Source organism: Pleurodeles waltl, chromosome 8 (genome assembly GCF_031143425.1).
Source record: "Pleurodeles waltl isolate 20211129_DDA chromosome 8, aPleWal1.hap1.20221129, whole genome shotgun sequence".
NCBI classification, from domain to species: Eukaryota; Metazoa; Chordata; class Amphibia; order Caudata; family Salamandridae; genus Pleurodeles; species Pleurodeles waltl.
In genome coordinates this window covers 197,389,596-197,533,774 of record NC_090447.1, presented here as the reverse complement: position 1 = coordinate 197,533,774, position 144,179 = coordinate 197,389,596, and the positions used below count along the sequence as shown (strand labels likewise).

The 144,179-nt window shown below is 44.9% G+C and overlaps 1 protein-coding gene across 2 annotated transcripts; it reads right to left on the bottom strand.

Annotated features, from left to right (window-relative positions):
- Positions 1 to 43,549: 43,549 nt before the first annotated feature.
- Positions 43,550 to 113,879, bottom strand: CCT8 (chaperonin containing TCP1 subunit 8). Of its 2 annotated transcripts, XM_069204070.1 has the most exons (16): positions 113,721 to 113,879; positions 102,158 to 102,248; positions 99,116 to 99,195; positions 97,226 to 97,375; positions 95,986 to 96,166; positions 95,232 to 95,293; positions 91,764 to 91,901; positions 83,572 to 83,750; positions 82,324 to 82,390; positions 59,424 to 59,511; positions 58,703 to 58,818; positions 54,842 to 54,913; positions 52,003 to 52,167; positions 48,991 to 49,110; positions 44,077 to 44,214; positions 43,550 to 43,713 (listed from the first exon to the last, which is right to left on the bottom strand). In XM_069204070.1, the coding sequence occupies exons 1-15, from the start codon at positions 113,778 to 113,780 to the stop codon at positions 44,119 to 44,121; spliced, it is 1,665 nt and encodes a 554-aa protein (XP_069060171.1). In that variant the 5' UTR covers positions 113,781 to 113,879; the 3' UTR covers positions 43,550 to 43,713; positions 44,077 to 44,118. The 2 variants fall into 2 exon arrangements, with proteins under 2 accessions (XP_069060171.1, XP_069060172.1); XM_069204071.1 differs by lacking the exon at positions 44,077 to 44,214.
- Between the last annotated feature and the right edge of the window lie 30,300 nt (positions 113,880 to 144,179).

The window sequence follows — 144,179 nt, the reverse complement described above, 5'->3', positions numbered from 1 at the left end:
GGAACGCTGGGTGGAAGGAAATTTGTGGCTCCTCTTAGATTCCAGAACTTTCTGCCACAGAAATGTGAGGAACGTGTTTTTTTTAGCCAAATTTTGAGGTTTGCAAAGGATTCTGGGTAACAGAACCTGGTCCGAGCCCCACAAGTCACCCCATCTTGGATTCCCCTAGGTCTCTAGTTTTCAGAAATGCACAGGTTAGGTAGGTTTCCCTAGGTGCCGGCTGAGCTAGAGGCCAAAATCTACAGGTAGGCACTTCGCCAAAAACACCTCTGTTTTCTTTAAAAAAATTGGATGTGTCCACGTTGCACTTTGGGGCGTTTCTTGTCCCGGGCGCTAGGCCTACCCACACAAGTGAGGTATCATTTTTATCGGGAGACTTGGGGGAACGCTGGGTGGAAGGAAAGTTGTGGCTCCTCTCAGATTCCAGAACTTTCTGCCACAGAAATGTGAGGAACATGTGTTTTTTTAGCCAAATTTTGAGGTTTGCAAAGGATTCTGGGTAACAGAACCTGGTCCGAGCCCCACAAGTCACCCCATCTTGGATTCCCCTTGGTCTCTAGTTTCCAGAAATGCACAGGTTTGGTAGGTTTTTCTAGGTGCCGGCTGAGCTAGATGCCAAAATCTACAGGTAGGCACTTTGCAAAAATCACCTCTATTTTCTTTCAAAAAATTGGATGTGTCCACGTTGTGCTTTGGGGCGTTTCCTGTCGCGGGCGCTAGGCCTACCCACACAAGTGAGGTATCATTTTTATCGGGAGACTTGGGGGAACATAGATTAGGAAAACAAGTGTTATTGCCCGTTGTCTTTCTCTACATTTTTTCCTTCCAAATATAGGAGAGTGTGTAAAAAAGACATCTATTTGAGAAATGCCCTGTAATTCACATGCTAGTATGGTCACCCCGGAATTCAGAGATGTGCAAATAACCACTGCTCCTCAACACCTTATCTTGTGCCCTTTTTGGAAATACAAAGGTTTTCTTGATAGCAATTTTTTACTCTTTATATTTCAGCAAATGAATTGCTGTATACCCGGTATAGAATGAAAACGCACTGCAGGGTGCAGCTCATTTATTGGCTCTGGGTTCCTCGGGTTCTTGATGAACCTACAAGCCCTATATATCCCCGCAACCAGAGGAGTCCAGCAGACGTAACGGTACATTGCTTTCGATAATCTGACATTGCAGGGAAAGGTTACAGAGTAAAACGTAGAGAAAAAGTGATGTTTTTTTCACCTCAATTTCAATATTTTTCTTTTTCAGTTGTTATTTTCTGTAGGAAACCCTTGTAGGATCTACACAAATGACCCCTTGCTGAATTCAGAATTTTGTCTACTTTTCAGAAATGTTTAGGCTTCTGGGATCCAGCATTGGTTTCATGCCCATTTCTGTCACTGACTGGAAGGAGGCTGAAAGCACAAAAATTGCAAAAATGGGGTATGTCCCAGTAAAATGCCAAAATTGTGTTGAAAAATGGGGTTTTCTGATTCAAGTCTGCCTGTTCCTGAAAGCTGGGAAGTTGCTGAGTTTAGCACCGCAAACCCTTTGTTGATGCCATTTTCAGGGTAAAAACAACAAGCCTTCTTCTGCAGCCACTTTTTCCAATTTTTTTGAAAAAAATGAAATTTTCACTGTATTTTGTCTAATTTCTTGGCCTCCTTCAGGGGAACCCACAAAGTCTGGGTACCTCTAGAATCCCTAGGATGTTGGAAAAAAAGGACGCAAATTTGGCTTGGTTAGCTTATGTGGACAAAAAGTTATGAGGGCCTAAGCGCGAACTGCCCCAAATAGTCAAAAAAAGGCCTGGCACAGGAGGGGGAAAAGGCCTGGCAGCGAAGGGGTTAAGCAGTTTATGAAAGGACTCTTCTGCACTTTCCCTCCGGTGCGGCTACCTCCGCCAGAGTCGCACCTTAATATAGTCCTGTCTCAGCTCATGAACGCTCCTTTCGAACCCATTCACAGGGCGGAACTCAAGTACATCACATGGAAAGTGGCATCCCTGCTTGCTCTCACTTCTACCAGGAGAGTCAGTGATATACAGGCGTTCACTACTAAAGAACCTTTTTTGTTTTTTTCTGATGACTTTGTTATGCTCAGAACCAACCCCAGATACATTCCCAAGGTGCCATCTTCATTCCATCTCAATGAGCCCGTGATACTACGAACCTTTTTTCCAAACCCAACTACAATCACAGAAAAAACTCTACATTCTTTGGACATCAAACGATGCCTCAAATTTTATCTTCAAAGTACCAAACAAATCAGGAAATCAGATCAACTCTTGGTATCTTATTCTCTTGGACGACAGGGAGCAGGAGTCACCAAGGCCGCTATAGCCCGGTGGATTTCCTCAACAATCCAATTTTGTGACACCAAGGCAGGAAAACCGTTGACTAGGCGCCCGAGAGCCCACTCCATGAGAGCAGTCTCCACATTGGCTGCTTTGTTTCAGGGTATTGCCCTGGATAAGATATGTCAAGCTGCGAAAGGTGAGACCTTTCCTTGGTTATATAGAAATGGTTTGATATGCAAATAACCGTGATTTCCATCATATATACTTTGACATGCTTCTCTATAAGTATGTATTTAGTTATATATATATATATATATATATATATATATGAATATATATATATATGAATATATATGTTTATTTATAACACAAATGTTCAGTATATGTGTATATGTACTTAGAAGTATCTATATTTCTCTGAAGTTCATAATGCAAGATTTATGAGCTAACTATTTTATATTGGGTATAAAGGATTTTCATGCTCGCACCCTCCATCCACTGCGAGTATAATGTTTATCAACAGTACTGCTGACTATTCAGATTCAAGCATGTGAATTTATGAAAGATCCAATACTGGACAAGAAAACAAGTTACTTACCTGTAACTACAGTTATCCACTATTGGTATCTTTCATAAATTCACATGCCACCCACCCCTCCCCTTTGACGCTCGCATTTCCTCTCAGGTTATAATCATTCACTCTCATGCTGGAAAATCTGAGGGAAGGAGCTTCTCTGGAGAGTGTTCTAGAGGGTGCTGGTGCCTGGTTGGTCAGCAGGCAGGTTTGGGTCCTTTTCACAAAAGGACATGGATAGGCTATATGAGCGATTACTACTTCCATTATAGCCTATGGCAAAAAAAATATATTTGTTAATTATTGCTATTTTATGTACCGTGGGACTCCCACTTCGACGACTGGGATGATTCAAGCATGTGAATTTATGAAAGATACCAATACTGGATAACTGTAGTTACAGGTAAGTAACTTGTTTTCCTCTTGCCCGGGGTACATGGTCCTTTGTCAAAAGGCACAGCAGTCCAGGAAGGGGCATGCAAAAGGGGGTACCGCCATGCTTTTAAGTGATAAGTTCAAATGGGAGTTTAAAAATATTTCTGTCTCACAGAAATCATATCAGATAATTAGAGTTAATCCAAGAATGAAGGACTGTAGAAAAATGCCTGTGTTAGTAGTAAGTGCTTAGATTCTCCCTGATAAGGACCATGATACTGTCAACATCAGGACAGTGCACGCCCTACGGCCAACGTAATGCAATAAACCAACTCTTATGAAATGTAATAATTCATGCATCATGTGTTAATGCAGTATGTGAACCTTTTGTATTGCAGAGATTCATGTTGAAACATCATTAATGCTGTTTGCAATGTATTGCTCATTTTCAAGACTTTGCTGCAGTATTACAGGGCGTGGTTAGGGTGTGGTCCCTATTCTAAGCCTTTCTAGAATCCCTTCCTGCAGCCTGGCTGGGTGTGGCACGTGGGCGGGGCCTGGGTTTATTTAAGGGACCCAGCTCAGCTCCACGTGCTCACTTTTCAGAGGTCCAGGTGCAGAGCAGCAGCATTTTCCTGAGCTCCTGTTCGGAAGGCCTGTCTTCATTTCCTTGGTGATCTTCAAGCAGGGCGGTAAGGCGGAGGTCGGGTTAGGCCCCGACTCCATTTTCAGAAATACTCGATTTTTGGGCCTTTTGGTTACATCACGTGTGCGATGGTTTTCTTGCCATTTAACTCTTGCAGTTCGGATCGGCAATGTGCGCAATCGTATTTTGGCATGTAAACCTTGATGGTTGAATCGGCAACAGAGTGCTCGATTCATTCTTGGCATTTAACTCTTGCAGTTTGGTTTGGCAGTGTGCGCAATTGTATTTTGGCATTTAAACCTTGATGGTTGAATCGGCAACAGTGTGCACGATTCATTCTTGGCATTTAACTCTCACAGTTCGGATCGGCAGTGTGCGCAATCGTATCTTGGCATTTAATCCTTGATGGTTGAATCTGCAGCATTGTGCACGATTCATTCTCGGAATTTAACTTTCACAGTTCGGATCGGCAGTGTGTGCGATCGTATCCTGGCATTTAAACTTTGATGGTTGAATCGGCAGCAGTGTGTGCAATTCATTCTTGGCATTTAACGCTTGTAGTTCAGATTGGCAGTGCGTGCGATCATGTTTTGACATTTGAACTTTGATGATCGAATCGGCAGCAGTGTGCGAGATTTATTTTTGACCATTAAAACTTGCAACTAAGATCGGCAGAGTGCACGATCGTATTTTGATATTTAGATCCTGATGGTTAAATCAATGACTTAATGCGTGATTCATTCTTGGCATTTAACCCTTGTGTTTTAGATCGGTGGAAAGCGTGATCATTTCTAGACATTGAAATCTTGATACACAGTTTTGATATTTAAAGTGTATAATAATTCTTAAGCAATTGAATGTGGAAAAGCTAGACAAAGTATGTCCTTGCAGTGTCATTCATGAGCTTATCACAGTTTATTCCTAAAAAAACAATGTGTTCATTGATTACTGTTATAGTGTGTCTTTGCAGTATCATTCATGAGTCTAACACAGTTTATTCCTGAAAACTAATGTGTTCATTGATCACTGTTAATAACTTGAGGCAGTTCAAGGTTCAGAGCCTCAGATTGTATCCTAAAGAAACGCTCATATGAAAGCTTGCATAATCCTTATTTATTTTCCAGGTACTCAGAGTTAATAAGGTTATGATATTTGAAGGCTCTTGATCATTCATGTTATCAGTACATAGCTATCCTGAACAAAGCTTATGAAAGTCAATGTGTATAATCTGATTATTGTGTTCTTATCTTTTCCTTCCAACAGGTCTCCTTCCCCGCTGTTCCCATCCTAAAACCCCTTCCCCCACTTGGCCATTCTTTAACTCTGTGCTATAACGACTAGTAGAGTTTGGAGCTGCCACGAGGTGGACATATTGGGAACAGGCGCAAACCCTGATGATCCGGACTCCCTGACAGATACGACTCTACTGCATACGCTTAATTGTATTTCTTCTTTTTGTTTAAATTCTCATGAAAGTGTATATGAAGTATTGATATCGGGGGATTTAAATTGTAAAATCTTTAATCTGCCTCTTTCCATTTTCTGTGATATTGAGAGGGAATCTGTGCTCAACATTCCTCCTATTCTATTTCCCCCAAGAATTACGACAGATAAAAGGGGAATATTTTATTAAAAGGTCTGAGGGAATCTAGTTGCATAATTTTAAATGGTCAATTTCACTCAGACTCCCCAGCAGCCTTTTCCCATAAATCTTGTCTGAGTAGTTCCATCATTGACTATTTTTTGGCCTCCTACTCCCTAGCCCAATTAGCGGAGGATGTGACAATCATCGATACTCCGTTTAGTGACCATAAGATCTTGAGCCTTATGCTAAAACTCCAACCGTCCTCAATAGAGATATGGAATTTCAAGGGCCATGATATTAATTATAGTGGGAAAACAGGTAGAATCCACTGGTCTACTTTAAAAAATCTATTTGTGAAAGAAATGCTTGAAATGGGCATGAGAAAAATTGATGATTGGAATGAAGAGGCGCTAAACTGCTTTTCTGACTTCATGGAAAATATAATTGAGAGAGATCAGTTAAAACGTATTAAACCTCGACAAAATAAATTAAGCCTTTCTCTTCTTCTATTGAATAGGGAAATCAATAGATTTGTTAGGTGGCAGTATGGGTGGAAATCTGAGGAGAGGAGTAGAAGAATTTCCTTACTTAAGAGGAGAAGAGTGCGGATGAAGTTGGGAATAAGGAAGGAGGAGGCAGACCAGAGATGGATAGCATTGAGGGAAGCACCCATGGTTAAAAATACTCGTAAATTTTGGTCACTCAGTTCTGAAGGTTGTGGGTCATGTATATCTCCCTCAGCCCCTACGATAGCTGAGGTAGAATGGAGGGACTATATCCTCTCCCTGTATGCAGAAAATGGGGAAGTTGAATCAGGTGAATTGGACCTCAAGATTGGTAATTGGCTGGAGCCTGATGCTTTCGGTGCCCCTTCAGTTACTGAGATTGAGGGGTTCATAAGGTCAATGCGGGCCTCCGGAGCAATGGGCCCAGACGAGGTTCTAATGGCAGTAATTAAACAAGAGTCCTTGCTTTGGCCAAGGATTCTTAACCCAGTATTCTATTCCTGTTACTCAAAAGGCATAATTCCGGTGTCTTGGACTGGGAGTATCGTAGTTCCTTTATATAAAAAGGATGATAGATCCTCCCCCATAAATTACCAGCAAATAGCCCTTTTGGATGCTGTTGGTAAGATCTTCGCTAAAAGCATACTTGTGCATTTAACATCTTGGTTTGAAGAAAATTCAATCCTCCCGTTCGAACAGGCAGGTTTTTAGGAAGGACCATAATACTCTAGATAACATCCTATTAATGCAAACTATAAATGAAAAGTATGTTTTGGTTAGTGGTGGAGTGTTAAATGCCGCTTTCATAGACTTCTCAACAGCTTTTGACAGGGAGGACCGTAAGATTGTATGGAAGAAATTATCTCAATTGAGTGTTCCCCTAAATTTGTTACGCTTAGTTATAGCCCTGCACTCCTCTACATGGTGTAAAGTGCTATTAGGCGGAGAGTAGGGTTTGTCTGCAGAATTTGTTACAAAAAATGGTTTAAAACAGGGCTGCCTGTTTGCGCCCCTTCTTTTTTTCCTTATATATTCATGATCTGCCCTCCATATTAGGGAACACCCAAGGCTTTGTGCCAAAAATTGGAGGTGGTTTGAATCCTTGCCTCCTTTATGCTGATGACATAGAGGTGCTTGATCTTACCCCGAAAGGTCTAAATAGGCGTCTGACTGCCTTAAATTATTATTCTGAGCAGCATCACTTAAAAATTAATGCGTCAAAGTCTCAAGTGGTATGCTTCTTAGGGACTAAAGCCTGTAAAATGTAATTTTGTATGGTCTGTGGGACAGCAGAAGTTGGAGCGGGTGAAATCCTACTGTTTTTTGGGGAAAACCCTATCCTGTTCTCTTAGTGATCGAGACCATATAAGTAATAATGTCAGCAAGGCTCTGTCTCAGGCTCACGGTATATGGGCCTTTATAATGCTGTGGCCGGTGGCATTTTTCTCATCTATTATCTGTTTATCAAGCAAAAATCCTGCCTACCTTCCTGTATGCTATAGAAGAAATTGAAATTTAAAAATGGGAGTTTTTAAACAAGACAGAAGGACGGATCTTAAAAAGCTTGGACTCCTGTAATAATTCGGTATCCGCTGCAGCCTTAAGGCTTGAATTTGGCATTGAGTGTTTACACACAGGGCCTAGCTGAGGTAATTTGGAGGGCCTTCGGCTTAGCTCATAGTGCAGATTCTACCCTAAGACACCTAGCATAAAAAAATAAATATTTGGTACACTAAGAGAAAAATCTCTGTTTTTTTAGAAATTTCAACCTTGCTATGCAATTGCTTGAGCTAGATGTTGACCCGTTTTTATCTCAACACCCCTTGTCATTCAAAAAGAGCCTAAAAGTGGCTATAAGAGGTAAAAGTTTTTTATGGGATATGGAGTTTTGTCGCCAAAAGAGGAGGCTTTAGCCGTTAACTAATTTGTGAGTTTTAAATATCCTCAACCTTATTTATTTTGGAATTTACCACATGGAGTACAACGCTTTTTCATCCTGTTGAGATTTGATAGATTACCACTTAAAGATTTATCATCTAAGTGGGATGGATCCTCGAACATTTGCGATCTCTGCCTGATGGGGGTACAGATTTTTAAGCATGTGCTATTCGTTTGTCCCACCTTAGTTGAATTAAGGAAAAAATGTCTGAAACCGCTTTTGATGAATTTTAATATGTGCTCAGCTGGAGAGGTATTGACATTTTTGTCTAAACCTCCGAATGAAATATTCTGTTTTCGGATTTTTTTTAACTTTTTATGTCCTTTTTAGATTTTTATTGATTCTATTATCTTTTGGTGGACGTAACGGATGCTACATTTCTAATGCACTATTTTTCCTCACAGGCTGGGACGTGCTGTTCTGGCCCTTCCCAGAGGATATTGGTTTAGGATTAACGTACTATATTTTCTCTAGATTGGTATTGAATTGCTCTTTTGTATAACGTTGCTGGGTTTTAACACATCTTTTTTATATCATAACGTTTTACATTGGATTTTATATCTGCAATTGGTTAGAGGGGGTTGAGAACTAGTGATTCAACTGTAGTTTTCTCTGCGATTGTTGTTTCTCATATGTAAATATCGCACAGTATTCTAAGACAAAACTGATGGGTAGAGACCTGAATATATTGTATTTAAAGATAACCCTGTTTTATTTCTTATCGATTCAATGTATATTAAGTATTGTATTTAAAGATAGTCTGTTTACATGTGGACCTCTTTGGAGTCCCAAATCGTGAAATAAAATAAATAAATACTCTTTTGGTGGGTAATAATTTTTGAGGTTGAATCATAACAGATTTAGGGTCTGTGCTAGAAAGTTGGGTGACTTCTCTGGAGGGGGGTTCCTAATGTTGTGGACTTTAAATATTGGGGATGGACGTGTCTCAAGATACAGGACATACGTGTTTGCACTGTTGGGTCCTCCGTCTAGTAGCGCTTGATGGATATAATGTTGTTTTAGTGTGATGTAGGTATATTGTTTCTGTGGCGAAAAATAGTCACCTTTTGAGTATGTTTTTGTGGCAAAGATGAGAAATGGTGTGAGATTGTATAGTATAGGAATGTTAAGCTCTTTTTGTTGCACAGATGGGAGTAATGTCATTCTCTTGTGAGATATGCAATGTGTGTTGAGGCTGTGGATTAAATGTATTGGAAGAATCTCTTGCTTTGCTTGTGGAGGTGACCGGACAGAGCATTGTTGTTTATATGTGCGACAGTGATGGGAAGGAGCTACAATTGTAATAGGGTGACACTTACGTAACCATGAAAGTTGAGCCAGTGTACAAGTCCACCAACGTCGGTTCTTCCTAAAGTCATAAATTGTTGCAAATTTTAGGAGCATATTGATACTCTGCCTGCGCCGAATTTGCGTCAGAAATTTGACACTAATTTGGCGCAAACCCTACACCATATTTATACTTTGACACCCGATCCCGCGAATGCAAAAATTCCGCTGTGTGCGTCATTTTCTGGATGCGTAAAACTGCCTTGCGTTAATGACATGCAAGGTAGGCATTCCCATCCAAAAAATGACTTAAACACCCATGCGCCATATTTATCCTAACGCGCAAAAATCCTGCAGATCCAGGAGGCGGAGTCAGAAAATGACACACAGCCCGATTTGCGTCACAAAATAACGCTTGGGTCAGTGCAGGCGTTAAAATGGGCAAACACACCACTACTTAAGGAAAACACACAGAAGCAACATCAGAGCTCCAAAAGGAAGACATGGAGACATTCATCCAGCATGCACAAAGACGCAGAGCACAGGACCAACACCAGCAGCTTCCATCACACCAGCAGGGACCCCAAAGGCAACGCAGAAGGCAGGAGAGGATATTCTGGACCAGGACAACCCTCCTGGCACTCAGGCAACAAGACATCATCCAAAGGTACAGACTCAACTGGCAAGCCATTCAGCAGCTGCTGCGCCACATTGAGCTACAGTTGGCACCCAGCTTGCAGACACCCAACATCATTCCACCAGAGACCAAGCTGATAGCTGTCCTCCACATGTTGGCAAGTGGCTCGTTTCAAACCACTGGTGCCCTGGTTGCCGGGATCTCACAGTCCTCATTCTTTGCCTTCCTACCCAAGGTATTGGATGCCATCATCTTCCTCACACCCCGCCACATCAGCTTCCCCAACACACAGCAGAAGCAGCATGAGACCAAACAGGGCTTCTATCAAATCAACGGCTTCCCACACATGCTTGGTGCTATTGACTGCACACATGTACGGATTGTGGTGCCTGCTGCAACTGAACATCTATACCGCAACAGGAAGCGCACACACACTCCATCAATGTGCAGGCCATTGTCGATCACCAGGGTTTGATCACCAACATCATGGCAAAGTATCCTGGTAGTGTACATGATTCATTCATCTTCTGCCACTGCACCATCAATCAACACTTCCAGGATGGACGATATGGAAATGGCCTACCTGTTGATAAGTACAGAAACCCAGTTATATACACACAGCACAGCAACCCTGTAGGACATACAACACATACACCACTACATTGACACGTGGCCATGAAGACACTGAGGTTGTGACACTGCTAGTCATGTATGATATCCTCACCCAATGGGGAAAACACCTTGGGGCAAATGACAGATGCAAATAACAACAGATGCCACTCCTCAGACACAAGGGAACAACTTAAAACCACACAGTGACAATGACATGCCCTTAACTGCCAGTACAACTTGGAAGATGAATCTTACAATATCACAACAATAACACTCAATCACACACCCTTCCAAACAATATGTACCGAGTAAGGGGTATGCAGCGTGTTTCGCTGCAGCTATAACACCATGACACACATAGCATGATGATGATGACTCTAATGAATGGGACATGGAATCATTGAGGCTGTACCAACATCTCACATCACTCCTGGGCTGACATTGCCCACTACCAATAAGTAAGTGGACTGTGCTAAGAACACATATTGATGTGACAATATTGCAAAGTGCACATTCCTACACATACGATTTGAGACAATTACACATATACACAACAGATGTACTAGCATATGGACCTTCGGACAATTAGACCGTCAACCCCACAGCCAAGTTAGCCAGCTGAACTGGACCAGGTTCAGTAGTGTAGGTACACGTTGGAACATGAGTCAACTCGGTAAGGGCAGAGAACTTGCCACACATGGGATATTTGTGCATTGTCAATTGTCAACATGTCAGTGCTGCCAACTTATGGAGATGTGTTGTACATTGTCACCTAGCCAAATCAAAGGGCCTCACTGATGTTTAACTACTTCTATTGCATATGTTAAATTGGATGGGATGTCCAGGCCATATAGATGCAACCGTGTTACCACCACCGTGGAATTGATTCTGTGTATGGAAGTATCATGTCACCCCCAGTTAAGACACATGGACACCTCTTTCACATGACACAATGCATGGGAGTACACAATGTACTGCAAGTCTACAAACATACCGCTGACATCCGGTCAATCAGCCAAACACCAGTTCAGATAATGAAACATCCTAATGTTGATGGTACATCCTAGAAGCCTAGGATTCCACAAAATAACGCAAACACAGATGAGTCACAGACAACACAAGATAACAACTGCCATGCAAAGTGATAATCATGGTGCTACTCCATCAAACATTTTCACTCATTTTCTCTTTCAGCTGATCAGGGGTATGGGATCTAGCCATGGATCATGACCCCATTTGCAAACCCAAGCACTGCAGCAGAGCGTGCCTATAATGAGGCACATCGGAGGACACGCACCATAGTATAGAGGACCTTTGGCATCCTAAAGTCAAGATTCAGGTGCCTTAACATCACCGGTGGCAGCCTCCTATACGCACCTGAAATGGTCTGTAAGATCATTTTGACCTGTGCCATCCTGCACAACATTTGAGTAAGGAGGAACATTCCCCTCTATGAACCAGACCCTCAAATGCATGAAGAGGAAGATGTTGTCCATCAACATGAGGGGGACCATCCAAACACTGCAGCAGGATTTCGTCGGAGACAACACATTGTACAGAACTTCTTTTAACTCTACTCACATCACCACTTTCTTACCATATCTCATTAAACACCTATTCTAATCAACAAATCATGCTCTGGGTAATTATTTATGCATCACATAATCCCTAGGATTCATAATCAGAGTTTGGCCTCATGGAGCATTGCAGATATACAGATTAGGATACTGAAAAAGCCACATCACATTTGATGGGTATGAATGTACACCCAACTTCACACACAGTGTAAATTACATATTGTAGGAAGTTGGCTCTGTATGTGCTATTTCAAAGTAAGGAATAGCATGCACAGAGTCCAAGGGTTCCCCTTAGAGGTAAGATAGTGGCAAAAAGAGATAATACTAATGCTCTATTTTGTGGTAGAGTGGTCGAGCAGTAGGCTTATCCAAGGAGTAGTGTTAAGCATTTGTTGTACATACACATAGACAATAAATGAGGTACACACACTCAGAGACAAATCCAGCCAATAGGTTTTTGTATAGAAAAATATATTTTCTTAGTTTATTTTAAGAACCACAGGTTCAAATTCTACATGTAATATCTCATTCGAAAGGTATTGCAGGTAAGTACTTTAGGAACTTCAAATCATCAAAATTGCATGTATACTTTTCAAGTTATTCACAAATAGCTGTTTTAAAAGTGGACACAGTGCAATTTTCACAGTTCCTAGGGGAGGTAAGTATTTGTTAGGTTAACCAGGTAAGTAAGACACTTACAGGGCTTAGTTCTTGGTCCAAGGTAGCCCACCGTTGGGGGTTCAGAGCAACCCCAAAGTCCCCACACCAGCAGCTCAGGGCCGGTCAGGTGCAGAGTTCAAAGTGGTGCCCAAAACGCATAGGCTAGAATGGAGAGAAGGGGGTGCCCCGGTTCCGGTCTGCTTGCAGGTAAGTACCCGCGTCTTCGGAGGGCAGACCAGGGGGGTTTTGTAGGGCACCGGGGGGGGACACAAGCCCACACAGAAATTTCACCCTCAGCGGCGCGGGGGCGGCCGGGTGCAGTGTAGAAACAAGCGTCGGGTTCGCAATGTTAGTCTATGAGAGATCTCGGGATCTCTTCAGCGCTGTAGGCAGGCAAGGGGGGGATTCCTCGGGGAAACCTCCACTTGGGCAAGGGAGAGGGACTCCTGGGGGTCACTTCTCCAGTGAAAGTCCGGTCCTTCAGGTCCTGGGGGCTGCGGGTGCAGGGTCTCTCCCAGGCGTCGGGACTTTGGATTCAAAGAGTCGCGGTCAGGGGAAGCCTCGGGATTCCCTCTGCAGGCGGCGCTGTGGGGGCTCAGGGGGGACAGGTTTTGGTACTCACAGTATCAGAGTAGTCCTGGGGTCCCTCCTGAGGTGTTGGATCTCCACCAGCCGAGTCGGGGTCGCCGGGTGCAGTGTTGCAAGTCTCACGCTTCTTGCGGGGAGCTTGCAGGGTTCTTTAAAGCTGCTGGAAACAAAGTTGCAGCTTTTCTTGGAGCAGGTCCGCTGTCCTCGGGAGTTTCTTGTCTTTTCGAAGCAGGGGCAGTCCTCAGAGGATGTCGAGGTCGCTGGTCCCTTTGGAAGGCGTCGCTGGAGCAGGATCTTTGGAAGGCAGGAGACAGGCCGGTGAGTTTCTGGAGCCAAGGCAGTTGTCGTCTTCTGGTCTTCCGCTGCAGGGGTTTTTCAGCTAGGCAGTCCTTCTTCTTGTAGTTGCAGGAATCTAATTTTCTAGGGTTCAGGGTAGCCCTTAAATACTAAATTTAAGGGCGTGTTTAGGTCTGGGGGGTTAGTAGCCAATGGCTACTAGCCCTGAGGGTGGGTACACCCTCTTTGTGCCTCCTCCCAAGGGGAGGGGGTCACAATCCTAACCCTATTGGGGGAATCCTCCATCTGCAAGATGGAGGATTTCTAAAAGTTAGAGTCACTTCAGCTCAGGACACCTTAGGGGCTGTCCTGACTGGCCAGTGACTCCTCCTTGTTTTTCTCATTATCTTCTCCGGCCTTGCCGCCAAAAGTGGGGCCTGGCCGGAGGGGGCGGGCAACTCCACTAGCTGGAGTGTCCTGCTGGGTTGGCACAAAGGAGGTGAGCCTTTGAGGCTCACCGCCAGGTGTGACAATTCCTGCCTGGGGGAGGTGTTAGCATCTCCACCCAGTGCAGGCTTTGTTACTGGCCTCAGAGTGACAAAGGCACTCTCCCCATGGGGCCAGCAACATGTCTCGGTTTGTGGCAGGCTGCTAGAACCAGTCAGCCTACACAGATAGTTGGTTAAGTTTCAGGGGGCACCTCTAAGGTGCCCTCTGTGGTGTATTTTACAATAAAATGTACACTGGCATCAGTGTGCATTTATTGTGCTGAGAAGTTTGATACCAAACTTCCCAGTTTTCAGTGTAGCCATTATGGTGCTGTGGAGTTCGTGTTTGACAGACTCCCAGACCATATACTCTTATGGCTACCCTGCACTTACAATGTCTAAGGTTTTGTTTAGACACTGTAGGGGTACCATGCTCATGCATTGGTACCCTCACCTATGGTATAGTGCACCCTGCCTTAGGGCTGTAAGGCCTGCTAGAGGGGTGTCTTACCTATACTGCATAGGCAGTGAGAGGCTGGCATGGCACCCTGAGGGGAGTGCCATGTCGACTTACTCATTTTGTTCTCACTAGCACACACAGGCTTGTAAGCAGTGTGTCTGTGCTGAGTGAGGGGTCTCTAGGGTGGCATAAGACATGCTGCAGCCCTTAGAGACCTTCCTTGGCATCAGGGCCCTTGGTACTAGAAGTACCAGTTACAAGGGACTTATCTGGATGCCAGGGTGTGCCAATTGTGGATACAATGGTACGTTTTAGGTGAAGGAACACTGGTGCTGGGGCCTGGTTAGCAGGGTCCCAGCACTCTTCTCAGTCAAGTCAGCATCAGTATCAGGCAAAAAGTGGGGGGTAACTGCAACAGGGAGCCATTTCTTTACACATATATCCTGTCCATTTCACATTTGAAGGTCAGTATCAGAGGACCACAGCTATGGCACACGTACATGTTGTCAACATGGTTCATTGCAGCATATGGCACACAACTAAGCCACCATCATTCATAAGGTAATAAACTGCTTCATACATGAGGCAGTGTATGTGCTATTACGTTGGTAACAGGAATGTATGACCAGACCCTTGACAGCAGTAAGTGTGACATCAGCTATCTCTGCAAGGAGTATGTGTGACAAGAAGTCCATGTAAGCTGCAAATGGATAGCACGAGTGCCCCCGATATGACAAGCATTGCTGACAAGACATGTCCTGCGCAGCCCATCCCAGGTCGGAGTCCTGCCACTGCCATGTTTTCAGTCTCACCCCACCCTTCTCTAGGGGGCCCTGGAAATGGACTATTTGTACCCCGAAAATCCTTCATCTACACACACCCAGACTCACATTCTGACCCCAGTGTGCTTCCCTCTTTAGTATGGCATGCCATAGTCATAGTTCATCTGTCTGCATGGACTTCAGGTCAGATAAAGCACTGTGTGGTAGTCTGTAGGACCTGCAATCACCTGTCCATTGCTTCCCATGTGAAAGGTACTGTTGGCCCTTTGTACTTGATTCTCACCTACAGGACTTGTGAGAGACTGAAACTGCACACACCTGTGAGCACTTCCATGTCGACCAGCCATTTGAACCTGCCCTGCCCTTGCTGCTGCCTGGAACGGCTTTGAAGCTGCCATTATATGTATATCCTTGTTATGCATTGCCGTATAAATCACTTGTGTAACACAGGCTTTGGATGATTGTGTAACGTTGCAGCCCACGGGACAAATACAGTTTTCATTTTCCACAGTGTTGTTCTGGCTTTTCCCAGTCACAGTCTGCTCAGTGTGTATTTGCCTTGTTCATGTTAGTTCCTGGCAGAGCCTCCATCCTGTTAGCCTGATTGGTTCCTGCCTTTGTGTTACCATAAAGGTTCCCTTTGGCTACATTTGTCTCATAGTTGCTTTCCAGGCCCTCATTTTCCTCCAGGTGTATTGTGTCTGGTAGGTCTACGATGAATCCTCAAATAGATTGTATAGCGTAATCAGTTTACTGATCGTATCATGGTGTGGGACATGTCTTCAAATAGCCTAATCACTGCCCTATCCCTTGTCTGGGTTTCATGTATGCATAAGTGACAAACAGTGACAGTGTACCATGGCTGTATGCATGGATTGGGTATGGTGTCTCCAGAACAACAAACACAGTTTGCTAAGGTGCATGAAAAGACAAAACATTTTTGTGCCCTGATGGTCCACACACAGATTCACATTGGCCCCAACCTATTGATGGGCCTTGCGTGGTGAATAGCTGTGAGATTAATCAGCACAAAGGCACTGATGTTCCCGGTTGCAGTGGGAATTTTAAAGGCCACCCTGTGTACAAACGTTGTGATGAAAGCTGCTGGGTTAAAATAACTGATTCATTAACTTTGTGAGCATACCAAGGTTGCCCTGTTGTCAGTCTCATAAAACTTCTGCAGTGCCATAGCTGGACTATCCCCATGTGTGTGGTCAATTCCTCTTTGGCTTTCGTTCAATTCTGGTTTGAATGATACCCTGTTAATGCAGGAAATGGCTCCACAGATTCATGACTAGACCTGCACGTAACTGTGACAACATGGACCCCAATAATTACACAGGGTACACATGGCCACACACTTGAATTGGACACCTTTGAGCAACTAACCAATGGAAATATGTGAACACATGCTGCTTGGTCTGCTGGTCCTCCACTGCCACAAGAGAAACATAGGTCATTTATATGACTCAAACTGAGGAGTGACATTACGTTTTTGGATTGGTTTTGGGGCTCTGTGTCATAAACACCGTACCCACATAGCATTGTCAAATGCCTGACTCATGGGTAGTATACAAACAAGTGAACAGGAAGTGGTATCCAACATTCCAGTACATGTGATGGCTTACTCTTGTAACACTGCCATTATCACCCGTCTTCTATCTATCCTGTGCATATTTTGTCATGGGAGATGCTTTGGTCCCAAAATTCAGGGAAGTACACACAGCATTTGTTGCTACGTGTATGACAAACACATTTCCTGACTCATTGCCACACTGAATTGCATCTGATGGTTATCCACATTTACAACACATGCATACAAGCACATTTATGAAAACATGAAATAGCCAATTCACAGACATTGACACACAGGCAATGAGTTAATGTATTAAGGTGCGTAGCCTTGCTATCCTCCATTGAGGCACAACCTGCCCAAACTGGGTAATACCAATTTGTATTCCAAAAGTTGGGGTATCTATTGTGTCAGTGAAGAGTGCTAATCCGGTACAACAACTAGAGGATCATGGCCCGCAGTAGTGTGATCTGCTACATGTGCCCAAACACTGGAATGCACAATGTAGGTGCAAACAGCCTATCTCTGAATAGTTACAGCTGTCATGTACTATAAAAATGTGAGAAATGACCCAAACCCAGTAAAAGACATAATTTCTTACGCATACGTGTAAAAAAAGACACATATGCATCAAAATTTGCCGTATATGAGTAGAAAAATGACGCTCACAGCCATGAAACATCCATTGGCCCGAGCGGTAATTCCTACACTGTACCCTATGAAATTGGTTATCAATTTGGAACTATGGATGCGGGGTAATTTTTAAGCATGTGCGTAAAAAACAATTGACACACAGACTGTAAGCATCATAATATTTTGACGCATCATAATAAAGACGCACCACATTTGAGGCAGGAAGTGATGTAATAGGATATCCTGTTTACAGAATTGGTACAGTGGGTGTAATTTCACTTTGCAGTTTGTGATTTTTCTAGACTGTGTGGCTGTGATTACAGTTTTGTCTGTCCCAATTGTGATTTTGTCTCCTGTGTGCCATCCAATTTGTCATCTGTGTCATTTCTAACTGTCTCAGTTGTTCATTGTAAGTGTTTTTTGTCATTTTTGGCATCTAATTTTGTCTTTGTACTGTTGGGAGTCTGTTGTGGGTATTGTTAGTTTGGGGATAGTTTTCGCTGTTTTAGGGTTACTTTTATCTCATTTTCCTCCCTCCTTTCCCTTTATTATCCTCTGTACCCTTTAATTTTTTTACATATTTCTGTCATGTTGGGTAGGCCACGTCTGGGGAGAATGGGTGAGGAGGAGCTGGCGGGATTCATTTGGCTGGTGTGCCACTTCCTCCCCTTGATGGTCGAAGCAGGTGGCAGGGTTATACAGGGGTATATCACAGAGGTGAGGAAGCTCCGGTGGTCAAAGGTCTTGTTCCATCTGCGACGCAGCTACAACACACCGCGCAACGACCACCAACTAAAGCACCGCTGGGCTGACCTTGTTGCCAGAGAGCAAGAACTGCTGGACCACCTGGGTATTGTGATTGGTGGCCCTGTTGGTGAGTACAATTCAGAGTAATGTGCACATTTAAATGCTTTATAGTGACAGAGCAGATTTGTTGATATGCTGCAAGCAATGTTTTTGGACATGTGGAATGCAAGTTAAACATACAGTGGCCCTGAGTTATACAATAATTGCTACACATTACCATCATTTGTTGATGCAACAGCTCCTCTAAGTTACAAAACACAACCGGAGCTTGTAAATTAGTGCTGCCTTCACGTCAATAGATGATGCAAATGCGGCTCAAACATATGTTTTATCCATGGTCTGTGAGTGTACCAGGAAAGAGATGTTTTTCACCAGATAATTCCAAGAATTAATGTGTTCGCCAATTATTTCGAATACATGTCTGAACTGTATTCTGGCCCATATGTACCAATTTCTTTCTAACCTCAAGTAATATCTTAGGCTGATAGTTTGACTTGGTTGTGCCGCAATTAAATTAGGAATGGATGCCAAAAGTAATGCGCACAGGTTCATATCTAAATGTTTGGTGCTACTTTCCATAGCTGTAGCATATAAAATTAAGCAAATGATACAAATTGAGGGATAACAACTATCCATGGCCCTCTGTTCATTGTACCTGTGTGTTTCAAATTGGTCTTGGGCACAATAGCTGGAATAGAGCTAATGCATTTCCCATCTGTGTTGCTCTATAGCCATGCACTTCTCATAAGTTTTGGGATCATCATGGGATATCTGACGTAGGGGAATGCATGGTCACAATGTATTACGTGCATGATGTCGTGCAAGGGACCCCTGACCAATTCCATCATACATATAAAGTTCCTTAATACTTTGCTAGTTTTGTTTGGTACACCCCTGCTGATCTAGTGCAGTATATGTATAATAACTAACTTCCCAGTATGGAGGCTATAACAGACATGGGTGTATGCTAAGATCAGACGACCAGCATTCCTGTGACTGCTGCCATTCCGAAGGTACATACAAATTGAAACCTACATCATCATGATTGACACAGTGGTACATTTGCTAAACCATGTTTTAATAATGTGACAGTGTCAGTTTGCTGTATACCCGCTGATCTCCCAACTTGGCAAATGTAAGATGATGAATGTGGCTGTGATTTCCAAAACCCATTATGGGTACACAGGGCAATGAGTGACACATTTCAGGTGCAGTGACTACACCTGTGCCCATGCATTCTGTCATGGATGACCACAATATACACTGTCAGCATGTATCTTGTTGTATTAAAATATTTAAAATGGCCAATCCATGTCTTGCCTCAAAATGTCACCAATTAACGCACAGGATCCCTGCCATTATGGTGTCATAGGGGGCATATGTGGCTCAGGGTACACTGTTAATGTAGCATATGTAACCTACACACAACACAGGCCCTACATGTAAGGGACCATAGAAAGCATGATAAATCATGACCTTCAATCAACCCACAGGAGCGTCACACAGTAAATGATTGTTCCTTGATGCACAAGCCACAATACCTGAGTGACTGGTATTGCAGTGCTCCAGGAATGTGGCTTTGCATGTCTCTCATTACTACAAATGATGAGAGGCGAACACTCCATAAATGAGTCTGCAACCAATTGATGGAGCATGTCTGTCACCACATGATAGTTAGGGCCAATGCATGTGTGCATCACTCACTGGAGTGACAGGGTCTATACATGTTTGCAGTGGTATGTATGTTGGAGTATCATCATGCCTGTGAGGCTGGACTTTCTGATATAATGTTACACCCAGTAATTGTATTTGAAAGTGCTTTACAATGCACAGACATTGAGCACATTTCACCCTTCCATACTTTACAGGTGGTCCTGCCCCTTACACAATCGGAGAAGTGGCTCGATTTGCAGACCTAGGCATAGCCAGTAAATGTTGATATTTCAGTTCTGTGTTGTGTTTGTGCCCCTTTGCCCATTCCACTCCCTGAACATCATGACTTCCATGCATTGTGTAGTAGGGGTGTCCCCCCCTCCCCCCCCCCACCGGTTGCAGTTAACAATTAGGCATTGTAGTTCCCCATGTGACTTACCCTGCATCTGTGTTGTCTCCTGGTAGTCTGCGCTGTCCTGTCCTTGAATCCCTGTGACGTTCTCCTCAGGGATGACGGCTGCCACCATCTCCTCCATGTGGTCCAGGGACTCCTGCGGTGCTGGACTCCCACCTCCAGTCTGCAGTGCTGCTTTCCTGTTCCTGGTCATCTTTTCCTTGGTCCTGCGCTTGCAGTCATGCCAGCGTTTCTTGCACTTGACGACTGTTCTCCGTACTTCTGCCACACTGTTTATCTTGTCAACAATTTGTTGCCAAATTGCCTCTCTCCTACTAACTGGCAATTTAGAGGTGACAAAAAGTTGGTGCTGGTGTTCCGTCACCTCTCACCAGTATTTTCTGCTCCTCTGCACTGAACCGAAATGTCCTTTTCTTCTTCTCCCTCTCCTGGGTCTTGTGTGGGTCCTCCTGGCTGGTTCCCGGTCTGTTGTCATCTTCCTGGGGTCTCTCAGAGCTTCTGGGATCTATTTTGGCTCTCCTTTGCACATTTTGCAGTGTTTGCGCTGCTTTTTGACGCAATTGTGTAAGAAAAAGGCGCGTATCAGGTTTGCGACGCCGTAAACCGGCTCACAGCCATTTTTGCCACGTTAACGTCATTTTTCTTTACAACGTGACGCATTGGTTTGAGTAAAAAAATGACTCACACCAGTGGTTTGCGCCGCTGTGCGTCAAAGTATAAATTTGATGCCTGAGCGGCGCTAAGAAATGGCGTTACATTTTTTGGCGCAAAACTGTGTCACCGCAGTTTTGCGTCAAAAAGTATAAATATGGGCCTTATTTCCTAACAATACAAACCAGGGGTGGGGGAACAGAGGGCATAGCCAACCACCAAGGAAGATGGCTGCTTCCTAGAGTGACTCCTGCCAGCCTTCGACTCACTCTCCGAGCAATCCGTTTAATTATCCGTCCTCCGTGGCGAGCAGACCTACGATCTGCACGCAGCATGTCATAGGGTTGCCAATGAAGTGCTTATTTTCGTCCGCCTGGGAGCGGAAATCAATGCGAGGCCTGTGCGTCGCTGCAGGGTCCGGCTTCACGAGTGGAAGATCTGCAGCAGAGACAGCCAGAGAGTGCACGAGGCCATCGTACAGAGGCCCGTGACGCCCAATGTGGCAACTCAGTGGTGCTGGAGCTTGCAGTTGTCCATGTGGATTGTGTTGGAACATGAAGGGAGTGAGGAAATTGCTGGAGGCAGCGGAGAGGTGAGGCTGTGAGGCTGTGAGGCTGTGAGGCCTCATCCCTGCCCAAGCAGCCCGCAATATAAGTGGAGACAACATCGTCGTGACTGTGGTTCTGACCAGCTGCTGCTCTGCCCTTCTCCGATCTGCCTGTAATCAAGGAGAAGCAAAAACCCTGGGGTTGAGTGAGCCCCAAAAACAATAATTGCAGCGCAGAAGCGTATGTGGAGCACGATGCGAAGGACCTGGGGGAGTGAGATCCTACAACGGTGGGGGATCTGAAAGGATATATTCACACCGACTGTGTGTGCCAAGGCTGCTGACAAGGTAGGAGGTTAGGAAGAAAGTCTCAGCCCATTTCAGTCCGGAGATGCCCCGCTGGGGGCACCATACTGCCATTCACCGCCTTCAAAAATTCTGAGGATGACAGAAGACTGGGCGGATGGGATCTCCTTTACTCCAATGACCTGTTACTTTGTTTCAGACCTGGTCTATACCCTTGAGAGAATAGTGCACATCTTCACTTCGTTCTGTCAGTATTTGGGTGATACTATCAACTAGAACAAATCACTGATCTTTATCCTTAAAGCGCGCACCACACCTGCCCCAAGATTGTGCAGCTAGCATTACAGAGATTGGCTTTTGTTACCTAGGGATCTGCATCACCACAGACCCAAATGTCTCCTACGCCCATAACCTAGAGCCACCACTCGTGCGCCTCTGAAGAGATGTCCAACACTAGAGGGCCCTGCCTCTGTCGTTATTGGGTAAAGAGACTCTATGCAAAACAATAGCATTAAACCGATTTCTCTACGTGCTTCAGAACTCACCGTTCCCGACATCCTACTTTCAGGCGATTGAAACTGAAATCCCTACACTACTTTGTGATGGTTCCAGCGCATACAGCCCTTTAAAAATGACATGAGCTGGTATCGCCTTGCCCGAGATGCAGGAATATTACAGCGTGTCACCATTGATGACGCAGAAAAGAGGGTCCTGCATATATTCGTGTGTGTGTGTGTGTTGTATAATCAAACAATATAATATGGTGATGTTAGTAAAAGAAATAATGCACGAGGGAAAATGTGCCCTCGGGGTAGTTCGCCATAATTGTAAACGAGCTTTATTAATCATGAAGTATTGGAAATGTAGTAATCCGTCATAATTGCAACTGTATGCCATGATTTCTTGCTTGAAAACTGTTTTGCTTAGCTTAAATTTAGTACAGGCTTTGGCCTAGTTGCCTGGTCTCAAATTCTAACTGCGTGGCTTTTTCCTTGAACTAATAAAACATATATTCTTGCTTGAAGTTGTATTTTTCCACCAGAGATGACTAATACACTTATCTCCAAGGTTTCGTACTAGACCGGTTTCATCCCCTTTGATACAAGGTCAGTCTGCAGGTGCGGACAATGAAGGTACAGATACCAAAATAATTGGCAAACCATGATACAACTTGTGTTCCAAGGCTAATGTATGCACAAATAAGTTCTAGTAAAGACAATTTTTCATTGGACAATTTGAAGCCAACCTATGAACCCTCCAGTGGAAGACCCTGCAAGATTTGGAATGTTTCTTACTTAAACCCACTGAACAAGGAGAAGTCAGCCATTTTCCTCGATGCCAGTTTGAAGCCTGATGCCAGACTCCATTCTGGACGACACCCTGATGCCCTTTTCTCTATCCGAGAGAAAGAGACTTTAAGAATTCTCACCCTAGAGACTTTAACTCTGATTTGCCCCGTTTTGCCCATGCAGTAACTTTGCCCCATTTTCCTTGCCGCTGCAAGGTAGCTTGCCCTTATCTTTGCCCCTTTTGCAACTTGGCCCATGCTGATTGAACCGGTACCTGAGGGACGAAGACTTTTCTTGAATGCTGATTGTACTTGGTAAATATGAAAGGATAAATGTATTATGCATTGTGTTTTCCCTTTTAGGTACCAACTGCTATTTGACGGAGCCCTGGCTGGAGGTTTTCCAAATTTGTGTTGGCTAAATTAATTTTTCCCACATGCCGATGCTGATTAGAGGATAGACGAGGTATACATCCAATGTACCATGCTGATTTGAAATCTTGTTATGCTGACCAAATGTATGCAATTAGTCAAATACAGTTAGTCATATTGGTGATTTGCATTGCAATAACTGAGTGTATCATCATCCAGATTTTACGTAGATTGCGTTTCTTCCGCCGTTATGGACAGCTAGTAATGTTCATATACATATATCAATTGGTTTTGAGACATATATATATCGTACTAGCTTTGTTAATATAGGGAAATAAATTCACTAACTTTTAATAAACTGGTGTGGTTATTCATGACTGAAAGGTCATGGTGCGCCGAAATACCAACTGTTATTGATTTCTGATGTACTATATTGATCTATTAATTTGAGTATTGATTATCGATCACAATAGTTATTGATTATTGTTCTGAATGACTCAGCTATTTTAGGATGAGGAGAGCCCGACTCGGTCAAAAGATCCACTGACCTCCAACGTGTCCAGGTACAGGTAATCTACAAGGGCTGGACGCGTTATCACCATTCATCACTGGGTTCATCTCTCAAAGGGGGAACCTGCCTATTATATAGATAGGCAGGTCATATGACCAGAGGCCTACCTTAGGGCCCTGTATGGTGGAGCGCACTACATTATTTCCAGCCCCAACTGTAGTCACACTCCCTCTGGCACACAACACTCAATGCCTTGGACTGGCAGGGAAGTATTTCACAGGCCTCTCCCCTGTGGGACACAGCACAGCTGGGCACAAAGCGTGGCTTCAAGAGATGGGATCTCATTGGCCTCTCCAGGCTTCCCCGAATTTCAGAGCAAGTACCAAATGGCACCAACTAAGGCCTACTGATACTTGCAAATACGACATGCATTGCAAAAGGCAGAGGAACTCCCCAAATCCTCACCACCCAAGGATAGATTATTGGATGAAAACATGCCCAGAAAGGCAATCTCTCTTACCTATCTTAAGCTGATCAGCAACTCACCAGATGCCTTCACTCGAGTGAGGGAACAATGGGAACACTACCTTGAGGGCCTGGAGGATGAGGCGTGGCTTGAGGCCTGGACATTCCCCTGAGAGGTGGCTATAAGTTCTGTATTTCGCCTTGTGGAGTGAAGAATTTTGCATAGATGCTTTTATGCGTGCATTACCTTTGTAAAGATGGGCAAGGCAGAAACTCCACTATGTCTTTGAAACTGTGGCCAAGTGGGAACGTTTTTCCACATGATATGGAGCTGCCCCACCATTCAGCTCTACTGGGCATCATTTGTGGCTTGTCTGGACAATGTATGTGGAAGCAATATGGAGGCCTCTGCAAAATGGTGCTTCCTTAATGAGAGGGAAACAACTGACCTCACCAGAATGGGTCAGATCTGGATGACTTTGGGGTTAATGGATGCCAAATGCAACATGTGCGTATGTGGAGGGCCAAACTGGCGCCGTACTTGAATGAGTGGAAGAGAGAATGGTCCATGCTGGCAGAAAGGGTAGTTTACGAGGGACGGGGGCTGTCCTAAGAAATGGACCAAAATATGAAGGAAATAAAACGTCTATCGGGGTGGACTTTGTGCCTCTGTCATGGGTGCCAGACTTGGGCCCGTATTTATACTTTTTTTAGCGCCGCATTTGCGCCGCTTTTTGACGCAAAACGGCGCAAACCTACAAAATACAATGGTATTTTGCAAGTTTGCACTGTTTTTGCGTCAAAAAACGACGCAAATGCGGCGCTAAAAAAGTATAAGGCCCATATTTATACTTTTTGACGCTAAACTGCGCTAACGCAGTTTAGCGTCAAAAAATTTTGCGCCGTCTAACGCCATTCTGAAGCGCCATGCGGGCGCCGTATTTATGGAATGGCGTTAGCCGGCGCAAGCAGACCGGCGCTGCCTGGTGTGCGTGGAAAAAAACCACGTAGACCAGGCAGCGCCGGCGTTAGGCAAAAATGACGTTAGGGCGTCTTAAAATGGGGCAAGTCAGGTTGAGGCAAAAAAATCGTCTTAACCCGACTTGCGCCATTTTTTAACGACGCCCATCCCCCATCAACATGACTCCTATCATTGTAAAGATAGGAGTCATGCCCCCTTGCCCAATGGCCATGCCCAGGGGACTTCTGTCCCCTGGGCATGGTCATTGGGCATAGTGGCATGTAGGGGGGCACAAATCAGGCCCCCCTATGCCAAAAAAAATTATTAAAAAAAAATAAAAAAATACTTACCTGAACTTACCTGAATGTCCCTGGGGTGGGTCCCTCCAGCCTTGGGTGTCCTCCTGGGGTGGGCAAGGGTGGCAGGGGGGGTCCCTGGGGGCAGGGGAGGGCACTCTGGGCTCATTTTGAGCCCACTTGTCCCTTAACGCCATGCCTGACCCAGGCGTTAAAAAGCGGCGCAAATGCGCCGTTTTTAGCCACGCCCACTCCCGGGCGTCTCTTTTGCCCGGGAGTATAAATACCACGTAAAGGCCTGGGAGTCATTTTTTAAGACGGGAACGCCTCCCTTGCATATCATTAACGCAAGGAAGGGGTTCACGCTAAAAAATGACGCACATTCCGGGAACTTTGGCGCTAGACGCCTCTAACGCCATAGTATAAATATGGCGTTAGTTGGCGTTCGTTTAGCGCCGAATTTGCGTCGAAAAAAACGACGCAAATTCGGCGCAAACGGAGTATAAATACGGGCCTAAGGCCCGTATTTATACTCCGTTTGCGCCGAATTTGCGTCGTTTTTTTCAACGCAAATTCGGCGCAAAACGAACGCCATATTTATACTTTGGCGTTAGACGCGTCTAGCGCCAAAGTATGGGCAAATAGCGTCATTTTTTTCCGTGAACGCCTTCCTTGCGTTAATGAGATGCAAGGAAGGCGGTCCCGTCTAAAAAAATGACGGCGACGCAAATGCGTCGTATTTATACTCCCGGGCAAAAATCACGCCCGGGAGGTGGCGGGTCAAAAAACCCCACATTTGCGCCACTATTTAACGCCTGGGTCAGGGTAGGCGTTAAGGGGCCTGTGGGCTCAAAATGAGCCCACAGGTGCTCTCCACTGCCCCCAGGGACCCCCCCTGCCACCCCTGCCCACGCCAGGAGGACACCCAAGGATGGAGGGACCCACCCCAGGGACATTCAGGTAAGTTCAGGTAAGTATAATTTTTTATATTTTTTTATTTTTTTTGGGTGGCATAGGGGGGCCTTATTTGTGCCCCCCTACATGCCACTATGCCCAATGACCATGCCCAGGGGACACAAGTCCCCTGGGCATGGCCATTGGGCAAGGGGGCATGACTCCTGTCTTTACTAAGACAGGAGTCATGAAATGGCGTCTGGGCGTCGTAAAAAAATGGCGCAAATCGGGTTGAGGCGATTTTTTTGCCTCAACCTGACTTGCCCCATTTTAAGAAGCCCTAACGTCATTTTTTCCCAACGCCGGCGCTGCCTGGTCTACGTGGTTTTTTTCCACGCACACCAGGCAGCGCCGGTCTGCTTGCGCCGGCTAACGCCATTCCATAAATACGGCGCCCGCATGGCGCTTCAGAATGGCGTTAGACGGCGCTAATTTTTTTGACGCTAAACTGCGTTAGCGCAGTTTAGCATCAAAAAGTATAAATATGGGCCTAAATACGGTGGTTGATGCTTTGCGTTTGGAGCACCCGTCCACCTTAACTGCCCTGTGAACTGGGACGGGGGATTGTATGAAACCGATGGAATTTCACAATTCTGTAGGTCTTGTCATGGTGCTATTGGGTATGGTGCTTATTGGCACTGTACCTTTGTTTTTTTTCTCTCTTGCAATAGAAAGATCGTTTAAATAAATAAAAAATATATGGCCAACATATTGCAGAATTATTTAAAAAATAAAAAATAAATCACGTTTACAGCATACTTGATCCCTATTTTTAGCTTGATCTCTAAAATGACCACATGAATCAATGACAAAACCTTTTTCCTAATGTGATCATTCTTGAAACAAACTTATTCAACTTGCCGTGTACTGATTAAAAATACGTGTGTAAGTTGTGTGGTCCCTTGTCCCACTCATGTTCACACGAGTTCACACCTTTACTGCAACGAAAAGGCACAAAAATAAGGTATGTTAAGTTTACAATATACGAAAGTACTTGAAAGCGACAATCTTATGCTTTAAATGTTTAATTCCTATTAATTCTACTGTATGACGCGTTTGAATGTCCCAGCAGAAAAACATCCATTTTATTTTTTTCACCTCATCTCGTGTGCAAATCCGTGATTTGGTGAATGTGTTTCGCCCATGCTCTAAGGACACAGCATCTTATGGAGTGTGTCAGAATGTTGATTTCAACCCAAGTGTTTTAGATGAATGAGGGTAGGGGAAGGAGCGGTTGCTGAAGAGTAGAAAAGTCAGCCTTGTTGAAATCATGTATCAGTGGGTTGTGAATGACAATTCCCAAATCCTACTTGTCCGAAGAGAAGCAGTCCCGCACTCCGCTGCCCATCAATTCTCATGGATTTAGAATTTGTGACCATATCACTCCAGTCCTGGCATCACTAAACTTGGTGCCCACTAGCGGCATAAATTACATACAACACATAAAAAGCTGTTCATAAAGATACCCCAAAATATCTGGTAAATAACCTGACTTTAGCTAGTGGAACTTAGGGGTAAAGCCTCACTACACCTCAGTCTGCCCAAGAAATACACAACTGCAAAACTCCGTTGCTCCAGCAACGCTCCAAGGTTATATCACTCGTTATCTCCTAAGAAAAGCATGGCACCCTGTGTCACGATAATGAAACCTCCCTACTTTCTACCTGCTAATGGAATGCTCTGGTATATCTACCATTAATCCTTATTGCACACAATATGTATAGTATGTATGTTGCTGTCCAAACTCTATACCCGATATGTGAAGCGCGAGTGTAAGTCAGTTCAAGGGGTTAAGGCTGTATGAGAAAACTAAACGATGACAGAAAACAAAGGGAAGGAGTAAAACTGCAGTAGAATAAAGGACAAGAAGGTGAGGAACACAAAGGATGGACACAGAAAGGAATGGCAAGGTACAAGGAGAAGAGGTTGTGAGTATTTGTAGGAAAATTAAGGCGAGGGAAAGGGGGGTAAAGAATACTCAATGTACGAAAATTTATAAAAGGCATACATTTTATTTACACATGGATATAAACAGAACTGACAATACAGACATCTTATGTAAGAAAGCTTTTGAAGATGAACACTGTGAAATGGGGAGGGGAACTATGGGGAGATCGAAGCTGGAAGAAACCAAATTGAGAATTGGTGTGTGCTACTCAACAGGAGAGATTTAAGCCTTAGAAAGATATTTTGGTGGTGTTCAGTGTTTGTTAATGCTGGTTGGGTTTGCTTGCCTCTTTCTTTGTTTTTTTGGTGTAGTTTGCTGCTATTGTACAAGTGCTTGGAGGCTTCAAAGAAGGCTGATCTTGTTGCTTCTCCTTTATCCTTTCCAAAGGGGCTGTTCTAACCCACTGGAGGTGTTGATTTCCTTGGTTGTTGGAAGGGATTTCAACTGGGTGTTCTGCTGCTATTTAGGGGCATATTTATACTCTTTTTGCACCAAACGTGCGTCAAAAATTTTGACGCACATTCGGCGCAAACCATGCACCATATTTAAACTTTGACGCCCGAGCCCGCGGACGTCAAAATTCCTCTGTGTGCGTCATTTTTTGGATGCAGGAAACTGCCTTGCGTTAATGACATGCAAGGCGTTCCTGCCCAAAAAATGACTTTAAGGCCTGTGCGTCTTTATTTATACTCCGGCGTCATTTTGACACACAGGAGGGGCGGGCCTTAAAAAACAGCACACAGCCTGATGTGCGCCGTTTTTTAATGCCTTGGTGAGGGCAGGCGTTAAGTGACCTGTGGGCTCACTTCCATGGTCTCTGACCATGGAAGGAGTCCAGAGGTGCCCTTTCCTGTCCCCAGGGACACCTCCTGCCACCCTCGCCCACCCCTGGAGGACACCCATGGATGGGGGGACCCATCCCAGGTAAGTTAAGGTAAGTATTTAAATTTTTTTAAAAAAGTGGCACGGGGGGCCTAATTTGGACCCCCTACATACCACTGTGCCCAATGGCCATGCCCAGGGGAAAGAGTCCCCTGGGCTTGGCCATTGGGCAAGGGGGCATGACTCCTGTCTTTGCTAAGACAGGAGTAATTTCAATGGAGGTTGTGCACCAAAAAATGGTGCAAGTCCGGTTTGAGGCATGATTTTTGCCTCAAACCTGACCGGCACCATTTTTTGATGCACAACCCCCATTTTCCCCTACGCCAGCGCTGCCTGGTTTGAGTCATTTTTTTTTTTTTTTTTTTTTTACTCAGACCAGTCTGCAGCGCCGGCTAACGTCATTCCTTAAATAAGGTGCCCGCATGGTGTGTAGAAATGGCGTTAGCCGGCGGTAACATTTTTGACTCAAACCAGCGCCAACGCTGGTTTGCGTCAAAAAGTAAAAATATGGCCCTTAGTGTCTACCAGTGGGTGTATGGAGGTGTGGAATGGGGGGGTAATGAAATTCACTTTTCTTTGCGTGGAAACAGAATGCGTATGATAATTATGCATGGACTTTTTGAAAAGGGTAAGTCTAACCTTAAATATCTGACATTCTACTCTTTGGGCCCACGCCAACGACACCCAGCTGATCATATCTCTCACCGAAGATCCCCACAACGCCAAAGCTAACCTCCACCGAGGAATGAAGGCCATAGCCGACTGAATGAAGGACAGCAGACTGAAGCTGAACTCAGACAAGACGGAGGTCCTCATTCTCGGACCCACCCCATCAGCCTGGGACGACTCTTGGTGGCCCACGTCACTAGGGACAGCCCCGGAACCCACGGACCACGCACGCAACCTGGGGGTCATCCTCGACTCCACTCTCTCCATGACCAGGCAAGTCAATGCCGTCTCCGCGTCCTGCTTCAACACCCTCCGTATGCTCCGCAGGATCTTCAAATTGATACCCCCCTCGACACGAGAAAAACCGTTACCCAGGCCCTCATCACCAACAGACTTGACTACGGGAACGCCCTCTACTCAGGAACTACAAACAAGCTCCTGAGACGACTCCAACGCATCCAGAACGCCTCGGCCTGACTCATCCTCGATGTCCCCCGCCACATCACACTCCACCTGAGAGGCCTGCACTGGCTCCCCGTCAACAAAAGGATCACCTTCAAGCTCCTGATCCACGCACACAAAACACTGGACCCACCTACCTCAACAACCGACTCAGGTTCCACACCCCCACCCGAAGCCTCTGCTCAGCCAACCTCGCCCTCGCCTCAGTCCCCCGAATCTGAAAAACCACCGCTGGTGGCAGATCCTTCTTCTATCTCGCGGCCAAGACCTGGAACACTCTCCCCACCATCCTACGACAGACCCAGGACGTGCTGGCCTTCATAAGACTCCTCAAGACCTGGCTCTTCGACCAGTAGCACCACCCCCCCCCCCCCCCACCCCCCCCCAGCGCCTTGAGACCCTCACGGGTATGTAGCGTGCTTTAAAAATGCAGTGATTGATTGATTGGGGGATTATATAAAGCTTAGACTATGCCTGACTGTCTTAGGCTTTCTTGGTATTTTTCTAGGGACAAGCTGAGTAGTGAAGGCTATGGAAAGACGGCATTTCTATGAGATTGGTGTGTTCCTTTATTTGATGGACAGAAGGAGCAGATTTGAGGGAGCTAGTTGGTGAGAAAGTACCTTTTAGTAAGGTTTCACTTTAAAGTGGACTAAACATGCTTTAACATGTATCTCTCCCAATTGGCATCAAGGAGAGGGGAGAGATCCTAACTTGTGTACACTGGACCCAAGGAGGTCTCCCAGATGTTTCAGCAGTATACCCCTGCAGCAGATTTGTATTCTACAAACTTTCCATTTCTGATACATTGAAAATATCCATCACATCCAAAAACTCACTTGATAAAAGTAACCAATATTTCTCTGGGAATTACAGAATAGACTTATGTAATTTCCTGGCTATAACTGTAAGGAAACTGCTTGAGCCAATTCAGAGTGAAAAGGCAAAGCTTATGCAAAAGACATTTTGGATACTTAGGTTGGAGAGTTTGGAAAATAAATTGGCTTGGTTGACAGAGAAAGCTACGAAAAATCATGGTAGTGACATCTAAAACATTGAAAACTCCATGGAAGTCATCCAGGATGGTGACAAGGAAGACTCCATCAAGGCAGCCAAAAGTCTTCTTGCTTATGGTCCAATGAATTGAGGTTTTCCAAGAAGGTAGTAATATGAGAAGATGTCAGATTGGTCAATGAACAGGATGTGTAATTTAGGTACATGCATAAAGTTAGGTTTAAGGATAAAAGTAAACTTTTTTTTCTGAGAAGAAATTCATCTCTTTAAGTTGACAAGGATGATACCAGGAGCCGAGAAGAAATTAAGTATAGAAAAAAAAAAAAAAACAAGACAATGATCATGTGAGCCACCAATATATTCCCAGTCCTTTGTCAGAAAATGTCCCCACTGTTTGCGCACACCTTGTACAAGTAAAGCAGGAACACTTAACCTTGGTATTTATGTATGCCTGTATATCATACACTAGGTAATCTTTTTATGATGTGTTTATTTGTCGATTGGGCAGTTAAGGCATTAAGTAGATAAGGGTAAAGTAGCAAGCCTAATCACAATAGAAGCAGATCTTCCTTAATTTGAGAAAAGCTGAAAGCAAAGATATCTCGTTTTGACATTAAATAAAAAATATCTTGGGCGCTTGAGTCATACTTTGACAAGAAGAAGATACTGAAAGGTCCTTGATTATGGATAAGAGCTCCTATCTTAATTAAGATGTCTCTTTTGCTTAGATTGGATAAAGTAAGAAATTACTTCTACTGGGAAAACTTTTTTCCCCACCAAAGTTTTAGTGCCTATCAAGTGACAGTGGTGTTTAACAGGTCCAGTTTGAGAAGGGCGCAGGAGTCTACTGTGGATGAAATTCACACAAAAAATGTGGTACACTGGGTCAACACTTGGTGCAGGGAGCTTCTCCTGGAACTGTGAGGAAAAATAGATATACTTTCAGGAGTAGGAAGGTAAAATAAAAAGGCAGAGCAGTGTGGCCTATCCAAAGTAGTGACCAAGGAGCTCCATCGATACTGTAGGATACAGAGGTAAAGCTAAGTCTAAGATATGAGTATATTCATGCATAACTGCTAACACTGGTTGTTTCAGACCAAACGTCCTAACCTTTGTAAAGAGGTTTCTGGAATTAGCAAGAAATAAGCAGCATAATAATTGTTGACAAAGTCAGCATGGACAATTGTGGAAGTGGAGCCAGTGCTATGCAAGTTATATATTAGTGAATGCTTGACAAAAGTTACCTGAAAAACAGCATGCACTGATGAATTCGGGCACCAAGGGAGGACTACAGATGTACAGTGCATATGACAATATGTCCTTGGAGCTGCAGCTGAGATAGCTTGATGTTTTCAGCTGGAATTCCTGACAGCAGAGGTGTACTGTGGTTCCTCTGCTCATTGAACTAGCTGGATGTGCTGGGCTTCACTGCACTCATACACAATAGTAATCCCAAGCTGCAAATAAAGTGGCGTGGAACACCCCAGTACCATTGATGAGTTCACCACGGAAGCTGCTTAGTCTTCTGGGAGAGCTCAACACCAAGGTTGGGCTGCGATCTGAATGGGGTTCTGCCCATCCCAGCAGAGGCTTAGTTATGCCAAGAGTGCTGAATACATGAGCAGTGGTTGCCTGAAGGATGGTTGGGCAGATCAATGTTTCTCAGCATCGGGGTTGAGCCCTGGTAGAAGGCAGCCCCAACCTGTAAACCTGTGATGAGTTGTGCTTCCACTCCACTTGTCCATTCCTGCACAAAAACGATCCTGCCTGCAACGCAGGCATCCTTGTACCATGGCGCTGGAGTGCCTCTGCTGGCACTAGGCAACACAGCACCAGTGTTGAGAGAAGGAATGCACCATATTACAGTAAATATGGCACATTCCTGACCTGTTCATTTAATGCAGCATAGCAAGTTGTCATGCGTCATTATGATAAAATATGATAAATCTGACCCCAAGATACCGACTAAGTTATTAGCTAACGGACTCTACATCTCTGTTGGGACATTTGTATACCCAGATCAATTTGGCTTTCTGTCTGGAAGTGTGACAAGGAATACCCTCAGGAGGCTGAATTTGACCCTAGAACACATGCTAAATTCACTGTTTTAATTGCTCAATGCTGAAAAAGCATTTGATTTGTTGAATCGTAGTTTGTATTCCTGGGGAGGATGGGTTTTGGTACTAGCTTTATAGCATGCATTAATTGTTTGCAGCACAATTGGCATGCATTGTGGGCAACCATGCAATATCTTTGTCCTTTGTGCTGAATAGTGGGGCCCGCAGGGCTTCCTACTTGTCCCCATTCATTTTTGTTTAATAGAGTTGTTGCCGTACTGGGCAATGGGATGCCCTATTTAGGATTATATTAATAGAAAAGTGATTAAGACTCTAAAAATTCATTTTATTTGGATGATCCTTAGGAAACCATTAGCAGTGTATTAGAAATATTCTGCATGTATGGTGAGTTGTAACACATCAGCCCAAAGTTGAATTTCCACTGCATGCTACAAATATCCAACAGGCTTCTGATACCAAAGTATGTAAATTACTATCGATGGGAGGAATACTATGGCCAGATTTATCAAAGGACTGCTGTTGCCATTGCATCACACAGGGTGATGCAAAGGCAATGCAATCCTTATGCCTGATTTACCAAGCCATGCAAGGCCACCTTGTGTGGTCCTGCGTGGCCTGGTAAATCTGTAGTAACGCAAGTCCGAGACTTACCAAGATAAGGAAACCTAGGAATGCGCGCCTTCTTGACAGAGGCACAACGAGAAATATCTTTAGTTCTCCTCGTTTCTGCTAAGCGTGCTGCAACCTTCCGGAATCTGCAGGAATCCGCAAAATTTCTACTACCCAGCATTGTCACATCTATACTGAAAAATTATGCCCCACTGGTCAGCCTAAAAAGTGTTTTTTTCTTTTTTTTCTTTTTTTCTCAAACTGCCCTTTTGGACCCACTTTGGTTTCCCCCTCAATTTCAACATATTTTTGGCTCTTCCCTGTCACAGCCACTTGGTCCACCAACACAAGTGAGGCATTTTTATTTTTTTTTGTAATCGGGATACTGAGGGGAACGTTGGGTGGTAGGAAATCTGTGCCAGTGTGGTGATCCCAAACAGAAATGTGGGGAAAAAAAAATGATTTCTTAGCTAAATTTGAGGTTTGCGGAGGATTCTGGGTAAAAAACCACTGGAGATATCCACGGAAGTAAACCTCCCTGGAATCCATGGGGTGTCTATCTAGTTTTCAGAAATGCCTGGGTTTGGTAGGTTTCCCTACATGGCTGTTGAGCCCAGGACCAAAAATGCAGGTGCCCCCTGCAAAAACAGGTAGTTTTGTATTTGATCATTTTGATGTGTCCACGTATTGTTTGGGGGCATTTCCAGTTGTGGGCACTTGGTCTACCCACACAAGTGAGGTACCATTTTTATAGGGAGACTTGGGGAAATGCTGGGTGGAAAGAAATTTGTGGCTTCTCTCAGATTCCAGAACTTTCTATCACCGAAATGTAAGGAAAGTGTTTGTTTTGCCAGATTGAGGTTTGCAAAGGATTCTGTGTAACAGAACCTGGTGATTGCCACTCCATCCTGGATTCCCCTTGGTGTCTAGTTTTAAAAAATGCACAGATTTGGTAGGTTTCCCTAGGTGCCGGATTTTGGGGGCCAAAATCCACAGCTAGGCACTTTGTTATTAAAATAAAATTTTAAAAAACAGGTCATTTTTCTTTGGGAAAATGTGATGTGTCCATGTTGTGTTTTGGGGAATTTCCTGTTGTGGGCACTAGGCCTACTCACGCTAGTGAGGTACAATTTTTTTTTTTTTTTTTTTTTTTTTTTTTTTTTTTTAAATCGGGAGACTTGGGGGAATGCTGGGTGGAAGGACATTTGTGACTTCTCTCAGATTCACAAACGTTCTGTCACCGAAACGTGATGTGATTTTTTTTGGCCAAATTTTGAGGTTTGCAAAGGATTCTGGGTAACAGAACCTGCTGAGAGCCCACAAATTCACCCCATTGCGAATTCCCCTAGGTTTCTAGTTTAAAAAAATGCACAGGTCTGTGTTTCCCTATGTGCCGGCTGAGCTAGAGGCCAAAATCCACAGCTAGGCACTTTCCAAAAAACACGTCAGATTTCAATGTAAAAAATGTGATGTGTCCATGAGTTTCTTGTTGCTGGAATTAGGCCTACACACACAAGTGAGGTACCATTTTTATCAAGAGCCTGGGGGATATGGGGGGGCGGGGAACAACACAGAATAGCAGAACAAGTGTTATTGCCCCCTGTCTTGCTCTACATTTGTTCCTTCCAAATGTAAGACAGTGTGTAAAAAAAAAAAAAGACAAATGCCCTGTAATTCACACGCTAGTATGGGGACCCCGGAATTCAGAGAGATGCAAATAACCACTGCTTCTCAACACCATATCTTGTGCCCATTTTGGAAATACAAGGGTTTCCTGGATACCTATTTTTCATTCTTTATATTTCACCAAATGAATTGCTGTATACCCGGTATAGTATGAAAACACAGTGCAAGGTGCAGCTCATTTACTGGCTCTGGGTACCTAGGTTTCTTGATGAACCTACAAGCCAGATATATCCCCGCAACCAGAAGAGTCCAGCAGACGTAACAGTATATTGCTATTGAAAATCTGACATCGCAGGAAAAAGTTAGAGAGTAAAACGTGGAGAGAAAGGGCTGTTTTTCACCTCAATTTCAATTTGCACTTTTCTTTCAGCTGTTATTTTCTATCGGAAAACTACACAAATGACCCCTTGCTGAATTCAGAATTGTGAATACTTTTCAGAAATGTTTAGCTGACGGGATCCAGCATTGGTTTCACATCCATTTCTGTCACTGGCTGGAAGGAGGCTAAAAGCACAAAAAAAAAAAAACGTAAAAATGGGGTATGTCCCAGAAAAATGCCAAAATTGTGTTGAAAAATTGGGTTTTCTGATTCAAGTGTGCCTGTTCCTGAAATCTGGGAAGCTGGTGATTTTAGCACCGCAAACCCTTTGTTGATGCCATTTTCAGGGAAAAAAAACACAAGCCTTCTTCTGCAGCCCCTTTTTCCCATTTTTTTGAAAAAAAAAACCGAAATGTTCACTGTATTTTGGCTAATTTCTTGGCCTCCTTCTGGGGAACCCGCAAAGTCTGGGTACCTCTAGAATCCCTAGGATGTTTGAGAGGGAAAAACAAAAAAAAAAAAATTTGGCATGGGTAGCTTATGTGGACAAAAAGTTAAGGGCCTAAGCATGAACTTCCCCAAATAGCCACATAAAGGCCTGGCACGTGAGGGGGGAGGGGGGGAGATAGGCCTGGCAACAAAGGGGTTAAGAAAAATCATTCCAAGATGGCCACTGTGCCTGTGCACACAGAAGTAGTCACCTTGGAATGGTCTAAAAAGCATTACAATTTGTCTGCCTACTGATCCAGTGGCTGAGCATTCAGGGCAAGCAAGTGCTTTGGAGAGAACCAACAATTTAAATAAAGAGAGCAAGGGTGCAGGAAAAGGGAGGGGAGGGAACAGGATAATCAAGTACAGAAACAAAATAATACAGTTTGCACTAAAATGCATGGCCAATGTTAGCAGTGTGAGGAGACAACTCATTCAATCCAAACGGACATACCAAAATGCTCCTTGAGTGAGAAAAGTACAAGAACAGACAGAAAATCATATGAATCAGGAGCAAGGAATGGTTGGTCAGCCAGGGTGCCTATTTGCCGTTTTAAGAAATCAAAAGTGACGTTTTCAGGGGAAGTACACCATAGACTTTTTCTAATTAATAGTTCGAATAGCCTGACCATGTTGGTCAAGCTCCTTTTGCACCGTGCCTCTTCCTGAAAACTATGAATAAGTTTGACTTTGTGAATAGCTAAAAAAAATAGTAAAGTGTAAATTTAATTCAAAAGTGTAACACACACCCCCGTCTCTGTTGCTCTTACTGACGCTCTGTAACCCCCTTACTCAGTAGTATTCAAACTTGTTGATGCCGCGCCTCTCCAGGGGGAAAAAGTAAATCATCGGGCCCCCCCTCAGAATTTTGGTGGTGGTGGTGGTGGTGGTGGTGGTGGTGGTGGGTCAGTTTGCATTTAAGTCTTCAAACGTTTCTTAAGGTTTTCACAGTGGCTCGGCCTGAGCTCCTGCGATGCACCTGCTGCCTCAGTCATCGTTTTTAAGTAGTTGGAACCTTTTTAGAAAACTTTAAAACACTCTAAGCAAACTACTAAAGGTCTCACTAAAAATATTTTTAATTCTAAATAGTTTCGACTGGTGACTTAGTCATAACAGTAATTTAAACAAACAAAAACAAAAATATAGAAGAATTGGAAAAATGTTTCCTAGCTAAAGACAATTTTGGATTCCTTAGTGGCATCACTTATTAACCAAGTGGTATAGCAAATGGCAAGTCTTGTACCTCACCAATGTATGAAGCTGGCTCTTGATATGATATATCAAAATGAGATGTACTGGGCAGAGAGTCCAGGGGTTCCCTTCTGAGTGCACAGGGACTTGTTCTATCAGTCCCAAGGTTCTCTTTTTAGCAGATAATTTGGTCGAGCAGCCTTAAGCTTATTAGAGAGAAGTGTGAGACATCTGCAAATACACACTCAAGTCAATAAATGAGACACAGGACTCAAGGAGAGCCACACCAATTTACAAAAATAACAAATATTTTTACATATGCTTTAGCATCAGAATCAATTCTTTCAGGTAAGTATGTTTTGTAAGACAAATTTTTACAGCTTTGAAAAGTTGACAGTTGAATTACTGGAAGCTGCAATGTTATCCTATAGAGTATAAACAGACTGCAAACAGTTACAGTACAGTGACCTATGTGACCAATCTCCTGGACTTAAGCTAAGTATTGGTCAAGGGTCAGGACGACACCAACCGGTCATAACTGGCAGCACTGGGGCGGCCAGGTGGAGCGGTGTGCTACGGCATCTGGTGCCCAATGTTAGTCAATGGTGATAGGTCCAGTTGAAAAGAGGATGCAGGTTAGGACTGGCAGTCCAGTCAGGGTGAGCCATCAAGTGGGTCCTCACATGTAATATAATGCACCCTGCCTTAGGACAGTAAGGCCTGCTGTAGGGCTGACATATGAATGCACTGTTAGGGGACATGGCACACAGGCTGTGTGCAATGGCACGTTTTCACTTTTAGCTGCACCAAGACACATAGCCTTCATGTGTGAGGAGAGGTGTCCCTGAGGGTGCCACAATACATGCTGCAGCCCTTGCGGACCCTCTTTGATGACCATGCCCTAGGTACCAGGGGTACCATTTACTAGGGACTTGTAGTGGGGCCAAAGATATTACCAACTCTGAAACAACTGTACAGTTTTAAGGAAAGAGATCCATCACTGATTAGGAGGATCCCAGTGCACTCAGTCAAAATTGCATCAAATACCAGGCAAAAAGTGAGGTTGACCATGTCAAAAAGGAGCACTGTCCTAGATCCAACTATCTGTGGTATTTACAAACATCTAAATTTAATACACCACAAATATGTCCTAAAAACAAGGATGTGATTTTTATGTGAAAGCCAAAATAAGATGGACCTGTTTTTTAAAAATAAAAATAAAGTTTGAGTCTACTGCTTTGTTTGAATAAATGCTTTATAAGATTATTTTAATTAAATAATTTGAGATTTTCACAAGTTAACTATATTATCCCTTTTACACCACCTTTGACAAATCAAGTTAACATGAAACATATCAAAGGTGACTGAAGGTTTCCTGCAAAAAGACTAACGACGGGCAATAGCTCGGGGGAGCATTCTAGCTCATCGTGCTTTTGCCCATATACCTCAGTTTGGACACAGCCATATGTAAATCAGTCTTGACCCTGCTCCAACAGGAACAGTCCAAGCCGAACTGCTAAGCCAAGTCTTCCCTGAACTAGAACACAAGCAACCCAAGACAGGGTGCAGTCTTATTGAGGCTCTCAAGTGCAATTTGGCTCAGGTGGCAAAATGTGCAACGGACCCACGCCTGGGCATAACCTTAGCCACGTAAGGGGTTACATCAAACACACAAAAGGTGAAGGGAGTATGCTTACCTTAAGTCTAACAACTGGTGATTGCTCAGGTAGCAATCCATAATTCATTTGCTGCAGCAAAAGTATGACTTTCTGAAGGAAGATGTTCAACACAATGTATTGGTTGAATGGTCTGATATTATTGAGGATTGGTCTGAGGGACCCATCCTTCCTGGGATAAAGTACTGAGCTGGCTTGACTGAGGGGCTAATGGGCCTAACACATCAGGGTGGTGCTCCACCTTGTCTCAAGGACTTTGGTCTGTGCTTGATGTTGGGGTCTGATACTCACAGCCCGTACCATTGTTTGTTTGCAATGTCCTGTTGCCTTGACCTTGAGCTGGAACTCTTCCTTCACTTCATCAGAGCCAGAGAAGAAACCACTTTGAAGATGGTTGGTGGGCCAGAAGGTCTGAGGGTCTTGCTTCCTTGTTGTCTTCAGCACCAGGGGTTTCTAACTTGAATATATGTGTTATCTTACGCAGAGTGGCTGTACATCTTATGACGTCCCCGTCAGCCCTGACTGTGATGAAGATTTCAACCTTAACCCCAAGGAAAGCCTCCCGCTTAGTGAGGTGACAAACAGAAGTCACACACCTGGTGGTGATAAGATCTGGGGTATTTTTCATTACAGCTGGGGGTGAAACCTTTCCATCACCATTCCATCGTTAGGGGAAGAATGGCCAATCAGTGGAGAGTCCTAAAATCCTCAGTGTCGCTGAGAATTTGATAGCGAGCTAGCAGTATTACATTATTTTATCCTATAATCTGTGTCTAAAAGAAGTCCATGGATAAAGTGTGGAAGGGCGCCTCGCTCCTGGAGCTCTGGTCGTCACGTTCAAACACAATGGCACAAAGAAACAATGTAACATGGAATTGGTGCCCATTAACAATGCCAGCATAAGATGCAGTGACTTGAGAGTTTTTCAAGCCCAACACTAGATGGCAGAGGTATGCAGAGCATGTGTATCTATAGCAATACATGCTACAAACATATTTTCAAAGTTTTTAGAAATGCACACATTAAGATGTTACAATTTTATTACGTGTATGGCACATAATACCAAAACCCAAGTTAAGTACATCTAGTGTACCAGATAATGCCCAAGAGGTGAAGTAAGCAGAGATTTCTTCTATTGTATGAGACTACATGACACTAATGAGGGACAGCGGGAGGAATAACGGATAAATATCACTAATGTAGTTTCAATGTTAGCTGTGAAAACAAATATATGTTTGGACCTAAAACACCAATTGGCCTGCACGTTATGGGGCCTGGCAGTATGGATTGTGACAGGACAAATAGCTGTCTCATTAAGATAATACCAGACTACTAGATTTTCTGCCTTGTTGGTTTAGGTACAGAAATGTGCTAATGCTGAACGAACTGAATTCAGCACAACAAATGCGAGGAGGTTGTTATGGGAACAACGTGGAATGCATCCGTACTGGATGTAGAGAAAATAATAATAGAAAAAGACGGCAAGCCACCCTGAGTAGCAGACTGGGATGAATTAGCGGGACCCTGAAAAACAAGGGCGAGGCTGCATGGTGCGTTAAGGGTCAAGTAACAACACATCTTTACCCCACAGTGCCCTGCAGACTTCTAGCCTTACAATACATCAGCTACTATCACCGCCCCACCATCCAAACCCAAAACACATCGCCTTGTGGTGAACGTGGGTCATTTTAATCTGCTCTCATCACCATGAAGCAATCTTTATGCACCAGTCATGTATGAACTTCAAGAGGAAGCAAAGGAAAACAAGTAGTTGGGGAAGGGGGGGTGGGTACTAATGCAGGTCTCAATAGTGGTGCCAGTTTGCTGCGGTTGCCAGTTAGTGAAAGCTGGATACACGACCACAGCACGGGTGTCTGCTCAGAAAGCTCTGTCCCTCCAAAAAGGAAAGCAGCAGAGCAGGGCCTCAAAAGCCCTTTACAGCACGCGCTGACAAGGAAAACCACAAGAACTGGGAGTCTTATATTTTGCTTTGTCATCGATTTTAAAACAATTTCAACTTTTGCCAACTTATGATTTATTCATACTTTGGAGTGTGCTTGAGATTAAAGCTCAATTAAATTTCAGGCACAAGCCTCACAGGGCAACTTGCAGTCCTACTTCCTTCAGATGGAATGAAAACATGAAAATGTTACTGGACCTGCAGGTCGAGTAACGTGAATAATCTACTTGACCCATCTCATATAGTTGACCAGTAAACAGGTCTCTTAGTTTACAGTCACCTTTCTCTTCATTCTCACATTTGAGTGCACCTTCAAATATATGTGTCAGCATTTCTGCTGTACAAAAAAAAAAAAAAAATCGTCTGATTAGACTAAATGTTTGCTCCATGTACAATAGTAATCTAGCCCACATATAATTGTACACATGATCCATGACTTGCCCCTTAGTTCACTAACAGAATTGCCACCAGGGCAGGAGTGTTTCTAAGTTTATGTGTAAACACTCACATTTAATAAATAAATTACTATAAAATGATGTGTTAGCGCACTGTCATTTACAGGCAGTAAAATTCCAAGAAATTTCCAAAAACCTTCCATCTAAATTGCAGCTCTACAGATAAAACTATATAGTGTATTAATAATCAGTGACAATTGGGTTTTAGAAAACATTTCTCATTTGCACATCACTGATAAAGTGTTCTGATATTTTCATCCTATTAAAATATTTTTTTCATCACGCAGTAGTACAAAAATGGGCTTTCACAACTACTGAAATATATTGTGAAATATTTGTACAGTTGACTTTGTTATTTAAATATTTTGTGAAACGAAAGGCTGTAGGGTGTCAGGTTTTTTCCTTTGTATAGCAGGTCAGACAGTTCACCTCACAAAATCCTTGAACTCTGCTGTTGGAAAGAAAAGTAATTGTAAGAAGACAAACTGATGTTTCACCTCTGTCTCTGAACACACAGCAAATGTGACAATGCAAGAAGAAGACTTAAAGGAGTCTTTATTGCTCCTTCAATTTGTGAATTAACAGAACACTTATTCTTTGTCAGCTCACCAGAAGGTCCTAAAAATAGCTCGACCTGATAAAATATAACTCACCATAGCGAGTTGATTTTTCGAGGCCTGATGAGCCCTCACCTCTCAGGTTTTTAAGCTCTTAAATTGCTAAGGTATCTGCTCTCCACAGCCCCATAAAAAAGCATGAAGAGTGCAAAACAAGAAAAACATTCTGTCTAAATAGCAAACGTTAAACATGCTGGAAAAAGGCTGAAGCATCAACCATGCAAATGATTTCCTCGGGTGGATAAAATAAGGCCTATCTGCCACACCAGTCAGTGGCCTAGTCCTATCCACTTGCCTTTTTGCTGAAACTGGTGGTACGCCACTCTGGTTTCCTTAAAGGAAAAAAAATCCAGGGTAAATTAAGGGGAGGAGCTGAGTGGAGAGTAATTTGAACTTCCTGCTGAATAGTTACTAAGTGGAGCATGATTTTTCACGGCTGCAACTGATTCAAAATTCTAAATGGAAATAGTCTAAAACATTTGTCAATAATAGCTAATTTCCAGTTAACTCTTTGCCCCCTGTGCACAAAGGGGTATTCTTTAAATTGTCACGTTCTACATGTTGATTACCCAGACATCACAGGCACGTTCTCCATCCAGGTGAAAAGTAACTGGGTCAAAAACAAAGGCAATAATTTGAAATTACTTTCAAGCAGTTTTTTTTAAAATGGCAGCTCCAAATAAAGCACATCGACCAAACCTATAAGTTAAGTCTTCTTAAGGTTTATGGAAAAGGTGTAGGTGTTCTATCTGAAAATTGAAATAAAAAAACTTGACAAAGTTCATTGGGGTGCACTTTTATTGTTTGGGAAATCGGAGTTAAGTTAAGAATACCACAAGACGTATCAAAATAAACAATTTAGCTGTTCAATCATTTTGGTCATCATCCCAATCCTTTTTTCCTGTTGGAGCTTTTGGCCCACCGGACGGCTTTGCCATGATGATCTAGAAAATAACCAAGAAACCACCAAATTACAAAACAAAATCCTCAAGGCCTTGATAATGCTTTACAAGCAACATGCACATTTGTTCATGCAGATGTCTGCAATATTAGAAGAGGAAAACATTCATGTGGTGCTAACGTTAAGTCAATGCTCAAAAGTTATCCAGCCTACAATAAAAAACGAATGACAATCAAATTATTTTCTTTGTTATCGGGTAACGTACATTCCATTTGCAAGCAACTGCACTATCACTCACGGTCACAGTGTTAAAGTGAATATATACACAAACAAATGCATTTCAACGTGAAAAACACTGGTTAGTTTTGAGCCAAAAATCCTTTCATGCAACACACAGATCATTTACTTATAGATTCGGCTATGTTGGCACCAGATGTTTAACAGACTGCTAAAACGTTTCAGGTGCATCTTGCCAATCATCTTTATCCCAGTGTCCTTGTGTTTTGGGGGCTTTAGGTCCACCTGCTGCTTTTGCCATAATGATCTACAGGAGTTTACATACATCAATATGAAAACAGTTTCTTTCAACTTCATCTAGATTACAGACATTTAAAAGGACACACTACAAAGGTACATTACTCCAGCGAATCTTTTCGCCAGCATTCCTTACTTGTGGGTAATGAGCATGACCAGCAAAAACGTGGATAAGAGAGTTTACTATAGCACGGATCCCTAGAGTTTGATATCCATGTCACTTTAATTCCATAATTTGTTACTGTATTTCTTTGTAATAAATTGTTCCATTTGCAGATCAAAGTGTAGGAGGCCCATAAAAAGGAGCTTGTTGAACGTGCCACAAGAAACTATATGAGGGATATCAGATTTTGTTAACATCTTTTTGCCCCTAAAGCATCATAAGGTGTTTGTTCCTTGATTTACAGGATCTTTGGGAGCCAACAAATTGGTTAGTGTAGCACCAAAGCCTGTTTCACTGGGAAAGCAGTGAACGCTCTGTCCAAGTTTAACTTTTGCTGGCCAGCCCTGTGGTTTTCTACCAGCGGCACAAGTGTAGGAGACCACTGAAGGTGTTTTGTCAGCAACAATGTTCACCAGCACAGCGCAAGGTAGTACCGCTTGGGGAGCACCCTGACTCCATTGCTTGCACAACTGCCTAAAAAAACTGAGTTTAAGACGCTTTATAGAGCTCACCATAACTATCCTTGATTTAAAATAATTGATTGAATTTTCAAATAACAGAACAAAAACACAGGGCTGTAAGATACAAAATAATAAAATGCAGGGAAATAAAAAAAAGTTATGGTAGGTGAGTAGGACATTGTGATGAGGAAACTACGAAAATAACAAAAAAGATGGAGTGTTCAGTGGTAGTTTGGTACATATACAGAAAATCATTGGCTCAGATATGACATTATGAATTGCTTACATGCCTATCAATGTGTTTGCTGGTTGGAAAGACAAAAGAATAAGTGAGTGAGAAGAATGAGGAAAAGTAGAAAGTAAGAAGATCAGTAGTCTTGATTCCTAATATTTTATGACCAAGTTAATGCCAACGCTGGGAATCTGTGCTGGTGAGATGTAGGGACGTCTGTCGGAAAAACAAAAGTATTCAGGCTGGTTTGGTGATGGCAAGATAAGCGTTTAGGGACTTCCAGATAAATCTATGTTGGGGTTTCCATGGAGCATGTTGGAAAGCAATACTGTCAGCATCTCTAATGTAAGTTGCCCAGTTTAGCCAGGCTGTGAATGATGCTTTTTGTGAGTCCTCCTAGATGGAAGTAATTGTTTTGACTGTTGTCGTTAGTAAAAGTTCAAGCAAAAGACCATCGCTTATATTTCTTATGTCAGGATCTACGAACCCTCTAGTGATATGAAAATGTACGCTTGGAGTGTATATCGAAGAACTTTGATATGTCAGAGAAGACGCTGCAAATCAGTTAAAACATTCTGGGACAATGTAAGAGTAGGTGTGCGAGATCTACAACTTCTTCCTTACAGTTCCAGCATATTCATGTTATGTAGGTTGGATGGGGGTCCGATAAGCTTTGGGGAGTAGCCAAAATTTAGTTTGAGATAAGACTGGGGAAATGTTATCAGTCACTTCGCATTTCTACTTATTTGTTCTATTAAGGCTCTAATATGGGGTAGGGACAATGCATGTCCCAATCCTCCATTGTTCTACGTTCCTACCACACACCTTTGGCGTAGTAGACTGAAGAACATAGAGACTATCTTATTAAGGTCACTGATGAGTTGTGGGAGGGATGGATGTTTGTTGCAGGATTTTGATTTGGTAACGAAAGATTTAAGTCTTAGGAAATTCAATTTCCTCCAGGGGGCACTGTGTTTGGAGATTTACAAAGGATATGGGGGGAAGCGATGGAGCCTAAATGATTGGGGAAATATATGCCTTTGGAAACAAAGAGTTCCATTTTACGTTTGGCCCTCGTGTGCGATCAATAAAAAGAGGTAGGGTGAGAGCAGGCATCCTTGTCTAGTGCCTATACCAAGCTGAGATAGGTAACCCTTGGTGCGCTAGGGGCCAATTACATTTTTATAAAATAGTATCTTAGGTTATTTGCTTTAAGAGATTCTTAAGAAAAAAAAAAGTACAGGATACCCTATCAAACGCTTTCTCAGTGACAAGTGTTAGGCCTTATGCGTGCCATGGATGATGTGGAAGATTTCGCCCTGTCCAGGATATGGCAAAGACAACGGGTGTTACGTAATCTGCTACTTTGCGCCTCTTAGCCGGGTGGTTTAACGCTCTGACATTTAGGGAGACAATGTTGTGTGGGGCTTGCATTATCAGTAAGAACAGTGATGGTGAGCAAGTAAAATAGATGTAATGAGTTGAAGGATTTGGTTAAAAGTATAGTCCCTTAAAGTATTTATACAGCAAATAGCCCTGCTTTTGGGGTGACTATTGGTATTGTGGTGGGTTATTCTCTCGCCCTCCACAATGAGCCCCCCACCCCACCAGGTTTGTGATTAGGATATTAGTCATTTATGAACTAATGTGGGACAGGATCTAAATGTGTAGTTTAAGCTGTGATAAAGCTTTCTATGTGTGAGTCTAGAGATAAAGAAAATGGAACCCTCCATGGAAAATCATAAGTGAGAAAGCAATAAGATAAATCCCCCCCCCCCCCTCAAAACAATTCTTGCACATGCAAGCGAGTATTGCCTCAGAGGGTTGGAATCGTAGGGATTTGCACACTATTGGTTTTGTGGCTTGAATTATGGAACTCTATGGGCCCTTTCCATTCCCCTGTTGAATTTCAGACCGGCAGGAGCCAGTTCGCTAGAAATTATATAAACGAGCCCAATGATTCCTGTGTGCCTTCAGGGATTCAAAAGATTCTTAGATTTCACCTCCTGCTTCGGTCTTCTAACTCAGTTATGTCTTTTTTGCATCGTTCTCGTCACCATTTGAAGTGATTGTAAGCCTTCGGATACACGAGTAGTAATCTCTTCCACTGAACAGATTCTGTATTCTGCATCCACTATTTTAAGTTGATCGCATTAATGTCAGCTATTACTGCAGTCATCTTGAGTTGCACTGAATCTGTGTTTTGGTTCATTGTTTTTGCGCGATCATGAACATCCGCCAACTTTTTCAATATCACGTTGATCGTGATGTTCATATCCGATTTGTTGTTAACACGAGGGTCTAGTAGAGGTGGCTCAGCGTTTGAAACTTCAAAGTGGGATTTTGATTCCTTATCTGTAATTTTGGTGAAGCTGGATGGTGATGCACGGTACACTAATAGATTTATCCTTGTCAATGTGGTTCTTTAAGTAGCAACGAGGTGCTACAGCGGTGGATTCGAGCCTATATGCGTGGGAGGTCTGTATTTATAGCTCGTGATTAGACATTATATACATGCAGTGTTGCGTACGCAGTGTCATTATGTGTTGGAGACACTAGGCAGAAAATAACGCACAGATAGCCAATCTGATCAAAAGATCAGAAGATCCCTTCCTAGTCTGCCTTTGGGGTCCCTCTACACTCTGTTGGACAATTGATGGTTGATCTTTAAAATCTTGTTCAAGAGGGGTAGTATAAGCGTGCAGTCCTGCTGGATTCTCTTGAAGGGTCTGATTTGACTGGTATGGCGAAAACATTTAACTCTTGAGATATTACTGGTGGTGAATAAAGCGTTAAAGTTTTTAGAAACACAAGAACCTTGGTCGTATCACTGTAGGTCTAAGACGTGTCTAGCTTAGTTACAGTCTTCGAATTTCACAGATGTGTTCCTCCACATGCCTTCATTGGGGAACGTATAGCAGTGAGCCTGTAAAGTCAAGCCCTGTGATGAAGGGAGTCAGTGTATAGGCACAAGCCCACTAAGTGGCAGGGAGATGCAAGAATCCAGCATGTTTGACCCAGAACTATTGCTCTTGGGGTTTGCAGGTGCCAGTAGTTGTGTTTTTTCCAACCACGGCAAGCCGCTACTGCCATTTTAAGGTCAGACAGAACGCTTGTGACCACTTGCGATCAAGCCTGCGGGAAGTGGCCTGCAATACTTGCAGTATAACGGTAGATTGGGTAAACTGGTACCTGTTTATTGGTTAAAAAAAAAAAAAAAAAAAAAAAATGCCCCGGGGTGTGCTGAGCTCTTCATGTACAGATTACCGTGCGCTATGGAATTTGTGCGGGTTTAGATTCATCCTGTGAGCCACCATTTTGAGACAACTGGTGCTTTCTTAAATATAACTCTCCGTGGAGAGACTTGCTGGGTCCTCAAATTTATGGATCATTTCCCCTTGTCTTACGAAGCTCAAAACAGACATTTTCGGGCTCTGAAAAATCTGGATCTGCAGCACTGTCCTATGTGCTGAGGAGAGATGGACCTAGGGTGCCATGCACGCCTCCATCTAAGCCACGCCCTCCTTTATCAAAAAGTCCATCCTGAAAAATAACATTCCATCTTCTGTGGGTCTGACGCAACTCACATTACGAGGGCTTCTTGCTGATGTTAGAAAAACTAAAACAGTTGGGTCTCAACATTTCCACAGGACTTCTTACAAAGAAACAATGTACAGGTCCATTGATTTTAGATGTACCTAAGAGTTTTAGGTGTTCATGACCAATTACTGAAAGACTAGCATTTTTATTCAAATTAACAGATACATCTATGCTTTAGTCCTGGTGTCAGACTGCTTTAAAGAGTAGATCATGTTTTTCCAGTTAAAACATGGCCACGGAACAGAAGAATCAGGTTATCAGTCCTCCATTATTATTAGTATTATTTTTTTTAAATATCAAGAAAACGCTGTAACTGATCAACACACTCACCTGATCGACTCTGAGTACTGTTACTGCAGCATTTGTTGCTAGTTTTATTGCCCAGTATTTCCCAAGATATGTGTCCAAAACACCACCTTCTAACATATCTTTAACAGCTGCACCTTCAGCCTGGAAAAAAGAACACACTTTGTGAAGCAGATGATTCGTCTATCAAAGACTGACACTTGCATGCACAGGGCAGAGACCAAGAAGGAAATATGCAGATTTGAACAGAAGTTACCTTAACGGTGAAATCCTAGGAACCATGTCACTTATCACCAATATGTGATACCTGCTACAATTAAAAGACACTCCTGTGTAGTAGGTTGCTTCACTGCTTAGCCAGGCTTTGTATTGGAAAGCAGGTGCCCTAGTACTGTAAAGGCCAAGAATCCCAAGAATACACAACGCAACAGTTTGCTCTGTTCATTTCAATTCTCCATACCCTGGATTGTACTGCTCTCCCTTATTGTTATATAATTTATAGCTCTAGCATTAGCCAATGTCTTCTGTTTTTAATACAATTTATAAACTATACATACAGGGGCTTTCAGTCAACCCTCTTCATCTACTCGACTGCTACAATGTCATTCACAAAAGAAAAACAAAAACATTAAATCACAAAATAAGTAAGAACTGGCAAACCCAAAAGATCAGCAGCCATTTGGCTTCGTCAATGGCAGTTCTCTCCAATACAGGAAAAATCTTGGGCGTCTTACGTTGCCTTACACATCCTGTTCAATCCTTCAGTGTTACCAATTTTCCCAGGATTCCTTTTACTTTATGACCTCTTCATGGTTGCACTTTTGTGGTATTCTTTTCACATTTCTATTTCCTACACTTTGCATCTTTGAAGAAAAGAAAAAAGAATGCTCCTTTCTGTTGTCTTATTTAATTTATAATCTCTGTCTAACAAGATGTGGATCTCGATTTTATCCAATTTTTGCCATTAGGATTGATTATGGGTTGTAACACAAGGAATCTGAGAAGTTGAAAATCATTCCAAGCATCAGCTTCAACTGCTCTTCATCATACGAAGACAAAATAAGCTTTCCTGGCCATTAACAAATTATTGTTTGTCCCACTGCCCAATTATTTTCCGTAAACTACTTTAACAAATGAGTACTCCATACCAGCTCACCAGAGGAAGTTGAAGCAACACAGTCATCTAATTACTGTAATATTCACTACTGTGGCTGAAACATGGCACTGTGGTTCTGTTCAGGACTGTCTGATTACTGTTGCGATGTGCGACCCTCTGATAACGGAGTGTTTGACAAGTATGCATACCACCTTCCAGAGAGACAGGGTTACCTGGACTGGGGGAGTTTGGAGATGTGTGTTCGTATTGTTATACAGGAAAGCTAGATCTGAGCAAGGAAGCGCTGTATGATACTGGAGAGGATAGAAGGCTATAAGATCATGCACATCAACTGGGGGGTTACAGCTTTGAATGGTGCAATGACATTACATCGCACATATTTACAAATGCATTACATTTCACACATTTTTGCAGGTAGATTAAGTGATCTGCCTAGAATCACACAAATTTCAGTCAGGTGTCCGAGCCAAGATCAGAAGTCAGTATGAACTCCAGAATATAAATAGTAAATAAATCTGATGGACTATTTTTGAACTAGTGCTGGACGAAAAATAGCTTCGAAGCAAACGTCTGCTACCCCAAGGGTGCACCTGAACATTTTAAAAAAAGAGAAAAAAACTCACAAACCTCAAAGCAATAGCAGAAACCAAAGTCAAAGTGCGTGGTGGTGCAGGCAGGTAGCCATCCATTAGTGCCTGAATGGCAAAGTTAGATAACAGTCGACCACGAACTGCCTGATGACCCGAACTAGAAAGTAAGATATTGAGCTTCCCATCGGTCTGAATGAACCTCTTGACCCAGTTTAAGAAGAAATGTTCAAGCCCTAGCTGAAGTGTCCCCCAATAATGAATCTTGCAGTGTAGAGCAGTGGTACCAAACTCCTTGTATCTGGGTTGGTCATACAGCAACAGATAAGGAACTATGTCCTGTAGGTTTATGGACTGCTCATAAGCAACATCAACTCAGTGCAATAGTCTAACACATGTTTTTCATCAGGGGCCAGAATAGGGGACCTTTAGTGCGGACATTATCTGGTCATGGGATCTTAGGAATCGAGTCAGGCAGCACATACATTTCCAGTTCAATCTGTGCCAGGGCCGTCATGAGCTTTGCTGCCAGAGTCTGTGCATCTGCCACCTACTCAGAGTCCAGGTACTGTGATCTATATGACACATGGTGCACTGGATCTACAGCAAGGCTTCTTACAAGCACCTTTAAAATTTAAATGACTTTTTCATTAGTTCTTGAACAGGGGACAGTGTTTATAGTTAACGATTTTACCAACGTAACCAACAGTTTTATGAATTTACGGCAAAATCTATTCTCTCTCAATAAGATCAGCAGATGCTCCAAAAGCGGATGTAAAGGTTTGGTAAAATGTACAGGCATGGCATATCTAAGTCCAGCACACCAAAATAAAAGTCACATAAAGCTACCTCAATGTTAATATAGACTAGAATCTTTTTTCTAGTAACAAAAGATTCCTCAATGTCATTATAATAATCATTTAAAAAAAGGGTCACATCCTCTCCTCAATTCAGTTGAGTAACTGTCTTGGTGCGAGACTAGAGAAGTTGTCAAAAACTGAAATGGAAAAACCCAAGCTATTGATGTCAGATCCTGCAAAAACCCTTGAAACACTTTCAGCTGCATGAGGCTGCAATGCACTTTGTGGGCGGCTTATGCACTTAACATTACATTTTTAAAAACATTTTTTGTGACATAGCTTCTTTGCAAGTCCGTTTGTTCCCCCGTCAAAGCAATTAATAGAAGGAACTAGATCATTATCATTTATTTACGCATACCAAAGTGGAAATAAGCACAATAAGAGAGAGAACTTTAGGCAAGTTTAACAAGCTATGTCAAGCTTACATAATTCCAATAAGATTCAGAGAGCAGCAAGCGTTTGAAACACGTACCTCTATATCAAAACCCATATTTTTGTTGCCTTCTTGATGAACGGCGTACAGTTTTGAGATGACTTCATTGGCTTTCACTCCAGAATTCTCTGCCAGAGATCGTGGTACAGCTTCAAACGCTTCAGCAAATTTTTTGATGGCATACTGGTCAAGTCCTGGACACGTCTAAAACACATTTATATTTAAATCACAATGTCAGTAGAAAAATAAAAACACACAAGGTAAATAGCAAAAGATAACCTTCTCGATGAAACTTGCATTCTTCGAAACGTTCCACTCTCTGTCCCAAATGATTTTGAAATGTCTGAAAAGCAGGCATGCTGGAAAAGCTTCTCTCAAAAGAACGCTGTTACTGCATAAGAATTTTAGTTCCTATGCACCAGCATTCTTCCATGCTTCATATATCCACCCGCTTGTTTGTACATCAGCATCCACCATATCCAATTACAATGTTATTTCTGACACAAGGTTGCGGCACAACATGCGCCAACAGAGGGCGTGGTGGCTGTGTGGGTGCTGTGCAGAAGGAAGAGCAAGCTTTAAGAGTAAATCTATCCTCCTCAACGGGGTAGGAATCATATTTACAGCTTTTAATGCTGTGAAAGGAGAAACCGTGTATGCACAATCACACATCTGGGTTCAATTACGAATATTTGAAGTAAGATTGCTCCTGCTCCATTGGGAGTAACGTGGGATGTATCCCGGCCTCCAACAGGTGACATTACAGTCCCTGCTGAACCATTGTCAATGGTCTTATTGTAATGGAAGAGGACCACCCTCTTGATGATATTCAACATAAATGATCTTGGTAGAGAAGTATAAGCACATTTCCCATACCAATTTATCCTCAGTCCGTTCTCCCTTTGAACCTGGATATCTAATCAGGGCATTTTCTCTGGTTACAAAATAGTCAGTCTGCTTGACCACATATATCGAAAAGGTAGTGGACAGGAGTTTATGTTATGGACCTGTTTCCCAGGTTGTTTCCTACTCCTAGGACACATTAAGCAGTAACTGGTAAGCCTTAGATCCAGTGCCAAGTATCAAGTCTCCTGGGCTTTTTGGATATCTGTAGTGTTTTCCATATGTAATCAATGGCTGTGGTTTTGTCCTTTCGACTAGATACACTCTTGTCCTACCAGCAATCCAAGTGCCAGGTCTACCATCCTGGGTAATATAACATTTAAGTGGCATGCTCCTCTATAAATGTCCAGTTGATGCAGACTGTCAGTGTGCCATCGTGTACTTCTGGCCCAGCCACATATACCTCTGTGCAAATAGTCATCTGGGGTTTTGGGTCATCTCCCACTTCATATTGTAAAATACTCCCTTCTTGAGGGATTTCTTTTCCTCCTTAATACTGCCAATAGAATCACCACTGTTCTTCAAGCTCAACGACCACTGATTGCAGAGAAGTTCATGCAGACCAGCCTCAGTTCCTGAATACGTGATGTTTATGCCCAATCTGACCATTACTTCCTCACCACCTGAGAACGATGATCGAGAGAATCTTCTGCATAGTCAGAATTTTCTCTTTTGACTACAGGTCTAAGTATCTAAAGCAGCCTTCAGAATTGTATTTGGTTGACTGTATTCATCTGCATTTCTTCTAGCTTAACATAAAAAAACAGATCCGGTGCTTTTTGAGTGCATCTCAGACAACCTCCCTCCCTTGACAAAAACACACCTTTGGAAGAATGCTCCCCCCAAACCCTCTTATGGAAAATAATATCTAGGAATATCCAATCTAGTAAGCAGATGGCAGTAGTAGTCACAGGAAGTGAATACCGTGCAACAAAACCCAAGAAGTCGCTAGATGTTTGCTCTCAGAAACAAGATGCACGACCAAGCATCAGGCATCAAGAACTGCCTCAGATATGCAATAAACGGCTTGAAAATGTCCTACAGGGCACAGAGAGGAGAGAGAGAGAGAGCCCGGATCGCTGAAGATGCAATCAAAATCAAAAACACAGTCAAACACACTCCTTGTAGGAAGGCTTCACAGCAAAAGACCCAAATATTCTGCTTAAAACAAGACACACTGGAAATGCCAATCCAGGTGTCCTACCTGATAAGAACAAATTAAATGCGCTGGATGGTGCTGCACAAATAAGAGAGTCAATGCCAACCACGAAGGAATACTCAGAAGGTTACAACATTGTTTTAAAGTGACAGGATTCATTTTAGAGGAGATATTTTTTCAGCCTGCCAGTACATCCAACGGTCAGTCGGGAAGGAAAAAGCACGCAGAGAAAGTAATTCCTAGGGTACTTTGGACAAACTGTGTAATACACTGTATGTTTTACTGGGTGCCAGGAATTTGCCAGACACTGCATGTCAGTGATAATAGAAAAGTTGACTGACAAGCTGCAAAATCCTAAAGTTATTCTGGGCACTGTAGATATAACAGGAATGTGCAGGAAACATGTTTCTGTGATAGAATTTTAACGAAAGGGCTATCCACCTAGAACTTTAACGGACTTGATCTTCATGAACAAGGTTCTATAAGTAGCTATCTGCAACCACACAAAAGCAGCTTTAACACTGGCACTCAACTTTTATTGAAGTACAAAAAGAGAAAAAGTTAACTATTTCCAATCATTGCCAAAAAGCATTCTCAGCTGAATAAACAATGTCCGACTCCAGAGTACAAATGAGGAGAGGTAAATAATACAACAATGGGTCTCTTATTCAAGTTATGAACTAGAAAAAAATATCTTTAGAACTTAACTTATTATCTGCGGGGATGGTAGTGGGTTAACGTACAGATCAGAAGTGAAACGAAGGTCTTTAGAGATTAGTGTCCTAATTTCTTAATAGTTTCAAACTGAGCACTTACTTCACCATAGGATGTAATATGCTTGGCCAATTCGATCTCTGTTGCACCACCACCAGGAACAAGACGCTTATCCTACAAAGGTGAGAGAATTTAAAAAAAAAAAAAAAAAAAAAAAAAAAATTAAGAGGAAAATGTAAATCAGTTAAATATTTTACAAAACAGTTTAGTATGAAATTCCTAAACCAAATTAAGTAGATTTAAGATGGAAATAATTCTGAAAAATATTCAAAAGAAAAGGCAAGTTAGAACACGCACTGGCAAAGTCAACAGGTCTGACTTGGCAAGCCTGCACAATTTTTAGGTCGAGCGCACAAGCTCTTCTGACCTGTTGTGTTTCTGTTGGCCTTTTGACCACGCCTATGTCACGCCCATCACTTTCATTGGTTCATGGACTTGCCTTTTAAAATTGCCTTGATTTCATTTGTGAAAGGCATGCATGCATCTTCCTTTTCCTGTGTTTAACACTCATCGAGTGCACTGGCCAACTACTGAAAACATGCGAGGCTCCATGTTTTCCACCTGGTTTGTGGACTACTTTTTCTTTTTATTTGCTACACAGTACGATCTCGCTGGGCAGTAATTGAGCGCTTTGCATGACTACCAGTTTTCTTCTATTGTTTATCCAAGCGCTCACTAGCGAATTCAAGTTTTTACAGAGTGCGATTGCACCTTTTTTTTTTTCTTTTCATTTCCCCATGTCCCTACCCACACCCCCGCCCACCCCTCTTCTCCCCCTTGAGATCTGCGGTGGCCGCCGCAGCACATATGCGTTGCCACACGCCCTCTAGTGTGATCATGCCTTGTTTTCTTTTTTAACGATGTGGACAGCTGCCAAGCGGATTTACTCTGAACGTAGCAGAGGTTTACCGCTAACATGTGTTCTCAACTGTCTTAAGTGCGCCTAGTGCTGTGGGAAAGTGACGGCTCAGTGCAACATGGCACAAAAGCATAGGATGTATGCTCGGAGGTTCACGGCTTAGAGTCATCCTTGGTGGATCTTCAACTCATATCCTACATGCTGAACCCAGTAGGGTTGGAAATTGCTGGGAGAAAAGCATGTTTTTCTTACAAAATATGACATCTTTCTAAAGGCAAACATAATCAGGTGAGGGTTTGGGCAGTCATGTCAGCATGTTCTGTGCTGTTCCCCAGCAGGACGGTGTGACACGACTGCCTTCATAATAGTTGGTCTGATTGTGCTGCGCTTTTAAATATTCTTTCTCATGAGAGGTCTACAGGATAACCGGCGACACTCATTCCCTTTCTGTGTAATTTTCACAGAGCAACATTTGGCAGCCCCAGCAAATGTGCTTTTAAAGCTACAGGGAAGTTGGGAGCAGGTTTTTCAATTCGAGGTTATACCTGTCCCCTGGGTGGGCTCACGCAGACCGATGGCCTAAATTGTCGTCATGATGCAATATTACTTGGCATGCCAAGAGCTGCATCCTGGCCACATAGCAGGCTAAAATGCTTAGAAGCAGTCAAATCTGTGGAAAACTAGAAGCATATAACGTAGCATAGGGTGGAATTTTCAGACCAAAGAAAAACAGCAGTAGATAGAAAAGAAAGGCTGGTGGTTGTTTAGAGGCCAAAAGTACTCATTGACTGAGCAGCAGTCCCTAACATCGTGTCATTTCACACGGCAATAGAAAATGTACGTAAGAGCAGATGTCAGGCCGCCAACTCACTGGCTGGCTTGCCAGGACGGGCTGTTGCTCGCTGCAATCAACAGCCTACATGACTGTGATCTATAAGTAAATTGTACCAATTACCCAGAGAGTGTAGATCTGCCATAGAAGGCACACAAACGCAGAGTTCTTAATACCATGTTTTGGAACAAATGAAATATTTCAGTGCTGCAACATATTTTGTATCTGAAACCATTATTTAGTGTTTGCGTTTTCCTAACAGAAGATCTCGTCAGCGATTTTTCAAGTAAAATGTGAATGTCTGAAATGGGGCAAGACATACACATGTATTTTATTACGTTTTTTCAAGCATGAACCAAGCGTCAGAACACTGGACATGGTATGCAGACCTACAAGCACAGAAGTATTCATATCGATTTCAGAGACAGCCTAGTGCCCTGATGGCGTTTAACAAATATCTAACTCTTTTTCGTCGCGTGCACAAGCGCTTCCGACCGGTTGTAAGCATTGTGGGCTATTAACCATTTCACACCCATCACTTTCATGGGTTTGTGGGCTTGCCTTTTCAAAATCCCTTGAGGGCATTGGTAAATTCTTTACGTTTATACCACCTTGGGACAGTTTTGTTACCGCCTTGCAGACTGACCCTGTTAATGGATTATCGCATGATTGCGATATGTTTTATGTGAGCAAACTACTATGGCGCTATGAATCGGCTCGCACAGCTGTCCCCAGCATCTCCTGCCAGTCCCTCAGTTTCCTGTTCATGTCTGCCGTCGATCCCAAACACCCCATTCCCCGTCAATCCTTGTTATTTAGCTTCAGCCACAAGTCATTGCTTGTTTTGTATTGTTGTAACCATTTGCTGCCTGATTTGCAGGATTCGCGTGTAAGTGCCGTAAATCCCGGGTGATGCAGAAAGCATCAGAGCTGCAGAACCCCATAATCCACCTGCCCAATTGTATTGTTTCTACACAGACAGACAACATTAAAGTGTGCCTGCACGTCTCAGTGTTTACTAGTGCAAGCATGGCCCACAGACCCATATGTCCTCCATGTTGATGCCCAACTGTGTGTGTTAAGCAGTGGTTTTGTCTGTAAAGAAACACAACTTTTAGTTCTAGGAAATTCTGTGATGGAGGAAGCCAGCGCTGTTTTACTGGGTGATGGAAAAGAACATATAGTTTTGCTGAAGACATTGAAAGAATCGTCTTTAGGAATATAATGAGCACCCCCCGTTGGTCTTCTAACACAAAGTAGAGGCACTGTTTTTCAATATTATAGTTACCTAATTTATAAGTGGTTCGCATCTCACTTCTATGTTAAAGCACTGCATATAAAATCTGTTTACTACCATCCAGTTTAATGGCCCTAAATGTACTGCTCTTCAAGGATAGAAGGTCAGTTAGCCCAAGGGAATTCCAGTCCTTACATATAACTACAGATGTCAGTTGTGTCTTTTTTTTACACCTCTGTCATGCTACAAGCTAACCATGGCCAAATTACATAAATAAACAGCTTTATACAGTTTATGCCATTATCAAGCATAGGGTACAGTACTATTCAATAGTCAAAGAGTTTACTATTCTTCTCATGTGACAGGTAGAAATGTGCACTGCTTCCCTTCAGTAAGAAGGAGAAATGCAGCTTTTATTCTGTAATAAGGTAATGCAACACTTCACATGACATCAGCTCTCCTTAAGGCAGATCTCTCAGCCACAACACAACCTGAAAATACAATGAGCTGGTTATTAAGATATCTACTATTACTGGCTACCATCTGCTACTGTAGTGTTAGCGATGTAATAGCAGTGTACAAACTAACAAGTAAATATATTTTGCACCTGGGAGTAGTTTGTGTTTTAAGAATCTTGTTTAAAAAAAATATATTCCAGTAGGCCTACTAGTCCTTCAGTTATACGAAGGGCCACCGGAATTACGCGGCAGAAAGGACCACAATATACTGCAGGGTTGACCAATCAATGTGGCAAAAAAGTCCAGTTATGCCTTTACAACGCCAATAGTTCCAACTCAAGTAAATGCTTGCTTGTTTTGCAAACACATACAAAACCCATTAGCAGTTTAAAAGATGGCAACAACGACCTAGCATCATGGCTGACACCAATATGTAGACTATGATTTGCTGCATGTTAAAAATATATATCTTCATATCAAAAACATGTTTTAAATATATAAATGCAGTTTTACTCACCCTAGTCAGAACTTTAAAAGTGTTAACACCATCATCAACAGCTCGTTCAATATCATCCATTAGATTGTCAGTAGAACCACGGACTACAATGGTAGAAATGGCACCATCTTCCTTTTCTGCAAAATAGGAAAAACAAATAATCTGCAAGCAATACACAAGCAATCTGATGTGGAAACAATTAAGACATGTTACAGAACCGAAATGCCTGCCTTATTAGACCAATATTTAAATTATCTTATTGGCACATATACTGATTGCGAGCTTTGTTTTTCAATAACCAAGTAAAAAGATCCTACTCAAGTACTGTTTATATAGAAAACCAAAGAAGCAGAAAATTGTGTTCCATCTTTGGTCTGACAATGTGAAAGAAAATAGAATCTTACTTTAAGGATTATCAATGCTGGAGGGTCACACATGCAGTTTGCGTTTTCACTCGGAGCAGAATCTTAGGCCACTCAACTTCTTGTAATCGTTTCTAGACTGAAAACTCAGTTCTGACTACAATCAGTGCCCAAGAGACTCCAGTTCCTTTTTTCAAGAACTAATTGAATGATTAAATCCTTGTTATCCAGGCGGTGTCACTCTCAGACACATTCTCACAAACATGCAGCTGAGTCTTAATGAAAACTTAACTTTGCAGCCAAATCTTATTAAAACATTTCCCGTTTGTCATTCTGGCTACAAATGTTGGTGCCCCATGTAACTGAAAAGACAGACTTACCATGTTTAAAGACTACGACTTGTGTGTCCCCGACCTCCGACAGGTAAACGCTATCACAATGACCCATTTCTTCAGGCGTTGGTGCAGTCTGTAAAAACAGTGATTACATAATTCATAACATCTAATCGGTTTTAACCTGAAAACCTGGACATCACAAGCAAGCTTTCCTTGATCTCCTCTCAGCACTTTGGAACTTGGAACTGCTAGCAAAAAGACCTTCAGTAACTCATCTACCACTACACCACCGAGGTATGTGTAACACTTACTACTGTAGAGTCCACTGCTACATCGTTATTGCCCCTTCCTATTAACATGGTTTATAGTAAAGCTTTTCCTTTGTTTTGACTAAATGTTAATTTCCAATATTAATGGTACGCGCTCTGTAGTGTATTCATTTATGCCATGCCAGTGAAAATAAATGTTGACTAATAAAACATTTAAAGAACATGTATTAATAAAGGCAGTCATTATTACAGAGCAAATTCATATTCCAGCTTACTGCCACTAGAACACAACAGAATATTGCCTCAGACTGCATGCTGCAATGACTTTACACAGGGAAAAAAACAAGAATAATCATCATGGCATAAACCATATATACATAATATGTAACATTGCTGATGAGGAGGGGCATCATGACACACTCAGGATGTGCCTTTTATGAATCTGCAGCAAGAACAAAGTGATGAGTGGAATGCTTGAATTCATCTCAGCCGCCGACAATCACTAAGGACACATCCTACTCTTATTTTCCTCCCACTATGCTGCTCTAGACAAGAATGGTCATATCAAATAGGACCAGTCAAGCCGTATCTGCTAGTCCAGGTCCCCATCAGATAGGAATAAAAGCAACCCCGTGGCTGTTTAGATCAGGTTAAGTCTCCTCTGTTATATCTGAGTCCCACTTTCCATTGAAAAGGCATTTTTTGGTTTGACTAACTGTTGACCCAGTGGACAGATCTGCATGGAAATGTGGTAATCTACTTAATCAGCAGGCTAAGTTTCGGCAAGCCACGTTTTGTGAAGATACATCTACAGAGTAAAAAAAAAATATATATATATATAAAAAAATAATAATAATAATAATAATAATAATAATGGGGGTTTTGGCGGTCGGTCAGTAGATGGTTTCCAAGAACAGTGATTTCCGGTTTAGCTCCCATAGGAAATTTGGCCCAAAGACATAGCAAAAACTACTGATTACATCAAACTTTGAATTAAAGTAGAACTTTAGTTAGAAAGATTACCACTTTTTTGGTATGGTGTAAATCTGATTAGTAGTTTGAGATACAACCAAGTATGAAAGTTCTCCAGAGTGCTTCAAAGGGTTAACAATTGGACATGATTTGCGAGTTGTGAATCACAAGTTAAAATGGCAGCGATATATCAATCACATTCTGATTTTTTTTTTGCAGCACCTGAATTTTTATAAATTTTTTGGTCCATCTTTAAACTTGTAAGTTTTGCACTCAATCAGTATTTATAGAGTGCAACTCCGTCACCAGTGGGGGTATCCGGGTGCTGAGATTGCAAGGTCTCAGTCCAAGAGCCAGATCCTAAGTTTCGTCTTAAAGTCAGATAGGGAGAATGATGTCCCTAAGTGAAGGGGCAGGTTGATCCAGGTCTTGGCAACGGTGTAGGAGAAGGAACGTCCTCCATTGTGACAAGTATCAGGAGGGGAGGGGGACGGGAGGGGAGGGGAGGGGAGGGAGAGGGGGTGGGTGGTTAAGGAGCCAAGGTGGTGAATCGCAGGTATCTGGCGGGTTTGTGGAATTCACATGGTGGTTCATGTATAGTCTGGTCCCTGTTGTGTAGGGCTTTGTAGACATATACATGAATCCTGAACTGGCAACCCTTCTGAATGGAGAGCCAGTGGAGGTTCCAGAGGTTGGGGGAGATGTGGGCCAGTTTGAGAAGGTCAGAAGCCTCGAGGAGTTGGGTGGAGATGCTGGCATAGGGTGCTGGTGGTTTGGCACAGTTTACTGAAGTCCCATTAGTCCAGTAGCCACTGGCTAGCTGTAGGAGGGTAGTTTGCTGGCCAGAGTGCCAGTACACCCTGGTACCTCCCATGTGTCACAAAAATAAAGGTAAGAGGCCTGTACCACAGGACACTCTGCCCAGCTACAGAGAGTAACTGGAAGTATTACTGCCTTCAGCAGCTCAGGGGAGGGGTCTGGGCAAAGTGATCTCACCTTCTAGGACTAGAATCAAGCTTCCACCATCTCCATCTGTTGATGTGCTGCAAGCTTCCTCATCTTAAGCAGCTGATTGCAATTTCCTTGGGTTCCAAACTGTTGGTCGACAAGCCTCACAATACATCTGGTTCTCTGCTTTCAGGCTGCTGATTGATGCCTTTGCTCCTTTGCAGTAGAATCCATCTGACAGAGAAAACTCAAGTTCAGATGCGATGAGCAAGCTTCTTTGTCCTTGCACCATTGGCCCACAGCTGGCTTCTGTGGATGCTTGTTACAACTGAAGACCAGTCTTTAACAACTACTGAACACTCAGGGCCGACTTATTACCCCTATTAGCTAGGCCGATCAAATTAGAGGGTCTGCTACTTTTCAATCCTGGGTGCCTCTTCAATCATTAGGCACGTATGTCATTCTCACTGCGTGTGCAAGGCATGCAAGGGTGAGTTACTGTTCTTCAGGACAAGCTCTTGGTATCAGCCCAGGCTAATCCCCAGACAAGAATTTTAATTAACTCTAGACCAGGAGGCACTGATCATCATCCCTCCTAGCAGAGCTAGGGCAGCTAAACACAGATAAAAGCAAGTATCTACCCCAGCCCACCAGGCTCCTCCAAGCAATAGGGAGGGTCACAGGGGAGCTGAATGTCAAGAACAGCTCAGCTCACATTAAACACAATGGCTCACCTCACAATTCTCCCCTAGGGAACCTACTGGCTCAAAGGAAACAGGGCCAGGACCACAGGCAAAGAAGACTGCACACACTTGATACTAGTCACTAGTAGCTCCGCCCCTCCCCCCTACAGTACAAGGATACAGGTATCCCAGACTATAGATTTGTTGCTGCCACCACTGTCAGTCTACCATTGCCTTGGTAAAGATGGCAGCGGCCACACTGTGAAAGAGTGTACTATGCATGCCTCCCTCAACCTGAGAGCTAAACTCTAGGGTCTCAGTCCATGTAAACAAGGAAACCCTCAGTGGACATGCATGTTAGTTATCTTCACTGAGGTAAGGATCCAGAAACCATATAGTAACTTTAAAGTGACTTGCCTGTAGATCACCTTAAGACAGGGGAAGCACGCTCTCCAGAGACATGCAGAAGACTTACCATCCCCCAACAGCCTTCTCCATTACTTTGGTACGGTATTGGAGAAGTGACATGCGCTGGTACTTTGAGTTCGCTGGGATAGGCGCAGGGTTTATTCGGGAAGGGTCTGATCTCCGTGTGAACACAGTCTGTTGGGGAAGGTTGCCGTAGTAATGGAGACGTTGAGGCTGTAGGTGTGTTCTGTGTATTTCCTTAGTTCTCAGGTTGAAAAAGTGGTGGGGGGTGGGTCGGTGGGTGCCCCAGAGTGGATGGAGGTCATGATGTTTGTGGTTGTCTGCATGGTGAGCAGGGTTTAAGTCGGGATTGTTTGTATGGTGTGCGTGGGTGGGTCAAGATTATGGAGGTTGACCGCGCCGGGTAAGGGGTTTGAAGTTAATGTAGATGGTGGTTATCTTGCTATGAAAGTAGTGCGATTGGGTGTGCCGGAGTTCTTGGGAAGTGCATAGAGTGTGCTCAATCGCTGAAGGGCTGGAAATTTGACTATGTTGAAGAGTTCTTTCGTGCGGTTGGTGCTGGCTTCGATGCAGTTCATGAGGGCTGGGCTCTTAGTGTCCTTGATGCGCTGGGGGTAGCTTTTCAGGGCTGATTTGTAGGCGGAAAGATTGTAGGTGTTTTTGGTGGTGCACCATTGTTTTTCTAGTAGTTTGCAGTTGTGCTTGATGGTTCTGAGTTCTGGACTATACCAGATGGCTTGTCTTGATTTTTTTTCTGGTTCTGGCTGGCTTCAAAGGGGCGACTGTCCACACATTTGAGGAATCAGGTGGAAAAGTTCTTGATGGCCAGCTCTAGGTCTGGCCCGGCTTCGGGCTGGATGGTGCTACAGGACTATGTCCACAGGGCTTCCGTCACTTTACCTCAGCTGCGGTGAGAGGTGCTGTGTGTGTGTGTGGGGAGGGAGGGGGGGGGGGGTGAGTTGTTTGTTGGTACTAATCTGGGTGCCTGCGATGGTGAAGTGAACAATGGCATGGTCAGACCAGGTAAGATCAGTGGTGTGGCTATATTTCACTGTGGCTGGATGTGAAGACTGACTCCAGAGTATGCCCTGCTTTGTGAGTTGGGTCAGTAACCAGTTGGGTGAGGCTGATGTTCATGCTCGCCAAAAAGGTGGAGGTGTTGGCGTCATCGAGGTGGAACTTGATGTCTCCGAGTAGGATGTAGTGTTTTGGGTCGATGGCTAGGAGAGATATGAAGTTGGAGCTAGAGCTGCAGAAAGTGGGTCAGGAACCAGGGGGTTGGTAGGCGACGGTGCCTCTTATGGTCATCTTAGCATCGGTTATAAGTTGGAAGTGGAGGTGTTCCATGCTAGACACATGGTCATCTCAGTGATGAAGATTACATGAAGGACAAGGGTGGTGATGGTGTCCCAGATTTCCATTGCATGTTTACAGAGTGATCAGGCACTGAGTAGAACGCATTTAAGCAGTTCCGCAGCATTTGGTCTTCGGTGGGTGTTGGGGGGTTTCCTCCTGTGTTGCAGGGGAAGCAGCAGCGTCGGCAGATGAAAGGTCCCTTCAGTTGAGCCGGGGGAGGAAGTGCAACAGTTGTAGCATCTGGGGTCCAGGGCGTGGAGCTCAATGAGGGATTACCAGTGGGAGGCCAGGGTTCCTGGCGCTGGGCGTCAACAGGCTTGCCTCAGGTGCAACTGCTGCACGGCGGTGCGGCCGCCTTCATTAAGTAGGTCCTGGGGGAGGGAGGGGAGTGGATGGCACTTTTCAGGGCCGGTGGCTGGCAAGAAACAGGCGGGAAGGGAGCAGCCGGAAAAATGGATCAGTGGCAAAATCAATAAGAAAACAACCAAGACTAACAATGCAAATGCAATACAATGCAAATACAGTGGATGGGACAGGTACACTGGAGACTATGCAAGTGCAATACAATGGATGGAGTAAACAGAATGGTGAATATACAAGTAAATGACAGGAGATACAATGGTGACAAACTCCCAGCCCATGTACTCAATATGGCCACACTGCACTTAAAATGTATAAGAATAGACTTAGACACTGTAGGGGCATATTGCTCATGCAGCTATGCCCTCACCTGTGGTGCAGTGCACCCTGCCTTAGGGCTGTAAGGCCTGCTAGAGGGGTGGCTTGCCTATACCACAGGCAGTGGTGCCATGTTGGCTTTACCATTTTCTTCTCACCAACACACAATCAGCAATGGCAGTGTGCATGTGTTTGGTTAGGAGTCCCTTGGGGTACTAAGGATAATACATGCTGCCGACCTTAGGGACCTTCCCTGGGCACAGGGCCCTTGGTACCAATTTTTTGTATTTTTTTTTTTTTTACAAGGGACTTAGCTGTGTGCCAATTTTGGAAGCAATTGGGAGGGAGCGGGAGAGGGAGAATACAACCCCCCCCCCCACCCAAAACAGTGGGATCCTCATACAACGAATTCCATATTGGAAACTACTGGCTTTTTAGTGTAATGGCTCTGCTAGACAAGACTCTGTGCATATGTTCTGACCCTTAAAATGGTGTTTGTAAATTAATTTTATGTATCTATTGTCTAGGTGTATTCAGTATGAAATAACATCAGTGTTGGTCACGTGGAGAAACAGGAGTATGTCAGAGAGATCTCTTCTGTACTGTTGCTAACATGAGACAAACATGTGCTCCTTAGTTGTTGACATCTTTAGGATGGGCCAGTATCATTTTTGGCTTCAATACTTGTGTTGAACAGGTCTCAGCATCCAGATGTCTGGTGTATGTAAATAAATTGTGTAGTGGAACTAGGGTTCCGGGATACTTGTTTTGTGCCCTGGAGTATTTGTGTCCGTGCTTTCAGATAAACTGTTCTAAAGCTCCTTGTTCCAGCATTTCCTAAATTTGCTAATATCCGCCGGGGTAATGGATAATAGGGCACCATATAGACTGGAGACAGTGCGGCGCGCACTGCCCCTGGCCTGAAATTTTAGGAATTGCCCAGCAGGTATGTTATGTGCGTCTGTGATAGCTGCAAGAGACATCAACGCGCAGTCTTGGTAGAGATCGCCTGTAAAGTCAATCCCTGCTTGTCCTCCATGGCATCAGGTTGTGTGTGTTGGCCAGCTCCTGCATGCCTTGCAAGTGACATAGTACAATCAATGGCAAGTAAGGCAACGCACGTTGCTTACCGTGAACATACCGCCACCAGCATGACCGTGCTGCCATCAAAGTTCAAACCCCTCAGGGGTGGGCAGGCAGTGTCAGAGACCCATGTCTACACGCTCGTTGTGCCAATGATAGAGCAGAATACTGTGCACTCAGCAGTGGGGAGAGTATCCAGCCATTGTAGCTTGGCTGCAGCATAGTGCAACTAAATATCAGAAGCACTCATACCTCCATCTAAGAGTGATGGTTGTATTAGCGACAACTACCTGTTGGAGCCCCATGCCCCAGATCAGGTGCGAGAGGATACCGTTCAGCTCAGTGAAGTATTTTTTGGGGAGTATTGTTGGTAATACAGCGAAGAAGTACAATAAGTGGGGAAGGATTATCATCTTCGTGATCGCTGTAAGGAAATGCCTCCTTGGCATGGTTGCCCCCTGACTTTTTGCCTTTGCTGATGCTATGTTTACAATTGAAAGTGTGCTGAGGCCTGCTAACCAGGCCCCAGCACCAGTGTTCTTTCCCTAACCTGTACTTTTGTATCCACAATTGGCAGACCCTGGCCTCCAGATAAGTCCCTTGTAACTGGTACTTCTAGTACCAAGGGCCCTGATGCCAAGGAAGGTCTCTAAGGGCTGCAGCATGTCTTGTGCCACCCTGGAGACCTCTCACTCAGCACAGACACACTGCTTGCCAGCTTGTGTGTGCTAGTGAGGACAAAACGAGTAAGTCGACATGGCACTCCCCTCAGGGTGCCATGCCAGCCTCTCACTGCCTATGCAGTATAGGTAAGACACCCCTCTAGCAGGCCTTACAGCCCTAAGGCAGGGTGCACTATACCATAGGTGAGGGTACCAGTGCATGAGCATGGTGCCCCTACAGTGTCTAAACAAAACCTTAGACATTGTAAGTGCAGGGTAGCCATAAGAGTATATGGTCTGGGAGTCTGTCAAACACGAACTCCACAGCACCATAATGGCTACACTGAAAACTGGGAAGTTTGGTATCAAACTTCTCAGCACAATAAATGCACACTGATGCCAGTGTACATTTTATTGTAAAATACACCACAGAGGGCACCTTAGAGGTGCCCCCTGAAACTTAACCGACTGTCTGTGTAGGCTGACTAGTTCCAGCAGCCTGCCACACCAGAGACATGTTGCTGGCCCCATGGGGAGAGTGCCTTTGTCACTCTGAGGCCAGTAACAAAGCCTGCACTGGGTGGAGATGCTAACACCTCCCCCAGGCAGGAGCTGTAACACCTGGCGGTGAGCCTCAAAGGCTCACCCCTTTGTCACAGCCCAGCAGGGCACTCCAGCTTAGTGGAGTTGCCCGCCCCCTCCGGCCACGGCCCCCACTTTTGGCGGCAAGGCTGGAGGGAACAAAGAAAGCAACAAGGAGGAGTCACTGGCCAGTCAGGACAGCCCCTAAGGTGTCCTGAGCTGAAGTGACCCTAACTTTTAGAAATCCTCCATCTTGCAGATGGAGGATTCCCCCAATAGGGTTAGGATTGTGACCCCCTCCCCTTGGGAGGAGGCACAAAGAGGGTGTACCCACCCTCAGGGCTAGTAGCCATTGGCTACTAACCCCCCAGACCTAAACACGCCCTTAAATTTAGTATTTAAGGGCTACCCTGAACCCTAGAAAATTAGATTCCTGCAACTACAAGAAGGACTGCCTAGCTGAAAACCCCTGCAGAGGAAGACCAGAAGACGACAACTGCCTTGGCTCCAGAAACTCACCGGCCTGTCTCCTGCCTTCCAAAGATCCTGCTCCAGCAACGCCTTCCAAAGGGACCAGCGACCTCGACATCCTCTGAGGACTGCCCCTGCTTCGAAAAGACAAGAAACTCCCGAGGACAGCGGACCTGCTCCAAGAAAGGCTGCAACTTTGTTTCCAGCAGCTTTGAAAGAACCCTACAAGCTCCCCGCAAGAAGCGTGAGACTTGCAACACTGCACCCGGCGACCCCGACTCGGCTGGTGGAGATCCAACACCTCAGGAGGGACCCCAGGACTACTCTGATACTGTGAGTACCAAAACCTGTCCCCCCCTGAGCCCCCACAGCGCCGCCTGCAGAGGGAATCCCGAGGCTTCCCCTGACCGCGACTCTTTGAATCCAAAGTCCCGACGCCTGGGAGAGACCCTGCACCCGCAGCCCCCAGGACCTGAAGGACCGGACTTTCACTGGAGAAGTGACCCCCAGGCGTCCCTCTCCCTTACCCAAGTGGAGGTTTCCCCGAGGAATCCCCCCCTTGCCTGCCTGCAGCGCTGAAGAGATCCCGAGATCTCTCATAGACTAACATTGCGAACCCGACGCCTGTTCCTACACTGCACCCGGCCGCCCCCGCGCTGCTGAGGGTGAAATTTCTGTGTGGGCTTGTCCCCCCCCCCGGTGCCCTACAAAACCCCCCTGGTCTGCCCTCCGAAGACGCGGGTACTTACCTGCAAGCAGACCGGAACCGGGGCACCCCCTTCTCTCCATTCTAGCCTATGTGTTTTGGGCACCACTTTGAACTCTGCACCTGACCGGCCCTGAGCTGCTGGTGTGGTGACTTTGGGGTTGCTCTGAACCCCCAACGGTGGGCTACCTTGGACCAAGAACTGAACCCTGTAAGTGACTTACTTACCTGGTAAAACTAACAAAAACTTACCTCCCCCAGGAACTGTGAAAATTGCACTAAGTGTCCACTTTTAAAACGGCTATTTGTCAATAACTTGAAAAGTATACATGCAATTGAAATGATTCAAAGTTCCTAAAGTACTTACCTGCAATACCTTTCGAATGAGATATTACATGTAGAATTTGAACCTGTGGTTCTTAAAATAAACTAAGAAAAGATATTTTTCTATACAAAAACCTATTGGCTGGATTTGTCTCGGAGTGTGTGTACCTCATTTATTGTCTATGTGTATGTACAACAGATGCTTAACACTACTCCTTGGATAAGCCTACTGCTCGACCACACTACCACAAAATAGAGCATTAGTATTATCTATCTTTACCACTATTTTACCTCTAAGGGGAACCCTTGGACTCTGTGCATGCTATTCCTTACTTTGAAATAGCACATACAGAGCCAACTTCCTACATTGGTGGATCAGCGGTGGGGTACAAGACTTTGCATTTGCTGGACTACTCAGCCAATACCTGATCACACGACAAATTCCAAAATTGTCATTAGAAATTGATTTTTGCAATTTGAAAAGTTTTCTAAATTCTTAAAAGACCTGCTAGGGCCTTGTGTTAGATCCTGTTTAGCATTTCTTTTAGAGTTTAAAAGTTTGTAAAAGTTTGAATTAGATTCTAGAACCAGTTGTAGATTCTTAAAAAGTATTCCAACTTTTAGAAGCAAAATGTCTAGCACAGATGTGACTGTGGTGGAACTCGACACCACACCTTACCTCCATCTTAAGATGAGGGAGCTAAGGTCACTCTGTAAAATAAAGAAAATAACAATGGGCCCCAAACCTACCAAAATACAGCTCCAGGAGCTTTTGGCAGAGTTTGAAAAGGCCAACCCCTCTGAGGGTGGCAACTCAGAGGAAGAGGATAGTGACTTGGAGGACAATTCCCCCCTACCAATCCTATCTAGGGAGAACAGGGTCCCTCAAACCCTGACTCCAAAAATAATAGTCAGAGATGCTGGTTCCCTCACAGGAGAGACCAACACCTCTGAAATCACTGAGGATAGCCCCAGTGAAGAGGACATCCAGTTAGCCAGGATGGCCAAAAGATTGGCTTTGGAAAGACAGATCCTAGCCATAGAGAGGGAAAGACAAGAGATGGGCCTAGGACCCATCAATGGTGGCAGCAACATAAATAGGGTCAGAGATACTCCTGACATGTTGAAAATCCCCAAAGGGATTGTAACTAAATATGAAGATGGTGATGACATCACCAAATGGTTCACAGCTTTTGAGAGGGCTTGTGTAACCAGAAAAGTGAACAGATCTCACTGGGGTGCTCTCCTTTGGGAAATGTTCACAGGAAAGTGTAGGGATAGACTCCTCACACTCTCTGGACAAGATGCAGAATCTTATGACCTCATGAAGGGCACCCTGATTGAGGGCTTTGGATTCTCCACTGAGGAGTATAGGATTAGATTCAGGGGGGCTCAAAAATCCTCGAGCCAGACCTGGGTTGACTTTGTAGACTACTCAGTGAAAACACTAGATGGTTGGATTCAAGGCAGTGGTGTAAGTAATTATGATGGGCTGTACAATTTATTTGTGAAAGAACACCTGTTAAGTAATTGTTTCAATGATAAACTGCATCAGCATCTGGTAGACCTAGGACCAATTTCTCCCCAAGAATTGGGAAAGAAGGCGGACCATTGGGTCAAGACAAGGGTGTCCAAGACTTCAACAGGGGGTGACCAAAAGAAAGGGGTCACAAAGACTCCCCAGGGGAAGGGTGATGAGACAACCAAAACTAAAAATAGTAAAGAGTCTTCTACAGGCCCCCAAAAACCTGCACAGGAGGGTGGGCCCAGAGCCTCTTCACAAAACAATGGGTACAAGGGTAAAAACTTTGATCCCAAAAAGGCCTGGTGTCATAGCTGTAAACAGCATGGACACCAAACTGGAGACAAGGCCTGTCCCAAGAAAGGTTCCACTCCAAACTCCCATCCAGGTAACACTGGTATGGCTAGTCTCCAAGTGGGATCAACAGTGTGCCCAGAGCAAATCAGGGTCCACACTGAAGCTACTCTAGTTTCTGAGGGTGGGGTGGATTTAGCCACACTAGCTGTCTGGCCGCCTAACATGCAAAAATACAGACAGCAACTCTTAATTAATGGGACTAGAATAGAGGGCCTGAGGGATACAGGTGCCAGTGTCACCATGGTGACAGAGAAACTGGTTTCCCCTGGCCAATACCTGACTGGAAAAACTTACAGTCACCAACGCTGACAATCAGAGAAAAGTACATCCCATGGCAATGGTTACTTTAGAATGGGGAGGGGTCAATGGCCTGAAACAGGTGGTGGTCTCCTCGAATATCCCAGTGGACTGTCTGCTTGGAAATGACCTGGAGTCCTCAGCATGGGCTGAGGTAGAACTAAAAACCCATGCAGCAATGCTGGGTATCCCTGAACTGGTGTGTGTGAAAACAAGAGCACAATGCAAGGCACAGGGTGAACAAGTAGAGCTGGAGTCTGGAAGAATGGCCCAGCCTACCAAGAGAACAGGAAAGTCAGTTGGGAAACCAACTGCAACACAGCAAAAGAAAGGGAACCTCTCTTCTCAGGAAGAAGTTCTGCCCTCTGAGGGAACTGAGCCTTTGGAGCTTGAACCTTATCAGGTTGAGCTCTTAGGCCCAGGGGGACCCTCAAGGGAGGAGCTGTGTAAGGGACAAGAAACCTGTCCCTCTCTTGAAGGCCTTAGGCAGCAAGCTGCTGAAGAGTCCAAGGGCAAGAAAAATGGAACCCATAGGGTCTATTGGGAAGATGGACTCCTGTACACTGAGGCCAGAGACCCCAAACCTGGTGCCACTAGGAGAGTGGTAGTGCCTCAGTTGTTCAGAGAGTTCATCCTAACATTGGCCCATGACATTCCCCTTGCTGGACATTTGGGACAAACCAAGACGTGGGAGAGGCTAGTCAACCACTTCTACTGGCCCAATATGTCCAACATGGTTAAGGAGTTTTGCCTCTCCTGCCCCACCTGTCAAGCCAGTGGTAAGACAGGTGGGCACCCAAAGGCCCCCCTCATTCCACTTCCAGTGGTGGGGGTCCCCTTTGAAAGAGTGGGTGTGGACATAGTTGGTCCACTGGAACCTCCCACAGCCTCAGGAAATATGTATATCCTGGTAGTAGTGGATCATGCTACCAGGTATCCTGAAGCTATTCCCCTTAGGTCGACTACTGCCCCTGCAGTAGCCAAGGCCCTCATTGGTATCTTTACCAGAGTGGGTTTCCCTAAGGAGGTGGTGTCTGACAGAGGTACCAACTTCATGTCAGCATACCTAAAACACATGTGGAATGAGTGTGGAGTGACTTACAAATTCACTACACCATACCATCCACAAACTAATGGCTTGGTTGAGAGATTCAACAAGACATTAAAAGGCATGATCATGGGGCTCCCAGAAAAACTCAAAAGGAGATGGGATGTCCTCTTGCCATGTCTGCTTTTCGCTTACAGAGAGGTGCCACAGAAGGGAGTAGGATTCTCACCCTTTGAACTTCTGTTTGGCCACCCTGTAAGGGGACCACTTGCTCTTGTTAAAGAAGGCTGGGAGAGACCTCTCCATGAGCCTAAACAGGACATAGTGGACTATGTACTTGGCCTTCGCTCTAGAATGGCAGAGTACATGGAAAAGGCAACCAAAAACCTTGAGGCCAGCCAACAGCTCCAGAAGTTTTGGTATGACCAAAAGGCTGCACTGGTTGAGTTCCAACCAGGGCAGAAAGTCTGGGTTCTGGAGCCTGTGGCTCCCAGGGCACTCCAGGACAAATGGAGTGGCCCTTACCCAGTGCTAGAAAGGAAGAGTCAGGTCACCTACCTGGTGGACCTGGGCACAAGCAGGAGCCCCAAGAGGGTGATCCATGTGAACCGCCTTAAGCTCTTCCATGACAGGGCTGATGTGAATCTGTTGATGGTAACAGATGAGGATCAGGAGGCAGAGAGTGAACCTCTCCCTGATCTTCTGTCATCAGACCCAAAAGATGGCACAGTAGATGGAGTGATCTACTCAGACACCCTCTCTGGCCAACAGCAAGCTGATTGTAGGAGAGTCCTACAACAGTTTCCTGAACTCTTCTCCTTAACCCCTGGTCAGACACACCTGTGTACCCATGATGTGGACACAGGAGACAGCATGCCTGTCAAAAACAAAATCTTTAGACAGTCTGACCATGTTAAGGAAAGCATCAAGGTGGAAGTCCACAAGATGCTGGAATTGGGAGTAATTGAGCGCTCTGACAGCCCCTGGGCTAGCCCAGTGGTCTTAGTCCCCAAACCTCACACCAAAGATGGAAAGAAAGAGATGAGGTTTTGTGTGGACTACAGAGGGCTCAATTCTGTCACCAAGACAGATGCTCATCCAATTCCTAGAGCTGATGAGCTCATAGACAAATTAGGGGCTGCCAAATTCTTAAGTACCTTTGACTTGACAGCAGGGTACTGGCAAATAAAAATGGCACCTGGAGCAAAAGAGAAAACAGCATTCTCCACACCTGATGGGCATTATCAGTTTACTGTTATGCCCTTTGGTTTAAAGAATGCCCCTGCCACCTTCCAAAGGTTGGTGAATCAAGTCCTTGCTGGCTTGGAGTCCTTTAGCACAGCTTATCTTGACGATATTGCTGTCTTTAGCTCCACCTGGCAGGATCACCTGGTCCACCTGAAGAAGGTTTTGAAGGCTCTGCAATCTGCAGGCCTCTCTATCAAGGCATCCAAATGCCAGATAGGGCAGGGAACTGTGGTTTACTTGGGCCACCTTGTAGGTGGAGGCCAAGTTCAGCCACTCCAACCCAAGATCCAGACTATTCTGGACTGGGTAGCTCCAAAAACCCAGACTCAAGTCAGGGCATTCCTTGGCTTGACTGGGTATTACAGGAGGTTTGTGAAGGGATATGGATCCATTGTGACAGCCCTCACTGAACTCACCTCCAAGAAAATGCCCAAGAAAGTGAACTGGACTGTGGAATGCCAACAGGCCTTTGACACCCTGAAACAAGCAATGTGCTCAGCACCAGTTCTAAAAGCTCCAGATTATTCTAAGCAGTTCATTGTGCAGACTGATGCCTCTGAACATGGGATAGGGGCAGTTTTGTCCCAAACAAATGATGATGGCCTTGACCAGCCTGTTGCTTTCATTAGCAGGAGGTTACTCCCCAGGGAGCAGCGTTGGAGTGCCATTGAGAGGGAGGCCTTTGCTGTGGTTTGGTCCCTGAAGAAGCTGAGACCATACCTCTTTGGGACTCACTTCCTAGTTCAAACCGACCACAGACCTCTCAAATGGCTGATGCAAATGAAAGGTGAAAATCCTAAACTGTTGAGGTGGTCCATCTCCCTACAGGGAATGGACTTTATAGTGGAACACAGACCTGGGACTGCCCATGCCAATGCAGATGGCCTTTCCAGGTTCTTCCACTTAGAAAATGAAGACTCTCTTGGGAAAGGTTAGTCTCATCCTCTTTCGTTTGGGGGGGGGGGGGGGGGGGGGGGGGGGGGGTTGTGTAAGGAAATGCCTCCTTGGCATGGTTGCCCCCTGACTTTTTGCCTTTGCTGATGCTATGTTTACAATTGAAAGTGTGCTGAGGCCTGCTAACCAGGCCCCAGCACCAGTGTTCTTTCCCTAACCTGTACTTTTGTATCCACAATTGGCAGACCCTGGCCTCCAGATAAGTCCCTTGTAACTGGTACTTCTAGTACCAAGGGCCCTGATGCCAAGGAAGGTCTCTAAGGGCTGCAGCATGTTTTGTGCCACCCTGGAGACCTCTCACTCAGCACAGACACACTGCTTGCCAGCTTGTGTGTGCTAGTGAGGACAAAACGAGTAAGTCGACATGGCACTCCCCTCAGGGTGCCATGCCAGCCTCTCACTGCCTATGCAGTATAGGTAAGACACCCCTCTAGCAGGCCTTACAGCCCTAAGGCAGGGTGCACTATACCATAGGTGAGGGTACCAGTGCATGAGCATGGTGCCCCTACAGTGTCTAAACAAAACCTTAGACATTGTAAGTGCAGGGTAGCCATAAGAGTATATGGTCTGGGAGTCTGTCAAACACGAACTCCACAGCACCATAATGGCTACACTGAAAACTGGGAAGTTTGGTATCAAACTTCTCAGCACAATAAATGCACACTGATGCCAGTGTACATTTTATTGTAAAATACACCACAGAGGGCACCTTAGAGGTGCCCCCTGAAACTTAACCGACTGTCTGTGTAGGCTGACTAGTTCCAGCAGCCTGCCACACCAGAGACATGTTGCTGGCCCCATGGGGAGAGTGCCTTTGTCACTCTGAGGCCAGTAACAAAGCCTGCACTGGGTGGAGATGCTAACACCTCCCCCAGGCAGGAGCTGTAACACCTGGCGGTGAGCCTCAAAGGCTCACCCCTTTGTCACAGCCCAGCAGGGCACTCCAGCTAGTGGAGTTGCCCGCCCCCTCCGGCCACGGCCCCCACTTTTGGCGGCAAGGCTGGAGGGAACAAAGAAAGCAACAAGGAGGAGTCACTGGCCAGTCAGGACAGCCCCTAAGGTGTCCTGAGCTGAAGTGACTAACTTTTAGAAATCCTCCATCTTGCAGATGGAGGATTCCCCCAATAGGGTTAGGATTGTGACCCCCTCCCCTTGGGAGGAGGCACAAAGAGGGTGTACCCACCCTCAGGGCTAGTAGCCATTGGCTACTAACCCCCCAGACCTAAACACGCCCTTAAATTTAGTATTTAAGGGCTACCCTGAACCCTAGAAAATTAGATTCCTGCAACTACAAGAAGAAGGACTGCCTAGCTGAAAACCCCTGCAGAGGAAGACCAGAAGACGACAACTGCCTTGGCTCCAGAAACTCACCGGCCTGTCTCCTGCCTTCCAAAGATCCTGCTCCAGCGACGCCTTCCAAAGGGACCAGCGACCTCGACATCCTCTGAGGACTGCCCCTGCTTCGAAAAGACAAGAAACTCCCGAGGACAGCGGACCTGCTCCAAGAAAGGCTGCAACTTTGTTTCCAGCAGCTTTGAAAGAACCCTACAAGCTCCCCGCAAGAAGCGTGAGACTTGCAACACTGCACCCGGCGACCCCGACTCGGCTGGTGGAGATCCAACACCTCAGGAGGGACCCCAGGACTACTCTGATACTGTGAGTACCAAAACCTGTCCCCCCTGAGCCCCCACAGCGCCGCCTGCAGAGGGAATCCCGAGGCTTCCCCTGACCGCGACTCTTTGAATCCAAAGTCCCGACGCCTGGGAGAGACCCTGCACCCGCAGCCCCCAGGACCTGAAGGACCGGACTTTCACTGGAGAAGTGACCCCCAGGCGTCCCTCTCCCTTACCCAAGTGGAGGTTTCCCCGAGGAATCCCCCCCTTGCCTGCCTGCAGCGCTGAAGAGATCCCGAGATCTCTCATAGACTAACATTGCGAACCCGACGCCTGTTCCTACACTGCACCCGGCCGCCCCCGCGCTGCTGAGGGTGAAATTTCTGTGTGGGCTTGTGTCCCCCCCGGTGCCCTACAAAACCCCCGTGGTCTGCCCTCCGAAGACGCGGGTACTTACCTGCAAGCAGACCGGAACCGGGGCACCCCCTTCTCTCCATTCTAGCCTATGTGTTTTGGGCACCACTTTGAACTCTGCACCTGACCGGCCCTGAGCTGCTGGTGTGGTGACTTTGGCGTTGCTCTGAATCCCCAACGGTGGGCTACCTTGGACCAAGAACTGAACCCTGTAAGTGTCTTACTTACCTGGTTAACCTAACAAATACTTACCTCCCCTAGGAACTGTGAAAATTGCAATAAGTGTCCACTTTTAAAACAGCTATTTGTCAATAACTTGAAAAGTATACATGCAATTTTTATGATTTAAAGTTCCTAAAGTACTTACCTGCAATACCTTTCGAATGAGATATTACATGTAGAATTTGAACCTGTGGTTCTTAAAATAAACTAAGAAAAGATATTTTTCTATACAAAAACCTATTGGCTGGATTTGTCTCTGAGTGTGTGTACCTCATTTATTGTCTATGTGTATGTACAACAAATGCTTAACACTACTCCTTGGATAAGCCTACTGCTCGACCACACTACCACAAAATAGAGCATTAGTATTATCTATCTTTACCACTATTTTACCTCTAAGGGGAACCCTTGGACTCTGTGCATGCTATTCCTTACTTTGAAATAGCACATACAGAGCCAACTTCCTACAATCGCCACTCACCCCACTGGCAGGAACGGGAGCAAGCACCAGAAGGAAAGGGAACCACATATCAAGTACATTGCTCTCCTTATCTTGCCTTCCTCCGGGGCTTTGCCAATAAGATAGATTTGAACGCCAAGATATTAACCTGTGTCATGGCACCACTGAAGGTGTTGCTCCAGTGAGGCTTCTTGGCGAGATGCCGGAACGGGGAGTAGGGGGAATAAACAGGATTTAGGCCAGTTGACCTGGAGACCTGACCGCTCTAAATTCTTCGAGCAGGAGCATGAGTGCCGATAGTGAGGCACCGACGTCGCGTAAATAAATGAGCGCATCATCTGTGTAGGAAGTTGGCTCTGTATGCACTATTTCAAAGTAAGGAATAGCATGCACAGAGTCCAAGGGTTCCCCTTAGAGGTAAGATAGTGGCAAAAAGAGATAATACTAATGCTCTATTTTGTGGTAGTGTGGTCGAGCAGTAGGCTTATCAAAGGAGTAGTGTTAAGCATTTGTTGTACATACACACAGGCAATAAATGAGGAACACACACTCAGACAAATCCAGCCAATAGGTTTTGTTATAGAAAAATATCTTTTTAGCTTATTTTAAGAACCACAGGTTCAAATTCTACATGTAATATCTCATTTGAAAGGTATTGCAGGTAAGTACTTCAGGAACTTTAAATCATTACATTAGTATGTATACTTTTTACATAAAACACAATAAGCTGTTTTAAAAGTGGACAGTGCAATTTTCACAGTTCCTGGGGGAGGTAAAGTATTGTTAGGTTTCACAGGTAAGTAAGTCACTTACAGGTTTCAGTTTTTGGTCCAAGGTAGCCCACCGTTGGGGGTTCAGAGCAACCCCAAAGTTACCACACCAGCAGCTCAGGGCCGGTCAGGTGCAGAGGTCAAAGAGGTGCCCAAAACACATAGGCTTCAATGGAGAGAAGGGGGTGCCCCGGTTCCGGTCTGCCAGCAGGTAAGTACCCGCGTCTTCGGAGGGCAGACCAGGGGGGTTTTGTAGGGCACCGGGGGGGACACAAGTCAGCACAAAAAGTACACCCTCAGCAGCGCGGGGGCGGCCGGGTGCAGTGTGCAAACACGCGTCGGGTTTACAATGGTTTTCAATGAGAGATCAAGGGATCTCTTCAGCGTCGCAGGCAGGCAAGGGGGGGGCTCCTCGGGGTAGCCACCACCTGGGCAAGGGAGAGGGCCTCCTGGGGGTCACTCCTGCACAGGAGTTCCGTTAGGTGCTGCGGGTGCAGGGTCTTTTCCAGCCGTCGGGAAATGGAGTTCAGGCAGTCGCGGTCAGGGGGAGCCTCGGGATTCCCTCTGCAGGCATCGCTGTGGGGGCTCAGGGGGGACACTTTGGTTACTCACGGTCTTGGAGTCGCCGGAGGGTCCTCCCTGAGGTGTTGGTTCTCCACCAGTCGAGTAGGGGTCGCCGGGTGCAGTGTTGCAAGTCTCACGCTTCTTGCGGGGAGTTGCAGGGGTCTTTAAATCTGCTCCTTGAAACAAAGTTGCAGTTCTTTTGGAGCAGTGCCGCTGTCCTCGGGAGTTCCTTGTTTTTCTTGAAGCAGGGCAGTCCTCTGAGGATTCAGAGGTCGCTGGTCCTTTGGAAAGCGTCGCTGGAGCAGGTTTCTTTGGAAGGCAGGAGACAGGCCGGTAGGACTGGGGCCAAAGCAGTTGGTGTCTTCTGTTCTTCCTCTGCAGGGGTTTTTCAGCTCAGCAGTCTTCTTCTTCTTGTAGGTTTCAGGAATCTAAATTCTTAGGTTCAGGGGAGCCCTTAAATACTAAATTTAAGGGCGTGTTTAGGTCTGGGGGGTTAGTAGCCAATGGCTACTAGCCCTGAGGGTGGGTACACCCTCTTTGTGCCTCCTCCCAAGGGGAGGGGGTCACATCCCTAATCCTATTGGGGAATCTTCCATCTGCAAGATGGAGGATTTCTAAAAGTTAGAGTCACTTCAGCTCAGGACACCTTAGGGGCTGTCCTGACTGGCCAGTGACTCCTCCTTGTTATTCTCATTATTTTCTCCGGCCTTGCCGCCAAAAGTGGGGGCCGTGGCCGGAGGGGGCGGGCAACTCCACTAGCTGGAGTTTCCTGCGGTGCTGGCACAAAGGGGTGAGCCTTTGAGGCTCACCGCCAGGTGTGACAGCTCCTGCCTGGGGGAGGTGTTAGCATCTCCACCCAGTGCAGGCTTTGTTACTGGCCTCAGAGTGACAAAGGCACTCTCCCCATGGGGCCAGCAACATGTCTCGGTTGTGGCAGGCTGCTGGAACCAGTCAGCCTACACAGATAGTCGGTTAAGGTTTCAGGGGGCACCTCTAAGGTGCCCTCTGGGGTGTATTTCACAATAAAATGTACACTGGCATCAGTGTGCATTTATTGTGCTGAGAAGTTTGATACCAAACTTCCCAGTTTTCAGTGTAGCCATTATGGCGCTGTGGAGTCCGTGTTTGACAGACTCCCAGACCATATACTCTTATGGCTACCATGCACTTACAATGTCTAAGGTTTGGCTTAGACACTGTAGGGGCACAGTGCTCATGCACTGGTGCCCTCGCCTATGGTATAGTGCACCCTGCCTTAGGGCTGTAAGGCCTACTTGAGGGGTGACTTATCTATACTGCATAGGCAGTGTGAGGTTGGCATGGCACCCTGAGGGGAGTGCCATGTCGACTTACTCGTTTTGTTCTCACCAGCACACAAGCTGGCAAGCAGTGTGTCTGTGCTGAGTGAGGGGTCCCCAGGGTGGCATAAGATATGCTGCAGCCCTTAGAGACCTTCCCTGGCATCAGGGCCCTTGGTACCAGTTACAAGGGACTTACCTGGATGCCAGGGTGTGCCAATTGTGGAATCAAAAGTACAGGTTAGGTAAAGAACACTGGTGCTGGGGCCTGGTTAGCAGGCCTCAGCACACTTTCAATTCAAAACATATCAGCAAAGGCAAAAAGTCAGGGGGTAACCATGCCAAGGAGGCATTTCCTTACAATCTGCATAAAGGGATATAATGTGATAAATGTCGAGCCCCGGAACCCCCCCCAGTCCCTTGCCTTGAGTTGTAGGTGGCACGCCAGCAGCTCCATCGCAACCGCAAACAGCAGTGGCGCTAATGGGCAACCGTGCCTCGTGCTTCTCAAGATCCGAAAGCGGTCCAAAATTAGTTGTCCTGTTCATACTCTGGCTACTGGTTCCGTGTATAAAGGTGCATATCCAGCCTATGACCCCCTCACCGAAGTCCATGAGCTGAAGAGTAGATAATAGAAGTCCTAAAACAAGGTGTCTAAGGCATTCTCAATATCAAGAGACCGCGACCCGGCCATCCGTCACCTGGGGTGTGCCATGGATAAGCCTTAAAAGACAACCGATATGAAGTACGGTACTACGACTTGGTATAAAACCAGACTGATCCTCAGGGACCAGAGTATTGATCAGTGAGAGCAACCTATTTTCAAGCACATTCCCCAGCGCTTTAATTTCAAGATTCAGGAGGGACAGTGGGCAGTATGATTGGACGTCCAGGGGGTCATGCCCCGGTTTAGGTAAACCACTATTAGCACTTCCCGCTTTGAGTCTGTTAGTCAGTCTTGTGTGTTGGCTTCGTGGAGCACCTCTAGGAGGGGCTGAGCTAGGTGTGCAGAGAATGTGGCATAATACTCTATGGGTAGCTCATCGGCGGCTGGGGTCTTATTTCTAGATATCTAGGCCATAGCCGTCAACTTCCTTCAACCGCAGCAATTCATCCAGACCGGACTTCTGGAGCAGGTTCAAACTAGGCAACGAAATACCAGATAAGAAACTCCATAAGCTGGGCGGCGAGGGAGGGGTGGGGGGCAGCAGACTGCACAATCTAATCAAGCAGCAGGGCAGAAACCTGCCCAAGGGGCGGCAGCAGCAGCTGGGCTGCATGGAAAAACCCTGTAAGACCAGTGGTAGCAATGCTAGGGGTCCTCTTATGACCCCCCCCAGAGTGCATAGAATCATTCTTCCAATACTTGCAACAGTATTGGGGTAGGATTCCAAAATGTTTGATACCAAACATGCCCATTATGTAGCTGGACATAGGTAGTGACCTATGTCCAGTACATATATAAAATGGAGTCCCTGCACTCACGAAGTCCAGTAAAATGGAGCTGGAGTTTGTGAGGGCACCTCTGCTAGTGCAGGGGTGCCCTCACACACAGGTACCTGCACCCTGCTCTCTGGGCTGAGAGGGCCTACCATAGGGGTGACTTACAGTGACCTGGTGCAGTGACCTGTAGTGAAATCCGGTGTGTGCACCCGGTTCACACAGACTGCAATGGCAGGCCTGCAGAACCCTTTGCATCAGCTCCCTATGGGTAGCAGAAAAACTGCTGCATCCTATAGGGATCCCCTGGAACCCCAATGCCGTGTGTACCTGGGTACCATATACTAGGGACTTACATAAGGGCAGCAGTATACCTAGCGTGGGGAGAAAAGGTTAGTAGTAACCTAATTCGGAGGAGAGAGCATAATCACTGGGGTCTTGGTTAGCAGGATCCCAGTGAACACAGTCAAACACACTGACAGCAGGAAGAAAATGGGGGCAACCATAAAAAGAAAGAGGACCCTTTCCTACACCTCCCTAGTCAGGTCATGGTAGACCAACAGAGGTGGCAGCATTAATCTCTACTCAGGAGTTACTTGTAACCCTTAGGAGGGTCCGTCTACCCACTTCATCCTAATAACATCTGCAGTCTCCCATATATGGGTTCTTTTTGCCTCTGTCATATTTGGGGTGTGTGTTTTGAGAACCAATGTGTTTACTGGTTTAGGATAGTAAGGGTTGTGTTTAATTGGTGAAATTTCAGGTCCACCATGCCCCTGCCTTTTCTATGCCTGGTAGAATCTTGGAGTAGGCACTAGCTCTTACCTTTGGTTAGCTCAGACTCCTTCTGCTATGATGGCACTGTTCCTTTCTGCTGGGCAATGGTCGGGGTTGGTAAGTGTACCAAGCAGGCCTACGCTGGTACAGCACTTTCACATGCATTTGAAAACTGAAAGGTATTCAAAGTCAATGTGGTGCAAGTTATTTGTAATAAGGCTTTTGTACGTCTTCTCTAGGAGGATTTCAGTGGTTTGTAGCATTTATTCTGTAACCACAGATTTACATTAAGTTACAGACTTTTACTTTTTTTTTTTTTTACCAACATGCCTACCTGGTGATGTAACAGTGGTAGGGGCAAGTGCAATGTTGACAATATAGGTCAGGAGATGTAAACGTAGGGCAATGGGGAGGGGCGGAATGTAAGGGTCTTCTCTTGGACTTTGATCTTTTCTTTCATGCTTGGGCTACTCACTTTCCTGCCCCATTAGTGAGCTGTGGTCTTCTTGCCAACCCCCTTCGTTATTGCTCTTTTTTTCTCTGTTAATGGACTTCCCCAGGTGGGTGCACATACTGTCTTACTAGACCTTGGTGCCTGGGGCACAGTGACTAGAAACCAAGTCAACAGATTGTTCAGTTTGGAGGTCATAGACCCTATGATAGCTCTCAACCCTTCAAACTCAAAGGTAACGTGCTCAGCTGAATAAAGATGCATAAAACAGTTACCAGTTGAACAATTGAGAATTTTGAAGCACAATGTCAATGTATTGATGTAAGTGATAATATTTGAAAACATACCATTCTAGGTAGAGCTACAGAACCAACTGTTTTGCACAGTCTTCTCAGATCCCATTTGGAGTTTAACCTAAAAAAGAGGGCAACACAGGGTTCATATATACAGAAACAATTGGATGGAAATTAAAACTTAAATTGAGGATAAACACGACAGTCTCTGCCCTTTGACGTCTGCATCATAACTGAGTTACCAAAACTGACCTAGCATATTAATCAATGTCAGCAACTATCAGATTTCAAGTTTGTTCAGTACTGACTCAGAGGCAGAAAAAGAAGAACAAGTGTACATCTATTCTCTTATGTGCCCTTTAAGTGGGGGTGACATATTACTTTGTATAAAAAGTCAAAGTTCGAGATGGAACGCAACGTTATGCTAAGATTGCTGATATGCATTTACAAGTTACCTGCTAACTGAGGACTTTGGTACCCTACATGCCCCATCCTGAAGTAAATACTTTCATAAACGTTAAGAAAATGCGAGACATACGTCAGTTCAATAACCAATTCGACCACCCTTGGCTTTCAGGCTTTTTGACTATCAGATTTTCTTGGTTTCAAAATGTTGTTGTGTCCCACTCATTGTCGCCATTGATTAGCTAATCAATTTTAATACGCAGAAGACAGAAGAAATGCATACAATTTTTTTCACATGTGGAGCTTTGTGTTAGATCTCTGCAAGCTACAAAATTTGTAAATTATTTGTCCCTTAAAAGTGACCACAGTGACAAAATAATTAGAAGTGCATATCTTTTGTCAAATGCAGTAGACATAGAGCTTTAAGGTAGTGCTGTAGTTTTAGTGTATTTTCCTTGAAGGTCCCAGGCAGTAGCTCTACAGGGTTAGACACTAGATAAGCTTCAACAAAACCATTAGTATGGCCAAGGTCTAGCTAGAGGTCCACCCAGCTGCAGGTTGCCACACTAGAGTTAGGATCTAATAGAGACAGCTCTATGTATGACTATGCTGGTGCACGAGTTCTGTATGCCTTTTAAAACTCAGTTACGCATCAAAGTCAATGTGGTGCAAGTTTTTGTAATCAGTTTCTGTACAGCTGCTATTCTGGCAGCTGCTCTTTCACTCAGATACAGGGTAAAAAGATGGAATTCTGGTAGGCCTACAAACAATAAGGTGTTGCTTTCAATCTAAGAGAGAACAAGAGCCTGAGTGACTGTACTGGTGCATTAAGAGGCACTCAAGATCGGTTACAAAATCAATGTTAAAAACAATACAAACCTCCTTTCTCAGACTTACCGCACAACCATGAGATTGTATTTATTTGCATAATGGAGAGCCATGTCAGCAACTTTTCCTCCGGTTACAATTATGTTTGCACCTGCATCAGCAATTGCCTTCACTTGTAATTCCATGAGATTTTCTTCCCCTTTGCTAAAGTTCATAAGTTCATCTGCGTTCTTAATAAGCACTGTGCCCTTTAAAATAAGAAGCAGTTTTCCTGTTAAATTAATCTGTTAAAGTGAATTTTGAAATTGTATCTTTCCTGAAAAATAACAAAGTACTTTTAAGATTTGATTACTTGCTTGTGCAACGTTTCAGTGTAGGTGGATGTTACTATAAATTAGCTGAATTATTGGACGCTCCCTGACTCCACTGTTGTCACTTTGAAGAGGAGGGGGTGTGTGGAAGGAAGTTCAGGGGGTAAGTATAACACCGTCCGAAAATAACTTGTAGTTAAAGGACAAGCAGCCACTGAAGCCAAGCATCTTTGCAATATCAACATTTTAAAACCTGGCCATTAGTGGGAATCATAGTGCCTCTTTAAAAGTGGCAAGATTATGTCAGAACTCAATTATAAGGGGGTTGTGGGGGGTGGGGGGGGGGGGGGAAGATAATGTACACATCTATACAGTGCGGCGTGGAATGTGCCACAAGCATGCTAGTGCAATTTGATTCTCCCCCTCTAATGAGATAACCAGTTTTAGTAATTTGTGACTGTAACTAGAGTAATATGCGTGTATCTTGTTACATTGGACTCCACTACATATAAAGAGGAAGGAGACCGTGTTGCGGGCAGGTACTCGATTCCATAAAGCCATGCTGTAAGCGGTTGTATATTTGATGTTAAAGTATTGAGCAGAAACCCAATCTTCAGGGTCAGATGTAACATAACGTAAAAATGTATATAAAAATATTCTGAAATGTCATGTAGATAAAAAAAAAAAAAAAAAAAAGATAAATACATGAAAATGTTAATACGAGTAAGCACTCATGGTCAAGCCTATCAACCATGACACTTGCTGCATATTCTTAACACAGAATCAACATTATTTTCAGTTTTACAATTGTTTTCTTAGTAGCTTAGCGAAACATCATCCATATGAGAATGTCAAAACCTCAAATAGAACAAATACATTTACAAAACTTATTTTCAAAAATTTTATTCGCCTGACACTTTCTTACCCCAGTTCTCCAGCCTAACTTCATCAGAACAAAAAACAAAAAATTAATTTAAAGAAGTGTATTCAGACCAGTACAGTTATTTATCAAATCTATACATACGAATAGCTTCAGGACACTCGAAAAGTGTTATGGCAGGTTTACTAGGACTACACATTTCTCATAAAAAAAATAAAAATAAAAAACACACAACTTTTTCTGATGTTACTCCTGAAAATCCCTATTTGGGTTCTTACTTTGCTGTAGTTTTTTTCCCTCGCAAAGCGTGAAAATGCATAGCATGCACATTTCGCTGTTTTGGGAGCAGAGCAAGTATAATTATCCTTTGCATTGGAATCTGAATCCATGCAGTAACATTCGCAGAATTGGAAAGCAAACTCAGTGTTAAATTCTGCCTAGGTGTGCTACGTAATGACACAAGAAGTCAGAAGAGATAATGCACATTACAAGTTACAGCTACAGTGTTTTTCGGCTTTCCATAATGCTAATTGTCAATGTTGCTGATGGCACAAAGCAACTGATTCCTAACTTCGATGTTGCACTGTACAAGTGTCTATTCGTGTGCAGGGGTGACTTAAACACTACATCGTAGACACTTTCCTAGATAAACTGCTAGGCTGGATATGTAGAGATGTAGAGCGGGATTCTAAAGAGACAAACGATATAGCCAGAAGGCAATGAGTTTAACGTACCACACAGAAGAGTTCCAAATTGAGCAGTCTGGTGGGTGGTAGCCAATAAGTTGCAATTAGGATAGGAAAAGCATTTTCCTTTATGCAATTTGAGAAGATGGTCTGCATGGTTGACTACTATGCAGTCTTAAAGGATGCTGCCCTGAGCAAGCCCATGAAACTAACATGTTAACAATAGAAATATTAAACACTCATCGAGTCCCCCGCAGCAGTAGGACCACAAAGTTTTCTAGGCAGTAATGCAGGGAACTCATGGTAAGACTAGTATACAGAATAAGAAAAAATGCAACAGGGTAGATGGCCTACAAGGGGAAACTATTACAAAATGTGGCAGGGGCTACCCTTAAGAAGCGGCGTGAACTTAGACAGGCCACAAACTTCCTTTATGCCAGACATACGATACCAATAGGGTAGGGTGATACACAAGCTCTATAAAAAAACAGGACATACTAACTGCCAGGTAAGGGGATAGTGGTTCAATCAGAGGAAGGAAGGAGAGCCAGACAATCGAGAAGACAAGCAGTGAAATAAGCATGGAGATGAAGAAACACCGACAACCAACAGCTTTAGAGATTTAGAAAGCAAAGTCAGAAACACAGCAGGCCAAGAATATAGGCACACTTGAAAGGGTAGGGTAAAGGGAGGAGAAGTAACCTGAACTGGGAAACTTATGTAAGGATGGACATCTGTAAAGGGACAGGAACAAGGTTTCCACCATTTTACTTATTCAGAATAATTGAGGGAATCACAAGGTCACATAGGTCTCCTACAAGAGACCCATCTACTGAAGCAGGATTGGGGTAGGAAAAATTAATAACAACAACCCAGAGACCATCTTTATCGAGCACCTCCGATACAAGATGCAAACAGACAGCAATTCAACCACCAGGGGAGTCCTTGCCTACTGACCCCTGGACCCACAATGAAATTTCAGCAACCTCTTCACTGCCCTCATCACCCCCGCTGCCCCCATCTCCAAGAGCTTTCGCCACGTTGGAGACCTCAATTTCCAACTTGAAGGCTCCACCACCCTTCCGAACAGCCTCCTGAACGTCGGCCTCCTGGGGGTCACTCCTGCACTGGACTTCCGATCCTTTAGGTCCTGGGGGGTGCAGGGTCTTTTCCAGGCGTCGGGATTTCAGAGTCAGGCAGTCGCGGTCAGGGGGAGCCTCGGGATTCCCTCTGCAGGCGTCGCTGTGGGGGCTCAGGGGGGACAACTTTGGTTACTCACAGTCTCGGAGTCGCCAGAGGGTCCTCCCTGAGGTGTTGTTTCTCCACCAGTCGAGTCAGGGTCACTGGGTGCAGTGTTGCAAGTCTCACGCTTCTTGTGGGGATTGCAGGGGTCTTTAAATCTGCTCCTCTGGATACAAAATTGCAGTCTTTGTTGAACAGGGCCGCTGTTCTCTGGAGTTTCTTGGTCTTTTGGAAGCAGGGCAGTCCTCTGAGGATTCAGAGGTCGCTGGTCCCGGGGAAAGCGTCGCTGGAGCAGTTTTCTTCTGAAGGAGGGAGACAGGCCGGTAGGGCTGGGGCCAAAGCAGTTGGTGTCTTCTTCTCTGCAGGGTTTTTCAGCTCAGCAGTCCTCTTCTTCTTTAAGTTGCAGGCATCTAAATTCTTAGGTTCAGGGGAACCCTTAAATACTAAATTTAAGGGCGTGTTTAGGTCTGGGGGGTTAGTAGCCAATGGCTACTAGCCCTGAGGGTGGGTACACCCTCTTTGTGCCTCCTCCCAAGGGGAGGGGGTCACATTCCTATCCCTATTGGGGGAATCCTCCATCTGCAAGATGGAGGATTTCTAAAAGTTAGAGTCACTTCAGCTCAGGACACCTTAGGGGCTGTCCTGACTGGCCAGTGACTCCTCCTTGTTTTTCTCATTAATTCCTCCGGCCTTGCCGCCAAAAGTGGGGCCGTGGCCGGAGGGGGCGGGCAACTCCACTAGCTGGAGTGCCCTGTGGTGCTGGAACAAAGGGGGTGAGCCTTTGAGGCTCACCGCCAGGTGTTACAGCTCCTGCCTGGGGGAGGTGATAGCATCTCCATCCAGTGCAGGCTTTGTTACTGGCCACAGAGTGACAATGGCACTCTCCCCATGTGGCCAGCAACATCTCGAGTGTGGCAGGCTGCTAAAACCAGTCAGCCTACATGGGTAGTTGGTTAAGGTTTCAGGGGGCACCTCTAAAGGTGCCCTCTGGGGTGTATTTCACAATAAAATGTACACTGGCATCAGTGTGCATTTATTGTGCTGAGAAGTTTGATACCAAACTTCCCAGTTTTCAGTGTAGCCATTATGGTGCTGTGGAGTTCGTGTTTGACAGACTCCCAGACCATATACTCTTATGGCTACCCTGCACTTACAATGTCCAAGGTTTTGCTTAGACACTGTAGGGGCACAGTGCTCATGCACTGGTGCCCTCACCTATGGTATAGTGCACCCTGCCTTAGGGCTGTAAGGCCTACTAGAGGGGTGACTTATCTATACTGCATAGGCAGTGTGAGGTTGGCATGGCACCCTGAGGGGAGTGCCATGTCGACTTACTCGTTTTGTCCTCACCAGCACACACAAGCTGGCAAGCAGTGTGTCTGTGCTGAGTGAGGGGTCCCCAGGGTGGCATAAGATATGCTGCAGCCCTTAGAGACCTTCCCAGGCATTAGGGCCCTTGGTACCAGGGGTACCAGTTACAAGGGACTTACCTGGATGCCAGGGTGTGCCAATTGTGTAAAACAAAAGTACAGGTTAGGGAAAGAACACTGGTGCTGGGGCCTGGTTAGCAGGCCTCAGCACACTTTCAATTCAAAACATAGCATCAGCAAAGGCAAAAAGTCAGGGGGTAACCATGCCAAGGAGGCATTTCCTTACACCCTAGAAAAAGGGCATTGCCATAGTCCAGGCGTGAACTAATCAATGCCTGTATAATTCATCTCTAGGCTACGAACGGAAGGCTTTTAAACACATTCCTGAGGAGTCTGAATATGGCAAAGCACGAGGCCAAGATTTTCTTTGCCTGTTGATCCATGGCTAGCCACGGGTCAAGCCAAATCAGAAAACTCTTAATGTGTTCCTTGGGTGCTGGAAGCTCTCTCAAAGAAGACAGAGCAGTGGAGGATGGCATTAAAGGAACTTAAGAGCCCAAGAACATGACCTCTGTTTTGTCTGCATTAAGTTTCAATTTACAATCTGACATCCAATCAGATATTGCACATAAGCAAGGGCCGAGCGAGGTGTCTAAAGAGTTGTGGTTTGAAGTCAGAGAAAACATCAATTGTGTATCATCGGCGTAGGTTATCAGTGAGAGGCCAAGGAGCTCCACAACCGTAGCAAGGGGCCTACATATAGATATTGAACAATGAAGGGCTAAGGGAGGAGCCCTGAGGTAGCCCCCCATCTACTATTGAAACTGCATGAGTAGAAAGATCTGTCCAGTACCTGGTATGAACGTGTGCTTACAAACTCACTAAACCAACTTAGCACAGTCCCCGCGACTCCTATCACCTTCATCCGCCAGAGAAGGATACTATTCTGAGAACCTGACTGACCCATTAGAGGGTTGTACCTTCATGTTTACATGACTCGTGGGGTTGACCTGAAAATCTGAGTACATCTCAGTGATTTTATCCTGAAAGAAGGAGGCTAAATCATTACTATGCTTATGAGAAGCTTCTACCCCTTCTACATGATGCAGGGGGGGAAACAATATATTTTAATAACTAAAAGAATGCTTTAGGAGAGTTGGCATTCTGTTCAATTATTGCCGAATAATCAATTCTTTGGGCTGTTTTAATTTCCAAATGGAAATGTCTAATGCCTCTCCTATAGTCTTGTTAAGCAGAAGCACTATATGATTTTCTCTGTCTCCTTTCCAACCTTTTGCAGTCTCTTTTGAGAGCATGCAGCTGAGAGGAGAACCCAGGTTCCCTTTTCTTTATAGTAGATGGCCCCCGCCTCACTGTGTAGGGTATGAGGTCGTCCAAACTATTCGTGATCCAGTTATTTACAGAGTCTATGGAACTACTCAAGTTCTCATTCACAGTGGGTTTAGTACGGACTAGTATATTAGACCAGTCAGTCACATTAAGCGTATGCCAACGTCTAAGGGGTTGAAGTATAGTCAGCAGAGATTTTCCAACCTGCTGGATAGAAAGACTAAAATCAATTAAGAAGTGGTCTGAACATGCTAAAGGGGTCAGAGAGGAGACAGTAAGATTCATTATCTTGCTAAAAATCAAATCAATTGTGTGGCCTTTGTTATGTGTCGGACCTGTAATTAATTGAGAGGTCCAAAGCTTTCATGTCAGACAGAAATTTCTGGACTGTAGCCATGTCCTCGTTTTCTGCCTGTATACTGAAGTCCCCTAGAATAGTGAAATTAGGCTTACTACAGATTAACTCAGCAACACATTCTGGGAATAATTCTAAAAAGCGTTGCACTGATCCCGGAGGACGGTAGATTAGGGCTCCTAAAAAACTAAAACTGGGGGTTAAAGAAAAATAAACCCTAACAGTCTGGGACATCAAGGGGGGGGATGAGGTTACCTTAAGGGTATCCTTAAAAATAATAGCAATTCCTCCCCCACTCTGTCCACCCTGATGATTGAGTACGCACTGGGCAAGACCAGAAACACATCTGGTCCTGAGCCCTCGTGTAACCAGGTTTCGGTTAAGAACAGTGCTGTAGGTTTCTGGGTGTCCAGGAGCAGATTAATATCTAGCTTGTGGGCATCCAGTGATCTGCAGTTGATTAAGAGAAACCTGCTTTGCGGAGAGTTATGAGAATAATTCACAATATATGGGAGTCCCGTGGTTGAGATGCCTGAGCTCATCCCATGTGCGGTCTCCCATTTCTTGGCTATAGTATTCCTAAGAGAAAATAAAATAATCTGCATCGTGGGTAATTCGTTCTGACCTGATTTGGGCACAGTTACTGGCCCCTGGTCCCGGCTGGGTGCGGATGGGCACAGACGGGCTTGCCTTAGGCGCAGTCGCAGCACTGCTGGAAGAAATAGGGTTGCCTGATCTGGGGGAGTCAGGCCACTAGAGCGCTGACCTCCAAAGATGGCGCCCGCTCGGGTGACAAAGAACCAGAGTAAAAATGGCTACTGCCGCCCCTGCTACCACCATCCTCTGAACACAGATCGGAGGTGACACAGGGGCAGGCAGAGAAAAAGAGGACCAACAGAGGTGCGCGTGTAAAAAGTTCAATATGATTACCTTGTAAAAGGTTTAAAAACTGTAAAACAGACTGGCCTCTTTAAATATTTGGAATCTATCCTACAAAAATGCTAATATTACCCCCGAGGATTAAATACGAGTCAACTTCCAGTAGGCTAAAAACTATCCACAACTACTCAAAATAAAGGCGACTGTCTCGTATCACTCTCACCTTCCGATTCAGGCCAAACCTCTTTAGACGTTAAGCTATTTACAGCTATATTACCTACGAATTAGGTGTGATATAATATTGCTAGCCCTAGACGCCAAAAATAGCAGTCAATCATGTTAACTGGTCTAACATGCATGCTGTACTTCAAAATGTATGATTGGGTCTGTGCTTTCTAAGATTGACTGTAGCACGCTAGCATCATCCCAGAGCGAGCACTAAAGCCAAAGTCACAAAGTCTAAGCCTACACAATAACTACAAGCATTAGCATAGGCAAGGGCTACACTCTCTCCACCCTATTTGCCCCAACATTGGAAACGTTCACTAAACATAGCAGGAATAATACAGACAAGAAGGGGGTAAGTCAAGCGAAAGACGAGTTCAATCTAAAGATGTCTGGGGATAATGTAATTGTCTCTCATAAATCCACTACAACCAGTTCCCCCACTTATGGAAGAAATTTTGAGGTATGAAGGGATCTCCGATTTCAAAATAAATATAACCAATTCCGAAGCACTGGAAGTCCCTCAAGAGTATGTAGGTATCCAAAACATGAATTTCCTTTCTGTGAGCATCAAGTGTGGTCAAAACAAATCCAGCCTTGTGCCCCATGGCAGATTTTCAATCATTATCCCTCGACCCAAACTAAAAGTTGCAACTGCAGTCCCTCGATCACCTGTTGCCAAACACAGGATACCATGCAGCAGCTCTGTAAAGACTTCCCCCTGGGCTGCTGCTCTGCCATCTTTACCCTTGAAACCCAACAACCTGTAATGGGGTGCCTCTTAGAAGTCTTGTTCCAAGAGGGATTAGACCACAAACAGATCTCAGACTAAAGCAAATACACCTGCCATTGCTAAACCAAGAACCGAAAATCATCACAATTATTCCCTAAATCACCCCAAAAGTCACTACCTAATCACCCTCCCTTATGCACATACTTCTGATACTCTACCAATCTTCTTACCTTGGTTTCTGTTATCATTCCATCAAAAGCACACGAGTACACTGCAATTTTGCCATCTTTAACTGATGTTACATCTCCTTCGGTTTCTTTCTTGAATACCATGCCATGTAAAACAGATGAAGACAGCATTCCGGACCCCTAAATAATAAACATCAAAGCACTGTTTATAAGTTTGTATTGTACTCAGACACAATAAATCATTGTGATGCATTATTTTAACATTTCTAAAAGGGTTGTATTCTTGAAGAAAGCGTATGATTTCATAACTTCTCCACAACTATTCTAGAGAAAATTTATTTTCTGACAACTGTTTATGCAACACAATGTTGCAACTGTATGTTTGAGACACAGGCTCCTAAAAGAAAATGCACCACTGGGAAATAATTAGTGTGAGATAGCCATCAATTTCCATCAGTCTCTTCAAAAGAGTAAAGATTAAAGTAAAGAGTAAAGATTCCAGTTAAACATGAAAACATCACAATAAATACTGACTGCCGCAGACAAATGCATTTTGTAGGAAGTTGGCTCTGTATGTGCTATTTCAAAGTAAGGAATAGCATGCACAGGGTCCAAGGGTTCCCCTTAGAGGTAAAATAGTGGTAAAAAGAGATAATACTAATGCTCTATTTTGTGGTAGTGTGGTCGAGCAGTAGGCTTATCCAAGGAGTAGTGTTAAGCATTTGTTGTACATACACAGACAATAAAATGAGGTACACACACTCAGAGACAAATCCAGCCAATAGGTTTTGTATAGAAAAATATCTTTTCTTAGTTTATTTTAAGAACCACAGGTTCAAATTTAACATGTAATATCTTGTTTGAAAGGTATTGCAGGTAAGTACATTAGGAACTTTGAATCATTTCAATTGCATGTATACTTTTCAAGTTATTCACAAATAGCTATTTCAAAAGTGGACACTTAGTGCAATTTTCACAGTTCCTGGGGGAGGTAAGTTTTTGTTAGTTTTACCAGGTAAGTAAGACACTTACAGGGTTCAGTTCTTGGTCCAAGGTAGCCCACCGTTGGGGGTTCAGAGCAATCCCAAAGTTACCACACCAGCAGCTCAGGGCCGGTCAGGTGCAGAGTTCAAAGTGGTGCCCAACACGCATAGGCTTCAATGGAGAGAAGGGGGTGCCCCGGTTCAGATCTGCTTGCAGGTAAGTACCCGCGTCTTCGGAGGGCAGACCAGGGGGGTTTTGTAGGGCACCGGGGGGGACACACAAGCCCACACAGAAATTTCACCCTCAGCGGCGCGGGGGCGGCCGGGTGCAGTGTTAGAACAAGCGTCGGGTTCGCAATGGAAGTCAATGAGAGATCAAGGGATCTCTTCAGCGCTGCAGGGAGGCAAGGGGGGGCTTCCTCGGGGAAACCTCCACTTGGGCAAGGGAGAGGGACTCCTGGGGGTCACTTCTGCAGTGAAAGTCCGGTCCTTCAGGTCCTGGGGGCTGCGGGTGCAGGGTCTTTTCCAGGCGTCGGGACTTAGGTTTCAGAGAGTCGCGGTCAGGGGAAGCCTCGGGATTCCCTCTGCAGGCGGCGCTGTGGGGGCTCAGGGGGGACAGGTTTTGGTACTCACAGTCGTAGAGTAGTCCGGGGGTCCTCCCTGAGGTGTTGGTTCTCCACCAGTCGAGTTGGGGTCGCCGGGTGCAGGGTTGCAAGTCTCACGCTTCTTGCGGGGAGATTGCAGGGTTCTTTAAAGCTGCTCCTTTGGATAAAGTTGCAGTCTTTTTGGAGCAGGTCCGCTGTCCTCGGGAGTTTCTAGTCGTCGAAGAAGCAGGGCAGTCCTCAGAGGATTCAGAGGTCGCTGGTCCCTTTGGAAGGCGTCGCTGGAGCAGAGTTCTTTGGAAGGCAGGAGACAGGCCGGTGAGTTTCTGGAGCCAAGGCAGTTGTTGTCTTCTGGTCTTCCTCTGCAGGGGTTTTCAGCTAGGCAGTCCTTGTTGTTGTTGCAGGAATCTAATTTTCTAGGGTTCAGGGTAGCCCTTAAATACTAAATTTAAGGGCGTGTTTAGGTCTGGGGGGTTAGTAGCCAATGGCTACTAGCCCTGAGGGTGGGTACACCCTCTTTGTGCCTCCTCCCAAGGGGAGGGGGTCACAATCCTAACCCTATTGGGGGAATCCTCCATCTGCAAGATGGAGGATTTCTAAAAGTTAGGGTCACCTCAGCTCAGGACACCTTCGGGGCTGTCCTGACTGGCCAGTGACTCCTCCTTGTTGCTTTCTTTGTTCCCTCCAGCCTTGCCGCCAAAAGTGGGGGCCGTGGCCGGAGGGGGCGGGCAACTCCACTAAGCTGGAGTGCCCTGCTGGGCTGTGACAAAGGGGTGAGCCTTTGAGGCTCACCGCCAGGTGTTACAGCTCCTGCCTGGGGGAGGTGTTAGCATCTCCACCCAGTGCAGGCTTTGTTACTGGCCTCACAGTGACAAAGGCACTCTCCCCATGGGGCCAGCAACATGTCTCTAGTGTGGCAGGCTGCTGGAACTAGTCAGCCTACACAGACAGTCGGTTAAGTTTCAGGGGGCACCTCTAAGGTGCCCTCTGGGGTGTATTTTGCAATAAAATGTACACTGGCATCAGTGTGCATTTATTGTGCTGAGAAGTTTGATACCAAACTTCCCAGTTTTCAGTGTAGCCATTATGGTGCTGTGGAGTTCGTGTTTGACAAACTCCCAGGCCATATACTCCTATGGCTACCCTGCACTTACAATGTCTAAGGTTTTGTTTAGACACTGTAGGGGTACCATGCTCATGCACTGGTACCCTCACCTATGGTATAGTGCACCCTGCCTTAGGGCTGTAAGGCCTGCTAGAGGGGTGACTGACCTATACTTGCATAGGCAGTGAGAGGCTGGCATGGCACCCTGAGTGGAGTGCCATGTCGACTTACTCGTTTTGTTCTCACTAGCACACACAAGCTGGCAAGCAGGGTGTCTGTGCTGAGTGAGAGGTCTCCAGGGTGGCATAAGACATGCTGCAGCCCTTAGAGACCTTCCTTGGCATCAGGGCCCTTGGTACTAGGAGTACCAGTTACAAGGGACTTATCTGGATGCCAGGGTCTGCCAATTGTGGACACAAAAGTACAGGTTAGGGAAAGAACACTGGTGCTGGGGCCTGGTTAGCAGGCCTCAGCACACTTTCAATTGTAAACATAGCATCAGCAAAGGCAAAAAGTCAGGGGGCAACCATGCCAAGGAGGCATTGCCTTACACATTTCGTACACTCATTACTGCATTGCTTGACTTTGGTTGTGTTATTCAGCAGCACATGCATCCGGACCATCTCTACTAATTACTCCTCAATGGCTTTCCATTTGGCTACATGTCAGGTTATACACGGACTTCATAAATTGTTAATAGTTTTGAAACCTCGAGTCACTTCTCTGGCGTACGCTATTCTATAGTGCCAGAACATTAATTTAACCAATTCCTTTTCACATGGAATGTGAAAAAGTAATCCATTACGAAGGGAGAACTCACCAAAATTTTGCAAACTCTAATGTTGTCAACATTGAAATGACCAGAATCTGAAAGGATAGAAACTGAAAGAGAAAATAAGAATGCATCAGCAACTTTGTATTGCAAATAAAAAAAGTACAGGTCAACAATGAATGGAAATTTTAAAGCAGAATTTAAGTAGAACAAAAAAATAGTTAAAGTCACTACATTTATAGAAAGGTACCAACCCAACTTCGTCAAAAATTGCCTTAGTGATTCAATGTTATTAACTAAGACAGACGTACATACTGGGGAAAAAAACATTAACTGCAATAGATTTCCCTCTGTCTGTATTATTTTTTTCAGATTTACAAAGACGTAATAGTGGACATTACATTTCAGGTGTAACATTTAACTTGCACTTCTGTAGCGCTTTTAAACTTGCCAGAGCCTCATTCGGACAGACTTCCTTAATGCTCAGATTTTTTTCTGGAGCATGCCATGGGCTTGAGCCATTAACAAATAAAAACTTATTACAGACAGCAAAGAAAGGTTGCTAATTAACACAGAAAAATAAGAGCACAATCATGCAACTATCTGCAGGTTAATAACACGGATATAATTTGTGTTTTCTACATGTATCAATTGTGCTAATTTTAGTGCACACAGTTGGTCATCAAATTAAAGCAGCAGAAACCAGGAAGTCGAATTTATTTTGTCTAAAATGAATATAATGTTTATATTTGGTTGCCTTTGATTTGAGATTAGCTCTTCACTTTATGGTAAAATGACATACCGCATGCTTCAGCAATAAGCTTGGACAGAAAGACTTCATTGCCGTATTGTTTGCTCATGACAGACGTTTTCAGCAGAGATGACACTTCTTCAAGATCACGAAGATTCTTCGCAGAGCAGCAGGTCAGGTCAGGAAGGATCTCTAGGGCTTTTTTGCAAGCCTTTTCATACCCTTCTATGACCTGTGGTGTGAGCAAAAGTTACCCTTTAGAAATCGGAGTACACACAAATCGATAGCTTTCATTAAAATAAAAAACATCTAGGTACTAGCTTCAGAAAATAAAATTGTGGAACATAATCTATGACTAGGCTGCTTAGTCACTCAAATCAGACTGGAGTCCTTTTCATGTGCTCCCTCTGCTGTGGGACAGTCTAAGGAAAGTTTTGGAAATCTGCACTAACCATAGTGAGAAACAAATGTTTGTCCCACCTCTGCAAACATTCCACACATTTCACAATTCTCAGAAAAGTGCGAATTTCACTTGTAAGTACTACCCTGGGCATAAGGTTCTGCTCTTTTGTATATGCAAGGACAACGAAGTGAAGAAAGAGGAAGCCCAAAACAAATTTGCTGTTGGCCACCAGGTATTTTCAATTCACTGAAAAGTGAAAAACCAGGCACAAGAGGCATGGACTCAATATCTGTAACAGGAGTCTTCAAGCTCAGTGGACTGTGCTAAACCTCTTTCTTATTCAAGAGCCGAACAGCTTACAACTTCCAGTGCCTGCAAACAACAACATGCTTAAGGGAAAACAGTACAAAGATTGAAAATAGCCTTTACATGGGTGTTCCGGCATTAAAAATAAAAACACGAATGCACACAATATTCAGGTTGTCTAGCCACGAACTAGGGTGCTTTAGGGATTTTGGTGAACATCCAATCACTCATGTTCAATACACCGTTTGGCCTACCCTTGACAAGGATAGGGGGGACTGCTGATTTTGCCTCTTACTACATTGAAGGAAGCTCCAGTTTGTGAATTTCCAAGATGAAGTGTGCACAATGTTTATTTTGACATACATTGTAAACACGCTGAGCACTGCTAAGAGGAGGACCTACACTAATTGAATTCAACTTCTGAAATTGTGCAGCTTCCCCGTGGTTTAATAAATTAACATGCAGAGAGAATAAACACTGGGTACACAGCTATAGCCAAGCAGAAAATAAATCGTTCAGGTAAAGAGTTAGCCAGCTGGGAAATACAAACAAAATGTAAGTCAGTGTAAAACAAATACACACCTCTGAAACAGACAATCCCATTCTCAATAGATCTTCTGCCATTTCAAGAAGGGCACCAGCAAAAACCAGGACAAAGTTTGTTCCATCACCAACTTCTTGTTCTTGCATGTGAGAAGCCATGACTATCATTTTCGCTGCAGGATGCTGGACCTTGAAGGGACACAAGTTAAAGCCGACTAAATATTTTAAACTACATCTGTCCATCTCAAATCCCCGATATATTATGTTACCTAATTTCAATGGGTTCCCAAAATAAAACACAAATTACAAGGTATTGAGCCACGTGCAGCACATGCCTTGAAACGTAATTTTCATATCTCCCATAATACAGCCAAACCGGTCCACGTACTGCTAATAAAAGGAGAAAACCTTTTACTTTTTCCAACCCACTCCATAAAAAGATCAGTGTACAAGCGTGTATGTTCTGTTTGTTCTTCTTATGAGTCATGCTCAAGAGGCAATTTTTATTCTACATATGATCAATTTGCGTCATAATATTAAGATGTTTGCAAATCGGAGGGATTTAACAGCAAAAAAAATATTCAACCTTAGAACTGTAGTTTTTAGTAACGAAAAAATGCTAAAGTTAAAGTGAATATTTTTAGCTTGATCTAAAAAATATTTGAGATGGGCCAGCACTAAATAAAACATGGTGGATATTTTCTGAAACATTTTGTGCATCCCGGTTTCACTAATTTTGGTTCATTTTCTGCAGGACTATTAAGTTTATTTGTCCTTAGTAATAGCAGTCAAACAGGGCAGCTTGCATAGCGACGCTGCGCCGTGTTACACTGCATTGAGGGCATCTTTAGCTCCAGAGGAAGCAAAGGAGTCAAGTGAAAGCTTAAGTGATCAAGCATTGGCAAATCCAACAAATCTCGCCTATGGGAGAATTATTGGCTTTGTCACTTATGTTGTACACTGCGTAGCATGGGTGAAATGAAAATAAATGTGCCATGGTGCATTCACTGCTGCGCCGTAGCGCTTTTTATTTTACTTTCAACCATGCTGCTGTATAACATGCCCCTCCAAAAAAATGACAAAGGCAAACATCTCTAGTATTTGGCTTTGTCAATATTTTTCAAGCCATGTTGTACAGTAGCGCTGTTGCCATGCAGCATGGGTGAATGCAAAAAAAACAAAAAAAAGTGACGGATTTCACCCACGGAGATAACTCCAATTGGAATTGTGCCACCCACAATTCAGATCATATCCAGAGTCCAAACCAGGTAATTCCAGGGACACTGTTCCACTTTACATAAGGCCGCAGTTGAAGGCGGGCAGCGCAGCATGGCTCCCACAAATCCCTTGCTGCAATAAACAAACGCTCCTCCCGAAAAGACTGGAATCTGCCCTGAAATTTGGACACACTTTCGGCCTGTTGTGAGCAAATGGAAAATGTCACCAGCTCTCCAACTAGAATCGGGAAAAACGGCAAGGAAACGGACCTGGTACTATAACGACCATGCAGTTATTCCCCATTCCGGGGAGAAAATCTATAATCGCTATAATATTCTGAGCTAAATGAAAGCAAAGGCTAGTAGTTCTTTACTGTTTATAATTCTTGAACATAACGAAAGTATCTGGAGTTATCTTCTGCATGCTACTGGGGATCACCTACACTGTTGTGCATTATTGATTGTATCGGTTGTATCATACATTATATATATATATTCTACTGTCTAAGAATACAAGTGCCCCTAACAAAAGGCAGACAGATGCATACTCTATTTTGTAAAACCATGTTTAGCAAATAAGATATGAGAGAAAATTGTTACTTAAGTCTTATTATAACCTTCCTTTAATAGCTCACGTGGGAAACACTGTCAATAAAAGTTAACTCACATATGGCATTAACATCCACCACTGAAAACATGTTTGCATGCTTACCTCAAGCTCTCTTAAAATAGTTGCAGCATCGTTTGTTACGAACAGTTTCTCTAGATGGTTAATCACCATTTTATTCATTCCTACAAAAATATAAACAGGAATGAAAACTGGTCATACCTATAAAGTAAGTGCTGTACATCAAAGACAATGAACGAGGGAATGTACTTTCAAGCTGGGACGCAAGTAAAACATACTCACGAGATTTGAAATACCATTTGCTACTGCACGGCCAGCGCTGTTCAGATCAAATATATAATGTCAGTGGTTCAGTACAAATCATTCATTCGAGTAACATTCTTAACTAAACTATGGCTTTCCGCAGTAGCACACAAAACTTTAGGTCGCACTGTCTAATAAGTAGGACATTTACAACAAAAAGTTGTGTCTCAAAGGTCTGTAATAAATTGTTGCTTCCATAGCCGACCCCAAAGGAACCCATTTTATTGACGTTCAAAGGGTGAAAGGCAGATCAACTGCTGTTCGGATTCAAATCTCTGCCCTGCCAGTTTTCGTAGACCTCCGGACAAAGAGTCCTCATCTAACGAGCCCTCTGGCTGAATTATATAGACGTCATAAGGCGAAAATGAGCGAGTTTGAAAGCAATTGCCAACGCGATGTGTCATCTGTTTTACAACTAATATTGTGAAGAAATTACTGAATAAGACACGGGGCATCACCGATTTTAAAAACGGTAGCACAAACAGTATTAAAATAAGGACGTTAAGCTTACTTCAGTCATTCAAATATGCTGTATAGTCCTTTAGCCAGATTAAATATGTCCAACGTCATTTAGCCAAATTAAAAATAACTTAAAGCCAATGGTTTTTTTGTGTGAAATCTGTGCTTTCGTCGATCAAATACCCAAAATCGTCGTTGCTTAGTTCTTCAATTACTTTTTTTCTGGAATAAAGGTTGAGCTTTTGGGACTCTTCAGGGGCAGGTCAACATGGGAAGTTCTGGTCACCGTTCCACGTCGGCTGGACCTCCAGTTGTATCAAGGAAGCCAACGACAATGCAAGTTATGTCGATTCTCTACCGTCTTTGGGATTTATTTGTAAATCACTGTCACTAACATTTCGCTAGGTTTGGCGATAACCCTCAATCAAAATGGAATTTAATGCATTGGACAAGAAAAATAGATAAATAAATAAAGTGTCAAGGGCGGTGAGAATATACAGATGTCCTGTACAAATCTACGTTTTGCGCGGATTAAGGAAGGTCCAAACACAAGCATGACAAAAACACATCGGTCTCCGTTCCCCGTAAACGATAAGGGAATGGGGACACTGGCAATAATTTAGTGTCTGCAATAAAAGGTAAATACAAAGTGGGCAGAGACAACAAAAACAGGCGCACTCCTAGAGTAGAAGGCAATCAAAAAAGATAAAAATACTTCCTATTTTAATACAGTATGAACACAAATGTCCCCGGGTTAAATTAGGGATATGTAATAATTCAAATAATTAGATGTTATACAGCCTTATGTCAAAGTTCCATAAATCTTTCATTTCTAAAAATACAATGAAGTTAGAATAAAAAAAAAAAGAAATCCTAGCCATTAAATGTCATGTGTGAATGTCGACAGTCTTGCTTCAGAACACTACCACGACGACTTAATACAAAGGCAAATAAAAGAATTACAGTACAATACACGCGTTCTGTTCTCTTAATATGCGTGTTTCAAAACTAAGGGTTGCGCGACATGCAATCAGGCCGGGTACGCTCCCTTTCAGTAGGGATGAACCCAAATTATTAAAATGCTGGAGTTTTTAGAAATCGTGTTTATTGGCATTTCATAACAAAAATAGCCAAGAACATAGCATGTTCAACCAAGTTCATCATTGAAAAAGTATACATTCTGCATTTGTTGCAGTATTTCTTAATCAACTTTATCACATTTACAATAATCATTCACCCCTATAGTCCACCCATCTCTACAGATCTGACAGTCAGGGAGACAGATTGGGGTCCATTATTATCGCAGCTTCTGTCCGCAAACAGCTAGATATACTGTGAGTAGTGCAATAGAAAACACCAAAGGTACAGAAATAACAGTACAACATCTCAACTGCCCTTCTTAGGTCTTGCCCAGGACAGGGAATGCATTGTTGCTTTCAAATTATTTTGTTAGCTTACAATGTGCTTAGACTACACCCATTGCTTACCATTTGTTAGCTTCACTTTCAATCATTTGCTTGCTTCTGATTTGTTAACGTGTCCAGACTTCAGGGCGACCCTCCCTTAGAGCAAGGTTAAAGTTTGTGTCCTTTAAACTGCTTGTATTGTGGGAGAGATTTTTCTTTTTTGTGGATACACTCTGTACAAGTACATGCGTTTGCTAGATATTTACCTCATGTGCGCCCCACGCTCAGCGTGGATCTCTCTCGCCCGTTTGCTTTTGCCCCTCACATGCAGTCATGTTACCTACTCTTGCACATGTGCTTCTGCCTTGGTGTTCCCTGTCCCTTCCATGACCACGTATGGTTCCTTTCTGACAGCCCCTGTTGTCTCTTCCACTCTCAATTCCTTTGTGTTTCTTTAAATTTTCTCTTGAAAGCCTAATTCTTCCTTTTGCTTGCCCCAACAGCCATCGGCATGCCTGCTTTCTTTGTTTTCTTTTGTATCTTCCAAGGGCTAGTTCTGTGCTGCACGCTCCCATTCGTCCCCTCTACGCACTTATTCTCCCCGTCACTTGCAGCCACTCATCCTCGCTTCCTTCATTTTTTTGTCTCCCTTCTGCTCTATGCCCTCACACCCTACTACCCTTCGTTGTCTGTCTGCTTCCCCCAGAAACTTCCTAACATCATGCACTGTCCAGCTGCATGCCCCCAGAGCCTCCTCCCAGTGATCTATGTGCTTGCTCTCAAGCCCCTTCCACCAAAGTTTTTGGTCACCTTGCTCTTACCCCTTGCCACACATCCTTCCTTGCTTTGTGTTGCACTGATGTATACAACCTGGCTAAAAAACATTTACAAAGTAAACAGCTCTAGTACGCGAGACCTACTACCTTTGCCAATGCTAGTTAATGACGGAATAACATACCATTTGGCCCGTAGGCGGTTCGAGTTGTCTGGGCAAGTTCTTTACAAGCTGTAATATTACGAAAGACTGCTTCCTCCAATCCTGAATAATGCTATGGAGACAAGAGAAAGAAAATCTACTGTTAAATAAAAATCCGGGCAATGTTAAGAAAGTTTTAGCAAAATTTAAAGTTTCTCTGAAACCATCAGAAAGTAAGAAGTGGAAAAAAAGCTAGCAACCGATTTAGAACAAAAGTGCTCAAATGCATTTATTGGCCAGGGTTCTTGTGTAAACATTAATCAGAAAAAAGGCAGCAAATACACACACATCTGAGTTTGAATTGCCACAGTAGCCCTTGCTCAGAACATACTGCAATCACTGGGTTAATTACTCAGCTGTGCACCTACGTTGCGCGCGCACACACACACACAAGATTTCAAAATTACTTCAAAGCAACTTTGCTTCTAGTCATATTATTCAGCTGCTAAGACCATACATTAAGTGAAAGTGATCTCCATATCTTTGCAACTCAACAAATAATAATCTCTTTACATATCCTTCATCAGTCACTTGGAAATTTCACAAATGTTATCAATTTAAAAGGCTAGAACATCGGAGGTCATTTTTGATCATCAAAATGAACAAGTTACTTACCTTCGGTAAAAAATTATCTGGTAGACACATATTCTAGTTACAGAGTCCTTACCTTAGAATTTTTCAGAAGGCGTCATTCTGTATCCTGAGATTTTATTTATTTATTCATTTTTTAGTAGCACCCCGGCCCGCCGTCAGGCGGTGTCTATCGACTCCGCATCCATCGTTGGCATCATGGGCGATGGATATGAAGTCATATATAGGTGCCACTCCAGTGCGTTAACGTCGGTTTCTTTTCACGACTTTCCACACCAGAAGCGCAGAGCCATGAAGGACACAGCCTCTGGAGTGCCAGAACTAGGGCCCTGAAAAAGAAGTCTCTGTCCCTAGAAATCAGTTCACAAAGCAGGGAGAATGAGTAGGTCAGTAAGGGAACTGCAACTAGAATGTGTCTACCACATAATTTGTTATAGTAGGTAAGTAACTTGTTCATCTGACAGAGACTACTAGTTGCAGATTCTTACCTCAGAATAGATACCCAAGCAATACCATCCCCTGAGGTGGGTTTGCGAACCAAGATCATACTAGGAAGTCCTGCAGAACCAAACAGGCAAAGTACCCATCCCTTCGGACCTGACTGTCCAGGGAGTAGTGTTTGGCGAACATGTGCAACGATGCCCATGTTGCTGCCCGGCAGATGTCCAGGACTGGAACTCCACATGCTAACGCAGTGGTTGCTGCTGTGGTTCTGGTGGAGTGAGCATGCAAACACTCTGGGGATTTCTACTTAGCCAATGCGTAGCACACTTTTATGCAAAGAACCTCCCAAATACAGATGGTTCCCTTCTGCACTGCCCTACTTTTCTTCGCAGCCACGAAAAATGTCACTGAGTGAGTGCCGCCTTGGAAACTCCAACCACCAAACTGCTGACATTGCACGTTCCCTACAGAGGCGAACAGATCTCGCTACTGCTGAAAGAGTCCTTGTGCCACCTCTGGATGGAGATGCCATTCATGATCAACCAGGCACTGCTGGCTGAGTTTGTCCGCTCTGGCGTTCAGAGAGCCTGCTAGATGCATAACCACCAGGGATATGCCCTGCTGTTCCAGCCATTCCCAGAGGCAGAAAGCCTCTTGACAAAGGGTCCACAAACCCATCTCTCCCTGCTTGTTGTAGTACCACACTGTAGTGGTGCTGTCCATGAACACCTGCACCACTTTCCCTTTGAGGAAGGGAAGTAATGCTTTCAATGCCCGTCTGATCGCCCATAGCTCCAAAAGACTGATGTGGAGCCTGGACTCCGCCAGAGACCAGACGCCTCTGATCTCCACTTCTCCCATGTGGCCGGACCATCGCAGGATTGATGCATCCACCACTACTGTCAGCTCTGGTTGGGGAATCAAGAGTGATCTGCCTGTGACTCAATCGTGGTTCGCTAGCCACCACTGCAGGTCTTGCACAGTTCCCTCCGAGATCTGGATCATGTCGAAGAGATTCCCCTGAAGCTGCGCTCACTGGAACTTCAGGTCCCAATGCAGAGCCTGCATATGCCATCTGGCATGTATGACCAGCAGGATGTAAGAGGCCATTCATTCTCACTGAAATCTAGGATAGGGGTGGAAACATCAGGGTCATAGCCTGAACATACTGGACTCGCCACTCGGGAGGATTGGCCCAAAACTGCACTGTGTCCACAACAACTTTGATGAAAAGGAGCGTCTGAGAAGGAGTCAGGTGTGACTTAAGCATGTTTAAAGTGAACTCCAGTGAATGCAGGAGGTCCACCGTAGTCTGGAGGTGGGAGACGACAGCCTGGGGCACACCCACCATCCACAGCCAGTCATCGAGGTAGGGAGAAGACAAATGCCTGACTCACACAGATGAGCTGCGACCACCCCCATCACCTGGCGAGGCCAAAAGGGGAGCACGGTGAACTGAAAGGGCTTGTGGCCCACCGTGAACCGCAAGTAACGTCTGTGGGCCGGCAGGCCAGTTATGTGAAAATATGCGTCCTGGAAGTCCAACGCTACCATCCAGTCTCCTGGATCCAGGGCAGACAAAACCTGAGCCAGGGTGAGCATTTTGAACTTCTCCTTCCTGTGGAAGAGATTGAGGAACCAAAGGTCTAGGATAGGGCAGAGGCCCTTGTCCTTTTTAGGTACCAAAAAGTAGTGGGAACAGCAACCACAACCTACTTATGGCACAGAGACCCTCTCTATGGCTCCCTTAGCCAAAAAAGCCGTAACCTCCTCGCGGAGAAGTGCCAAAAGATCCTCTGTCATGCAATTGTAGAATGGTGGCATGGATGGAAGGGCAGTCTCAAAGGGGATGGAGTAGCCCCTTTGGACAAATGACAAAAGCAACCTGTCTGACGTAATGGTGTGCCATCATGGCAGGTGATGGCAAATTTTGCCTCCTACTGGCATCTGGTGGGGAAGCGCCAGACTAGGAAGGCTTGGAGGCTGCAACTGAAAAGGGGGGTGGGCGGGGAGAGAAGAGGAGGTGGTGGACTGGCTAGATCACCGACTCCCTGATTCACGTGGGCGCTGGATCCCACATCCCCAGGCACGCAGAGGCTGGGCAGCATGCGCAGCCCAGTAGCTAGCAGATAACGGACTTGGCTGGGCGCCTCTTAGATTCTCTATCTGGGGTACAGAAGGGAACGCGCCATAGGATGTTGAGGTTTGGATAAGGAGGCTCTCAGTGGTAGGGTGCTGGGTCAGGAACGCAGGGTCGTTAGGCCAGGCTTATTGTGGCGGGCTATGGTCCTGTTTACAGGAGCCCCCTTGCTGGGTGTGGACCAATTCCCCAGCAGGACATCAGTGAGGGCTTCATTAAAGGGCAAAAGGGGTTCTGATGAGGAAGCCCCAGACTGAAGCACCTCAGTCTGGAGATTAGTCCTGACATCCACTGAAGGCAGCTCTAGGCCGAAGTCCTCAGCTGCTCTCCGCACCTCAACTGAACAAGACACTTCCTCCTCCGTAGCCACAGTAGGAGGAGAAAGCAGGCCAGTATCAGGGAGGTGTCCAGACCACTGGCTACACCCAGTTCCAGAGCCCAGTCCATAGGGTCTTCAAGCTGGTATTCTAAAGCGTCCAGCACCCAGCCAAACTCTCATTGAACTCACACCCACAAGAATAAAGTTCAGGATCTGACCTAGGGAGCAAAGTCCCTGCCAAAGTTGGAATCTGCATTGAGTGACGTCAGACCGGCTCTGCATCGAAGTCAGCAATAAGTATGGGATCGACGCCGACCGTGGACCGGGCCAGGCCGGCGTCAGGTGCGCTGACTTTGGAACCATCGCCGGGGAAGGTCGCAATGGCACGACCAATGCTAGTTCAGATCCGGAAGCTGAGCCCTCCACAGCCAGGTCTGAAGCTGATGGCATGGAAGCAGAGGGAGCCCCAACTGATGCTCCCACAGGGGTGGACTTCCCAAATATGACGCATATGGCCTCCAAAGAATTCTTGCAATTGGGCAGGGGAGTCATGGAAACTCAGGGAGGCATGGAGCTGACCCAGTAGTAGACTCCGAGGACGGATGCCTTGAGCATCAATGCTGCTGCTCATCCTGCGTTTGCATCAGCTGACTGCCTGGGTTAAGTCTAAGAATGCTTGTGCTTCTCCCACTTCTTCTTATGCTTCCTCGAAAGTTGAAAAGACCAGTCAAAAAGAGACTGTGTGGAATTTATTAAAATATCTAATTGTCCAGGGGACCGGTTGCTTCTCAAATCTACTTGTCCTGTAAAAAGATCTACTTGTCCCTCTGGTGCCATGTAGTGTGGCGACAAATTATGGCAGCAGTCTCATTATGTAAGAGCTCTGATAATAGCCTCTCTGATTATGCCAGGGCTACTACCATAGTAGGGCTTGAATACTTGCAGCTTCAATCCCTACTGTAGCAATTTCCTTATTTTGCCACCTTTCTGCAGATCTGCATACTGGGGCTGGAGGAAGCAGTAAGCAATAGTTCCAGGGCTGGAATGCCTTTGAGTCTGCAAATCTACTAACCTGCATGTTTTAAAGATTTTCACCAGCTTCTCTCCAATATTTTCCCATAATAAGAACGGTTGGAAATTTACTCCAGACAATGGTAGAATTAGAACTTCTTCGAGGGTTGGGAAGAAAGTGGCTGGAGGGAAAATGAACTTGCAAATGCTCAATAGATTTTCACATGAGCAAATCTACAGATGCGTATTTACCCATGCTAAAATACAGTTCACAAATATTTTATTGGGGTACGATTTCCTGGTATACTTCTCTTGAAAGCCACTAATTCAAAGACATATACCATGGGTGCACTTTTGTGACTTTCTTTAAGAATTTGGGCCCACATGTAGGTAGGTTCAGATTTGCGACTCGCAATTTGCGAGTCGCAAATCCGAATGTAGGATGGTGTTCCTGACACCATCTGCGATTTGCAAGGGGGTCGCAAATGCCCACCTCATGAATAATCAATCGCCCTTGCAAATGGTGGCCCTCACAGGGATGGTGGACTGCTGGAGACAGCAGACCACCATGTCTGTGACTGCTTTTCAATAAAGCATTTTTTTTTTTTGTAATGCAGCCCGTTTTCCTTAAAGGAAAACAGGATGCATAACAAAAACGAAAAATGAAATGTTTTCGTTTCATTTTTTCAGAGCAGGCAGTGGTCCATAGGACCCCTTCCCTTTTGCGAATGGGTTAGCACCCATTTGAAATGGGTGCAAACTGCGATTTGTGACCGCGGGTGCAAACAATCCTACATTGCACTGCGAGTCGCAAATGAGTCGGAAGGGAACACCCCTTCCTAATTGCGAGTCGCAAACCCGTTTTGCGATTCAGTAACCAGGTTACTGAATCGCAAAACTGGGTTTGTGCATCGCGATGTGTTTTTTGCACGTCGCAAACAGTGAAAATCGCTGTTTGCGACATGCAAAAAGCTACCTACATGTGGGTCTTGGTCCCTAATTAGGTCTGGTGTTAACAAAGACATTTTGTTTTCATTAAACTTCTATTTCTCTCTCTATCGGCTGGCTTTACTGTGAGTGATCGCATTCTGCTCTTCCACAAGGAGCATATTGGCACATAAAGTAGTTTTGTTCAGTGTCAGGAACTACAGTGGCAATCAATGACGTAACGAAACTGGAGGGTGCCCCTTTGCAAAGAACATGGAGGAGCCCCCTCTTCAGACTCACTCAGGGCAGGTGCTGTGCTGAAGGGGTCCCCTGGAGGGCGGCACATTACCTCAACTGCAGTGAGTTCCACTCTCTGTAAACTGGCAGCCAAAGGGTTTGTGCTGCAGACGGTTGGGCCTACTCGTCCCAAGGACAAAGTAAACATGAAAACTTGTTGCCCTTGACCCCAAACAAGATGTCCGCGATAGGAATTCCACATCCTAAGCTTTCTTGGTGCCGACGGGTAATGCTCGTAGAAAAATCTCAGGATCCAGACTGACGCCTGGGAAAAAATTCTCAAGTAAGGAATCTGCAACTATAAGTCTATCAGATGAAGCTCATCTCTTTTCTGAACCATCACACAATGTAAAGAGATCTCTACTCTGTTAAAACCCCTGAAAAGGTTGCAGATCTATAGCTGCACCTATAGCTTGACACCGCATCCCTACAAGCTATTGCCAACCATGGTAAATAGCAGACTATCTTTATTCCCAGCCCAGGCTGAGACAGACCTTTCAGATGTTGATTAACTACAGTGAAGTGCAGATAATAATCAAAGTTCCCTTCTGATTGTGGCTGACCCCCGAGACTGACACTGGACCACAACATTAAGACTGAACTTGTACAGCTTCTGAAAAAGTACAGTTTTTTTTTTTTCTCTTTGTACTTAACTGTTAAAATCAGGTTTGCTTCAAACATATTGTCAAGATGCAACTGAACTCTACCCTCTCCCGTATTACTAAGTCTTGTCTTACACAGAGTTAGCTTTTGTTGGTCAGACCTTTTTTCAAATATACATAGAGAAGGTATTGAGTCACCGCCTTGGGAATAAGTGGATGGTTTTTTTGACTAACTCAAATTGCTGCTCATTATTCCATGGCTTTTCTCCTGCGCACCAGCCAATGACATACTTTTAGAATTCTTGAATGGGCTTGGGCCTTGATGTACTAATTTTCCACTCTGGAATAGTGGGCTGTACCAACTTTTCGCAAAAGTACAGGAATTTGGATAATCAACTTAGAAACTAATAGGTCTGTTCACAAAAATCCAAAACGTATTGGGTCGCAATTTTAACCTACCTCATCAATATTAATGAGGGACCTGAAGGAAGTGCTGGATGATATTTCCCTGTTAGTAAATTGGGAAGCTCCTGATAATTCAGATGTCGCCCTACTAGGTTACGTTGCTAAAATACCCAAAACAGTTCAGTGTCTGGTGGCTGTGCACCTGTTATTAGCGAGTTAGCTCCCAACTGGATAAGGGGCTCACCCACCTCAAAGAATCCATGGCTTACGAGCACTACTTATTGTAATAACGCATGCTATCACATAAATGCTTTTGATTAAATCCAGACCTAAAGATATTTGCGCACCTCAGAGTTTAATTGGCAGGGAGACAACCTGACAACTGACTCCAGTGCCTCAGTCCCCCTCCCCCAATGAGGATTAACTGCTGTTACCTTACTCTTGTTGCTGTTCTTAAATGTTCCTTATTGCGACACATTATTCTGTCATGAATGTTATATATTTTAATAGGCCTGTACGATTACCTGATTTAGACTTTGCCATATAAGATCCTACTGTGCCAGACAAGCTGTGGTAGGAGTTTCACACTGTCTACTTGATGGATGACAGAGCCAATGTTCTGTACTGAGCATTGTCTTTTGAAAAGGCAAAAAAAAGTTGGAAATTGCAGCTCATTACAACGGGTTGGGATCAGAGGGAGGCCTGGGATTGTATGCAGTTTTTCTTAAAAGAAACAGGACTGCATTTATAAAATGTTTTTTCTTGTTTGAGAGTCGCCAGTGGTCCCATGGGGACTCCTCCCCATTTAGGAATGGGGTACCAAATCATTTAAGGGGCTGGTAACAATTCAATTTTTGCATCTGGATTTCAATCGTAAAACACTGGTACCTTAATGAATCAATACTAGGAAGGGACACTTAACGTACCCTTTTCAAATAGTGATGGATATCTTCTATATACATTTGGCAGAGTAGTAATAACCCATTACCAAATTGCAAAATGGGTTTAGTATTTAACAAAAAGCCATTTTGCAAGTCACAAATCTGGTCATTACCCAAACTGCAGGCTTTGCTACTGTGAAATGGCTTTGTACACAACTCCTTATTTTCTTTTGTATTCAGTTTCTTATGCGACCCGTTTCCTCTAGCGATTCCCACTGATCTATCAATCACCCAGCTGCAGACCAAAGAACCTATTTACATATGTAAATGCCAAATTTTGATGTTGCACTTGTTACATTGAGGTGTACTGCTGCATACTTCTCTCAATTCAAAATGCTACCACCAAATGTCTGATGGACTTTTTGCTTACGGTAAGGAAATACCTCAAAATGTACTGTGGAAACATCAACATTTTTTATTTAAACTGCAATCATTCAGATGATATCGGCAGCCGCAGTACTTTGGTCTGCGATTGAACGGCACAAAGGGAAACCCACCAACTGAATGCCCTGAAAAGTTCAAACCATAGAAAAACACAGACTTTCCTCCCATTTCGGTGAGAGGAAGTTCTGGAATCTATGTGAAAGAACAAGAGTACTATTACTCATCATTCACACATTTCTCTAGATAGAAACTGTACCCCACTTGTGTGGCTAGGCCTGTAACCCGGGACAGAAAAGGTTCAAAAGCACACTATGGAAACATCAATAATTTCGCCTTGAACTTACACTGATTGATTGTTGGGATGTGGGTGGACACAATATTTGGGCCCAAGGTCGCCCGGAACCTGGAGAGAGGTGTGGTGGAATTTGGGTCTATCAAATTAAGGTATTTCTGACAACTTGACATCTGGAAGAGCCCAGGTGTGGCGTATGTGGATCCCGCTACTTATCCAGGATGCTTCATAACAAACATCCAATTTGCTGTCACTTTCCATGGACGATGGCTGAAGTATACATAATGGTGGATCGGCAGCAACCACAAAACCCAACCGACTGTGGGCTTTTCTGAAAGGTAGAGACTTAAGATGTTTGGCTTGCAAGGATCCCAATATCTAGCCAGGATGCTCTGCAAACGTCAACTATGCATTAAAAAAAAAAAAAAAAAAAAAAAAAAAAAAAAAAAAAACACTTTCCTCACTTTTCATGGGGGGTGGCTATAGCATTTAGCCAGCACCCAGGTAAACAGACCAACCCTTCTTATTACTGAAAACTGTCAGCACATGGAAATCCAGGTCTGTGTTAGTTCCACGTTCTTGGCCACAATGTACTGCAAACAACGAACTATGGGTGGAAAAAACCATGTTTACTAGACCAGAAATTCTAGAACTGCAAAATTCTACTATCACATATTCTCAAACAGAACTCCTCTTAGGAAGCTAACGATATGTCTTAACACCCAGCGCATGCGCTTTCTAATGTTAGATCTAAAAAGAACAAACTTAACTAGGATGCCAAACAGCGTAAGCAAGATAGCCTAGGTGTGGACTGGTATCTCGTAGTAATACTTATTTTTACTCACCATGTTGGCACATAATTGGCTAGATATTGAAAAAAGTAGCAGAAAACGTGCAAATGATTAAAGTTCATGAAGAAGTGCCTCATTCGCACAAATTCTGCTGCAATTTTTCACCTATCAAAAAGGTGGGAAATGAACTGAAGAATGGATGGGATAAGGCCAGCCCAAGAGAAATCAAGTAAGATAGTAAGATGCCGGCCCAATATTGTAAGGCATTAGAGAGAAAACAGAAGATTATATCCGCATCGATGGTGGGCTGAAGAAAAAAATATTAACTTTAATCAACCAATAAAAAAAATAAAAAAATACCTTCGGAACAAATGAGTAAAAGGTTTATAGCTTGAGACAACAAACAGGAACCCAGGGGAAATAAAGAAATGGAAAAGAAATGGGAAAAAAAATAGTGTCACAACGAACGCAAGTGTCACGTGGTTTAAGGATTCACCAACAGCCTTATACGGGTGAACTGAAATGCCACCTTTCCCTGCCTACACACATACTAGTGACAGAATTTCAGAACAAACTTACTAAACAAGGCCACAAAAGCACAGATGCAACATTTCTCTCTACTACATCAATTGCTAACTTCGTTTCAACACACGTAAGTGACAACAAAAGCAACTAAACCCATCTATAGTCCGCGGCAAATGATCATGGACGATAAAATGTAGCTTTTAATCCATCAACCGAAAGAAAAGAAAGTTGATAAAAAGCTTTAATTTCCAAATCCCGCATCTACGGATGTCTCAAGCGGCCATGGATTAGACTACCTAAAGTGTATTATGTTTCCTAATTAAAATTGTTGACAGAAGGGCGTACATTTAAAAAAAAAAAAAAAAAAAAAAAAAATAGTTGTGTGTGGTGACAAGTACATAAACTGGAGACACCTTTTACAGACATGCAAGAAAAATGTTAACTCCCTTCAGGTTTACGTTGTAAACGATTAGCATTTTGGGGTAAATCTACAAGGAAACATGAGCAACAATTTCACAGGTGCATTAGGCCAGCGAACGAACACCAACGGTATTTGAAGAAGCAGACACGGGTGGGGAACCTGGTCAATAATATAAAGACGACCACCAAACAAACAAGGTCATAAGTAAATTAAGAGTCGTATAAAGTTCATCTACACCAGATGTCAACAGGATGCTTTACAGGCAACTCAAAGATCGCATACTGTAAACCGGGGAAGAAACAGTTGGATGTAAGGTTTTTTTGTGTGTTTTTTTTTTTTTTAACAAGCTTTCTTGCAGTAGGAAAAGTGGGCTTTGCTCAGATGTCATGACGCACTGGGAAATTCATAGTAGAGTACTGTTCAGGAAATTCGAAAATCTTATTTAGCGACCAAGGAAGAAAGATAACAAATAGTCCAGAGTTGCAGTGGCCAAGGCACCATTTATTGGCAATGTTGTGTCGCGAGAAAGTAAAGGAAGAAGACCTGCAAGGTGTATGCATTATTTAGTATCCTTGTTTTGCTTAAAAACCTAAAAAAAGGTGCCAACATAAACGTCGACACACTGACACAAACATGTAAATATCGAGTCATGCCACAAAACCTCAACTATTTTAGCGATACTAACCCTTCAGCCGCTACAATACAATTGACAATCACAAGCGAAAGGCCCATCAGTGGCAACTTTTGTAGTCAAAGCAAAATACGTAGTATCACCTTCAAACAGCTCCTAATGACAAGTGACACAAATTTAAAGACCACGCCCTACTCCGATACAGCTCAAATCTGACAGTAGACATTAACAATTGTAGGGAGAATTAACGCGTGGTGTTATGCCCGTTTACAATACGGAAAAACCCAAAGTAAAGAAAGCCTCACTGTACAATGAATATTTTTCGAAGTCATGGGGGTAAGGGGTCAGGGGATTATAAGCAGTAATGTGTCGACAGAGGACGCCGCCTCTGATCAAGCCTCCAGGTAGTGTTTCACGGCAACCACCACATCAACAATTCACGATTGAAACAGCCACGGTTGCATCAACAATACACGATTGAAACAGCCACGGTTGGAGATGAGCACAGGCAAAGGAAGGGCGATGGAGACTGGGGAAAGCGCTCTCGCTCCATATAGGGCCTACTCAAGGAGCATCAGATGATGGAGAATGACAAAGCACCGGCGTCACCCCAGCAATTCGTGGAGAGACCGCCTGCATTCCCAGCCGTGGCCTGGGTGGGGTGAGCAGAGGTCTCCGCTTAGGCTGCACCGACTTCTTTGTGAGCTCAAACCCCTCTCCGTTACCCAGTACCAGCTGAACGTTTCCCGACACCGGAGCAGCCCAAGAAACATCTAGAAAGGGGTGACCAAGGTCCAAACAAGATCCTCCCCCTGCGCACTTACTTTGGCTCCGTCCTTGAGCATCTGGGCGAAGCCCGGGGCTTTGGGCACGTGGAGGGCCATGGCGAGCGTGGACCGGGGAGAAGAATGACAGAAGGAACCGGCCGCTGTGCAGCGCTGCAGATGGGAAGGAGAGCACGCCACACGCGCTCCGACGTCACTTCCAGCAGAAGTAGATCCACAGACAGAAGCAAATGCTTCTCCGAAAGCATCGAGCGGCGGGAGCTAAGGTGGGAATTTATTGAAAGGCAAAAGAGAAGATGGCAGAACTAGGCTAACGAGTATTTTCAAAGGCAATAAGCACTGGCAAAGCCAAAAGGTCTTGCCTCTATAATACCAGTGCCAAACCGCGGAATCTGCCAATGTTTATATTGTTTTAAAAAAAAGTGAAATTAAAAAAAATCAAGATATTGAAGGAAAAGCAACATAACACAAGTAACTTGCGAGGAAGTGGAAGTAGTGTTGCCACTTTTGCCTGCAAAAAAATGCTAATATTTGTTCATGTTTTAAGATTCTGAAAAGGCCAAGAAATGACCCTTTAAAAGAAACTTAATGTAAGCCTGTTTTCATTTTTAACATTGCCTTCCCATCTCTGGTTACTTTGATTATCAGCCAGGCATTATTAACCCCTTCGCTGCCAGGCCTTTTCCCCTTCCTGTGCCAGGCCTTTTTTTGCCTATTTGGGGCAGTTCGCGCTTAGGCCCTCATAACTTTTTGTCCACATAAGCTAACCAAGCCAAATTTGCGTCCTTTTTTTCCAACATCCTAGGGATTCTAGAGGTACCCAGACTTTGTGGGTTCCCCTGAAGGAGGCCAAGAAATTGGCCAAAATACAGTGAAAATTTCGTTTTTTTCAAAAAAATTGGAAAAAGTGGCTGCAGAAGAAGGCTTGTGGTTTTTCCCCTGAAAATGGCATCAACAAAGGGTTTGCGGTGCTAAACTCAGCAGCTTCCCAGCTTTCAGGAACAGGCAGACTTGAATCAGAAAACCCAATTTTTCAACACAATTTTGGCATTTTACTGGGGCATACCCCATTTGTGCAATTTTTTGTGCTTTCAGCCTCCTTCCAGTCAGTGACAGGAATGGTCATGAAACCAATGCTGGATCCCAGAAACCTAAACATTTCTGAAAAGTAGACAAAATTCTGAATTCAGCAAGGGGTCATTTGTGTAGATCCTACAAGGGTTTCCTACAGAAAATAACAGCTGAAAAAGAAAAATATTGAAATTGAGGTGAAAAAACCATCAATTTTTCTCTACGTTTTACTCTGTAACTTTTCCCTGCAATGTCAGATTATCGAAAGCAATATACCGTTACGTCTGCTGGACTCCTCTGGTTGCGGGGATATATAGGGTTTGTAGGTTCATCAAGAACCCGAGGAACCCAGAGCCAATAAATGAGCTGCACCCTGCAGTGCGTTTTCATTCTATACCGGGTATACAGCAATTCATTTGCTGAAATATAAGGAGTAAAAAATTGCTATCAAGAAAACCTTTGCATTTCCAAAAAGGGCACAAGATAAGGTGTTGAGGAGCAGTGGTTATTTGCACATCTCTGAATTCCGGGGTGACCATAGTAGCACGTGAATTACAGGGAATTTCTCAAATAGATGTCTTTTTTACACACACTCCTATATTTGGAAGGAAAAAATGTAGAGAAAGACAAGGGGCAATAGTACTTGTTTTGCTAATCTATGTTCCCCCAAGTCTCCCGATAAAAATGGTACCTCACTTGTGTGGGTAGGCCTAGCGCCCGCGACAGGATATGCCCCAAAACACAACGTGGACACATCACAGAAAACAGAGCTGTTTTTAGCAAAGTGACTACCTGTAGATTTTGGCCTCTAGCTCAGCCGCCACCTAGGGAAACCTACCAAACCTGTGCATTTCTGAAAACTAGAGACCTAGGGGAATCCAAGGAGGGGTGACTTGTGTGGCTCGGACCAGGTTCTGTTACCCAGAATCCTTTGCAAACCTCAAAATTTGGCTAAAAAAACACATGTTCCTCACATTTCTGTGGCAGAAAGTTCTGGAATCTGAGAGGAGCCACAAATTTCCTTCCACCCAGCGTTCCCCCACGTCTCCCGATAAAAATGATACCTCACTTGTGTGGGTAGGCCTAGCACCCGCGACATGATATGCCCCAAAACACAACGTGGACACATCACAGAAAACAGAGCTGTTTTTAGCAAAGTGACTACCTGTAGATTTTGGCCTCTAGCTCAGCCGCCACCTAGGGAAACCTACCAAACCTGTACATTTCTGAAAACTAGAGACCTAGGGGAATCCAAGGAGGGGTGACTTGTGTGGCTCGGACCAGGTTCTGTTACCCAGAATCCTTTGCAAACCTCAAAATTTGGCTAAAAAAACACATGTTCCTCACATTTCTGTGGCAGAAAGTTCTGGAATCTGAGAGGAGCCACAAATTTCCTTCCACCCAGCGTTCCCCCACGTCTCCCGATAAAAATGATACCTCACTTGTGTGGGTAGGCCTAGCGCCCGCGACAGGATATGCCCCAAAACACAACGTGGACATATCACAGAAAACAGAGCTGTTTTTAGCAAAGTGACTACCTGTAGATTTTGGCCTCTAGCTCAGCCGCCACCTAGGGAAACCTACCAAACCTGTGCATTTCTGAAAACTAGAGACCTAGGGGAATCCAAGGAGGGGTGACTTGCGGGGCTCGGACCAGGTTCTGTTACCCAGAATCCTTTGCAAACCTCAAAATTTGGCTAAAAAAACACATGTTCCTCAAATTTCTGTGGCAGAAAGTTCTGGAATCTGAGAGGAGCCACGAATTTCCTTCCACCCAGCGTTCCCCCACGTCTCCCGATAAAAATGATACCTCACTTGTGTGGGTAGGCCTAGCGCCCGCGACAGGATATGCCCCAAAACACAACGTGGACATATCACAGAAAACAGAGCTGTTTTTAGCAAAGTGACTACCTGTAGATTTTGGCCTCTAGCTCAGCCGCCACCTAGGGAAACCTACCAAACCTGTGCATTTCTGAAAACTAGAGACCTAGGGGAATCCAAGGAGGGGTGACTTGCGGGGCTCGGACCAGGTTCTGTTACCCAGAATCCTTTGCAAACCTCAAAATTTGGCTAAAAAAACACATGTTCCTCACATTTCTGTGGCAGAAAGTTCTGGAATCTGAGAGGAGCCACAAATTTCCTTCCACCCAGCGTTCCCCCACGTCTCCCGATAAAAATGATACCTCACTTGTGTGGGTAGGCCTAGCACCCGCGACAGGATATGCCCCAAAACACAACGTGGACACATCACAGAAAACAGAGCTGTTTTTAGCAAAGTGACTACCTGTAGATTTTGGCCTCTAGCTCAGCCGCCACCTAGGGAAACCTACCAAACCTGTGCATTTCTGAAAACTAGAGACCTAGGGGAATCCAAGGAGGGGTGACTTGTGTGGCTCGGACCAGGTTCTGTTACCCAGAATCCTTTGCAAACCTCAAAATTTGGCTAAAAAAACACATGTTCCTCACATTTCTGTGGCAGAAAGTTCTGGAATCTGAGAGGAGCCACAAATTTCCTTCCACCCAGCGTTCCCCCACGTCTCCCGATAAAAATGATACCTCACTTGTGTGGGTAGGCCTAGCGCCCGCGACAGGATATGCCCCAAAACACAACGTGGACATATCACAGAAAACAGAGCTGTTTTTAGCAAAGTGACTACCTGTAGATTTTGGCCTCTAGCTCAGCCGCCACCTAGGGAAACCTACCAAACCTGTGCATTTCTGAAAACTAGAGACCTAGGGGAATCCAAGGAGGGGTGACTTGCGGGGCTCGGACCAGGTTCTGTTACCCAGAATCCTTTGCAAACCTCAAAATTTGGCTAAAAAAACACATGTTCCTCAAATTTCTGTGGCAGAAAGTTCTGGAATCTGAGAGGAGCCACGAATTTCCTTCCACCCAGCGTTCCCCCACGTCTCCCGATAAAAATGATTCCTCACTTGTGTGGGTAGGCCTAGCGCCCGCGACAGGATATGCCCCAAAACACAACGTGGACATATCACAGAAAACAGAGCTGTTTTTAGCAAAGTGACTACCTGTAGATTTTGGCCTCTAGCTCAGCCGCCACCTAGGGAAACCTACCAAACCTGTGCATTTCTGAAAACTAGAGACCTAGGGGAATCCAAGGAGGGGTGACTTGCGGGGCTCGGACCAGGTTCTGTTACCCAGAATCCTTTGCAAATCTCAAAATTTGGCTAAAAAAACACATGTTCCTCACATTTCTGTGGCAGAAAGTTCTGGAATCTGAGAGGAGCCACAAATTTCCTTCCACCCAGCGTTCCCCCACGTCTCCCGATAAAAATGATACCTCACTTGTGTGGGTAGGCCTAGCGCCTGCGACAGGATATGCCCCAAAACACAACGTGGACATATCACAGAAAACAGAGCTGTTTTTAGCAAAGTGACTACCTGTAGATTTTGGCCTCTAGCTCAGCCGCCACCTAGGGAAACCTACCAAACCTGTGCATTTCTGAAAACTAGAGACCTAGGGGAATCCAAGGAGGGGTGACTTGTGTGGCTCGGACCAGGTTCTGTTACCCAGAATCCTTTGCAAACTTCAAAATTTGGCTAAAAAAACACATGTTCCTCACATTTCTGTGGCAGAAAGTTCTGGAATCTGAGAGGAGCCACAAATTTCCTTCCACCCAGCGTTCCCCCACGTCTCCCGATAAAAATGATACCTCACTTGTGTGGGTAGGCCTAGCACCCGCAACAGGATATGCCCCAAAACACAACGTGGACACATCACAGAAAACAGAGCTGTTTTTAGCAAAGTGACTACCTGTAGATTTTGGCCTCTAGCTCAGCCGCCACCTAGGGAAACCTACCAAACCTGTGCATTTCTGAAAACTAGAGACCTAGGGGAATCCAAGGAGGGGTGACTTGTGTGGCTCGGACCAGGTTCTGTTACCCAGAATCCTTTGCAAACCTCAAAATTTGGCTAAAAAAACACATGTTCCTCACATTTCTGTGGCAGAAAGTTCTGGAATCTGAGAGGAGCCACAAATTTCCTTCCACCCAGCGTTCCCCCACGTCTCCCGATAAAAATGATACCTCACTTGTGTGGGTAGGCCTAGCGCCCGCGACAGGATATGCCCCAAAACACAACGTGGACATATCACAGAAAACAGAGCTGTTTTTAGCAAAGTGACTACCTGTAGATTTTGGCCTCTAGCTCAGCCGCCACCTAGGGAAACCTACCAAACCTGTGCATTTCTGAAAACTAGAGACCTAGGGGAATCCAAGGAGGGGTGACTTGCGGGGCTCGGACCAGGTTCTGTTACCCAGAATCCTTTGCAAACCTCAAAATTTGGCTAAAAAAACACATGTTCCTCAAATTTCTGTGGCAGAAAGTTCTGGAATCTGAGAGGAGCCACGAATTTCCTTCCACCCAGCGTTCCCCCACGTCTCCCGATAAAAATGATTCCTCACTTGTGTGGGTAGGCCTAGCGCCCGCGACAGGATATGCCCCAAAACACAACGTGGACATATCACAGAAAACAGAGCTGTTTTTAGCAAAGTGACTACCTGTAGATTTTGGCCTCTAGCTCAGCCGCCACCTAGGGAAACCTACCAAACCTGTGCATTTCTGAAAACTAGAGACCTAGGGGAATCCAAGGAGGGGTGACTTGCGGGGCTCGGACCAGGTTCTGTTACCCAGAATCCTTTGCAAATCTCAAAATTTGGCTAAAAAAACACATGTTCCTCACATTTCTGTGGCAGAAAGTTCTGGAATCTGAGAGGAGCCACAAATTTCCTTCCACCCAGCGTTCCCCCACGTCTCCCGATAAAAATGATACCTCACTTGTGTGGGTAGGCCTAGCGCCTGCGACAGGATATGCCCCAAAACACAACGTGGACATATCACAGAAAACAGAGCTGTTTTTAGCAAAGTGACTACCTGTAGATTTTGGCCTCTAGCTCAGCCGCCACCTAGGGAAACCTACCAAACCTGTGCATTTCTGAAAACTAGAGACCTAGGGGAATCCAAGGAGGGGTGACTTGTGTGGCTCGGACCAGGTTCTGTTACCCAGAATCCTTTGCAAACTTCAAAATTTGGCTAAAAAAACACATGTTCCTCACATTTCTGTGGCAGAAAGTTCTGGAATCTGAGAGGAGCCACAAATTTCCTTCCACCCAGCGTTCCCCCACGTCTCCCGATAAAAATGATACCTCACTTGTGTGGGTAGGCCTAGCACCCGCAACAGGATATGCCCCAAAACACAACGTGGACACATCACAGAAAACAGAGCTGTTTTTAGCAAAGTGACTACCTGTAGATTTTGGCCTCTAGCTCAGCCGCCACCTAGGGAAACCTACCAAACCTGTGCATTTCTGAAAACTAGAGACCTAGGGGAATCCAAGGAGGGGTGACTTGTGTGGCTCGGACCAGGTTCTGTTACCCAGAATCCTTTGCAAACCTGAAAATGTGGCTAAAAAAAACACATGTTCCTCACATTTCTGTGGAAGAAAGTTCTGGAATCTGAGAGGAGCCACAAATTTCCTTCCACCCAGCGTTCCCCCACGTCTCCCGATAAAAATGATACCTCACTTGTGTGGGTAGGCCTAGCGCCCGCGACAGGATATGCCCCAAAACACAACATGGACACATCACAGAAAACAGAGCTGTTTTTAGCAAAGTGACTACCTGTAGATTTTGGCCTCTAGCTCAGCCGCCACCTAGGGAAACCTACCAAACCTGTACATTTCTGAAAACTAGAGACCTAGGGGAATCCAAGGAGGGGTGACTTGTGTGGCTCGGACCAGGTTCTGTTACCCAGAATCCTTTGCAAACCTCAAAATTTGGCTAAAAAAACACATGTCCCTCACATTTCTGTGGCAGAAAGTTCTGGAATCTGAGAGGAGCTACAAATTTCCTTCCACCCAGCGTTCCCCCAAGTCTCCCGATAAAAATGATACCTCACTTGCGTGGGTAGGCCTAGCGCCGGCGACAGGAAACACCCCAAAGCGCAACGTGGACACATCCTAAATTTTGGAAAAAAACAGAGGTGTTTTTTGCGAAGTGCCTACCTGTAGATTTTGGCCTCTAGCTCAGCCGGCACCTAGGGAAACCTACCAAACCTGTGCATTTCTGAAAACTAGAGACCTAGGGGAATCCAAGGAGGGGTGACTTGCGGGGCTCGGACCAGGTTCTGTTACCCAGAATCCTTTGCAAACCTCAAAATTTGGCTAAAAATACACATGTTACTCACATTTCTGTGGCAGAAAGTTCTGGAATCTGAGAGGAGCCACAAATTTCCTTCTACCCAGCGTTCCCCCAAGTCTCCCGATAAAAATGATACCTCACTTGTGTGGGTAGGACTAGCGCCCACGAAAGGAAAGGGCCCAAAACACAACGTGGACACATCACATTTTTTTATAAAAAGCAGTGCCTACCTGTGGATTTTGGCCTGTAGCTCAGCCGACACCTGAGGAAACCTAGCAAACCAGTGCATTTTTGAAAACTAGAAACCCAGGGGAATCCAAGATGGGGTGACTTGCGGGGCTCTGACCAGGTTATGTTACCCAGAATCCTTTGCAAACATCAAAATTTGGCCCAAAAAACACTTTTTCCTCTCATTTCGGTGACAGAAAGTTCTGGAATCTGAGAGGAGCCACAAATTTCCTTCCACCCAGCGTTCCCCTAAGTCTCTCGATAAAAATGGTACATCACTTCTGTGGGTAGGCCTAGCGCCCACAAAAGGAAATGGCCCAAAACACAACGTGGACACAACATATTTTTTCACAGAAAACAGAGGTGTTTTTTGCAAGGTGCCTACCTGTGGTGTTTGGCCTGTAGCTCAGCCGGCCCCAGGGGGGGGGGGGGCAGAAATGCCCTAAAATAAATTTGCCCCCCCACCCCCCCCCCCCGGGAGCGACCCTTGCCTACGGGGTCGCTCCCCCTGCGTGACATTGGCGCCAAAAAACAAATCCCCGGTGCCTAGTGGTTTCTGCCCCCTTGGGGGCAGATTGACCTAAAATTGGCCAATCTGCCCCCAGGGGGGCAGCAATGGTCTAAATACAATTTGCCCCCCCAGGGGAGCGACCCTTGCCTGATGGGTCGCTCCCCATCTCTAAAAAAAGAAACAACAAAAAAAAAAAAACACAAAAAAAAAATTGCCCTGGTGCCTAGAGTGTTCTGCCCCCCCCCGGGGGCAGTTCGGCCTAATAATAGGACGATCTGTCCCCCGGGGGGGCAGAAATAACCTAAAATAAATTTGCCCCCCCAACCCCCCTCCCCCCCCGGGAGCGACCCTTGCCTACGGGGTCGCTCCCCCTGCGTGACATTGGCGCCAAAAAACAAATCCCCGGTGCCTAGTGGTTTCTGCCCCCTTGGGGGCAGATTGACCTAAAATTGGCCAATCTGCCCCCAGGGGGGCAGAAATGGTCTAAATACAATTTGCCTGATGTAAAAAAAAACACAAAAAAAAAATTGCCCTGGCGCCTAGAGTCTTCTGCCCCCCCCCTGGGGGCAGTTCGGCCTAATAATAGGCCGATCTGTCCCCCGGGGGGGCAGAAATGGCCTAAAATAAATTTGCCCCCCCAACCCCAACCCCCCCCCCGGGAGCGACCCTTGCCTACGGGGTCGCTCCCCCTGCGTGACATTGGCGCCAAAAAACAAATCCCCGGTGCCTAGTGGTTTCTGCCCCCTTGGGGGAAGATTGACCTAAAATTGGCCAATCTGCCCCCAGGGGGGCAGAAATGGTCTAAATACAATTTGCCCCCCAGGGGAGCGACCCTTGCCTGATGGGTCGCTCCCCATCTCTAAAAAAAAAAAAAAAGAACAAAAAAAAAAACACACAAAAAAATTTTGCCCTGGCGCCTAGAGGTTTCTTCCCCCCCTGGGGGCAGATCGGCCTAATAATAGGCCGATCTGCCCCCAGGGGGGGCAGAAAAGGCCTTCCCAAAAAATTGCCCCCCCTGGGAGCGACCCTTGCCAAAGGGGTCGCTTTGTTGCGTGACATTCGCGCGCAAAAACAAACTCCCTGGTGTCTAATGGTTTCTGCCCCCCTTGGGGGCAGATTGGCCTTATCAAAATAGGCCAATCTGCCCCCAAGGGGGGCAGAAATGGCTTAAATATATATTGTCCCGTAGGGGAGCGACCCTTGCGTAAGGGATCGCTCCCCACCTAAAAAAAAAAGAATTCATCACAAAAAAAAACAAAAACAAAAAAAAGGTCCCTGGTGCCTAGAGGTTTCTGCCCCCCCTGGGGGCAGATCGGCCTAATAATAGGCCAATCTGCCCCCAGGGGGGGGCAGAAAAGGCCTTCCTAAAAAAATGCCCCCCTGGGAGCGACCCTTGCCCAAGGGGTCGCTCCCTTTTGCCAATTTCAAGAAAAAAAAAAAATCCCTGGTGTCTAGTGGGGTTTCAAAAGCCGGATTGCAAGCAATCCGGCTTTTGAAACCTGTGAGAGACTTCAAAGGGAAGGAAATACATTTCCTTCCCTTTGAAGCCTCTCGGGGCCTCCCCCATGGGATTGAAAAAGAAATGCAAAAGCATTTCTTTTTCAATCGCGCTGGAAGCTCTGCTTCCAGCGCGATGGGGGAGACCCTGTGACTAATCAGCGCGCGCTCGCGCGCTGACGTCACAGGGGGGGTTGGGGGGGTCGGGGTGGGAGGGGAAGGGCTTCCCCTTCCATCCCTGACTTGGGGGGGTGGGGGGGAACCCCACAGAGGGAGCGAGAGCGCTCCCTCTGGGCTCTGTGCACAGGACGTAATGGTTACGTCCTGGGCACAGCAGCACTGTGCCTCAGGACGTAACCATTACGTCCTGGGCACAGAAGGGGTTAAAGCAGCTCTAGAACACAATGACATTTTTTCGAGCATACACAACACATTTTCAGTTCTATGAAGGACACGGAGGCGAGGATTATGCTTCTTCTTCGCTGTTTATTACTGACAAAACACAGCAGCCAATAAAATGTAACTTTTTAATAAAACTACAAATCCCATAAACATGGTGTCAAAGCATCCCCACCAACCGACGCCCATACTGTCACATATCTTTGGTAACATCCATAACCTTGCCTCTTTCTTTGCAGTGAGGAATAAAGTCTTAAATACAAGAGACAAAACAGTCTTAACAAGAAGCTGAAAACTGGATTCAGTGTCGAATCAGCAGATTCTTCAAAGCAGTAGGCCAACAGAGCCGAAGGAAGACGTATTTCATGTTTGGTGCATCATGCAGTCTTTTGATAGGCTACTGGAATAAAAGAAAAAATGTCTACATAATATTCACTTGGGTATTGTTTGAATACATGTATTATACGCATGCAGTCGTATGGAAATAGACATTGGAATGTGTTTAGCAATAAATAAAAGACAACATGAAAAAATTGCTTTGAATTCAATGAACAGTTGAATGAACATACAATTCTGAGACAACATTTCTGGGTGGGAAAAAACTAAGTCTATTGGGTGGGATAATCCTCGCCTCCGTGTCCTTAATAGAATTGAAAATTCTTGTCGCGTATGCCCCAAATTTTTTCATTCTATGTCAGGACCGGACACTTTGGATTATGCTTGTTTAAAGCTGTTGTAAGATAACCAAGGCTACATCCAAAAATGGTTTGTAATAAAACATCTTAAATGTAGAGTCGGATGACCAGTCTGCTGCCCTCAATATTTCTTGCAACTGGGAGCCAAGAGAAAAAGACTGCAATGCCATTACATCTTGCACAGAGTGGGATCCAAACACAAAGGTACCTATTCCTGCTTCAGTCAGAATCAATCAATCAATCAATCAATCATTTCATTTGTAAAGCGCACTATGTACCCGTCAGGGTTTCGAGGCGCTGGGGGTGGGGGGGTGGCGGGGTGAGCTGTTAGCGGTCGAAGAGCCAGGTCTTGAGGAGTCTCCTGAAGGTGAGGAGGTCCTGGGTCTGGCGTAGTGAGGTGGGGAGAGAGTTCCAGGTCTTGGCGGCGAGGAAGGAGAAGGATCTGCCGCCGGAGGTCTTGCGCTGGATCCTGGGGACGATGGCGAGGGCGAGATTGGCAGAGCGGAGTTGACGAGTGGGGGCGTAAAAGTTGAGTCTGGAGTTGAGGTAGGTAGGTCCGGTGTTGTGTAGAGCCTTGTGAGCGTGGGTGAGGAGTTTAAAGGTGATCCTCTTGTCCACGGGGAGCCAGTGGAGGTCCTTCAGGTGAGGGGAGATGTGACATCGGCGGGGTATGTCGAGGATCAGGCGGGCGGATGCATTTTGGATACGCTGGAGTCGTTTGATGTCTTTTGTTGGGATGCCTGTGTAGAGTGCGTTGCAGTAGTCAAGTCTGCTACTGACGAGGGCTTGGGTCACCGTCTTTCTGGTTCCTGTTGGGATCCACTTGAAAATTCTGCGTAGCATTCGAAGGGTGTTGAAGCAGGAAGAGGAGACGGCGCTGACCTGTTTGGACATGGTGAGGGCGGAGTCCAGGATGAAGCCGAGGTTTCTTGCGTGGCTGGCTGGGGTGGGTGGGGGTCCGAGGTCGGTGGGCCACCAGGAGTCGTTCCAGGCCGAAGGGGTGCGCCCGAGGATGAGGACTTCCGTCTTGCCGGAGTTGAGCTTCAGGCGGCTGTCGTTCATCCACTCGGCGATGGCTTTTAGTCCCTCGTGGAGGTTGGTTTTGGCGGTGAGTGGGTCTTTGGTCAGGGAGAGGACGAGCTGGGTGTCGTCGGTGTAGGAGATGATGCTGAGGTGATGTTGGCGGGCCAGTTTAGCGAGGGGGGCAATGTAGACGTTGAACAACGTAGGGCTGAGGGAGGAGCCTTGGGGGACGCCGCAGATGAGGTTGGTGGCTTTGGAGCGGAAAGGGGAGAGTCGGACTCTCTGGGTTCTGTCGGAGAGGAAGGATGAGATCCAGTTGAGGGCTTTATCTTGGATGCCGGCTTCATGGAGGCGGGTCAGTAGGGTGCGGTGGCAGACTGTGTCAAAAGCGGCTGATAGGTCGAGGAGGATGAGGGCCGAGGTTTCGCCGTTGTCCATTTGAGTTCTGATGTCATCTGTGGCGGCGAGGAGTGCAGTCTCGGTGCTGTGGTTTCGTCTGAAACCGTATTGAGAGGGGTCTAGGATGGAGTTGTCTTCGAGGAAGTGGGCGAGCTGTGTGTTGACGATCTTCTCGATGACTTTTGCTGGAAAAGAATCCATCTCACCCAGCGAGCTAAGGTCACATAAGATAATGGATGAAAAGGCTTCTGAAGTGAAATTCACCAATTGGCCCCCAGGGAATTGATGAAATTTTCTGGTACGGTCCTCATACTCCCTTAAACATTGTACCACACACAGTTTGGTATCTTCTGGAAAACTAGGGTAGGTTACTTGCCTCAAAAAAGTATTTGGTCTCCTGGAGATTGAAAAGGTAACTCCATTTGGGGAAAAGACGTAACCAGAAATGTCTAGAGCTCTCACATCTGACACTCGTCTACATGATATTAAACACAACAAAATAGTCAGTTTAGCTGACAGTTGCTTCCTGGATAAGTCTGCATTACAAGGCCATTGTCACAAAATTTTAAGATGATATTTACATCCCAATGATGCGCATACTTAGGTTGAGGAGGATTAGCCAATCGGATACCTCTCATCACCCTAGACACAAGAGGATGTTCCCCTATTGGTTTCCTGTCTAGGAATACATGGCCTGCTGATATAGCGGATCTATAATTATTTACTGTGCAGAAACTTAGCCCCTCGGATTGAGGGAATCCGAACTGGGAAGTCCCTGTACATTTCCAGGAGAACTAAGGCTGAGCTCTCCAGAGAGGGGTGATCAGAATTAGCTCTGCTTTCTGAATGAGAGATTGAGACGCTACTCTGGGTATCATTATAAAGGGGGGAAAGGCGTACAGGAGTGACCCTGTCCACTGTTGAAGAAAGGCTTCTGTGGCAATTGCCAGGGGATCCAGTCTCCAAGAGTAGAACTGCTGCAGCAGAAGGGAGAGACAAGACGCAAAGAGGTCTTTGTGGCACTGTCCCCATCTCTTTTGGAGGGCTTGGATCACTAAGGGATGGAGTTTCCACTCGTTGGGATCTCTGAGGAATCTGGAATTCTAGTCCGCTATCATATTAAGTTGACCTGGATGGTATTCTGCTGTTGCTGAGATCTGATTCTGAAAGCAATAATGCCAAAACGCCATCGCTATCTCTGCTAGAAAACGAGACCTCATCCCGCCTAGCTTGTTGACGTAACGTAGTGCATAGACGCTGTCCATGCGCAGGAGAACGCAACAATTGGAACAAGGGGCCAGAGCTTTTATGGCGAATGAGCCTGCTAACAGCTCCAAGCAATGTATGTGAAGCCGAGACTCCTCGCAAGACCAACGCCCTCCTATGGAGACGGAGTTGCACCTGGCTCCCCAGCCCAACTTGCTGGCATCTGATTCCAGAATAACATCCGGAAGAGATCCAAAGATGGCCCTGCCATTCCACGCTGCCATGTGGTTGAGCCACCACTGGAGTTCGCAATGCGTCTCCTGAGTGAGAGCTATGAGTTCCATGTAAAGAAGACCCTTCTGAAGGTGATGGATTTTTAAACATTGTAGCGCCCTGTAATGTAGGGGCGCTGGAAATATGGCCTGTATGAAAGATGCTATAAGTCACACTATTCTGGCCAGGACCCTGAGGGATATTTTGACCTTTTGGAGAGTGGACTTGACCGCCTTCTGGATTGTGACTTCTGGGCCGGAAGGGACAGGAGGGAAGAAATAGAGTCGATCTGGAACCCCAGAAACTCCACCTGATGAGATGGCATCAGACCGGATTTCTTTGCATTGGTCAAAAATCCCAGGTCTCGGAGAAACTGTATGGTCCAATCTAAATGTTGCATGAGGGGATGAGCATCTTGGGCCATCAGCAACATATTGTCTAAATAGATGATCGTCCGAACTCCTTTGGCCTGGATGCTCTCTATTACGGGGCGCATAACCTTGGTGAAGCACCAGGGTGCGGATGAAAGGCCGAAAGGGAGTACCTTGAAGTGGAATCATTGACTGTCTCACTGGAATTGAAGATATTTCCTGTGGGCGGGTAATATTGGAATTGTGAGATAGGCATCTTTCAGGTCCAAGCGTACCATCCAGTCGCCTTCCCTGAGAATGTCCCTGAGAAGATGGATCCCTTCCAACTTGAAGTGCCGGTATAGAATCCAGGTGTTGAACTCCTTTAGATTGATCACTAGGTATGAACCTCCACCTCTCTTGCTTAACGTAAAAATATTACTGCAATTGTTGGACCTCTTGCCAAATAAAAGATAGACTTAGTTGAGAAAAATGGATAGGAGGCGGCAAGGACATCTGTTGAGGATTCCCAAAGAACTCTAGACAGAAACTTGCAACTGTCTCCAGAACCCATTGGTCTGATGTTAGTGCCAACCAATTGTGCAGAAAAAACCTGGTCTCCAAGGTTTCCCCTACCTGGTCCTTTCCCCTAGAGTTACCAGAGAGGGTAAAATCAAGCTTACCTTAAGGGTTGGAACCGGAGTTGTAATTGGTCTGAAATCACCCCGGTTGAAGCGGGCATGACCTGCTTGGGTTCTGGCAGGGTAGAAGGTTTCTCGGGGAGACGAGAATCCTCTGCCTGCCGAGGTGTCGGATGACTGAGGTCTGTTTGAGGCGGCACGGCCAGACAGGCGCCCTCGAAGTCTGCCGGTCCTGGCAAAAATCTGATTTCGGAAGGCCTTGTTCATGGAGGTCTGGGCTTTGTCCAGTGCAGTGAATGTATGGATGAATTTGCCCAAATCCTTCACAAACTTGTTGCTGAACAAGAGTCAGTCGGGTAGGGTCCCAGGTTCTGCATTTGTGAGGTCTCCTCTCCATGGAGATAGTGCAATTAGCATTCCCCAATAAGTAGAGCGCACGCTGAGCCCATCCGGTCAGTGTATCAGGCTCTACTTGAGATGGACTCCTTCGCTGCCACTGCCAGGTCTAAGATTTTGCATAACGGACCAGAGAGGTCCAGGACTTTGTCCTGGCAGGACTTCCAGGACCTATCTATGCCTTCCTTGGGGTACTTTGTGGAGCGCTTGAGAAAGGTTGCCAGATTTGGGTCCAGCTCAGGGGTCATAGCCACCTTGACGTGGACATTCGGACTGGAGGCGACTCCGGACGTCCTTGTCTAGGGCCTTCCTTATGCGTGCATGGGCATAGTCCGTCACTGCAGGGAGGGGGACCCAGTCTGAGGACCTGGGGTGGATAGTTTCATCCTGATTGAAACTGAGAGCAGACTTAGGGGCTGAACCTTCAGAGGAGGGTGGGGGGCCGTGCTGTTTGTCAGAGGAGTGTCTGCATCATCTGTGAGGGATGGATTTGTCATCTGAATCTGACTGGGATGAACGGGAGGCGTCAGAGGCATCTTCTGGGGGGTAGGAAAGGGCCTGGGCGCTTGTGGACGGTTGCACCGAATAGTGGTGGTCGGAGGGAGACTGAGATTGGGACAGATGAGCCATGCGTGCTGCGTGGGGCCATTCGGGACCTAGGAGGGGCTTTTCCTGACCATTGGAGGAAAGGGGTATTGGGTTGCCATAGGGAGGAACAATCAAAGTGTAGCGTTTAAGCTGCCTGGCGATAAGTTGGAGTGCAACTGCCAGGGCTCGATTGACAGATTGTGCCACGGAGGCATCCAGGGCATGGACAATGTCCTTGGCGAGGAGTAAAAGCTCCTGCTCAGTTAAGTAGCCTGCATCATCTGGTCTCTGTCGCTCACTCATGGTGGTTAGACTGTACAGACCTTAGCAATAATTCTCACTTTGCAAGAATGAAAATGGGGGGGTGTCCCCAAGCTTGTGTGGCCGTACAGGAGGCAAACTGAAGCAGTAGCTTCTAAAACCTCTCTCCACAAGATGCGTGCATATAATAAATATTACCCCTCTCAGGCAAAGCCTGTAATAGCCAATTATCAGCCCTGGCGAACGGGCATGTGGGGAACACTCAGCTCAATTGTGTACAAATGCGGCAGCTGATCCAAATGCAGTCTAGTCTAACAGCATGAGCTTGCTCGCTGTCAGATTTTGAATCTGACAGAAGCCCGCGGCGCGAGGAGTGCTCGCGTAGGGTGAGAGCTAGAAAGAAGAATACAGTCCTCGCACTTCAGGCACTCATTCCTCTTGCCTCCTGGCACCCTGCCGGGTGTGAGAACATCAATAAACGGCTGATAGTACACCGCCTGTGAGCTCTGAGTGGTCTTACACCACACACTTGGAACTCTGGCAGTGGCGATATCGCTGGGAATGAAAAAAGGTGTCAGGAATAAGGCCAGGCGCGGTCCAGGCCTCGGCCGATGCTCCGCTGTGCGACTCTACGGCGCTTTGTGCGCACCACTTGTCATCCCCTCTTGTTCCAAAGGTGACCATCAGTGTCATCTGCCCTGTGGAAAAACTCATAGAGGTGCAAGATCAGGACATTGGTGGACGAGATGCACTTATCAGTGCTATTCAATGAAGGGACTACAACTCCCATGTTTTTAGAGGCAGAAGCCATCTTGGGGTGTGGCAGGCCTTTAAAGCCCAGCCACCCCCAAGCATGTTGCTCACTATTTTGAAGTCTTCGATGCAGCCATACCTCGTGGGGGTTTCTCTAGAGAAGAACAGAGTTCATGAATGGCAGAGTGTCATCCAACCAAAGTATCCTTGTTTACATGTTACATTAAAAAACGAGTGGGTCGTACTCGTATCGGTAAGGCCTTGCAGAACCCAAGTTTGGAGGAAGTCGTTATTTCCAAAAGGTAAAGCGCCCCCTTAGCATAACGAGCAAAGCCTCTTTAGTTTCTAAAGTACAGCGGCCTTGGCGCAACGATCAAAGGTGAAAAGCGCTTTTGGCAAGACAATTCAAGCACTTCAGTTCTCTGATGTAAAGCGCCATTGGCACGATAATTCAAGCGCTTCAGTTCTCAGATGTAAAACGCCCTTGGCACGATAATTCAAACGCTTCAGTTCTCAGATGTAAAGCGCCCTTGGCACGATAATTCAGGCACTTCAGTTCACAGATGTAAAGCCCTCCTGGCACAGCAATTCCAGCGCTTCAGTTCATAGATGTAATGCGCTCTTGGCAGAGCAATTCAAGCCCTTCAGTTCACAGATGTAAAGCGCTCTTGGCACGACAATTCAAGCCCTTCAGTTCACAGGTGTAAAATGCTCTTGGCACAGCAATTCAAGCGCTTCAGTTCACAGAATTAAAGCGCTCTTAGAACAGCAATTCCAGCACTTCAGTTCATATATGTAAAGCGTTCTTGGCACGACAATTCAAGCGCTTCAGTTCACAGGTGTAAAGCGCTCTTGGCTCAACAATTAAAGCGCTTCAATTCAAAGGAGTAAAAGGTTCTTGGCTCAACAATCAAAGTGATCTAGGCCACTTGAGTAAAAGCGCCCCCTTAGTGTAATGAGCATAGCGCTTTAAGGCAAGACAACAAGTTCAATGAGCAAAACCTTTTGGTCTTTATAGATGTGAATGTAAAAGTATTCTTTGGAGATAAGCAAATTATAGTTTTCATTGTTCTTTGAGAAGCTTAAGATGTGAAAAGCATATTTACTTCTTGATAAGCTGTGTTTCTAGGAATGAGTAAATGCATATTGTTCTAACCTTTTCTTTTCAGGTCTCTGAGTAGTTACTCAGATGCAAAGGGATTTGACAGACTCAAAAAATGTTACAGCCAATTTAGTGAGTAAAGTACCTCAGTTACGGAGTAAGGTGGATGGTTCTGAATCTGAGTCTCGTCCTATGCCTCCCGCACCTACTAACATAGCTGTGAATGTGCCGAAACATATTCCTTTAGCTGTTCCAGAGAGGTTTTCTGGGGACCCCAATAAGGTTCACATTTTTCTGACACAGGTGGAATTACATTTTACGTGTTGGCCTAGTGCCTTTCCAGACGCACAATCTAGAATTGCATTCCTACATCATATTTGAATGGTGATGCAGCTACTTGGGCAGTGCCATTAGTCCGATTAGATAGTCCTCTTTTATATAACTGGTGTAGTTTTGTAGAAGAATTCGTAAAGGTTTTTGACAGACGCGCAATCACTATGTCTGCAGACAAAGAGCTACTAGAATTACGTCAAGGAAATAAAGTCCTGATAACGTATTTGTCACACTTCAACTGGTTAGTGGTGGAAACCGTTTGGCCTGAGGAAAAAAGGTCAGCAGTATTTTATCAAGGGCTAAAAGACGAACTAAAAGATGAATTGGCCCAAGTTGAACCACAACCAGAAACTTGCACTGATTTAATTATTCTAACCCTACAGATAGACCACAGACTTTCTGAAAGAAAAGGAGTAAGGAAAAGATGGGAAAAAACAAACTGGCTAATGGAAAGATCTAGACACTTTCCATTGTCTTCAGATTCCATGTTAGAACTGATGGATATCGGAACTGTTCGCCCACCACTGACCAAAGAAAAGAAAGACATGCGACGAAAAAATGGTCAGTGTCTGTATTGTGGGAAAAAGGGTCATTTTGTAAAAGAATGCCAAAAGAAACCCAAAGGTAAATTTGATCCAACAGCTGTGGCAAAGAAAAAGATAGCGGTTGCTTTGGACAATTCACAGGAAAACTAAAGTGCCCAAGAAAAGACAAAGGGGACCTCTTGGGCAAATTGACAATCCCTTCAGTGTGCTCTTGCACAAATCGTTACGTAAAACATTTCCGAATCTTAGTACAAATGACTGTGCGGGGAAAATACATAATGTTCAAGTTCTAATTGATTCAGGGGCAACAAGAAATTTTGTGGACCAACAAACTGCACTAGACCTGCATATACCCAGTGTCAAGAAAAACGTTCCAGAAGTTGTGTTTGCAGTCGATGGAAGTGAGTTGGCAGGAGGCCCCGTTCCTAAACAAACCTCACAAATACAAATGATTTGCAAAGATGATGAGAATCAAAACCACTGTGAGATAATTCGCTTTGATATAATCCAAGCACCTCAATGTGGTTTTATTTTAGGAATGCCTTGGTTAATATTACATAATCCATGTATAGACTGGCGCAACCAGGTTTTACATTTTTCTTCTTCTTCTTGTGCAAATAAATGTTTTCAATCAAAACAAAACAAAGAAAGAAATCTTCAACACTCCATAGCTACTGCAGTTGAAAAGGAAGTTGATTTACCACCACAGTATTCAGAATATACCAATGTTTTCAGTGAAAAGAAAGCAAGCTCATTACCACCTAGCAGGCCATACGATTGTCAGATCGACATTGTACCTGGCACCAATATACCAAATTGTAGGATTTATGCACTATCAGAGAAAGAAAATCAAGTCCTATGAGAGTACCTTTTAGCCAACAAGTTAATTCGACCATCACGGTCTCCAGCGGCTTCTCCACTGTTTTTCGTACCAAAAGCAAATGGCGATTTGAGGCCTTGTATTGACTTTAGAGCGATAAATAAGATCACAGTTAAAAATAAATATCCACTACCTCTTATACCAGTCTTATTAGACCAGGTAAAATCCATAGTCATTTATACTAAACTTGACTTACGAGGTGCTTATCACCTAGTTCGAATCCAAGAGGGAAATGAGTGGAAAACGGCTTTTAAGACTCGTTATGGTCTCTTTGAGTATTTAGTGATGCCGTTTGGTCTGTGTAATGCCCCAGCAGCCTTTCAATATTTCCTAAACGATGTTCTGAAAGAATATCTAGACATCTTTGTCACTGTTTATATTGACGATATTTTGATTTATTCAAACTCAGAAGATATACATGAAGAACATGTTAAAAAAAGTATTAAAAACTCTACAAAAACATAATTTGTTTTGTAAGCTAAGTAAATTCAAATTCCATACCAAATAAGTTGAATTTCTAGGAGCCATTCTAACACCTGACGGCATGCAAATGACTGAAAGAAAAATTCAAGCTGTATCCGAATGGCCCACACCAAAATCAGTACGTGATATTCAATGTTTTTTGGGTTTTGCGAATTGTTATCGGCGCTTCATCCATCGCTTCTCTCAAAAGGTGGCACCAATCACCAAATTACTAAGAAAAAAGACCGTCTTCAACTGGTCCCAAGAGACAGAAAAAGCATTTCAAGATTTAAAAAAGGCTTTTACTACTGCTCCCATTCTAGCTCACCCTAATGTGGAAGAACCATTCATCGTGGAAGCTGATGCATCTGATGTTGCCGTTGGGGCCATCTTCTCTCAACGTCATCGAGAAGCTGGACAATTGCATCCCATAGCATATGCGTCAAGAAAATTGAATGAAACAGAACAGAATAACACCATAGCAGAAAAAGAATTACTAGCAATTCGTAATGCTTTTAAAGAATGGAGACATTATCTGTTGGGAGCGAAACACACCATAACTGTATATTCTGATCATAGACATTTACAATTTATGAGTTCTGCCAGACTACTAACTCCTAGACAACTAAGATGGATGCTATTCTTTGCAGAATTTGATTTCATAGTGACTTTTAGACCAGGAATAGATAATAGTAAGGCTGATGCAGTGCTAGACAAGATTCTTCAATCACACCTACTGAAAAAAAACCTATGCCTATTATAACGCCTTCAAAAGTGTTGTGTTTAGTAGCTGCCGAGCAATTTTTCGATCTCATTTGTAATCATTTTCACATCACTAAGTGGCAAGAGTGGTTACAACAAGACACCAAGAGGTCGATTCAACAAGGCTTACCTCTACATGAATCTCGAGTTTTCCTGCCTACTGAGGAGCTAAGAGAGACAGCTTTTCATTGGTTACACAAGAATCCTCTGGCAGGTCATCCAGGTCCTCAAAAAACAATAGAACTCATGAAAAGGTATTTTTGGTGGCCTTCATTCGTCCACGACCTTAAACAAATGCTACAATCGTGTGAAGTATGTGCAAGATGCAAAAGCGAACATAGCAAACCCAAAGGTCTACTGATACCTCTACCCGTTCCCAGTCATCCATGGGAACATACCTCTATGGATTTTATTACTGGTCTTCCTCAAATAAAACAATTTACAACCATTCTAGTGATAGTAGACAGTCTTACCAAGTATGCTCATTTCATTACCTGTAAAGATCTCCCAACTTCCGACACCTTAGCGACCATCATCTTAAAAAATGTAGTTCGTCTTCACGGACTTCCAAGAGTTATCCTCTCTGATGGAGGAACACAATTTTCTGCGCATGTTTGGCAACAATGGTGCAAGGCTCTACAAATTGATTTGACTCTATTTACTAGTTATCATCCACAAATGGATGGCCAAACGGAGAGACTAAACCAAACTCTGAAACAATATTTACGATGTTATGCAACAAAGTCTCCTACAACCTGGCTGGATCTGTTGTGGCTTGCAGAACTGGCTTATAATAACTCTCACCACTCTTCAATAAACTCAACTCCTTTCTATGGTTTATATGGGCGTCATCCGCACATTTTGCCAGTTACGTTACCTACATCTACTCAAACCACTCCAGCAGTCATTGACATGATAACACAAAGGAAAAAGATACATGCACAATTACAAACAAATCTTCATCAAGCAAAGAAAAAATATAAAATACAATATGGCAAAAAACACCAGCCTGGTCCTCAGTATACAATCAAAGACAGAGTTTGGTTATCCACAAAAAACTTTGTATTCAAAAATAAAAATATGTTTCATCCAAAATTCATAGGGCCCTATGAAGTAATACGACAAGTGAACCCAGTAACATATAAGTTAAAATTACCATTGTCTTTGAAAATTAATCCGGTGTTTCACACTTCGCTTCTTAAACCTGCTTCACCCTCAAGTATCACACAACCTGCTACCCTATTAGTCCAAGGTCATTGGGAATATGAGGCGCGATCTATTTTAGACTCTAAATATAGAGGGTCTTCCCTTTGGTACTTGGTATCCTTGAAAGGATATGGACCGGAAAATGACTGTTGGGAACCTGCAAAAAATTTCCATGCACCACATTTGGTGCGACGATTTCACCTCCTCCATCCTGATAAACCGGGCCCTGGACCGCGCTTGGGAGCGGGTGTAATGTCAGGAATAAGGCCAGGCGCGGTCCAGGCCTCGCTTGATGCTCCGCTGCGCGACTCTGCGGCACTTTATGCGCACCACTTGTCATCCCCTCTTGTTCCAAAGGTGACCATCAGCGTCGTCTGCCCTGTGGAAAAACTCATAGAGCTGCAGGATCAGGACATTGGTGGACGAGATGCACTTATCAGTGCTTTTCAATGAAGGGACTACAACTCCCAAAGGTTTTGAAGCAGCAGCCATCTTGGGGTGTGGCAGGCCTATAAAGGCCAGCCACACCCAAGCACATTGCTCACTGTTTTGAAGACTTCGATGCAGCCATACCTTGTGGGGGTTTCTCTGGAGAAGAACAGAGTTCATGAATGGCAGAGTGTCATCCAACCGAAGTATCCTTGTTTCATGCTACATTCAAAAACGAGTAGGTCGTACTCGTAGTGGTAAGGCCTTGCTGAACCCAAGTTTGGAGGAAGTCATTATTTCCAAAAAGTAAAGCGCCCCCTTAGCATAACGAGCAAAGCGTCTTTAGTTTCTAAAGTACAGCGGCCTTGGCGCAACGATCAAAGGCATTTCTGAGCACAGGTGCAAAGCGCTTTTAGCACGACAATTTAAGCGATTCAGTTCTCAGATGTAAAGCACCCTTGGCACGATAATTCAAGTGCTTCAGTTCTCAGATGTAAAGCGCCCTTGGCACGATAATTCAAGCGCTTCAGTTCACAGATGTAAAGCGCTCTTGGCACGGTAATTCCAGCGATTCAGTTCATAGATGTAAAGCGCTCTTGGCACAACAATTCAAGCCCTTCAGTTCACAGATGTAAAGCGCTCTTGGCATGACAGTTCAAGCGCTTCAGTTCACAGGTGTAAAACGCTCTTGGCACACCAATTCAAGCGCTTCAGTTCAGAGATGTAAAGCGCTCTTGGCACGGCAATTCCAGCACTTCAGTTCATAGATGTAAAGCGTTCTTGGCACGACAATTCAAGCACTTCAGTTCACAGGTGTAAAGTGCTCTTGGCTCAACAATTAAAGCGCTTCAATTCACAGGAGTAAAGGGTTCTTGGCTCAACAATCAAAGTGATCTAGGCCACTTGAGTAAACGCGCCCCCTTATTATAATGAGCATAGCGCTTTAAGGCAAGACAAATAAAAGCGCTTCTTGGTGTGATAAGTAAAGCGCTTCAAGTTCAATGAGCAAAATGTTTTGGTCTTTATAGATGTGAATATAAAAGTATTCTTTGGAGATAAGCAAATTATAGTTTTCATTGTTCTTTGAGAAGCTTAAGATGTGAAAAGCATATTTACTTCTTTGAGATTTTCTAGGTCATGGTCTACGGTTTATGTTGTGAATGTAGAGATGTTTCAGGATTGATATTCTGAGTGTAATCATAGTCCAAAGCTCTTACCATCTCTTGTTTCTGAGGTCGTAGTTTATTCTTGTTCCATGTTACAAAGAAGGCGCTTTGCCATCATTTCCAAAAGGTGTCTCGATCTGATGTCTCGGAGATGCATTTAGTCAAGAGTCTATTGATAAGCTGTATTTCTAGGGATGAGTAAATGCATATTGTTCTAACCTTTTCTTTTCAGGTCTCGCTCCCTGCTGTTCCCTACCCTAATTCCCTTCCCCACGACTGGCTTCACCATAACTGTGTGCTATAATAGCTTTCTGAGTTGGTGACGCCGGAAGGTGGGCCTTTTGTTCAGCGGCGTGCAGATCCCGAGGAAAGGACACTGTGACAAAAGGTTATTACAATATGAAAAGAAATATCGTGGTACTTATAACGTTCCGAAGCAGCAAAGAAAGAGGAACAGTTATGGAGGTTACCAAAGATATGTGACTGTATGGGCGCCGATTGGTGGTGATGCTTTGACGTCATGTTTATGAGACTTGTAGTTTTATAAAAAAGTTAAATTGTATTGGCTGCTGTGTTTTGTGAATAATAAACAGCGAAGAAGGAGAAGCATAATCCGAAGCCTCCGGTACTGACATAGAATTTAAGGTGCTTTCTGCTCATATTTACAGTTTTAGATATTTACTCATAAAAGGAAAAAGAATCTGGCTTTAGGTGATTTTCCTAATTTTTGCACCAGCTCAGATGTTAAAGTGCTCATACATGGCAACAGACCAAATTCAAACAGGAGACTATCTCCAGTCTGCTTTAACATAAGTCAGTAGGGGGGAAACAGTCTCTTGATTACATTTTTTTAATTTCCCACTTTCCTCTTCTAAAATGGTGGCATGTATAAATACTGGTCACAGTAAATAATGGTAACCCTAGATGGGGAGTAGAGTAATTTATTAAATAAGTCTAACTGTGAGACAGGCACCTCAACATAATGCTTGTTAACTGTCGCAATAGAACAATAGTCCGTCAACATTCTGAGTGAATGTTGGGGGTGGAGGAATGGAGATGGAGAATGGATGAAAACATGGAAAGAGAGAATATGACAAGATTTTATGGTACTTGAAAACTCTACTTTAAATTCAATGTTTTTAATCTTTATAAACGGCATGGTTTATGTAAGGAAATGCCTCATTTTGAGCGTTCATCCCCACATTTATGGACTGATGCTACTGGTTTTTCGACTCTGAGAATGCACTGAAACCTGCTAACCAGACCTCAGTGCAAGCTTCTTAACCCCAAACAAACTGCACATCAAATTGGATACACCCAGTTGTCAAGGCCTGACGTACTTATAAGTCCCTAGTATATGGAGCCCAGGATACCCAGGGTGTGTAAGACAGAGTGGCCACTCAGGGCTGAAGCACTGTTTGTGCCACCCTTCGTGTGACAGTGTACAAAATGGCTCTCAGCTTGCCACTGGAGACTGGAAGGGCAGTGCCAGCATTGCTAGTTCGACTTTGCCATTTAAACCTATGGCAAACCCACCCTATCTCTTAACGTTATATGTAAGTCTCCCCTACAGAAGGCCTATAGAGCCTATGGCAAGCAGCAATATTTTGCTCAATAAGACATATGTTTTACGACATGTCTAGGCAGCAACACTTCCAAATTGTCATTTTTCTGCAGGTAAAGTTGGTAAACCCCTTGGCTAGTATAAGGTTACCATGTGGCATCCCCACCTGGCTAACTTTTGATTGGGACTACCAAACAGGGTCATGTGAGGTATCAAATTTATCATGGCACTAAATGTGCCATCTTGAATGGTGCAAGAATGTGGCATTCTGGGATAGCCATATGCCACGCATCACAGGAACTTCGTCACTAGGTAGGGGAGAACCCAGTAGCCCATTGGCTGGTGACCACATGGTCCCCTCAGGGCACTTTCCTGGGATAACTAAGGCACCCCTGGCATGTTGTTCCTCTGTACTCACTGGATCTGGAAAGAGGACGAGAAGTAGACCACTTAGCACCTATTAGAAGCGCACAAAGAGAGGTTGCTATGCCAGAGCAACTGCACTTTCTGCACTTTGGGCAAGCAGAGTTTGGACCCTGTCCTGAAAGGGGGCACCCGTATCTGCTAGACTCATGAGTGTTGATTGTGACCAGATTCATCACCCAAGGTGGACACCAGCCTCTACCAAAGAATTGCACTGTGACTGCTGTGTTGCAAAAGTGCAAGGTCTGCATCAGGAGAAAGAGGAGGAAAGTTTAAAAAGACTGTTAAGCCAAAATAGTCCCCAAAGAAAGCCCAAAGGGGGGGGGGCATCCCAGAGCCGCATCCCAAACTAAGGGGAGGGGTTATCAGGGAAAGAACTTTGACCCCTCAATGGTTGGAGTATGCTTCGACTGTAGACAGCCAGGGCACAAGTGGGGTGATGCTGCATGCACCAAGAGAATTGCCTAGATAGCACATATAGGGATTGGGGTAGAAGTTGTCCCCGGGGATTGCAAGGGGTACACTGAAGCCACTTTAGTTTCCCTGGGTGGTGAGGAAGTTGAACCTTTGGCTCACTAGCTTGCCACCATGGTGAAGTACTGACAGTGGTAAAAAAGCAATGGGGTGGAACTTCAGGCATTGAGGGATACAGGTGCCGGCATAACCATGGTTATGGCCAAGCTGGGTTGCCCAAGCCAAATCTTACCAGATGAGGTGCATACGATAGTCAACTCTGACAATGTTACAATGTCACATCCTATAGTTGTGGTAGAGATTGAGTGGGGAGGGGCTACTGGCCCTAAGACAGTAGTTGTGTCCCTGCCATCCCACTAGAGTGTGTATTGGGCAATGACCTTGAAACTTCTGCTTGGGCAAAAATGGAGAGACTGAATGAATGACGTAATTTATAGAGCGCATTGTCACTCCCAGAGGAGCATCCTGGCGCTAAGCAGTAAATGTGTATGGCTCTAAGAACGCAGTAGCCAGAACCTTGTACCTTAGAGAATGAGCGAAAAACAGAATGCATCCGAAATATCAAAAAGCCAAGTCTTAAGCAACCTTCTGTACATGGCTTCTGATTCAATGAATCAAAGATGTCTAGGGAGGTGATTCTGTGCTTTTAAGCCCAGAACTGCAAAAGATTTACCCCCTCAGGTTTTCAATCTGAATGCGTGGGGCTGGAGCAAATTGGCATTAGAGGACTTAAGAGATCTAAGTTTTGTAGCTATAGAGGTTAGGTATTTTGGACACAGTGCTCTACAAGCTCTGAACACAAATAAGAGAATTGTAAACAACCACCTCTTATGCACTGGTAGCCAATGCAGCGTTCTCAGAACTGCAGAAGCGGAAGAACGACAGGGGAGTGACAGTACCAGTCTGGCAGCAGAGTGTTGAGAAGAACTCATGCAGCAATGCTGGGTCTCCTTGTGCGGCATTGTCTCTCCACTAGTGTAAGTACCATCTTGCCTGGCATGTTACCCCCATTTTCACTGTATGTATGTATGTTTTAGCCCCTGTGCACTGGGATCCTGCCAGGCAGGACACCCGGTTCTCATAGTATGTGCCCTGTATGTGTTCCCTGTGTGGTGCCTAACTGTATCACTGAGGCTCTGCTAACCAGAACCTCAGTGTTTATGCTCTCTCTGCTTTCTAAATTTGTCACTGCAGGCTAGTGACTAAATTCACCAATTCTAATTGGCACACTGGTACACCCATATAATTCCCTTGTATATGGTACTTAGGTACCCAGGGTATTGGGGTTCCAGGAGATCCCTATGGGCTGCAGCATTTCTTTTGCCACCCATAGGGAGCTCTGACAATTCTTACACAGGCCTGCCACTGCAGCCTGAGTGAAATAACGTCCACGTTATTTCACAGCCATTTTTCACTGCACATAAGTAACTTATAAGTCACCTATATATCTAAACTTCACCTGGTGAAGGTTGGGTGCCAAGTTACTTAGTGTGTGAGCACCCTGGCACTAGCCAAGGTGCCCCCACATCGTTTAGGGCAAATTCCCTAGACTTTGTGAGTGCGGGACACCATTACACGCGTGCACTATACAACGGTAACTCTGAAAATGGCCATGTAACATGATCCCCCGGGTCTCTAGCACAGAACCCGTGTACTGCCAAACTGCCTTTCCGGGGTTTCCACTGCAGCTGTTGCTGCTCCCAACCCCTCAAACAGGTTTCTGCCCTCCTGGGTTCCAGGCAGCCCTGCCCCAGGAAGGCAGGACAAAGGATTTTCTCTGAGAGAGGGTGTTACACCCTCTCCCTTTGGAAATAGGTGTGAAGGGCTGGGGAGGAGTAGCCTCCCCCAGCCTCTGGAAATGCTTTGATGGGCACAGATGGTGCCCATCTCTGCATAAGCCAGTCTACACTGGTTCAGGGATCCCCCAGCCCTACTCTGGCATGAAACTGGACAAAGGAAAGGGGAGTGACCACTCCCCTGACCAGTACCTCCCAGGGGAGGTGCCCAGAGCTCCTCCATAGTGTCCCAGACCTCTGCCATCTTGGAAACAGAGGTGTTGGGGACACACTAGACTGCTCTGAGTGGCCAGTGCCTGCAGGTGACGTCAGAGACCCCCTCTGATAGGCTCTTACCTTTCTTGGTTGCCAATCCTCCTTTCTTGGTAGCCAAACCTCCTTTTCTGGCTAGTTAGGGTCTCTCCTCTGGGGTACTCTTCAGATAACAAATGCAAGAGCTCACCAGAGTTCCTCTGCATCTCCCTCTTCGACTTTTGCCAAGGATCGACCGCTGACTGCTCCAGGACGCCTGCAAAACTGCAACAAAGTAGCAAGACGACTACCAGCAACATTGTAGCGCCTCATCCTGACGGCTTTCTCGACTGTTTCCTGGTGGTGCATGCTCTGGGGGTCATCTGCCTTCACCCTGCACTGGAAGTCAAGAAGAAATCTCCTGTGGGTCGACGGAATCTTCCCCTGCCAACGCAGGCACCAAAAGACTGCATCACCGGTCCTCTGGGTCCCCTCTCATCCTGCCGAGCATGGTCCCTGGAACACAGGACCTCTATCCAAGTGACTCCCACAGTCCAGTGATCCTTCAGTCCAAGTTTGGTGGAGGTAAATCCTTGCCTCCCCACGCTAGACTGCAAACCTGTGTACTGCATGATTTGCAGCTTCTCCGGCTCCTGTGCACTCTTCCAAGATTTCCTTCGTGCACAGCCCCAGCACTCTGTCCTGCAGTGCTCAACCCTCTGAGTTGGCCTCTGGCGTCGTGGGACCCTCCTTTGTGACTCTGAGCCAGCTCCGGTTCACAAATCTTCTAAGTGCCTGTTCAGGTACTTCTGCGGGTGCTGCCTGCTTCTGTGGAGGTTCTCTGAGTTTCTGAGTGCCCCCTCTGCCTCCTCCTCCAAGGGGCGACATCCTGGTCCTTCCTGGTCCCCAGCAGCACCCAAAAACCTCTACTGCGACCCTTTCAGCTAGCAAGGCTTGTTTGTGGTATTTCTGCGTGAGAACACTTCTTTAACCTTCATCACGATGTGGGACATCTTCCATCCAAAGGAGAAGTTCCTAGTCCTCTTCTTTGTTGCAGAACTCCAAGATTCTTTCACCCGGAGGCAGCTTCCTTGCACCTTCATCCAGGGTTTTCTGGGCTCCTGCCACCCCTGGGCACTATCGCGACTCTTGGACTTTGTCCCCTTGCCTTGCAGGTCCTGAGGTCCAGGAATCCACCTTCAGTGCCATGATGGTGTTTGTTGTTCTTGAGGAATCCCCCTATCACGACTATTGTGCTCTTTTGGGGTAGTAGGTGTACTTTACTCCTACTTTTCAGGGTCGTGGGGTGGGGCATCTTGGACACCCTGACTGTTTTCTTACAGTCCCAGCGACCCTCTACAAGCTCCCATAGGGCTGGGGTTCATTTGTGATTCGCATTCCACTTTTGGAGTATATGGTTTGTGTTGCCCCTAGACCTATGTTCACTTATTGCAACCTATTGTAATTCTACACTGTTTGCAATACTTTTCTGATCTGACTCTTACTTACCTGTTTTGGGTTTGTGTACATATAACTTGTGTGTATTACTTACCTTCTTACTGAGGGTACTCACTGAGATACTTGTGGCATATTGTCATAAAAATAAAGTACCTTTATTTTTAGTAACTCTGTGTATTGTGTTTTCTTATGATATTGTGCATATGATATAAGTGGTATAGTAGGAGCTTTGCCTGGCTCCTAGTTCAGCCTAAGCTGCTTTGCCATAGCTGCCTTCTATCAGCCTAAGCTGCTAGAAACACATCTATTCTACTAATAAGGGATAACTGGACCTGGCACAGGGTGTAAGTACCACAGGGTACCCACCATAAGCCAGGCCAGCCTCCTACAACTAGCGCCTAGAAGGCCTTAAGGGAAAGTAAAGGGACTGTGGATCTTGAACAGTGGACAGAACAGACACCACAATGCTCATGGTGACAGATGGGGGAGAGGAAGAGGAATGTGAACCTCTCCCAGACCTGATGTCTACCAATGTCAAGGATAGCTCAGTGGAAGGAGATGTACTTTCTTCTATTTTGACAGATCAGCAACAGTCAGAATGGCTCAACTTACTTAGGCAGTTTGTGGGGCATTCCCTTTGACCCCAGGTCTGACAACTTTGTGTGTCCATGATGAGGATACAGGTGACAGTTTACCTGCCAAAAGCACAATTTACAGACTGTCAGACCAGGTCAAACTAGCATAAAAACAGAGGTTGCTAAAATGCATGAGTTGGGGGTGGCTGAGCCTACTAATAGTCCCAGTGATACTGGTGCCCAAAGCTAAAAGGAGGAAAACCTGAACTAAGGTTTTGCGTGGACTTTAGAGACCTGAACTGAGTCACAAAGACTGATGCTCACCCCGTTCCAAAAGCTGATGAGCTCATAGTTAGGTTGGGGACTGCCAAATATCTGAGTACCTTTGACCTGACATCAAGTTATTGACAGATAGCTCTCACACCTGGAGTCAAGGAGAGGTCTTGTCAGTCCTGTCTGAACACCGGCCCGGAACACTGCAGTTCCTTTCAGTGGTGGAGCGCATAGCCTTTAAGCTACGTGCTGTACTGCAGGAAGCCACTCACCTTTTCAGTTTTTTCTCATTTCAGAGGCTTCTTGCTGTGTACCTACCTGACGTCATGCTTCCAGATAGTGCCAACCCATCATCCTTCAGACTCCC

Coding starts and splice junctions, on each gene's coding strand:
- CCT8 (XM_069204070.1), bottom strand. CDS start 113,780: ATGGCCCTCCACGTGCCCAAAGCCCCGGGCTTCGCCCAGATGCTCAAG. Junction 54,914..58,702: donor CTTTTAAAGTTCTGACTAGG/GTGAGTAAAACT, acceptor TCACCTTTGTAG/GATAAGCGTCTTGTTCCTGG. Junction 52,168..54,841: donor ATATTACATCCTATGGTGAA/GTAAGTGCTCAG, acceptor AATGTGTTTTAG/ACGTGTCCAGGACTTGACCA.